The 122,238-nt window shown below is 41.4% G+C and overlaps 5 protein-coding genes across 7 annotated transcripts; 3 read left to right on the forward strand and 2 right to left on the reverse strand.

The window, feature by feature from the left end:
- Positions 1–557: 557 nt before the first annotated feature.
- capn3a (calpain 3a, (p94)) lies at positions 558–17,460 on the reverse strand. 2 transcript variants are annotated; one of them, XM_071909559.2, is made up of 21 exons: positions 17,209–17,460; positions 16,533–16,602; positions 14,750–14,868; positions 13,853–13,986; positions 12,899–13,067; positions 11,912–11,995; positions 11,520–11,614; positions 11,237–11,314; positions 10,630–10,790; positions 9,678–9,847; positions 8,867–8,878; positions 8,390–8,598; positions 6,510–6,546; positions 5,630–5,707; positions 4,782–4,839; positions 4,016–4,080; positions 3,380–3,448; positions 2,955–3,033; positions 2,539–2,655; positions 1,583–1,641; positions 558–648 (listed from the first exon to the last, which is right to left on the reverse strand). In XM_071909559.2, the coding sequence occupies exons 1-21, from the start codon at positions 17,458–17,460 to the stop codon at positions 622–624; spliced, it is 2,142 nt and encodes a 713-aa protein (XP_071765660.1). In that variant the 3' UTR covers positions 558–621. The 2 variants fall into 2 exon arrangements, with proteins under 2 accessions (XP_071765660.1, XP_078145459.1); XM_078289333.1 differs by having other exon boundaries at positions 5,600–5,707.
- A 1,523-nt stretch (positions 17,461–18,983) lies between these two features.
- On the reverse strand, positions 18,984–35,545 carry ganc (glucosidase, alpha; neutral C). Its single transcript, XM_071909557.2, has 25 exons — positions 35,500–35,545; positions 35,197–35,259; positions 34,150–34,252; positions 33,158–33,285; positions 32,471–32,647; positions 32,354–32,375; positions 32,171–32,237; positions 30,997–31,093; positions 30,192–30,375; positions 29,347–29,503; positions 28,645–28,910; positions 27,245–27,371; positions 26,816–26,895; positions 26,124–26,267; positions 25,506–25,602; positions 25,293–25,394; positions 24,650–24,824; positions 23,954–24,022; positions 23,740–23,804; positions 23,566–23,642; positions 23,380–23,454; positions 22,708–22,821; positions 21,165–21,277; positions 20,632–20,735; positions 18,984–19,506 (listed from the first exon to the last, which is right to left on the reverse strand). Exons 1-25 carry the CDS (start codon positions 35,526–35,528, stop codon positions 19,397–19,399), a joined length of 2,745 nt encoding a protein of 914 aa, XP_071765658.2. The 5' UTR covers positions 35,529–35,545; the 3' UTR covers positions 18,984–19,396.
- Positions 35,546–36,039: 494 nt separating this feature from the next.
- On the forward strand, positions 36,040–49,771 carry LOC139919736 (transmembrane protein 87A-like). Its single transcript, XM_078289478.1, has 20 exons — positions 36,040–36,164; positions 36,652–36,709; positions 38,545–38,642; positions 39,570–39,686; positions 40,210–40,257; positions 40,748–40,789; positions 41,000–41,126; positions 41,323–41,384; positions 41,910–42,093; positions 42,187–42,286; positions 42,555–42,648; positions 43,599–43,670; positions 44,541–44,649; positions 45,020–45,078; positions 45,197–45,300; positions 45,464–45,540; positions 46,412–46,476; positions 46,634–46,686; positions 47,646–47,676; positions 47,872–49,771. The coding sequence occupies exons 1-20, from the start codon at positions 36,054–36,056 to the stop codon at positions 47,911–47,913; spliced, it is 1,653 nt and encodes a 550-aa protein (XP_078145604.1). The 5' UTR covers positions 36,040–36,053; the 3' UTR covers positions 47,914–49,771.
- A 274-nt stretch (positions 49,772–50,045) lies between these two features.
- Positions 50,046–77,420, forward strand: vps39 (VPS39 subunit of HOPS complex). 2 transcript variants are annotated; one of them, XM_071909561.2, is made up of 24 exons: positions 50,046–50,628; positions 50,920–50,985; positions 51,124–51,188; positions 51,412–51,454; positions 51,900–51,994; positions 52,786–52,884; positions 53,339–53,431; positions 53,694–53,877; positions 56,078–56,198; positions 57,756–57,876; positions 58,213–58,342; positions 58,993–59,135; positions 59,423–59,563; positions 60,641–60,782; positions 65,105–65,191; positions 66,070–66,143; positions 66,396–66,612; positions 68,860–68,988; positions 69,545–69,647; positions 70,068–70,113; positions 70,811–70,960; positions 73,406–73,540; positions 74,900–74,991; positions 75,410–77,420. In XM_071909561.2, exons 1-24 carry the CDS (start codon positions 50,556–50,558, stop codon positions 75,489–75,491), a joined length of 2,631 nt encoding a protein of 876 aa, XP_071765662.1. In that variant the 5' UTR covers positions 50,046–50,555; the 3' UTR covers positions 75,492–77,420. The 2 variants fall into 2 exon arrangements, with proteins under 2 accessions (XP_071765662.1, XP_071765663.1); XM_071909562.2 differs by having other exon boundaries at positions 58,216–58,342.
- Positions 77,421–84,788: 7,368 nt separating this feature from the next.
- Positions 84,789–120,380, forward strand: galnt16 (UDP-N-acetyl-alpha-D-galactosamine:polypeptide N-acetylgalactosaminyltransferase 16). Its single transcript, XM_071909543.2, has 15 exons — positions 84,789–85,194; positions 91,721–91,902; positions 93,884–93,982; positions 94,109–94,176; positions 97,702–97,767; positions 100,982–101,103; positions 107,917–108,004; positions 108,467–108,551; positions 109,019–109,122; positions 112,523–112,649; positions 113,505–113,597; positions 114,369–114,452; positions 115,321–115,447; positions 116,626–116,742; positions 119,468–120,380. The coding sequence occupies exons 1-15, from the start codon at positions 84,994–84,996 to the stop codon at positions 119,609–119,611; spliced, it is 1,707 nt and encodes a 568-aa protein (XP_071765644.2). The 5' UTR covers positions 84,789–84,993; the 3' UTR covers positions 119,612–120,380.
- Positions 120,381–122,238: the final 1,858 nt, after the last annotated feature.

Genomic DNA, 122,238 nt, shown 5'->3' on the forward strand with positions numbered 1-122,238 from the left:
GGGCCCTTACCACTTCAGTTTGATTCATGTCAGAGATGGAAAAGATGATGAAAGGAGGAAAAGAGGAGGAGGAAGAGGTTACAGCAGATATTGAGAGAGATGAACAGTGAATACTACTGTACAGAAAAGGGTTCCTGGGAGAGAATCTGTGAGGTATTGTGACAGAAAAAGAGAGGTTGTGTGTGTTTTGATGCCTGAGAAAAGTGCGGTACGTGTGTTATGGGAAGGGTGTTGTTAAAAAAAAAAATCAATCAAAACAAGGCTGATGACTCAAAGGAGACTGATATTTCAGCGATACTGGGAGGACGAGGGAAGGAAAGGAAATGTAAAGGGGCCTGAGACCTAGAAAGAGGAGAGGAAGAAGGAAGATATGTGGGGTGAGGAGGGAGGGAAGGGAAGTGGTAGCTGCTGTTGAGCGGGGCACATTTTCGTGTGGAAAGAGCTGCTGTTGGGACTGAGGGAGGGAGGGAGGGAGGGAGAGGAGAGGGGGGGGTGGAGGTGGAGGTGGAGGTGAGGTGGATGAGAGCTAACGGTGGTCGGGCACAGTGAATCATGAGGTAAAGGCTGGCAGTTCTGGTCCTCGTATGGAGTGGAGCTCACCTGGGAGAAGATGGGCATTTTCTAGGCGTACATGGTCAACTGGAGCCACTGAAGATGGGGAGAAGATGCACACGGACAGTTAGTTCAGTACGCTTGCTCCATGGCTATCTATCCATCACAGGTTCTTTTACACAAGGTCTGGCTGCGGAATATAATATTTCAGCTGCCTTTCCATCCCGACGAGAAAATATTTCTGGGGGAAAAACGCTTCCAAAACTGTATATATTGGGGATGGGACGATATATTGAAATTCAGTACATCACAATGCAAAAATGTGACGATGCGTATCATGGGGCAGAAAAATGAATCGCGATGTTAGCTATATTTAGTTCTGCTGTAGTAATGACAAATGAGACGGCCTGACCATCACAATTTCACAAGCGAAACTATATTATTGTCACTTTGTAATGATGTTTTTAAATTGTTTACGTTCTAGCAAGCCAATGCCATCGCTAGAAAGATTTGTGGCTCAGAAATAAACATAATTCTGCAGTCAGACTTTGTTATCTCTAAACTTTTATTTATTACATCGTATCATGGTTGTATCAAATCGTGAACCTCATATCGCGTATCGTATCGTGAGATAAGCATATCGTCCCATCCCTAGTATATATGTATGGCTTTATTTTCAAAAGGACAGCTACAAATACAATGCCTGCCTATTGTGTTGTATCCTGTTATTTAGCTTGTTTAAAATAGGCTTTTCTTGCACCAGGTTGGTGCATGTGCATGGTGGTTAGGTGCCTCCGTTCAGGCACACTGCAGCGGTACTGGATTTTGTCAGCTGGAAATCAAAGCAGCACCTTTGAACTACTAGGTGGCTCCCCAGACCGGCCTGCAGATCTGCTGCCCACAGAAATGAATGTGTGTCTGTACCGTATGTGTCTGGTTTGGGAAAATACCCAACAATATCTAGACTGAGGGCGCTGCACGCCTTGACGCCGCCCTGTGATGTGGAGCGAGGACAGCTCACAGCTCTTACCTCCAGGACGCTGAGTCTGATCATACCGTCTCCATCCTGATCGAAGGCCTGGAACGCTCCTGCAAAGAAACACAACGTCACACTGCAGCTGTGCTCGACTCAACTCAACTCAACTCAACTGTGGGCCGCCTCATCTAAGATGTTGTTATTATTATTTTTATTAAATTATAACAGGTGTTTCATTGCCAAACCTATTTAAACTGCATTAGACTGAACTGGTCTGGTATTCCATCCACCAGGAAGCATTCTGCACTGATTTAAAGCTACACTAGGCAACTTTGCATATTGGCAGCTCCAAATGGCAAATGGCTTTATATCAAAGGAAACCAAAGGGATGAGAGAAGAGAAGATCTAACGTTGGTGAGTCCAGCTGTCTCTGGACGGAGCGCCGCTCACTGCTGACTAGGAGACAGATTGGATTTCACTCTGAAGTTTCGGGTAGAGAAGAGAAGATTTCCCACCAGTGTCCCTACCCAACACCAGAATTTAATTTGGGCAAATAGGTCGAATATACAGGGTCTCAGTTAGTGAGGATAGGATGCTTTTCCCTGTTGCAGTCCCACTTTGTGATTTAGACTGATAAGACTGGAGTACTTTTACATAAAAGTCTTGCCTCGTGTAGCTTTAATTGTCAAATCAGTTTAAAGTGTAATGGGCTTGACTGGTCTAGTAGTTCATCCAACATCAAGGCTAGGAACTCAGAAAAAGGCAGACGACACCAATTTAAAATGAACCAACTATTCTATCTTGTGTGTTTGTACCAGAGGTCTTTAACTCTTCAACATGTGGGACAGCCCACCTGAAATACTGATGCCAGGCTGGGAAGGTTACTTTCAAAATGTAATCTATTACAGGTTACTGATTACCTGCTCTAAATTGTAATACACTGGATTTCTCCAACTCAAATCTGACCATTTATTAGTTTGTGGTAGTGTGGTTCCTGGTCACAGACTTACTGAACATGGCTTCGAGCCGCACCAGACAGCTGATGAAGCTGTCAAAGTCGATGTTCATGTTCTCGTTTGCGTAGCGCATGGTGATGATGTCATACAGCTGGTTGTTGAGACGGAAGCCTGAGCGGGACACAAGACACATGACTGTACAGTGACAAGAACAGTTAGAGGATCAATTCAGGTCATCTGCAGCACAGACTGTGAATGATTCCTACTGTTTACTGTTGACTATTCAATGGTCAAAAATATTGGTATCGGCCATCAAAAACCCTTATCAGTCGAACCCTATTAGAGATATTAAATGATTTAATTTTGATTTGAAAAATGGATTTATAGCATTTTGGAAAGGTCTTCTTCAAGTATTGTAAACATATAATAAACACCCTAAGAATTTGGCGTTTTCATGTAGATGTTATTACCTGCATCGTTGACAGCGTTCCTCATCTCGTAACTGTTGATGCTACCGGACTGGTCTGAGTTATAGTGCTTAAAGATTCCCTGGAAGAGAGCAAGTGTGAATTCAATGCACACAGAAAAATATAACACTCAGCTGAAGCCTTCAGAGGGAGAACGCTGAAAGTAAGTCTTAAATTTACTGATGGTAGCTGGTTCAACTGCTCATCGTTTAAAGACCGTAAATTTGATTGTGATTTACACTCTAGGCTGAATGCACATCTGCGAATATATATCTCAAAATGGAATAAGATGTAGTTATCCTTTTGAGGCTTTGATTGTGATTTGAAAACAGGACATCAATGAGAGTGAGAGTGAGAAAGAGAGAGGGAAATGTGTGATGAGAGAGAGAGAGAGAGAGAGAGAGGGAGAGGGAAAGCCGCATTCACACCTGCCACTGTTTGATCTTGTTCCACAGATGTCTGAACTCCTGCAGATTGAGTCTACCTGTCCCATCCATCTGAACAGAGGCAGTTAAGACCAAAACTCATGGGAACAAGTCCAAGTCAACTCAAAGTCAAACTGCTTCGATTCTTAAGTACTTCTGTGTGTGCTTAAATGTTATATTTCACTTAAGAGTAACATTTACTGTGCAATTCTTTTGGTATAACCTTTATAGAGTTCAGCACTTATATACATCATTTGGAGCAGTCAACCACCAACATTGGCTTTGGGAATCGTACCTCTAACACATACATTTAAAATAAAAGATGCATATTTTTTCTGTGCTCTGCATTGTTTTTCAACAGCCAAGTTCGCCTGTTTGCAATTATCAATAAAGAGACTTGGGAGGAAAAAACAGCCATTTACACACTCCGGGTAACACATACGATTAGATGTCAAAACCACACCGGCGTGTAAGTGTATTGAAAAATATTACAAGCCAAAGTGAAATATGACTTGCTAAATGGGGTGAAACAAGGTCTAGGGCAAGTGAAAGTCCATCATAGACCCTGCCGTGGGTCTGGGCAGGTTGTGCTTCCTACAGACAACACAGCCGGCCCGATGCACTCGATACAAAGGATACGTCCATCAGAGCAATCATGCTCCTGCAACTCTCCAGGCTGAAGCCCTCTGTGTTCAGGTCCTTATCTGCAGGAGGAGCACAAACAGAGAGAGAGGTGTAAGAGATTTATGTTTCCGAAATAAGGTTTTTACTGCCCTATAGCCCAAAATGACCATAACATATCTGCAGGAGGGTTGTTGATCAATACCAGTGACTCGATTACTTGGCCAGGTGCCGAGATTTCAGGCTTTCAAAACTCACTTTCCAGCCCGTAAGTTTCAAGATGCTCCCAGTTCTCCTCCTAATATATTTGCATTTTCAGAGCCAGAGATTTGTGAAGGAGGAGACTAGTTCTATTAATGTTGTTGCAATTCCTAATGTTCAAAGATTCAAGTTCACTTCATAGATTACTTTATGCCCCTTTAACGAGTAACTGCACATGCACACACGGTGAAAGACATCAGTCATGTTCAAAGTCCTGATATTATGTCATGTGCACATGTAACTAATCTTCTAGATTTAGAGATATTTACTGCTTGTTGCTCCCTCTAGTGGTTTAAATCTCCCTTTAGTGTTTGATGTAGTTGAGTACTTTCTTTACAAGGTGATATCATAGACATTGAAATTACTGCTCTGCTCTAGTTTCTCCCTCCTCCCCTTGCCCAAACTGCACTGCTACATCTTTTAAAATGGCGGAGAACAGCTCAAACCGAGGCCGGTATCACATGTGAAACCGCTGAGTGTTAATGTGGTGATGAAAAACTGTTCAGCGCAGGACTGGACTCACGTTTGGAGACCACTCTGTTGAGGACATTCTTCAGTTCGTTGGCTGTGATTTCCATTTCCTGTGAGAGAGACAGAGGGGAGAAGGGAAGAGTAGAGGAAGAGAGAGGAAGACAGCAATTCAAACTAATTGAAACTGAACACATATCCTTCCAAGACACACACATACACACGGCCCTTTACTATTATTATAAGATACTATTTCCTCAGCGGGAGTAATAGCTAAAGGTCATACAGCCGTAAGTTGAAAGCTGTAAAGATACAATAAACGTCTACAGTCACAACTTTGTATTGTCCAGTATTTAATGGGGGGATGAAATCAGTTCAGACTCTCAATTCACAATAATGAAATCACCAAGGCTCCCCATCTAAATTGACTACTTTCAACTTTTAAAAATGAGTTAAAAGCAATATTTGATAAGAAATGCTCATTTCAAGTGGAATCTCATCCCATTCTTCTTTTTTTTAAGATTATCTTTTGCCATTTTTTTTTGCCTTTATTAGACAGATGAAAGTGGAGAGAGACAGGGGAGACTGGGAGAGAGAGGCGGATGACATGCGACAAAGGTCCTGGGCCGGATTTGAACCCAGGGTGTCGCAGTTACACGGTATGCTGTATGCTCTATGGTATGACAAAAGGCTTTAAGCACACTGAGCCACCGGGACGCTCCTCATCCCACTCTTCTTGAACTTTACTCCCACCCTCCACCGCGACAGCATGAAAGCACCTATGATTTACAGACACGTATTCAGAACGACATGCCCACCCAACCCCTCCCAGAACTATAACATCCCCAGCGCCCCCCCCCCCCCCCCCCCCACCCTCCGCCCCCCCGTCCTGCCTGTACTCACCTCCCCGGCTATCTCCTGAAAGATCGTCCGGAACTGCTGGTCCTCCTCGCTCTCTTCCCCCGCCGAGGCTGGAGCCGGCTGAGGCAGCACGCGACCACAGAGCAGGAGGAGAAGAAGAAAAAGAGGAAGAAGATGTGATCAGCTCCTTTTTGCACCCATACCTTCTGCATCGTTATGAATAATGTTTGCCTCATTATGTATTATTGTGAATATTGTCTATATTATTTTGCATTATTATTAATAATATTTGGGAACTATAGTTGCCGTGCACACTTTTCCACCAAAATCCATTTGGTTTTTTTTATTGAAGGAATAGCATCAATAAATGTTTGACACTGATGGTAGTGACTTGGTTGGCTACAACACCAGTTAGGATTATGATACAAAACAATGCTGCGCTCTTTTCTAAGCCCTTTAGATGATGTGTTGGTTAGAGGATATACTGTATTTGCAGAAGGTGATCTGTAATGCTTATCAGTTTGGATTAAATCAATACAGTAAAGGCCAGAGCAATTGATTAGAAAGAGCTTGGCCAGGCTGTTGTAGCCCCTTTTCTAGGAATGTTGCCTGAAGATGATAGGTAATATATTATGGCTAATTAGTATCATACATATCATAACTATTACAGCTAATAAATGCCCCTCATAAACATCTTAAGATTTTCTAAAGATATTCCCAACAATCTACAGATCAGCTGGCATAGAATAACAAGTTGCTTAGCAATGGACACAACTGTGGAGCCAACATGGCTGCCACTGAATTGCAACCTTGCAACTCCTCCAAAGACGAGTTAAAAAGAACCGAAGCAACTGAAAATTCAGCTACTCCACTGAAAACTGCACAATGTTCAAACTCTGGTGTTGAGAGAAAGAAAACTCACCACTGGATGGTCGGCCTCGATCCTGTTCTCTATCTCCCTGGGTGAAGACGAACAAACAGCAGTCACCATGGTGACACCAACAGACCTACCATCTCATCTGGACCATAAGCCTGTCCAGTTACCCCTCCACAGCAGCCAATCAAGTTCATTTTTATCAGATATTAAACAGATACTTGAATAAATCTGATATCCTGAGTTCAGTGTTGAGAAGGTAAGTCTTACTTTATCAGTCATCTATAAGCTATATGACATTTAATGTATTATTTCACAATTTCTAAAGGCTTATGGTCCCATACCCATATCAATGACTTGAATGGCAAAATGAAACCACAAACTCTTACCGTGTTAGCCTGCTGTGAATAAAATGTGTTAGTTTAGTACCACCTGTTGCTTCTTCCATTCAGAGTTTGTTTTGATCTTGGTTTTTCTTCTTTTTGTCAATCTTGCTTGCAGCAGGCCTCCTCTCCTCGTTTGTACATTTTGTTTTAGATGGGGCTTTATATCAATTCGCAGTTGGAAGTCCACTGCTACAGATCTAGGTTTCAGGATTATTGACAGGCTTAATGCCTAAATAGCTCATGGAGGAAACTCTAATCTGAGACACACCTGGGTCAAAATGCATTTGTAAATAATTCTAGTTTGTTTTAACCTACTTGGAGCACCAGATGGGTGGGGTTTACAGCATCAGGACAGTTCAGATAAGTTTTCAATCAAAGAAAACTATACTGAATTAACCTTCTATGTGGCAAACCCCACCCATCTGGTGCTCCAAGTAGGTTAAAACTGACACTATTGGTGTTGTATTATTTGCAAAAATGACCCAGGTATGATCTAAAGCCAAGTATGGTTATTTAAAACCTATGAGAGAGGGCTGTTTGCTGTGCACATCCTTTCCAAAGCTAGATTTACAGCCAGGTTTTTCAGCCAGGTCCCGGTCCAGCAGAGTGCAGTCCAGCTCTGCATGCTGTCTTGTCCTCCAGGGCAGCGGGGGGGGGGGGGGGGGGGGGGTTGGATGTTTTTGAGGCTGGAGTATGAAGTATTTAAGATACTGAAAGGAAATGTTTACCGGAGCATGCCCAAATCTTGTCCTAAAAAAGATTCCATAACAGCTTCGAACTGGGGCCGATTTCTTCCAGCTCTACAAATCAAATCGCCGTTAAAATTGTTTGTCCTTGGTGGTTTTTATCCCCCCCACCCCCCACCCCCCACCCCCCCAAATCCCCAAGTACCCCAACAAACAAACCCCACCCCAATCACAACCACACAAACCCACACTGTAAAATGTCTAATACACAAAGGGCCAGGCTAATTGATTATTGCTAATTTACATATTAACAATTAGGGCTGGGTTATCGTTACTAACTTCTCTTAACTCGTTCAATGCGGATCCTAACACTTCAAGTTTGATACTGTTTCTGAAATGTTACTTTTTCCAATACCTGAACAAATTTTGCATTGAACCAATGCACATTTCATTATACAATAAACTGAACTAATTTCTGTGTAACAGTTACAGTGCAACTTGATTTGCCAAATACAATCGGACCATGCTCAATTTATTTCCTAAAAAAATAAAAGAATATAAGCTAGTTACAAACTTTTCAAGGTTTCTGATATCTTTCAATACCTTCTGATGCCTTCAAATCAATATCAATACCCAGAACCAGTACAGTATGGATATGTGTCGCTTTTCGATACCCAGCCCTACTAAGAAACATAAGAACATCAGTAGAATGGAATAAACATCTGCTAACTAAACAGAGGCAACTGTAGCTCTATATTATTCTAAAAGGTGGGACGACTATGAACCCGTTCCCTCCTGGTCCGGTCCGGCCCGGCTCGCCCCCTGCAGGCCGCCCGGCTCGCCCTCACCCACTCACTCTGAGGTGTTCCTCTTTTCGGAGAAGACTCGCAGGATGAACTCGCCCTCCTGGTGCGGCTCGTAGGTGGAGGGGATGATGACGTACTCGCCGGGGCTCAGGCGGAAGCGCTGGGTCACCTCGCGCAGGTTGATGTAGGACTTGCAGCGGGCCTTGGAGGAGTTGAACAGGAAGAAGTCCTTCTGCATGTGCTGCTTGTTGCCGTGCATCTGCGAGGCGGATGGAGAGGAAAAGAGTGGGACACCATGGCAAGTTGTTGGAGTGAAATGTAAATTTTTTTCTGATAAAATGATGGATGAAAACGGCCACAGCAGTCACACAAGACAGAAGAATGGGTTATTCACAAGATTGTAGTATAAAAAAACTTAAACAGTAATCAAACTTGGAAATGTGGGTGTGAAAAAGAAATAGTGCGGGGTATGAAACAACTTGCAAACTGATGCTCCACTGTAAGAGTTTCCTTTACTCCTTCCTTACCTCCTTTGGCACCTATGGACAGACAGAGGCAATATTAGTTATTTATGTCAGATGGAAGCACAAACAAAAAAAAGAAGTATATTGTTCTTATGATGTTAAAACTGCACTATCCTGTTTTTTTGCTGTTAGAATGGGAATGGGAAGCATTAATTTTGCCTAAATAACTCAAATTCAAATCCACCTATAAAATTCACTCTGTGTTCACTGTGATTATGCGTATTTCTAGGCAGAACTGGGTCAAATGGCAATTCCAAACACGGTTTATGGTTTATTTTATCCTACTTTGGTGCCACACTGCAAAAAATGTCCATCTTAACAAGTCATTTAGTCTCGTATTCAGCCTTCAAATCTTATTTTTCCTGAAACAAGAGAAAAATCCTGCCAGTGAGGTGAGAAAACTCCACTTGTTTCCAGTGTGGTTTCACTTGTTTCAGGAGTTTTCTAGAAGTGAGTGTGAATATGATGAAAGCAGTCAGAATAAGGCAGATCACTGCACTACTATCAAGAAAATGAAACTTGATTCTACAAAAGTTGATGATTTGCATTGGAAACAAGTGAAATTATCTAACCTCACTGGCAGATGATTTTTTATTTTTTATTTTAGGACTCAATAATAGAATATGACTCATATGTACTGTAGTTCGAATGGAGGATTTTTTGCAGTGCAGAGAGGGGTGGGGTTTGCCACATGGGACAATGCAACAAGTGCTGGAAAGTTTTTCTCTGATTGACTGAACTGTCAATGTAATAAAAAACACCCAGGTCTGTTTTCTAGCTCTGACCGGTCAGCGGGAGTCTGACAGCACATCACCTCATAAATGGCAAATCCGATGGTGAACAGGTTGGCTCCCATCTTGCGCTCTTTCCTCCTGTTCTTCTGCATCAGCGCCACCACGAAGGTGCAGGCCACCTCGTTGTCCTCGGGGTCGTCGTCCTCCTCCAGCAGACGCAGGCGGTACTGAGGGTTGGTCCAGAAAGTGTCTGCAGGAAGGTTGAGATACAGGTGAGATTTTTAAGGTTTTTTGTTTTAGGATTACTTTTGGGTTTTTTTTTTTAAAGGCACATAACTTCAATTCATTTCTAATTCTTGAGATAAGTGTTTTCCTGTCTTTTGTGTTCCTCGTTCCTCAACACATCTGAACATTTTAGAATAGGTATATATATATAAGAGTGGTGGTCCAAAATGAGATGTCCACCACTGAAAAAAAAAGGGACACTCGTACTCTTTAAACACATTATGGCCATTTATAATTAATTCTTTCATTCATTCTAAATGAATAAATTAATGAATGAATGTATGAATGTTTATATGAAGAGTGGCGGTCCAAAATGAGATGTCCACCACTGAAAAAAAAGGGACACTCGTACTCTTTAAACACCATTATGGCCATTTATAATTAATCCTTTCATTCATTCTAAATTAATAAATGAATGAATGAATGTATGAATGTTTATATGAAGAGTGGCGGTCCAAAATGAGATGTCCACCATTTGAAAAAAAAACCCAAAACACTCCTACTCTTTCAACAGGATTTTTAACGGATAGAAGGGAACTTAAGCCCTGAGCTGACAAAAAGCTCTTTCAGACTTCATATTCTACATTTTAGAGATACTAAATTATGAACATTGGTGATCTTTAATTGGGGTGTGTTGATTTGCAAAAGGTAAAAAAAAAATGAGGCCACGATGTGAGACAAGGCTCTCCTCTGTGTGGGATAAAAAAAGTGAGTTCAGAGAGAGGAGCGGACATGCTGCTGAGGTACCTGGGTAGTTCCTGCAGCCTCCGGCGGAGCAGCCTCTCACCCAGCGCCCTTCGTTCACAGAAACCGTCCACTTGTGGATCTTGTCGTCCTCCAGGGCGTCGGGGGTGAGGTTGCAGATCTCGATCTTGGTGTAGTTCTTCTTGAAGTCCTCGAATGACATCCTGGACGGGCAAGGAAGAGACAGGGACAGGATGGGTATCTGGCTAAAACCTCCACATCCTTAAACAAATACCAGCAGAAAATTCTCTGAAGAATGAAGCACCTGTTCTCCTGACGATAAAAATGAGTGTTTGTACTGTTGGAAAAAATGTTATACTGATACCAGAGCTGATATGTGAAATTCAATGCTAGTTCTGAAATGATACTTTTTCGGTTGAATGAAAGCCTTTCTCGTTATGTGATTTTTTGTGAAATAAGTAGATATGCCATTTGCTTTTCTATTCAATTGATTTCCTCAAATCCCCATAATTTAGAGTATATATACCATCCCGTTGTTGGAATCCAACATTTTGAAGCTTTTCAATACCCTTTGATTTTGATTCAAAATTTCACTAGTGTTGTTCGGTATAGATTTTAAATACACATCCATAAATAATATGCCACTGACCAGAACTCTCCATCCTCGGCGTTCTGATGCTGCAGCTTGTCCTTTTCAGTCTTAGAGAGGGAAGTCCACTCCTTAGAGCTGAGTGAAATATGAAAAACAATGACACATTCTGAAATTATGACACAATTAACAGAAAACTGAGCTAAATGTTACGATAAATACAAAATGAAAATGATAAGATAGTACAGTTGTGCCTTTATCAAACTCGAGGTCCTTCTGTAACGGCAAAGCGGGACCAAAAATAAAGAATTAAGAGTAAAGATGGTTTAAAAAAAACTCCTACTTGTCACTCCAGGGGCCGTTCCACTCCACCTGACCCCATGGGTTCCTGAGGCGCACCAGACGCACTTTAGTGTCCTTTTGCTGGGACTGTTTACACTGTGGAAACACACAAAGTTACAAACAATGCAGGTTATCATATTCATACTTGTAGTCACTCATATTGTCTTTACATATTCCTCTTTGTTGGACACTTTTATGCAACGAGCATTATGGTACTGTGGGCTCATGCATTTTTTCAGCATTTGTCACTCTAATGTGAATCATTCCCCTAACCTCTGCCTTTTTAGCGCCCTTCTCTACCATTTGCTGCACAGTTATGCGGGGCCGTACAGTCAGAACCACTGCGGTATTACTGTTGTTATTGTTGTGTTCTCAGTCAGCGGTCTGTCTCACCTCCTCCACTGCAGTCACAGAGTAGGCGTGACCCTTCACAAGTCCCGTCACAGTGCGAGTCTCAAAGCGAGCGGGAACCAGGGACTGGAGATACAGCAAACACAGACGGCGCACATTTAGGATAAAAGGGACTGGAAACCGATTATACATTTCATTTAAAGATAAACACATATTAGCAAAGAGAGGTGGTTGTAAATGGGAATTCCTATGAAACTGGCTTTTAGGTAGAATCTCTGGAGAAGTAGACATTTCCGTCAAATTTACGAAGATCTTTCCCAGTGGTATGGGTTTTGAGTTATTAGCTCTTAAAACCAAGCAAAATGCAATTCTTCAAGATCATCCAGATGCTTTGCCTAGGATGGTTGCAAGAAAACATAATGTTTTTGTGCAATACATTTGCAGTAGGGTTCCATTGATATGGGTATATCTTATTATATCTTGTATATCTTATAAATGTTTTTATATACTGAAGCTGCCAATAGTCGATATTTTGTGCCAATATTCAACATCTAGCCATTTCATGCCAAAAAAATCCAAGAATTCAGTGTTTCCCAAAGAATGTTATTCTTGTCAGGGTGGAAAAGCCTTCTAAACAGAATTTGGACCATCATTGGACACTAAAACTCTACTGAAACCCATGTAAAGTAAAGTAAAGTTTTATGTTGGTTAGCAACTCTGAAATTCAGGTTTCATTCTAGGTTTTCCAGACAGTCACACTTGAAGCTGTTGAGTAAAATCATATCCTCATTTCTCTTATATTGGTGGTGGATGATATTAATTGTCTCATATTGAATCTTTGTCAAAACGTCTATTATATCGGCAAATATATATATCGGTCTACCCTTAATTTGCAGAATATCAACAATAAAAGTCAGTTTCTGCAAAATTCCCTTTTCAGAAACAGACAGAAAGATACAGTAGAAGGAATCACAGACTTTCAGTATCCTTTGTATCCTGCCAAGATAAAAAAAAACCCATCTGACTCACATCGATGGAGCAGCCCATGAGGGAGCCTCTCTCCAGAGCTTTCTTCATGATCTTGTACAGCTCCTTGGGCGCCTCCTTCATCTCGTAGAACTCAGTCACTCCTCCGGTGAAATCCTCCATGGCCTCGGTGGTGTTTCCACCCTTCAGGGCCTCGTAGGAGCCGTGCAGCCTGGAGAGGAGGGAGGGGACAGTTACATCTGCTGTAGGTTTTAGGAATTACAATGAGTGCAACAGTAGAATATGCTTAAACTCCTCCATCATCACCAACATTATTAGCAACCGGCTGTAAAGAGTGCAAAGCCAGTTGAATCGGTGGTTTCATCAGCTGAGAGTTTTTGACTGGACTTTTCTAATTATGTAAGATTATAAAAATGTACAACATGACTGGCCGATATCGGACATTTAATAAAATGGCAATATCAGCCCCATATATCAGCCAAACCCTAATGTGATTATTAGGAGGTTAGTATGGTTAGTATCCCATTTATTAGCTTAGAGAAAACTGTAGCCCACAAAATCAGTGTGGATCGTAAGTAAAAAAACTATTTTGAAACAGTGGGGAAAAGTTTAAAAAAACATGTATGTTATTTAGGTAAAAGGTACTGACACCTTATCTATGTAAAAGGTACTGATACAACCTGTCGGAAAGATAAATCTACTCAAAAAAACAGAAGAAGTGTGCAATATGCAATATGTGCAATACGTAAAACACCTAATAATTGTCTTCCAGTCTAATAAGTGGAGGTTTTATCACATTGTGGTTAAGAAATAGCCAGGAATTGAGCCTTGTTCTCACAAGTGGGAGTCCACACATCAAACAACACAGCCAAAGGTAAATATTCAGTAAATACCCAGAAAACACCCAATATCTGCCTGGTGGAAATACAGTATATGAGCTCTTCTTCTATTCTTCTATGAAAAAACCCCCAAATTATTTTCTTAAAATACACTGACTTGGCGTAGGCCTTCTCCAGCAGGGCGCTCCAGAACTCGTTCCTCTCGGCAGACTTGGTGAAGACCAGCTGGTTGTTGAAGGTTGGGATGCGGTCGTCAATGACAACATCCACCCAGTCGCCATAGCGCCAGAACTGCAGGACACACAGGGAGGTGAGGGGGGGAGAGACAACCCTCCTACAACTTCTACAAACCACAGACATTTTAATCAGTGGACCTTCACTGTGATTATGTCTTTGTTTAGTAATATGTAATGTTTTAAGTTATTAGTAATGTTAAAAGTCCTGTTATGTTTGATATTTTATTCTAAGTATGTGTTTTTTTGTATTTTTTTACTCATATATAACCCCACTCCGGCTCCAACATGTAAACAGAACCCAGTACAATATTCTCTAGATTCATATATATATTTCTGTTTTTTTCTTTTCAAATGGAGGGCCCTTGTGTATATTTCATAGTGTAGTGTAATATAGTGTATAGAAAAAAATTATACTTTTTACATACGACTTATATACAACTTTTTTACATACTACTTCCAAAAGAGACCTATTTTCTAAATGTCTTTTTTCTTTTTTAATTTCCTGTTGTGTTATATTTAACGTGACCCATGTAAGCAACCCACAAAGTCTAATTCCTACAGCCATTACATGTCTAATAACACTCTGATTCTCAATTCTATTTCTTATTTTTAATTATTATCATCATTAGCTGCCACTGAGGAGCCTGCTCGTCGTTCTGGAGTCCACAAAAATACATTCTTTTCTTTTCCTCATCTTTTTAAGTAAATCTGATCTTCATTTTAATCACAGTATAAGAGGATGAAATGCAAAAGGAAAGATTGAATGTTGGCATGAGGGCGATGTGGGAATATTTGGTAATCAGATGGTTGTTTCTGACCTGGAAGTGGAAGATGCCGCCATAGCCCTCTGAGAAGCTTTGCTCCTGAGGAACGACTCTGTAGAGAAGCTTCTCATTCAGAGTCAGACAGGCGATGGCAGCCAGCAGCCAGCAGTCACCTGGACAGAGAAATTTTTTTAAATTTAATTCAAGCCAGTTCCATTTACTTACACTTCTTTTATTACAGCAGGGCAATTTTCACGACAGGCATAAAAACATACATTGGGAGTCACAGTAACCTTGACAGGAATGGTCATTTCAGCTACCTTTGGACATATAAGCGATTCTAATATGTGTACAAGTATAGTTTAAAGTTCAAGGAATTGAAGGGAGTTCAATGGTATCAATCAAAGCAGTCAATTAGGGCGGGGTACTGTTTGAACTTCTGTGGCACAACACTGATTCTGATACTTCAGATTTGGTACGGCTTTTCCCCAATACCTTTCATGCTATTCTTGTGAGAATTTACGCAACAGAGCTATTTGTTTTCGGTGTAACATTTGCACATTTCATCCGCTTCTTTAAATGGAATCAGAAATCAAACTGATCCCTCAGTCCCACAAAAAAAGAGCAAAACTTGAGTTCTTTTCATTGTTAAAATTCAACATTTTGAAGTTTTCTGATACCTTTAGATGCTTGAAAATGTATCCTAAAACTGCTTATAGTTGGAAACCTTTCAAAACTGTCACCTGTCTTTCATTCAACGAGGAGAATAATGGCCGAGGCCCGCACCTACTGTACCTTGGCCATTGTGACGTCAACAAAAACAAAAACAAAGACCGACAGCAAGTTCTCCGCTGGACATTTTTTTTGTTTTGCAGGAGGAAAAGACCACCTGTGAGTGCTGAGCGTGTGTTTTCTGATTGTCCAGGTGTGTGCCAGAGTGTTGGCTGTTCGGCCGGGAACAATGTAAGTTTTTCAACAGGGAGCGGGCAACAGCGTCTGCCTGGACCTTTGTCCTTTTTGCTCCCCTTTATTTGTGGCCTGGACAGGACAACAATGAGAAGTGCTGCTGGTTGGATTCCCTTCCGAAAGAGTAAGCATAATATGGGGAGGCCGTGCGTGGGGGATCGATGGGATGTTTGCTACCCTGTTTTCCTGGTGCTGGCCGAATGCACACGCAGATTTAATGTCGAATGCATGTAGAGTGACGTTGTAATGTGCAGCTCACTGTCTATCATATGTCTTGCACAATCTGGTCACACTGTATGTTAAAAACGGGTCTTTCCGACATTCTTCCAAATTCAGATACTCTTACACTGTTAAATTAGTTTTAAATTAGTTATTTTGTGATGGAGAGTTGTAACTTCTGCCTCAGTGATTTCCTACATTTCCCAAAATGACTTACAACAACCCCCAGAATAAGTTAATACTCTAAACTACACTAAACAACAACACAGGCCCTGAAATGCCAAGTACATCACCAATACCTGTTTTTTTTTAAACAGTGTTAAAGTGTTTTAGGGTGGATTTTTTTTTTCTTTCCTCTTTATCATTCCATACGTGTCAGCACACACACATCTTTAGGGTTGGGGTTCAATTCAGTTAAATTCAAACAACATTGACTAACTAATGAAAGGTTCATTCTCAATTGCTTCATTACAGTTTAGAACTGAAAATCTAAATTAAATCCTTTGCATTCCTCCTAAATCCTTTGAAATGAGAAGAAAATCCACTTCCCGAATTGAATAAGCTGAATGTGAGTTGACACCACTCCTCCTGACGAACATATTGGGATGTTATTATTATAACAATTTAATAATAACAGGAATATTTTTTTTACCAAGATCTCCCTGGCAGATGTCTGTCCTACTGGCTCCTCCCACAATGAACTGAGGGTTCTCACAGATTTCCTGCAGACAGACAGTCATAAACACAGAATGGAGTTAACTTTAGTGCACAAGCTATGAAAAATCAACCTGACATCAGTGATATATTTTTGTCAAATACTGTTTTGGGCAAAATTACAGATGTCACTAAATAGGGAAACAATAAAACATCCATGATAGTGTATTGTTAAACTCCAACATGATAAAAGCACTGAAATCTTAAGTGTCAGTAAACCAAGCAAATACGAAACATTTATATTCTGATGACATTTTCTAATCATCTATAGGCATTCTGACACTTTCAGGTTGTGCAGCCACAACATGACTCAACTCCATCCAGGTGGGGAGTATTTTTATCCCAGATGTGCCTCTGTTGAACATCTGCATCTCCAGGTAAAATCCCACAGAGCAGGAGTGAGAGATGCTTCCCTCCTCAAATATTAGTTTTCAGCATAAAATAATCCCTCATCAGGATGGGGGAAAAAAAGGTTATTTCCATGCACAGGTTTGACGTTGCCGTAAACCGAAGAAAACGTCCCACCTCCCACACGTGAGAGCCATCCCCTCTTTATTTAACTTTGCGACCAGCGCTCCTCTCCATGTGCCAACCCGTCTAACCTCCCCTCCTACCTTGGGCCTCTTCCAGACGATGTTCTTGACTTTGTTGGACTTGTGCCCAAGCTCCTTGTAGCCCAAGGACTCCACAGTGGCGGGGAAAGTGTCATCCTCAAACAGGCCCTTCTTCTGAAGGCACTCCTGCTTCAGGGCGTTGAAGTCCTGGCCGCTGAAGCGGAGGGGCTTGTTGACGGACCCTTCCCCATCTCTCCTCTCTCGTTCCCGGATCAACCGGTCGCAGAAAAAGCCAGCCGGTGTATAGGGCATTTCGTCTCAGCTGATTTTTTTTTTTTGAAAAAACTGGCTTTTGCCACTTGTACTAAAGGTTTACAAGCCTAAAAACCCTGGCATAAATCCAAACGGCTAATCTCTGATTGGCTCTTTGTTTGTGTGACGTCCCCCTCCCCTTGGTCAAATAGCAGGTGCAAAAGCTAGGTGTGAAAGAGACATTCACTCGACATGCATTCACCTCTGCATTACCATGCACACACATACACACAGACACACACACATATACACACACATGCGTACACACATAAATGTCTATTTGTTGCGTTTCCATTGGCCGACCGAACAATGATCTTTCCCTGGCTGTAGTGCCCCGGTGCCATCATTGTTGGGCGACACAAAGCCAGTGGGCCGCACCACACGGCATGTAAAGAGGGTCGCTAGATGCCCTGCCTCAGCAGAAGGCATTCAACCCCTTTAAACCTATTCTCAATGGAGCTCAGCATTGAGCAGTCTCAGCACAACTACAGCAGGCTAATGCTATGGAGAGTACCATCCATTTTTTATAACTAGTGGGAATAATACAACATCAGTCGATTGTACAGATCTCTGCACAGATGGTTTGGCGTAAGGCATACACGTCCAATCAGGCTCAGCCATGAGAGATTAAGCCAGAGAAATTAGCCGTTTCTATGTGAGTTTAATTGTTCAATAATGTTTTTGTAAATTAATTCTTAATTCAAAAGGTAGTAACCCTACCCCTACCATTGAATAGGTGTGGTTTCAGAGGCTTTTCCACCCTGACAACACTTTGGGTGAAAACACTGAATACTTGTCATGTTTTGGCATGAAAATGGCAAAAGATGTTGAAAAAAAAAAAAGATTTTGAAGATACTGAATATCTGCATAAATATCGGCTACACATCCAATACAAAAATATTGGTATCAGCCTTCCAAAACCTTTATTGGTCGAACCCTAGTTGACTAGCAAACATGGCATTATCCTGGCTCAGCAGCAGGCAGCTATACAACAAAACAGTAGCACAGACTCTGAAGCGTCAAAGAGCACAATGCCAAAAAACCTCCAACACGGCTCTGACATCGATCACCAACATCTACAATATCTTTCACCTCTACTTGCTCTAACATGCTGATATCTCGGGGGAAAATCCTTTCCACATTTTCTCCTCAGCGCTTGTGTCTTTACCTAGCACTTCTCTATCATACAGACTCATTCTAGGAAAACAGAGATATTTGTTACATCCACTGTCAGGGTGTTGTGGCTCTGACCCTTACACACCTGACAACCGGTTGCTTGTAATGTTGTATATAGGAATTTAAGCTTATTCTACAATTTCTTATTCCACTCATTGTTTGTCAACTTGGAAAAGAGCGTCAGCTGAAAGCCTGAATGTAAAAAACGTCATCCTCTGGTCTAGGAAGAGGCCGGGTCACACGGATGAAATGTTTGTCGCTGAGTTACTAGCTGAACACAACAACAACAACAAAATACCAGACAGCACAGATAAAAGGATCAGTTACAAGGCTGCACATCACTGCAACCTTTATTCAATGGAGGAAAACTATCATTCCATAACTTCATTACAGAGAGACTTCATCCGGCTCCACACACACACACTCACATGTAGATACACAATGATCTTCTGGACGGTTGTAGTACCCGTTGATTATTTTCACAATCATTTCGCATCACAAGGGAATAACAATCCGATAAAACCTGTTGTGTCACTACATACTCAGATTCAGTCATTAACTTAGGTTTCGGTGAACCTTACAGTACTAAAACAATACAGTACTTCATAAAACAGCAGTGATTTTATGGTGTCTCTACTTCAATACAACCAAGCCAAGTGCACTCGTGAATTAAAATGATTCTGTAGACGTTAACCTGACATTTTCTTCGTATGAATGGCAAATCCAGAGGAGGAGAAGGCACTGAGTGACGTAATTACTCTTAATCTATGTGAATCTCCCAGTCCGTCGCCACTCTAAGGTTCAGGTTCCTCACGGTCAACATGTGACGAGCCTCCGCGTACTGAAACGCAGAAGAGACGTCCTTAGTACCTGGTAACAAAAGGAAATAATAATAATAAGCTTTATTTATGTAGCAGCTTTTGAAACACAGTTACAAAGTGCTTTACAGTCAAAATAAAAGAAGGTCCAAAGGCAATAATAACTACTAAAAGAGAAAAACGTAAAATAACAACAATAATAAGATGGATCAATAAAAAGAAAAACAATAAAAGCAACATAGAAGAGGCAAAAACAGCCGAAAAAACATAAAGTAAGGTAAAACAGTATAAAAGCAAAAACAAGGAGTAAGTAAGAATCCTAAACAGACTTAAAAACAGGAGAATAAAATGGTGACAAAAAGAAAAATCCGTCCCACCCTCAGAAACTCTGGCACTGTTTATCATCATCGATTTATGATTTTGTTACAGAGAAAGGCAACAAAATCCTTTCATTTCCAGGAGTTATTTTGTGATGAAGTGTTATAATTTAGTTTTTTGGTGTGTTCCCTTTCCCGCAATTTGCCTCATTCACTTCTACTTCAGTTAGTGATTTCCTACGTTTCCCAGAATGCAGCAGCGCCCCCTCACTGAAACCAAAACATGTCTTGTGGCTGCATTGCATTCTGGTCTATTGAGGCTACTGTCAGTGGAGAAATTGGTATTTCTGCCTCTTCTATGATGGATTTTTGGATTGTTGAATGGTGAAGTAAAACTGAGTCTAGAAATAAGCCCTTGCTCTTTGATTCTGAGGGACTGACACCAAAACCTGCTATTTTCTGTTATCAAACTCATTGTAGCTGCTGGAAATATCTTGAGATGACATCACGTTTGGCCAGTTATCCATGTGAATAAAACAAATCCACCACAAAACAACAAAATGGGCCCAGAAATGCAAGGTGCATCACTAATAGCTGTTTTTCGGGTGAATGTTTTAGGGTGAATTTTTCCGTTAAATCTTTTTTTTTTTTGTTCAGTTGTTGTAGCTTAACAGTGTTCTGCGTTGGCTTGTTTGATGCGTTTTGTAATGGCTGTTACAGTGATATATGTAAATGTGGGTTTTTACATGTGATGTGATGCATGTTGATGCATATGACATTATTATTTGAATGCCAGCTGTTACATGCCATATAATGTGACATATGTGAATACGAGTTACTATACTGCCAGTGCTCCTCACCAGAAACGTGCAGAATCACAGTGGACGGTTTGCTCTTCACCCCCAGGATGGTGACTGACTGTATGACAGTGTCACACTCAAACTCCCCCTCCTCACTGGCGTTACTGAGGAAGACAACAGAAAACTTCAAATCAGCCAGGAATCAAAAGGAGGAATCAAATCATATGTGAGATATACTTGTTTCAAATATGAACCATTTGAGGTTCGCTTGAGCCCTTAATTTACATGCCAGACACTTGTACAACCTAAAAAAGCATTTCTCTAGTTTCTCTTCATATTCCATATACACTCAACTGATATTTAAAAGAAGAAAGAAAAATCTCCAGTCTAGCATCATCAGTGTGTAGGTGATTTGTTCGTAAGGGAGACGCTGAAGCCATAAACTGTTTCCTTTCACTTTTTAGAGCGATGCACGGCGTAAGCCCTACCGTAACGTCTCATTTACCCTCAAATCCCTCACCAGCCTCACTTAAACTAGTTTCACACGTAGTCTAAAAGTGAGTCCTTCTCTGGGCGGTGTGAGCGTGACTCACCGGCAGAGCAGACGGCCTGACAGCATGCTGAACCTGCGCAGGCAGAAGGCCTTTCTGTCCCGGTAGCTGAAGGAGTGGCCGTCGTCCAGGTACAACTCACCAGCAGCAACGCCCTGCAGGGCAACGGGACGGAGTCAGGACTTTCATAATTAAAAGATACAAATGCCACAGGTCTCAAGACAGAAGTTCTATATTTTATTACAAAGCACTCTTACTTTATTGGGATCATTTACTTGGTATCATCTCAAAAGCACTGTATTGTATTAAATATTAAACTCACAGAGGTGAAACTGCTCTGTATGACCGATATTTATTAGTTTGTTAGGGTGCATGCTAACACTAGCATGCTGTGTTTGATTTACTGGATGGTAGCCTTCAAATTTAGCTTGGCATCATCACAAAACCACCAGATTGTTTAAATATTGAACTCACAGAGGTGAAACTGCATCACACAGAACATTTTTTAGCAGTTTCACATCTGTTTGACCAATATTCGTTAGTCTGTTACAAACTGTAACTTACAGTGCATGCTAATGCTAATTAGAAGACACAAATGCCACGTGTCTCAAGACAGAAGTTCCATGTTTTATTAAAAATCACTCTGACGTTTCGTTCTGCTCCACCTGTGTATGACCAATATTTATTAGTTTGTTACAGTGCATGCAAACGCTTTAGCACACTGTTTGTTTAGTTGATGGTAGCCCACAAACTAACTTGGCATCAACTCAAAAGCACCATATTGTTTTAAATAATGAAGTCAGAAAGGCTTAACTGCATCGCACAGAACAGTTTTTGAAATTTCACCTTTGTATGACGATATTTGCAACAGTGCATGCTAACACTTTAGCACAGTGGTTCTCAACCTTTTTCATATCAAGGACCCCTAATTTAGTCCACATTAGGGCCACAGACCCCCATTTGATGCGATTTTGTCCCTCGGACCCAAATCTGAGAATATTTTTATTGTTAGCTATGATTTTGTCCAGAACTCCATGACTATCTGTATTGTAGGGAGAGACATAACAGTGAAACTATGATCAAAATAGTCAGTCTCCTACATTCTATAATTGTTCTTGTAAATGAAATAATGAAGTTTAACGATTCATCAATTTGCTGGGGACCCCCTGGGATGCCCTCAAGGACCCCTGGTGGTCCCCGGACCCCACGTTGAGAACCACTGCTTTGGCACACTATTTAGTGGATGGTATAAACTTACATCAGCTCAAAAACACCATGTTGTACTGAACTCACCAAACATTTTTAACAGTTTCACCTTTGTGTGACTAATATTCATTAGTTTGTGACAGTAGATGCTAACGCTTCAGCACTGTATTTGTTAGTGGACAGCACAGACTATCATGCAATGATCTCATAAGCACCATGCTGTATTAAAAATTGAACTCAAACAGGTGAAACTTATTCCTTTAGGTCTGAACTTCTTGGCCATGGCCAGAACTAAAGCTGGTGTTTTTAAATGTTTTATTAATACGAGGCCTGGTATACCAAAATAAACCAGCTTCCCTTTATTCCTCCGGTGACTTACATGAGAGTCCAGAGCCACGGTGATGGAGAGGGGGAACTGCTGGAGTTCGGCTGTACAGGATCCGCTTTCTGTCGACCTGGGGACCACCGAGCCCCCCCGCTGGAACACAGGGACCTGCACACAGAAAACACCAGGGGACTGAAATTCATCCACCACAGAAAGAAAACTGACACTATGAAGAAAATTTTACAGTAAAAAAATCAAGCTAGCTTTCCTCCAAAATAAAAGCAAATCTTTGACTATTTCTTTTAGAACTGGTGTTTTATTATGTACAGAGTATCCAATTAGAAAGTGTTTTTTGCTTCGATCTGCAATAAGACCGAAACTGGGATCCAAACAGGGACAGCCATGCTATCCATAGCCACCATCTACAAAACAGAAACTTTGACAAATATAGAATAATTCAACATAACTTTGCCTCTCTGTGTGCTTCCCCCTGTGGATTTGATTTGAAAATAATGAGGTTTTCTTTTTAGCGTACCACAACAGTTTAAAAAGTATTCTGTTTTTTGAAAGGGTTTGAGTACCTCCGGTGTTAAAAATAAACTAAGAAAAAGCATGAAGTATATATTCACATGGACCTCTCAGCTGTAGTTCATTGCGGAGCTGTGGTCAAACAGAGGTTACAGCCCCAGCACCCCCTCTGCTGTGTGAATCATAGTAAACACTCACTGTGTCCAGGGTGACAGGAAGACTCAGGGTCTTGCCTCCTTTGTACGCCTTCGCAGAATGGATGTCATACCAAATCTAAAACAGACACAAGCCTTAACATAACATTCACCGACGTGTATTATGGCTTATGCGAGCACATTAGAATCCATAAATAGGTTACTAGGCGGTTCGATGCAAAGGATTTACCTCACCAGATCCAGGAAGTAAAACTTTGACTTCTTGAACACCTGGTTCCGTTACAGGACAGGCCAGCAGTGCTCCTCCTGCATAAAATGAGGGACAGTTAAACACAGAAAGACCAAGTGTAATAATTATAGTGTACAGCGTGTAATTATGGAGTAATTCTAGTGTATTTATTACCGATCATATACTGGTTGTCCACAGTAAAAGTGCTCTGTTCTCTCGGGAACTCCACCCACAGCGGTCTATACAATGAAACGATAATTGTGTTTGTATATAGCTTTTTCTTCACAAAGACTTTCTAAATAGTTGTAAAAATGAACCATCTATCTAAAGTCAGTGGCTTCAGCAGCTGCAGTACTTCCATCCGGCAGCAGAGGGCAGCAGCACTGACCTGAGAGGCGGCCGGCCGGAGGTGTGAGCCTGGTGAAACAGAGTATACCAGTAAGGCAGCAAGCAGTACCTGAGTACAGAGGAAGATAGACTGGTCACTTTTTTTTACGACTTCTTGGAATTTGAGATAACCGGCCAAGCAGACTTTTAAATATTCATGACCTGATTTGTGCTCATGGTTTGGTTATTAGATATGTAGCTAACCCAATTTCCTCACAGGGATCATTAAAGTTTAACCTCATCAAAACCAGATCCACATCAGGGACAAGTTTATATTTGTGTTTGTACCACATTCTGGATGTTCACTCTCTGACATGGAATGGAAAGCTCCGTTGGGCTTCGTTGGGGATTTGTTTATATCCAGAAAATCCAATAAAAGGGACACAAAAACCGCTGTTTTCTGTTTTGCATGGAGGATGCATTTGGTTTTTTGCAGGATGGGAAATTAAGAACAGCCACCAGCTAAATGCTAATAAATAAATTGAGATGTCGTTGGCAGGTGACCAGCCATCATTTAGAGGTTAGAGGTTACCAGTTGAAGTTTGGAAACCACCAAACACTGTGGCTGATGGACAAAAGAATCACTTTTCTTGCCCAAATAATTTGCATTAACATGAAACACGACATCTCACTTCATCCCTGCATCAAACCCCCTCACAGCTGACCCTCATCATAAACCTGAATCCTCTCCCTGTACCTCTGTCGGATCACAGAGCGGATCGCAGCGGTGACTTCCTCCCCAAACAGCCAGGGCTCCCGGCGCTTCGTCTCCTTGGCCGAGTGACCTCGGAAAAACGGCTGCAGGGCGCCGGTCTGGTACCAGCGCACCAACAACTCCGGCTCCGGATCCTGAACAAACCCACCGACATCCACTGAAACACAGAGGAGGGTGGATACAGGGCGGTGATTTGAAGAGTGGATGGACGAAATGTATCCTGCTTATTAACTGTAATGTCCAGGGAATAAATAACGGAAAGCAACACATTATACTATGTCCTGACTATTATGTTAAATTGACACAAAGCTACTATGTACATTGTTAATATGTCTGTCATCAAAAAAAACGTTACTGTTCATTTAATGAATACACCCTGATGAAGGCTTCTTGCTGAAATGTTGGTGTCCTAAATAAAATGTCATCCAATGAGAGTTGAGTGTGCAGCTACACTTTACTTTTCACCGATTTCATTTAGTGAACTTGCCAAATAAAGTTATTCTGTCTCTGAAATCATTCACCAACCATGTAAACTGTGACTGTTTGTAAATCAAGAAATAAACTCTTCACCAGGGCTGATTTCTCTGTTATTCCACCCCTAAAATCCACCAGGTATTGCGCTCACCTCCACAAAATGCGATGCCTGCCACACTTAGAGACAAAAGCATCGGGATGGAGATCTTCAGGTAATCCCAGGTGGCAACGTTGTCACCCGTCCATATTGCTCCTGCCTCCCAAACAAAGTCAATAACAACAAACAGTGCAGTTAGGTATACAGCCACAAGTCACAAGGTAATCACAAGGGAGGTTTGACAGGTACATTTTTTGAATAACTTACCAAGTCTCTGTGACCCAGCGAAGAAGGAGCGAGACAGGACGAAGGGTCTCTCTGAGCCGCCTGAGCGGGTGACCAGACCCTCCACTGTGGCCATGTGCTGGGAGGCAACAAGAGTACCTGTGACTCAGCGATTTGCTTCATTAAGTTTACTAATAACCTGCAATTTTCTCATATTCTGGATTACTGCAATGTCATCCTCATTGAATTTGAGATACGTACCAGCAACATGTTTGAATATCTGTCAGCTGAACCACAACAAACCAAATCAAAACCTAAACTACTAAATCTACTAAACTATCTACTATATATTAGTTTGCTGATATATAGCGCAATATTGGCCTTTCAATAAAAACTGGATATCAGCCAGCCAGTTTGGTCCACTTCTGATATGATAGAAGTGAGGATATGATTTTGGTTTCAGAGGCTTTTGCACTTTGACAAGTATAAAACTCTGGGGGAAACACAGAATAATTGCAATTTTCTGGCATGAACATAGTCAAAATTATATAGAGAGAATATCGGCACACATATCAGATATCAACCACTTCAATCCAATATTGTTATTAGCCCCCAAAAACCCATACTGGTCAAACCCTATGATCTACTGAGTCCACTCACCTGGTAAAAGCCATACAGGTTGTGTAATTCCCGGTGCTCCCAGCCCCCAGAATGCACTGCATCCTTTGGCATGGTCTGCTCCGGCCCGTCGAACACTGACGGTTCGTTCATATCATTCCACACAAATAACGATGGAGTCGAGCCCTGAATCAGACAGAAATCAACACTTCAACCACAACAACTTTGCCCGTTGTGAGTTTATGACTCTACAAATACCCAGTGAGGGAATATAAGTTGTTGTTGTTTTCTTTCTGCGCAGAGGTAAAGTAGTAAATTGAAGGTAGGAAATTAAGGGTTTTGTTCCAAAGTTAGATATCCAACAGACTTTTGCATACAACTCAGAAATGCTTCAAAGGATATAATCATCTTTATTTTAAAAAAAACCCCACAGATGATAAGATGACACTTAACTCAAAGAAGAACGGATATAGTGGCTCTATTGGGTTTTAGTGTGCGAAAGCATTTGATAAGAAAGTAGTTTCAAGGCACAATTCAAACAAAAATGTTAAAAGCTTATATCTCACCGCTAGTTCAAAAGAACATATAAAAACAACTTCAATGTGTTTCTGGCTTGCTGTGGCCGTCATCGGGGAGTAGCACACCCTTTCTTCTTTGAATAAGATGAAACTTTATTGATCCACATTGGGAAACTGGGTTACATGAACTGATTCCTGGTTTATTTTTATACTTACCGTGTACTTATCCAGGGCAAAGCGTCTGGAGTACCAGGCTCGAGTGGCTGGGCTGCTGTAATCAAGGTAACAGGATTCACCTGTGAGGAAAGAGAACATGAGCTCCGGTTGGAAAGAACTAAAGCTGGGTATTCAGGGGAATGTTAGAAATTATCAGTGTACATTTGGAGGAATTCATTCCAAAACCAAAAAACAAAAAGTGTTACATCCTGTAAAATTATTGTATATATATATTCGTAATTGGCAAATAAAGGACACAAGAAAGCAAATAACTTCATTGATATTCAGCAGTGAATTTTACTATCATGTCAACAGACACTTTGTCAGAGCAGGTGTCACATTTTTCAAAAGGTTGAGATCTCATTATACCATTTTGGAATGGTATAACTCTATTATATATAACTCTATTTATAGTAAAAAAAAACCCACCAGGCCAGCACACGCCCTGATAGATCTGTCCCTCTCTGTCCTTGACAAAATGTCCTCCGTCTCTGGCCTCACAGTAGAGCGACCAATCAGGATCAACCTTGATGTGGGGATCGCTTATAACCACCAACTGAAAGATACAAAAAAATGCACAATGAATAACATTCACTTGTAAAAAACCACAACAGAAACAGGTTTGCGAGAATATTGTATAGATGATTTAATGATGCATATTCATATACATAGTATTCTGTTACATCATCACACGGCCATCTTGGTAGGAAAATAACAGGTGATTGTAATAAATTAACAGGCGATTACAATCAAATGACAAAAGCCAATGAGCTGCATGTATTGTAAAGCGCCATATTGGTAGGAAATGCATGTGACATCATGGGTATACTATGAATAGCTAATTACCTCATATATAACACGGTCATTTTAAACTAATAATATCTTATAATACATGCCATGATTCATTACAATGTATGGAATGTATCTCCTAATGTAAGAATAATGTAAATATGCTTATGCTATGCTTATACTGCTTTTCTGGTGCTTCACAATGCACCTCAGGTATACTGTATAGCTAAATGGGTAAAGTGTTTACCAAATGTTTTTTTTTTCCACTTTGCTTCGCACTTATGCACTGCTGCACTTCTTTTAAAATGTTGTATTTTACTTGATTTTATGCATCCTATGTACTCTATTTTTTAACTTTATTTTTATTATTATTTTTCAGTGGGTTTTATTTTCCATCTTATGTTATGCATTCCTCATATTTTTACTATTATTATTCAGTGGGTTTTATTTTCCATCTTATGTTATGCTCATTCTTGCTCTATTTTCATGTGAAGATGCATTTTATGTATTCTATTCTCTTTATCTTATTCTCACTATCATTATCAAGTTTTATGTGAAGCACTTGGTGCATGTAATTTCTCTGTTGTAAAGCACTTTGAGCTGCATTTCTTGTATGAAAGGTGCTATACAAATAAAGTTTATTATTATTATTATTATTATGCTACGCCATGTTACGTTACGTTAGGTTGCATTACGTTATTTTATGTGATATTGCACCCGGCAACTGATTATCTTTTTTTTGGTCTAGGTGGTGCTACTTTGGATAAAACTGTTCACCAAATGGTTTGTTGAGTTACGTTACATTACGTTGCGTTGTGTTACGTTACATTATGTTATATTATGCTGCAACCTGCAACTTCCTCTTCTTTTGGTCTAGGTGGTGCTACATTTTGGATAAAAGTGTTCACCAAAGGTTTCGCCTTACATTATGATGCATTGTGTTACGTGTTGTGTTGTGTTGTGTTGTGTTGTGTCATATTATGTTGTGTTTTGCCATATCATGTCATGTCATGTCATGTCATGATGTCCCCACAACTGACCTTCCTCTTCTTCTGGCCCAGATGGCGCTGCAGGCCAGCCGGGTCGGGGAAGAGAACAGGGTCCCAGGTGAAATACCGCTTCCCCTCTGTGTGCTCGATGTCCAGCCAGATGACGTCGTACGGGACGCCGTGTCGGTCAAACCCGGCGTCCACAGCCTTCACATCGGCTTCGTCGTCATAGTTCCAGCGGCACTGGTGGTAGCCGAGGGAGAACAGAGGGGGCAGCGCCTGATATCCTAGTGGCAGGAGAAAAGAAGTATAACATCACACTGACAGATAATCCACAGGCATATTGTCAGCATCGCAAGTAACACCCAGAAGATAAACATATGAGATGAGAAGCAAAAAAAAAATTAGATTGAAATTACATTCGCCCTTTCTCATTTTAGCCTCTTCATGTATATTGTAGTTTCAGGGTTCATTTCTTTTCCTGTTTAATATCATTTTCCATTTGCTTCCTTTTTTTCCAAATTATTTTTCATTCTTTATTTGTTTTGTTCGATGTTTGTGCATGTGTGTTATGTTATGCTGGTGTTTTTCATGTATTCATTTCTGTTTGACTTTATTTGTAGTTTTAAGGCAAAGATTAGATAATCATTTCACTTCTGACCTCTCCATCACAATGCTGTTACTTTATCATTTTATAGCATTATGTTTGCTGTTTTTCTATGTACAAATAAATCCAATAAAATAGATACAGCTCAGCATACAGACCTGTTAGCTGAGCATACTGGGTGAACAGCTGCTGTGGTGTGGGTCCCAGCAGAACCGTGCAGTCGACCACACCGCTTTCTGACAGCCAGTGGACGTCAGTATGAGGCTGGACCCGCCTCCTCTTCACTGGGGGGGTTCGGTCACCCTAGCAGGGTGAGGAAAGAGACAGGAGGGTGCTGTGGTTATAAATGTGCATTTTATAATAGATAGGAGTAAGCTTTTATAATAATACTGCTTTGCCATTTGCTTTTTTGTCTTGAGAATGAGGCTTTTATAGCCTTCGTAGCTGAAATGTTTTGCAACGCCAGTCGCTTGCTCATAGCACCGTCCTCCATTGTTGAGCAATTGAAAATGCAAGTTTGGGGGTGGGGAGGATTGTCTTGAAATGCCAGTGGGTGGGGGGCGAGTTTTTGTCCCAAAACAGAGTATGGGCCAGGAAGTGAGTGTTGAAAGCCAGAAATTTCAGCACCTGGAGAAGTAATCGTTGAGCCACTGGTATTATTCAACAACCCTATCAAGCCCCTACAGATATATTATGGTCTTTTTCTGCAAAGGGGCATAAAAAATCTTACTTGTTGCCCCTTTAAGTGTCTTTCTCAAGGGCACCTTAGTGGTAGTTACTGAGGAATGAGGATAGCTTTGGTCATTCAATTTCCCCACCCAGATTTTCCAGCCAGTCTGGTGATAAAAACCAACAAACCTCTGGTCACAAGCCTCACCTTAGCTTCTCTGACCTTTAGGACGAAATAAATGGCCACTGGAAATAAACCTAAAAATCGCAACTTTGAGAGAAAGGCAGGGAGATATGAGAACAGCACTGGAACAAGGATTACCTGTTGGTCATTGGGGTTGTAGTGAACGTTCACAAAGGTCTCTGATGCATTCAGCCAGAACAGACCCAGAGTCCTGTCAGGCTTGTGGGCCACCAACAGCGGCACGGACCCATACAGGCCGAGGCGACTGTGCAAGTCGTAGGCAAACACATCCAAGTTATACAGCCGATAAGGTTCTCCATCTCTGGGAAATTAAATGAATAAAAAAATGGTAAGCAACTGCCTCTGAAAAATAAAAGCAGCAGCGGGTACAACAGTCAAACTTCACAGCTGCTGCTTCACACCCACTTTTCCTTTAACATCCATGGTACCCTGTGTATTGGTGAATGACAAACTATAACTAGGGTTCCCACCATGGCCATGGTGTAAAATTCCAAGACTTTCCTAGACTTTGCATAACTAAGTCAGACTGCTTCCATGACCCAAAAAGTATTATTTGTCCCTAGTTTCTAGGTCTGGTTTCCACTACAGTTAGGTTTGCTGTGGAGAAAACCAGCTGAAGATCACCATCTAATGCAATGAATGTGTGAAACAAGTTGTAAAATACATTCTGGTACATTCCTCTAAAGTATTCCTAGTACCTTACCTAGTACTCCAGGACCCTAAAACAAGTTGTAAAATACATTCTGGCATATTCCTGTAAAATTCCCTGATATTCCCTGACTTCTTCAGAGAATTTATCACATTCCCTGGCTTTCTCTGTCTGTAATACACCTCTCAATATTCCAAGATATTCCAGGAAATTCCATGACCAGTGGGAACCTGTATAACATGCGTGTTCTAATACATGCGTGTTTCCCCATACCTGGTATCCTTAAGCTGCAGGCTGTCGGCGTGCTCTGGGAGGCCGTAGACATGGCTGAACCCATGGAGACAGAAGTCTGCTCCTACGCTGCTGGGACCTGCAGAGGCACAAGGAATCTTTTTATGGATATTTTTTATTATTATGATAATATTGCTGTTACAAAGTTTTGTGTTATTACAGTTCTGCTGAGCGGGCCTTAATTGAGCCTGCAGTGCAAGTTGCCTTGCTATTAGTCTTCTTGCTGACTGTTTGGTTTGTTCCATTATAAATTGCACTCTGCAACTTTGATGCAAAAATGCTATGCAAATATAGATATTATTATTATATTTAGAATGAAACATTATTTTGCATGCCTCAGTATTAGTCTTTTTAATAGGTGTGTAGGCAAAGAATGGAGCAGGCCATGATAAGAACAAGGACACCTGCACACCGTCTTCTTTTAGACATTTGTCCAAAGCTTCAGGTCTAGTCTGTTATGTGTACCAAGGTGTAATGAAATGCTTTGAGTTTCAGTTACAAACATTTCTCAAACATCAATGGGCGGAGCCAAAGAACCACAGTTTTTCTGAGTGTTCGGGAATTGGCTAACTGGCAAACTTGAATGGCAAAGAAGGAATTCTGGTAAAAAACTAAATAAAAATATAAATGGCAATGACTTCTTTGTTTCATTCATGACCATGACATTCATGATGTTGGAAGGTCAGCAGCTAGTGCTAGGCTTCATAATATTAGCTTCCTCCTCTCTTACCTCTGGCCTTTTTCACTGCTTCAGTCTAACATTACTAGCCTTTTTTTTGGCTCCGCCCATTGAGGTTTAACTCAACCAATGAGATTATTTCTGCCTCCAGAGCAGCTCTACTTCTCAGAAATGTTTATATAACTGAAAAAAAAGCTGACTTATAATTCCCTAACACCATAATTACCAGGGTAGCAATAACTAATAAGAATACAACAATATAATGATAAAATATCAAAGAGATGCTATGTAATGAGTGTCCAAGTGAAGACAGTTTGAACTAAAATCCAATTCTTATAGAAACATCAAACTATACTGAACTTATGAACCCAGAACTATCAAAGCATGAAAGTGTTACCTGGCTGTCATTAGTATCACGTTTACCAGAATCATTGAGAGTAAGTTTGCTTTTTAAAATATTTAATAGCAGACACAAACCATTAGCTTTGATATCCACAAACTGTCTGAAAGTCTCTTTCCATAAACCTGTGTCGTCCTCTTGAAGCTGTAACCAGCAGTGGAACAAAGCAAAAAAGGACATAGGTATATATAGAGGGAATTAAGCTTCAAGTAAGAGTGATATATTATGTTGCAATTTGGACAGTGTTGGTCTTCTCTTACCTCACTACCATGAGATGCGGCTCTGAGAGAAAAACAGACACAAAAAACAAGCAAATTGAGTCATTTTTCCATGAGTTATCTGTTTTTCAGCTCACAGCCCTTCCCTGAGTTCCTCACCTGGGTGGATCCTGCAGCGTCTCAAACCACAATCTGCCTTTGGAGTTGAATGTGACAATCACTTCCTCTCCACACAGGATGTCCAGTCGGAAAGGGAAATGCCACAGACGGACCTGGTGATGCCCTGAGGACCAAGTGAGGGTGACAGAGTCCTTAGTCCGTCTCTCCACTCTCAACCTGCCAGATGACGATAACAAAGGTCCACCACTGCTGTTTCCCAGGCTCAATGTAATGATATAAAATTGTCGGAAAAGCGAAAAAAATACCCCAATACCTCAAGATCTTTGCTTACAAAATAATATTATTTGGAATCAGTTTCTCTTTGGAAAAGACTTGTGAATTAAATGTTTTCTTCAAAAGCAGATAAACACAGAATACTTGAATGAAAACATCTCCTGATTTCTCACTGTGTCCCATATGTTTCCAATTCCACTAAATAGACAGAGAAGCTGCCACCCAGCCTAAAATAATTAGATTTTTATTGATTTCTGTGGTTATAAATGCTGTTTCAGATGCCTTTCCACCCCGCCAAGAAAACATTTTGTGGAAGAGCACAGCTGCGCAACACGAGCACAAGGCTTTTAGTGTAACAGCGAAAGAGTAACTACTGTGTGTAATTGATTTTTAAGGACATTGCTAGTGTAACTTGATATCTTAATGGAGGGAAGATGGTGATGCAACTCTTACTGTTCACGCTGCGACTCCCCAGTCGTCACATCTGGAACTCGGTAGCGTGCTTTAATGGGCTGGAGTTCATCTATTAATATCCTTACAGTCTCACTTTTGCAGGGTGACACAGAAAGGAGCAGTCTCGTCTATGAAAAATAGGCTTGTGTTAAAGAAAGTACTTTGGATGTATTTTAGAATTTAAAGGGATAGTTCAGGTTTTGTAAGAAGCCTATATGATTTATCATAAACTTGGAGTTCTTTGAAACCACAGACAAAGCACTTTATCATTGAGATATTGGAGGCAGAATTTGTTTGCATTTGTTAGCAATGATAGTGCAAGTGAGTGGGGCTGAAGAAGCAATCCTCTGAGATATATTTACCTCCTATATACGTAATTAAATATGTTCGGTGATTATGATCTATGGTGTTATTCATTCATATATTTATTTCAGGGTATCTGCAGAGTTTTGAAAGTCAAATTTAAGACTTTTTGAAGACCTTTTTAATGCTGCCTGGAACTGAATTTATGACCAATTTAAAAACCAAAATAAAGAAACAAAGATGTTTCTTTATTTTGTTTGAACATACTGTAGTTAATAAAAGTTCTTAAACTATAAGTGGGTGGTATAAGAGAAAGTATTCATCTAAGAGTGGACTTGAAGCGCAAATAAACCTGTCACTGAATGCATGGTGAAAACATAAGGGAGCCTTAAATATAGATCATTTATTTTACGACTTTTTAAGACTTCAGAACATTTACCTCCTTCTATATAGTTAACTGTGTTGTGGAACAGCTTATTAACTTGAGTGCACTCCATACAATGTTTTTCAGATACAAGTTTTTAGCCCCATTGACTTGCACAAATACTGCTAAAAGAAATCCTAGCAACTGTTACTGTTTGTTGGAGTAAAGGATCTCTCAGTACATGACTGTCACTTCAGGCAGGCTTTATAAAAAAAGACAGCTAGATCATGTATAAACTTGATATATACTATTCTGGTGTCCAGACCTGTGTGTCAGGCTCCAGCAGTTCAAAACGTGCCGCCCTCTCTGTGAGCACCATGGTGTCCAGCAGGGCCTGGTACTGCAGGTTCGGACCCTGGATCTGTCGCCTCAAAAGCAACATCCAATTTCTTGTCAACAATACTTATCAACAAATTTTAAAAGCAAGACAATCAAATGTGTTTAAATATCTGAACTAGGCCATCGTTTTGCTTCTGTCTATAACTTGAAAATACTTATTTCTACCTGTACTGGAAACACTAAATTACACAGCACATGACATATGTACAATTCATAACATATAATAAACATTTCCAAATACAAATTTCTTATCAATATTCTTATTAAAGAGATAAGGTACTGTACCCTAAAAGTATACACAATTATACATTATAAGGTATAATGAAATATCATATAACCTAAGCATGTTAGCAGTCATATTTAAATACAACATGTATGTCAAAATATACACTACCAGTCAAAAGTTTGGACCCACCTGATTGAATGTTCTATGTTTTTCATTATCTTAAAGCCATTTTGATCTAAAGGCTTCTGCTTAAATGCTTGAAATTTGTTTCTTAGACAAATATAAATAGTGAAGTTGATGCCTATGTATGAATTTCTTTCCAAAGCCTTTGCCTTTCCATCAAGGCAAAGGGCGGCTACTTTAAAAACAATCAAAAATATAAGATAGTTTTGATTTGTTTAACACTTTTTTGGTCACTGCATAATTCCATTTGTGTTATTTCATAGTTTTGATGTCTTTACTATTATTCTAAAATGTGGAAAATAGTAAAAATAAAGAAAAATGTGGTGTGTCCAAACTTTTGAGCATGGCACTGCCAAGGTTAGAAGTTCAAATCTGGACACACTCATGCTTAAAATGTATAGGCATACATTCATGGTGTATTGCAATGTAAGATGCATTGGCTGAAATCATCTACAAAATAGCATGTTCTGTAAAATTTGCTTGTTTGGGGTGATTATAGATATTTTGTATTATGCAGAAAGCGTATTATAAATGGACAAAATAGATAATGAATGCTCAACACACCTGTAAAATGCGACCTGGTCACATTTCTTGAACTTTTCTTTCCCTTCATCATCAGGGACAACACTGTGGAACAAGCAGGTGGATGTTAGAGACAAAATATACTCCTGTAAACACAACAGGCAGAGAGCATGCAGCCTGCTGGGTGTGGACAGGCTGTATCTGACACAACTGTGCTCCAAAGGGACGCTGAGGACTTCATGAAGTTTTTCTGTTTTCTGTGCACGGACTCACTGTCAAATGCCAAATGTCAACATTCAAAGCTCGTCAAAGTAGTGTGCATGAAAAAGCAAACGTTGTTTATACCTAACGACGGTTTGCCTCTCTTCCGCCATTTCGGTAGACAGATATTCGTTGTTACTGTCGGCTGTGTCCTCTGGTATGAACTGCTACATTATTTTATCTGTGTAAGTTAAAGGACACAAAACATGACTTCCGGTCTGGACTTTCAAAATAAAAGCCTTACGTACATACGTTGCATACGTTTTCCTATACTACTACTCCTCCTACTACTACTACTACATAATGATAATAATAATAATAATAATAACCTTTATTAATAGAGCACTACTCAAAACGGCGTTACAATGCGCTTCAGAAGATACATAAAAATGTAAGCGTGTTTTAAAAGTGTTTAAAGGAGGGACTGAGTTGGTTTATGACTGATAAAGAATATATTTAAGAAGGAATCTGTAGTAAATGGAAATAAAGTTGATGTTTTGTCCTTTATTTGATATGTTTTTGAGTTGTTTAAATCGACTGCCGCCCTCTGGTGACGGTGATATGAACTACAGTGAGACGCACCCGGAACTGGACGCGGATAGACCGGGATAGACCCAACCGCGACTGTAGATGCACAAATGACGATGCCAGATGCTGCGGCGCATTGGTCATGTTTGCTGCTTTTTATTTTAGTTGTCCGTCCCGCGACAGCGGCAGAGGTCTCCTTATGGAATGTGGACATCAACTCGGTCAGTGTTTTACCTTTAACTAATGCGTTTGTCCCGTTATTATAGTCTCTGTCGTGCTAATCATCCATAGCAGCTGTTAGCTAGTGTAGCTAGCATCATAGCAACCTGTCAATCCACTGTATGTTCTTGAAGTCCACCTGTCAATCAGTGACAGCGTGGATGTGGTGTACACATTAAGATTGTGTATCATTTGCACAATATAGTCACACGGTGTACACAAGCAGTAGTAACCTGTCTGTAGCTAATTATTAGGCTATCCCTAGCTAAAGTGTGTGTTGCTGTTTTCAAAAATAAGACAGCGTTATATTCAGTTGGTGTCATCTTCTGCTCCTCTATCATCGGAGAGGCTGAAAATGCATCTTGATAATTTAATGAAGCTTGGAAGAGCAGTGATGCTGTTCACATCCCATCCTATCTCATCCCATTGAGACAAACAGAGTTGTCTGAAAAGCACAAACTCATTGATTTGTCTCTGTTGCTTTTTCAGACACAAGATGCTGTGTTCAGGAAGACTCTGTACGCCAACACCACTATCTTCATGAGGTGTAAGTAGTAGGACCTGTCAGTTTGTCAAGTGTCACCTGAGCCAGTGGTTGAACATTCAAATTTATCAAGGCTATCAAGCATTGTTTTCTCTCAAATTTCCCCCCAAAACAAGGTGGGTGCATGTCAGGATTTCTGCCATCAATGCGGGTGCCAATTTCCCTCCCAATCGCTCCCTGCATCTCTGTCCAAATTATAGCTTTCTATGCTTAATATTTACAAAGATTTCTTCACTTACCACATCAGGCCATTCAGATACTGTCAGGCAAGTTCTCAAGTGAATAAACATATCTGCTAAATTGGCTTTCAAATTTCAAACTGGCCTGTTCTGGTACTCGTCGTCTTGGCAAATCAAACCCACCAGGCAGCTAAGTAGATTAAAACAAACCACAAACAGAACAGAATTTGTAAACACTATTTGACCCAGGTCAGATCCTGACACAACATTGCATCAGTACAACTGGCAAATGAGTCGCTGACTTCAAGAAAGGCCCATTGTTTCCTCTGAAATTTTATGCAGCAGTAGTGCTTTGGGGGTAATCTTAGTTTTGGTTCCACATCTGTATCTGTTTTGGATCCAGTTATACCTCTAGTTGATTTTAGATGAAAGCTTTTCTCTTTGGATGCTTGATCAGAATAAAAAACAGCAACCCTAAACATTAGGATTCTAAACTCTTGGCGTTTTAATGAGAAATTTCATGAAACGATCCTATTTGAATGCTACGTCTTTTCTAGCAGTTGCTGTCATTCTCTTGCTGTAGAATCAACACAGAGGAGGCACCGAGACTCTTGGACTGCTGGGATTTAGCATTTGGTTAAATGTCAGCTTGAGTAATATTGCTGTGCTCAAATTCACGTCCCACAGCGTGTTTATGGCTGTGTCACTGGCCGAACTCCAAACAGTAGGGATTGGCCCGATGTCCTACAACCTGCAGGGCAGATTTTCTTGGAAAACTTGCCCAGGGAGAACCTCTTGGCACTGGGAACAAAATGTCAGTGTTTGGAATAATAACCTTGGAAAGCATCTTTATCTGCAGCAGATAAGTTACAGTAGCTTGATGAAAATGTCTCATCTTCCCTGCTCAGTGTCAGTCATAGATCCCTACTTCCTTATTGGTTTTTCCCCAGTTTCAGTTTCATGAGTGCATACATTTTAAATGAAAAATCCTCCCTAAAACATTTGAACTGTTAAAAAGCTCCTGGCAGTGTACCTTGCATTTCTGGACCCGTTTTGTTGTTTTTTACTCCTACTGATAACTGGCCAAACGTAGGTGATGTGACATGAAGATAGCACGGCTACAATAGAGTTTGATGGAAGAAAAATGTTCAGCTGTCAACAGTAAACGTCAGGTTTTGGTGTCAGTCCCTCAGAATCAAAGAGCGAGGGCTTCTTTATAGACTCACTGTTTTGCACTGACGTTCAACAATCACACAGGGAGTAATCCATCGTAGAAGAGGCAGAAAGACCAATTTCTCTACCAGCAGTAGCCTCAGTAGACCAGAATGCAATGCAGCTACCGTACAAGACATGTTGCATTTTGAGTAAGGGGAACGTGTCATTCTGGGAAATGTAGGAAATCACTAACTGAAGTAGAAGTACATGAGGCAGGTTGGGGGAAAGTGAGTTCACCAAAAAAGTAAATTGCAACACAAAATAACTCCTGGAATGCATCAACATCACAGTTTGACGTGATATAACAGTGAGTGTGACAGGATGGATTTTTCCTTTATGTATGGGTGGATCCAGTGGGAACTGAGTCTGTATGTCAGTTTGTATTAATGCCACGCTCCAGCTGCACCCTTTGAGTTACACAGGTCTTCCTTTATCTCCCTGCAGTCCAGGGTGATCAAACATCATGTGATGGAAACCTGGCCTTTAACATCAGCTGGTACCTGCGCTCCTCTGTTTGCTACAATGAGGTCTTTAACACACCAGTGAGTATTGACTTTTGTCTCTTGACCATTTGACTCTTTACTCTTTGTTTCCATAAATCCATTATCAGTAGCTGTTACACCCAGGCGCTTGGTCTTTCTTGTTTTATCTCGTTTTTACCTGTATTCATGGTCTTTGTTCTTTGCAAAGCACTTCTGTGTATATGTTAGGGTTCGACCAGTATGGGTTTTAGAAGGCCAATGCTGATATTTTTGTATTGAAGTTGCCAATGGTCAATATTTTTTGCCAATATTCTATCTCTTTAAATTTGACCATTTTCATGCCACCAAAATTAGAGGTATTCTCTTTTTCCCCCCTATTCTTGTCAGGATGGAAAAGCATCTGAAACAGCATTTAGACTAATATGTGAAACCTAACCCAAACTCTCCATTGAAACCCAGACTAATGAATTATTTTAGAGTTAACAGCCCTTTAAGGCAGGGTGACCCACCACACCTATTCAATAGCAGGGGAAACTCTGGGATATATTACTGCCTTTAAATGAAGAATGAATTTACAAAGACTGATTGAACAATTAAATGAATAAATACAGTATGCAAAGAAAACGAAATGTCATTGCAGGTTTTTCTGTGGCTGTGGTCAGGGAGGAACCTCCATCATGTTAGCGGTGGATGATGGATGATGCTGACTGGCTGATATCTGATATTTAATAAAAAGCCAATATCAGCCCAATGTATGTGCAAAACGATAAATCGGTCTAACCCTAATATATACACAAGTCTTTCTCATTGCTGTAACTGACACTTTTGATATGACGCAAACTGTAGGATCGTAAATTATATTATTCTGAAACTTTAGTCCACAGTCAGCTCTGTGGCTTCTTTACTTCTCTGTACCGTCATTTTCACTTCAGAAAAGGAATTCCCTGCGCCGTGTGTGAGTGATGTTTTTCCTCCTCTCCTCTGTAGGACAACAAAGCGATGAACATGTTTGGTTTGGACCACATGGTGAAAGACGGCTGGAGCGGCTTCTACAGCCAGGGCTACATGTACTTCGACAACTGCTCCTCCCTCTTCTTACCAAAGGTGTGTGAGTAGGAAGCGAGCATTGGAAATGAGGGTTGCACGATTAATCAAGAGTTTTCAATATATGTATAGAAATTAACGAATGAATCACAATGTTGACTGCAGCGAATTCCCAATCTTAAGGTATTTCAGGTAACCTATTAAACATGGTGTTCTTACGCTGTGCAAAAATCCCTGACCTACATACTGTATCAAGTTATATGTTGGAGAAAATCTTTCATTTTATTCAAACTGAGCAAATTCTATGCACATTAAACATCTCATTTTCTCCCCTTCCTGCTTCCATATATTTAAAAAATAATTTTAGCCCCCTGAAATAGAAATTTCATGTCCACATCTATTACAGTTCACACGATAAGGTTTGCCTTAGTGTTTTAATGTATTTTTAGTCATCAAACCTTTTGCAGGTTTAGCTGACCTACATTCCCATCCATATGATTGAGGTTCTGCTGCACATGACGATGTAGCACACCTTGTTGATGCAGCCTGTAATGTTTCCTTTACTCCATCTTCCCTCCATTAGCTGTACTATGCAGACTTCAACTCATATCAGCCCCTCTCCAGCCCAAAGGTGAGTCACTTATCTAGCTGATACAGAATGAACTGTAAGGGTCTAAGTATCTAACAATCCTCCTTTCAGATCACTTCTTAAAACCATTTTTATAGACTTGCTTATATGTGATGTCGTCTTTTCATCTTAATTTTATCTTATTTTTATTTTGTTTTATCCTTACTATTTATTTTGGTTTTTATCATACGGTTATCTTAGTATTTACTTGAATGTTGCTCTTTTCCACCTCTGTCCTCTTCTTCTCTTGAGTATTCTGCTTTTATTTTGACTTTCAAAGCACTTAGTAAAAAAAAAAAATCAGTTTTTAAAGATGCTATATAAATAAAGTTATTATTATTATTATATATATGTTACTACTATAATAGGCTTTATTTTACGTGTGTGAAACCAGCCCTGTATTTTGTGTATTTTGCCCCAGAAAATCACCAAAAACATATATATATATTTCTCAGTATTGTATGTTCACCTTAATCTGTGTTGTTCTGTTTAGAGTGACCCATCGAATCAGACCCTGTTTTGGCCCGACAAGCCGGTAAGAGACTAGAGTGTAATTTCAGTGATTGTGTCAAACTGTGACCTTTGAACCTCAGGAGTTATTCATATTGAAGCCCTGCAAGTAGATCTTTACATATCTGAAGTTACGTTTTCGAAACTGTTTTCGGTTGTCGGTGTCATATCTCAAAACTGCTGTGAAGGAAAACAGACTTTTCTAATTCTGAGCTCGCAAAAACCTCTGTTGCAGGACATCAGTGCGGTGGCCAAGGCCTGGGAGGACAGTCCATATCTGTTCATAGTGAAGGTGCAGCCGCTGTTCCGTGGCGTTGAAGAAGAAGACATGAGTGCAGGGCCGCTCAGCTTTGCTTTCACAAGTGAGAAACGTCACTTCATTTCAGAAAGCTTCATCATATTTACTCGGTAGAGAAAATTTGTCTTTGACGTGGCCTCAGGGTATTAAAAACATAAAAACTAACAAACCGTTATGGATTTGAAAATCATATCGTATCCTGCGAGTTAACATATCACTCTTCTCTCTGTAGAAAAGTGACTTCTGTTGTGTGCTTTTAGTGAAAGTGGAGATGAAGGGACCACATGACTACTCCTCTCCAGCAGACTGGCCCCTGATGATGGTGTGTGGCACGTTTTCTATAAAATGAAACTATTTCTTTTACTTGATTTGTAAAAGGTTATTGTGCACAAATTTTGTGCATGCAACTAAATCCAGGACAAAGTTGTAATATATGAAAAATGTATCTTGATACAAAAATGAATGGGTTACCTTGTTTTGTTTTGACTTTTTTCTTAGTTTTCTGTTAAATATCAAAAGAGAACTAATTTGTTGTTTAAATCAAAGCCCATGTTTACAATTGAGGCCCATTCAGTTTTCACAAGCTGCTATGGTATACAGTAGGGTTAGACCAATATATGTGTTTGCCGATACTGGTCTTTTATTAAGTATCTAATATCGACCAGTCGCTGTTGTCCACTTCCAGTATAATGGAGGTTCCTCCCTGACCACAGCTACATAAGAACAAAAAATAGATTTTTTTGTCAGCCTTCAAAAATCCATATCAGTCAAACCCTAGAACTTACAACAACAACTTACCTGTTAGTTGAGACAAAGCTGAGCGTGTGCTCTCTCCTGTCCCTCCCAGTTCTACATGGTCATGTGCATTGTGTATGTGCTGTTCGGGGTTCTCTGGCTCTTCTGGTCCGCCTGCTACTGGAGAGATTTGCTGCGGATCCAGTTCTGGATCGACGCGGTCATCATCCTCGGCATGTTGGAGAAAGCCGTGTTCTACTCCGAGTACCAAAGCATCCGCTACAGAGGAGACTACGGTTGGTCGATTTCTTTCTTCTTTCCTTCCTTCTTTTTACTTCAGTCTACTGTAAAACATTTATTTGATCTATTTTTTTTTTTTTTCTCCGCAGTTCAAGGTGCTGTGATTTTTGCTGAGCTGCTCTCTGCGCTCAAGAGGTCTCTAGCTCGAATCCTGGTCCTCATTGTCAGTCTCGGCTATGGCATAGTCAAGTAAGTTCAACCTTTCAAAACTGACACATCATTTCAAAAATCCTTACAACAACACCTGCATCACTTCATGACTCAATACTTAGGAAAATGGATGGACAGATGTAGAGACATTTTCCCCAATGTTCATTCCCTTCTATAAGGTAAAATATTCCGTGAACTTGTAATATCTGCCACAAAGCTTGCCAGCAGACATAATCCTGGCTGTGGAGTGTGATGAACATGTATTCTGAACTAAATGAATTCCTTATTGGTGCCTCCACTCCTCCAGGCCCAGGTTGGGAACCACAGTGCACCGGTTGGTAGCCGTGGGGCTTCTCTACCTGCTCTTCTCCTCTGTGGAAGGCGTGCTGAGAGTCACAGGCGTAAGTGTCGACTGTTAACAAACCCCACCCGTCTCTCACTCAGCCGCTACCAGACAGAAGTCAAACAGTGTTTGTCAATCTTAGCACCTACTTGGACTAAAAGATGTGCAGGGCCACGTAAGACAATACAATGAGTGTCAGAAAGTTTATACAATCACAAGAAAGTTTACTAATCTGACTATCTGAATTGATGTGGTAACCCCACCCATCTGTTACTGCAGGCAGCTTAAAACAAACAATAAGAACTATATGCAAATCCATACCCTGCAGATAGGGTGAAACTACAGCGTTGTAATTAGTGAGGATGGGATGCTCTTCTCTGTTGTATCCCCACTTTAGGCTGATAAGACGGGTGTATTTTTACTTAAAAACCTTGCCTAGTGCAGCTTTGAAAGCAATATATAAATAAATTTGATTTGAGTAGAGGAGACAATGGAGACAAGCTTCTGGAGGTCCTAGGCTAGGAGGGAGGACAAGTGATGATAATAGGAAATGATTTTAAATGTGATTTTCAAAACAACAAAAGACGCTGCAACAAGTTCAAAAAGTCAGAAAAACACACAGTTATCTTAAACATAAGATAAGAGGGGCAAAAGGTCAGTAAGAAAAACGGAGATAAGTTATGTACTTTGGTTAACAGATGTGTTTTGTCAGGAGGCGGCTCCAGATATGGGAGCCTTAAATCTTCACTACACCAGCTCTGAACACACACACACACACACACACACACTCACACACACACACACACACACACACACACTCATCTTATGATTGAAAATGACTGTGACTTCCCTTGTGATGAATGGATCCATCTCTCTCTCTCTCTCTCTCAGTCACATGCACACACACACTGCGTTCACTGCTGTCCTCTAAGCTCTTGGGGCCGTTGTCTAGTTTTGTCAGTTTTTGTTAAGTTTTCTCAGTCTGACTCTCTTGCTCTCTCCCTCCAGGGTTTCTATGGGACGGTTGCCCTGGTGGCTAATCTCAGCCTCTCTCTCATTGACTCCTGCGTCATGTGGTGGATATCCTTTACTCAACCAAACAGGAGGGATGCTGTCAATAATTAATGAACACTTATACATATACATAGAAAATGTCTCAGAGTAGGTATGTTTGTTCAGTGAGGAATTAGTGTTGTTGCTCATGTTATTATATATTATTTTAGATTTTTTTTATTATCTCCTCAGCTCTTGTTTCCTTACCTTGCACTTCTGTATCATACATGATCATTTTAGGGTCATAAAGCATAATTTGTTACATCAGGACACTGAGGCTCTGACTGTTGTACTCTTAACTATTGGTTAATTGTTACTTTGTAACATGCTAGAGTACTCAGATTACTTTTTTTTAACACGTTCATTTTTCAATTCTTGCAATCCGTTATTAGTTTTTAAATTAGAATGTCGCTATTTTTATTGTTCTTTCATGTTGTTACATTTTTGTAGAAAGTAGTAAAAGTAGAAAAGTGAAAATCCTGCTGCATCTCATGCAGACAACATGCTGCTAGTTGAAAAAAACCCAACTCTAAAATCTAATGCTTATTGTATATGAAATTGGCTTACTGTTAAAAAAAAAAAAAAAAGTATTGCATTGCATTTTAAAACAATGACAGCACACTTGGCAGCACAAGCCATATTGCTATTGCATGTTTTTGAAGTGGGTAATGCAAAAGTACAAAAATAACACTGATTGCTTGTAATGTTGGCAATCTAGGAGTATTCATTTATTCTGCTGTTGCATCCTTCCTAAGTTGTTTTGGAAAAGATGATGCCAAATGACAAAAATGTAAATCATTAAGGGAAGTTGGTCAGTCTCGGTCAGAAGCTTTGCAGATGTAAGACTTGGAATGTGTTCATTTGATTGCATGGCGGTTCTCCTTAATTTGAATCCACATCTTCATCAGTCTGTCTCAGACCACTCGTCTCCTGAAGCTCCGCAGGAATGTAGTGAAGCTCTCTTTGTATCAGCACTTCACCAACACTCTCATCTTCTCTGTCGTGGGTGAGTTACAGCTAATCAGTGACAAGACAGCCACTTTTGCTCAGAAGGGCTGTTCCTTGCTTCAAAAACAGCTGCTTCATTGTGCTCAAGTTAATATGATATGCACAGATCACGCATTGGGCAAAGGGGTTTCACACTCATAAAGTTCAATGGGCTAACACATCTATACTCTTTTATTCTAATATCTGCTCTTCGTGTGTTACAGTATTTTAATGCATTTGCCTGCCTCCCTTATGACTGCAATACCCTTTTGTTCAACGCTTTACTTTGGTTCCATTATTGGGAGGTTGCATGTGCTGTTTGTGTGCAGGCATTTTCATGTTGTTTCCAGACATCAAAATGAGACCGGTGTTTACTTTTGTGTCCGCAGCCTCCATCATATTCATCATCTGGACCACCAAAGTCTTCAAGCTGGTGGAATGCCAGACGGTCAGTTTGTTTTCTGTCAATGACTCATTATCATGCCGTTCCTTCAGGAAGTTTCTGTTCCCTGTTTATAGAGAGATGAAATGTGAGCTGTCCTTCCTTTTTTTTTTTCTGTCCACAGGGTTGGAGGGACCTGTGGGTGGACGAAGCCTTCTGGCGGCTCCTGTTCTCCACCATCCTGCTGGTCATCATGGTGCTGCTGCGGCCCTCAGCTAACAGCCAGAGGTCAGAGTCCCTGACCTCCTTAATGCAAACTGGAGCTTTGCTGGGCTTGGGGCCTGAAAGTAGCCCGACCCTCGAGAACCAAAACATTTCTCTCCAAACGTGAACGAACAATTAACAAAGTTCCCAGTGCTTTGATCTGAATCTCTGTTCTGTTTTCTCTCAGGTTTTCCCACTCCCCTCTAATTGATGATGATGATGAAGAGGAAGAGGCCAAGGAGCCCATGCTGAATGAAGCTTTTGGTAAGACCCATAAGTTTCCCTTTCCATTGCAGGACCAGCCAGGTGTTAGCCAGGAGTTGCTTATTATTGAGGAGACCTGTATCGAATAGTGTTTGTAAATAATTCTTTGTGTGGTTAAACCTGTCAGTCAGAGAAACATTCAGATACGTTCCAGTGAATATAATAATAATGCACATATCCTCTGGCGGCCATATTGGAGGTCCTCAGCTATTGGGCAACAGTGGCTGCGAACATACGACTTTGCCCTCTCAACAGAATTCAGCAGATAAAGTCATTTCTGTGCTGTTTTTGACTGGGAACTGATCAGTTTGCTACTGATAACATCTGATTGATTTTGAGTTCAAGTAGACAGCTTCCGATGTTATCAGACCATTCACTTTTACTTATAACGTTGTTGACTATATCTACACCCACACCATAACTATCTTTTCAGGTATCTCTCTATTTCTTGCCCGTTTGTCATATATTTAGCCTTTATTTGTGTACAGTCAGTTCTCTAATGAACCTGCATGATGTTGCCAACCATGCTTGCCTAGAGATTTGTGACGCAACTGCAAAGCTTCTATTCATTGTTTGCGTTGTGTGGCAAACCCCACCCATCTGCAAATCTGCTCCCTACTCACCTTGGTGCATCTTGTCAGCTGGGTGTTGTATAAACTAATACTACTGAAGCCATGCTCTAAATCTATTGATCCAGACCTGTGTAGACCAGATTCATCCTGCTGTGTTAATAGTGATGGCTCTTGAGAAATCATCTCATCTCATAATCATATTACAGTATAAATGGAAAACTTAATAACCTAGTTACTTCATAATGATATTATTGGGTAAGGGACCTTAATGTGATCTCATTTGGGTTCATATTTTTCAGAGGGAATGAAGATGAGAGGCTCGAAGCCGGACACTAATGGCTCCCAGAAGCTTCTGAGTAAAGAGGTGGGTCTGCCGTCTTCTCTCATCCCCAGCTGTTATTCCAGCTCTTCATTGTGTAATTTCTTAATAAATCTGCATCCATTGGTTTACTGATTTCTCCCCCCCTCACCCATTAGTAATTAGTTTCATTTTTCAATTATGTACTCTCTGCTATTGCCAGGATGAAGACCTAAAGTGGGTAGAAGAGAACATTCCTACAACTGTTGCTGATGTGTAAGTATAAAATGACATTTTAGTCTCATCCAGAGCAGCTTACAGTGAGTTGGCAGGCAGGCACAGCTTCAGTGTCTTGCTCAAGGGCACTGTGACGGGACACATGGTTGTTGATAGGCACATCGTTCTGTGTCCGGATTGAACCTGTGATCTTGTGGTCATGTGACAGACTCTGTAAGCTCAAGGCGACCCTGCTGCCTTCAAAACACAACATAGGGTTTCACTTTACGTTGTTTTCCCCAAAGCATAATGCTACCAGGAATTTGAGTATATGTTATGATACGGTTAAACGTATTAATCCTTTTTGATATGTCTTATTGTCTCAGTTTACGAAAGTGTATTAACTTGCTGTACCTGTCGGACCGGGTCAAATAGTTGCATTGCATTGTTATCGGCATCATCGTTCAAGTCACTTCTTAAAACTTGCTTTTATGTAAAGGCCTTCTCTTAGTGTTTATTTTAACTTCTTCAATTTTAATTTATTTTATTTCTTTTTTTTATTATTTATTGTATTCCATTTCATTGTATTCCCTCTTCTTAGATGGTGTTCTTTTCTATTTTTAAGTCCTTTATCTCATGATGTTTTATTGACTTTTTAAACTATATTAACTGTATTTTTCTTGTTGTATAGCACTTTGTAACTTGGTTTTGAAAAGTGATACATAAATACAGTTTATTATTATTATATTGCAAATAATTCTTAGCATTTGGTTTCAATAACTTAGAGTACCAAATGGGTTTACAACATGAGGACAATTGACTACATAAACTTATACTGTTTATATTTTGAAATACTTGTGAATGGGAAATACCCCTTCTATCTGGCACCCAAAACAGACTAAAACAAACCATATAAAGTATTTGAAAATGTTATTTGACCCATGGCTCGTACCTGTGTCCATGAATTCACTGCCTCCCTCTCTGATCTCTCTCACTGTTTTATTTTTTTCTCTTTACAGAGCTCTGCCTGTAATGCTGGATGAGGAAGAGGTAAAGAGCCTTTTACTTTTTCCCCAGTAGTCCCATGATTTCCAGTCACATTTCTATCCATTAAAAGGCTCAGAGTAATGAGCTTTACAGTGCTATCATTCCACAGACACGTCACTGCAGATGCATTAATCCTTGTTGACTCTCTCTCTCTCTCTCTCTCTCTCTCTTTCTCTCTCTCGCTCTCTCTCTCTCTAGGAAATCCTGAAAACCAAGATGGAGAGATCCAAAATGGAGTAGAAGTACGGACTGAAAATGCGAGAAGGAAACGAAAGAAAGCAGTTTCACTGAGGCAGCAATGAATGAGTTGGAAGTTAAAGGAAGTGACAACCAAAAAAAGTGTGGACACAGCCAGCTGTTCTCTCCAGACACATTTCATTTTAGATTTCTTTTCACAGGTATTCTGTAACTGGATGATAAGTCAGAGAAACAGGAGTAGTATGTTACAAGGTGGTAGTGTGTGTGCAGCCTTGAGAGTTGGATGGGTCGGCTGTTCATGTCATGTGAAGATCTGCACCTGGGGACTGGGGTGAAACTGAATGAGTCAAAGACCACAGCAGTCTGATGAATATTTTATTTTTTGTGAGGTTTTGTCCCAGAAGTCCTTCTTGAATGTCACAAACTTACCCAAAAACAAGCTGAAACATCGGGCATTTGGCCCAAAACGCCTTTGCAGAAAATAGAATATTTATTGGAATACTGTCCTTTGGTCTTTGGTTAATTCAGCATTTATTAGAGGTTTTTTTTTACTGGGATGAAGTTGAAATGACTTAGGATGGGATTCTCTGCTGCCCCCCTTTAAATGACCCCAGGGCCTAAATGGGTCAAACTTTGAAGAATGTGATACTGATTGAGATGCTCAGTATTGGTCACGTGACGCTTGATGGTCCTCAGCAGTCGAGATATAAGTTCAAGTAGATGTTTACTGTGATAAATCCCACTAGGACTAATGGAGGGGGGGGAAACACATGCTTAAGACACAAAATTAATCTACACAGACATATTTAAAACACTAAGTTATTGTGCGTAATCAAGCATTAATTTGAGGTGACACAGCATACACGTTTGGACTCTAGGTCATCTTCAGAGATCCACTGTACTGTGTCATGAACCAAGTGTAAGAATTTGCAGTTTTCAGTGTGCGTTTATTGTGTTACGTATTCGGCAGGTCACATGATGATAATATACATTTTATGTTTAAATTTGTAGGCAAACTGGGGGTAATTCAAGAAGCAAGATTAACCACTTTGTAACTCCAATATAGGTTTTTAATGTAAATGAAAGACTGCTTTGTCCTTTGTGGGTTGGGAACATTTTATGACCCTTGGGCTTATAAAATCTTTTCCAGACCCATTTTATAATTTTGAAGGTACATTGTTATCGGTATTAAATTAAGGCTGTTTTTCTTAATTCCTGAGAAGACATTTTGTAGAGTTTCGCATGACAGCAGTGATATAGGCCCATTTAATGTAGTGGTTCACCCTTTTCTAACATGCACAGTCTTAAACAGCCCAGTGAGTTTCAGGCTGTAACATTTGATGTTACCTCACACCACAAAGTGAATACTTACATTTTGTTTTATTTGCTAGTGAACCACAGAATTCACTGATGGGCCTTCTGGAGGTGTGGTGGGCCTAAATTCTTTGCCCACTTGGTATAACCCCATTTACAAACCCTCCTTCACCCGCCCCCCTTCCCACTAACATCTAGGCCAGGTTTGTGTGTAGGTGCTCACCCTAGGTCAACAGCACAAGGGTAGTTGCAGCAAATCCTGTATATGATAAATGAATAATTTGCCACCATGGGACCATAATTGCAGATTCCTCCAAGCCCAGTCCATTTACACTACAAAGTAATCTTGCCTTAGCTGGCAGAATCATATCTCCATCCTTGTGCAATCTACTGCAGTATGTGTGGATGTTCTAGGTCCGTTAATTTATATGTTTTTATATTATTTGTTGAAGTCATAGAGGGTATTTTATTTCAGAGAGACACTAGGCCCTATTTCTGGATGTGAGTCTGCATTGTAATGTGAAGCTAACGATATTGTATGGCTTTTTTGCGTTTGTCCTGGAATTAAAATTTATATTGAAACTAACTTCTAACCTTGTCATTTTTCTGTGTGAACTTACTGTGTAGATGATTTGTTTTTAATAAATATGTACCTATTACTGAACATATTTACCCGATGTATTTTTATAATAAGTGATACTTAAGTATGACTTGTGAGGCTTTGGGATGTTGCATAATCCATAAATGTTTAAGAGTATTTCACAAATTAGTCACTGCACTGCACCTTTAATGCGTTCCTCGTGAGTACACTGACTTCAGTCACGTGCCTGTCAAACCTCACATTCCCTCGCGCAGCCATCATCAACAAAACTGAGGAACTAGCATGAAGCAAGCTAACCTAGCTAACGAAAACGATGCTATTGCTCGGGAAATATAGTCATTACTGCCATCCGTACTGACTTAGTTACGTTGGGTGTTCTCGACAAAGGAACCGACGATTTCTGGTCGGGTTTAATGTGGCATGGGATGAGAAGGAGCAATAGGAGTATTCATTGCTTGCTAACTTCCAAGCTAGCTAGCTAGCTAGCTATCAGCTGTTGTTTTGGTCGGAGAGCTAGCTGGCTAACAAGCCAAGCATTACGGCTATCTTACCAGCCTGCGATAGCTTCTGTATTGCCGTGGGTTTGACAGATCGGATTTCCTCATTGCCTGCCGAAACATTAAACTACTCAGTTCAGTTGATGGCGACACATAAAGGTGTGCCACCCTGACAGACAAATCAACGGTCAGGCAATCAGCTGTTGTCTGACAGGCGTCAACACAGTTTGGGATCGATTCATCTGTAATTGAATCAGCAATAATATTTCAAAATGCATGACGCGTATGAACCAGTGCCTATTTTGGAAAAGCTTCCTCTCCAGATTGACTGCCTTGCGGCCTGGGGTAAGTTATTGACACCATCTCAGTCAGTGAGCAAGCAGTTTCTGTTTCTCGTTGACATTGGGCTGGCCCCTCGGGGTGTTGATTGAACTGCAGATATATCCGTTTGCAGTCCTTAGTGTCCCGTTTGTCAAGAAGATATGAAGTGTCCCACCACTGCTGCAATGATGCTCCTGCGAGCTAATTGATAGCTCGGACTAGGACTGACCATGTTACGCTGTTGCATGAAGGCATAATATGTCTGAAATGATTGATAACGTCCTTTGAACTGTTATTGACTGTGTCTGCCCACAGAGGACTGGCTGCTTGTTGGAACAAAGCCAGGGCATCTCCTTCTCTACCGGATAAAGAAGGATGCAGGTGAATAGAAAAACTCAGGGAAAGAGGGATAAAATGGAGTCCTTGTGTATCTGTAAACCTTAGACTCCACTTAGTCTAACCTGCTGCAAATGAAAGCTCCAGTCAGTTTTGATGAATACGTTGTCTCTTTTCCATTAGGCACCAACAGATTTGAAGTGACACTGGAAAAATCCAACAAGAACTTCTCAAAGAAGATTCAGCAGGTAGGTCTGACAGCTGTATGCTGAATGAAGCCTAGACTAGGTCCTATCAAATGGATTTTGCATTATAATGTGTATCCAACAGTTATATTGCTTTTTTATATTAATCTGAATGTTATAATTGGAATAAACAAAATGTGTCCTGTATGTCCAGATGAATGTCTGGTAGAGATTGGATTCTTTTGATTTCATCCTCCTTTTGTTGTGTTTCTTCTCTTTTCCGCAGCTTTATGTGGTCTCGCAGTACAAAATTCTTGTCAGTCTTCTGGGTAAGTTTCTTTCCCCAATAGATATTAATCAATATTTTGTTTCTTGATGAACATGCTTTGTAAGTAGTCAAGTTCATGTTCAAGTTTCAACTTTATTTGTCCCCTAAGGGCAATTAGGGGACAAATAAAGGAGGGTTCTTACATTTTTCAGCCCTGGACCTACAATCATGAAATTTAGACCAGGGACCCAGGGTCATATGGCTACTCTTGTAATAAGGAGACTGACAAGGAACAGGACTGTCACCAATTTTTTGTCTCAAAAAAAACCCAAAAAACCTACTGGTCTATAGTGTAGCAATACTATAAAGGCAATAGTTGACATTTTCCTGAGAGAACAACATGATAACTTGGATACTGCTTTTATCATTGATACACAGCGTAGCAGTTTTCTTTCTTTCATCTCCAGACAGAGATAAACCGTCATCTCTTTATTTCTCCTCTGCAGAGAACAACATCCATGTCCATGACCTCCTGACCTTCCAGCAGATCACTGTGGTGTCCAAAGCCAGAGGAGCCACGCTGTTCGCCTGCGACCTGCAGGTCAGCCGCCGGCCCCTTGTGGTTGCAGCCCAGGATTTTGGGCACTGGGCCCAAAATCATCTCCATGCCTTTTCCATTGCTTCCCATTCAAAATCTTTCTAGAGAGAACAGTTTTGAAATGTAGTAGCTGAAATTACGGCTGGGCGTTATGGTTGAAATCAGTATCATGATAATCATAAGGATTTTTTTTTCAATATATTGATATGTATCACGATATGGCTCATATATGCAAAATCGTGTTTTATCATGTTTCAAATTGTTTATCCCATTGAACTGAATGGTAATGTTAGGTGTAATGTCAAACAAAACTGAAATTTTCAAATAATGTTCCTACCATACCTCATTTTGAGTTTTTAAATAAAAATTACTTGTTATCATCAATTTAGACAGCAGAATTGTATGTCATGATATCCCAAAATCACCATATCGTCATGATATGATTCCACTGAAAGACGATAAACGATAATATTGAATTATCGCCCATCCCTAGCTGAAGTATAATATCTACACACTAGCAGGCTGGTAAAGTTTTAATCGCTGTTGCAGTGCTAAGAGAGAGAGTGAGAGTGGATGAGTCAGTGTCTTAATGGGAGGATATGTTGAATGCGCAGGGAATTTTGAGTGAGAAGTAAGTTAGTTCACTTCAAATGCTATGACACAGTTGTCATATCCCAATAGGCAGACTGTCATAACAACGATTCTTCCTTTCTTTTCTTTCATTTTTTTGTTGTACTAATAATTTCCCTGATGTGAGCAAGTCTTGAATTCTATCTTGTCTCTTTTGTCTTCAGCAATCCGGCTCAGGGGAGGAAAGGCTGAGAATGTGCGTCGCAGTGAAAAAGAAACTCCAGATGTATTACTGGAAGGATAGAGAGTTCCATGAGTTACAGGTACAGATAAAATACATTAGAGATATGACTCGCTGAAATAGGGCTGCAACTAACGATTATTTTCATTGTTGATTAATCTGTCGATTATTTTCTCGATTAATCGATTAGTTGTTTGGTCTATAAAATGTCAGAAAAATCGATTAGTGACGTCCTCAAATGTCTTGTTTTGTCCACAACCCAAAGATATTCAGTTTACTGTCATAGAGGAGTAAAGAAACCAGAAAATATTCACATTTAAGAAAGCTGGAATCAGAGAATTTTGACTTATTTTTCTTAAAAAATTACTCAAACCGATTAATCGATTATCAAAATAGTTGGCGATTAATTTAATAGTTGACAACTAATCGATTAATCGTTGCAGCTCTACACTGAAATATAGTCCCATGTTTAGAAGTTCTTTCCAAAGCATTTTCATGTCCATTCGTCTAAATGTTTTCTTTTTTTGTCTTGTCAGGGGGATTTTGGTGCGCCAGATATTCCAAAGTCCATGGCTTGGTGTGAAAACTCCATATGTGTTGGTTTCAAGCGAGACTATTACCTCATCCGGGTAAGGATAACACTGTATTTACATTCAGCTCTACTTATCTGTACTCAACTACAAGTTAATGAAGAGTTAAGTTACCTCTTAAAACACGTATTAGAGGCAAACTTTCCTCTATAACCTTGTTTTCAGTTTATGCATGGTAGTGTTATTGCTTATAAATATGTGAAATATTTTATTGTCTAAAACACTTTGTAACTGACTATACTGTTATTAAGAGGATTCTGTAATTCCTGACCCACCCGTACCATCTCTCCCCGTCACCTAGATGGATGGTCGTGGCTCCATCAAGGAGCTCTTCCCCACAGGAAAGCAGTTGGAGCCCCTGGTTGCCCCACTGGCTGATGGGAAGGTGGCTGTCGGGCAGGATGACCTAACCGTGGTGCTAAATGAAGAGGGTGTTTGCACCCAGAAGTGTGCGCTGAACTGGACAGACATTCCTATAGCCATGGGTAGGAAAGAGACTTTGAAATTATTTTAGTTATTTGTTTCTCCTCATAGAAAACGTAGGCTACGTTCACACTAGGCAGGCCTTAATGCTCAATTCCAAATCGCTGTTCATATCTGTTTTTTTTGGATGACTCTTTAATCTGTTCCAGGATGTAACCCATATCCGATACCAATATGAACTGACAGCGATGTCAAAAAGACACACGTATGCAGAGTAACAACAAAAAACGCTTTTCCCACTCCCTATGTGGGCTAGTCTTCTAGATAACATGGAAGGGTGTTGTGCCAAAATGTATTTCCCCATGCAGTGTGTATTCGCCTAGATTTCACGCCAGGTATCAATATAACAAAATCACTTCAATTTGTGTGTGTTGTTTTCCTATCAATGGTTTTTCAGCAGTAAATAGTTTTAAAAACATTTAACTGCATTGGAAAGAATGAAAGTAACCTACCTAGTTGCCTCATAATGAACAGAGATCAGGCTCTTATTATCTCAAACCACAAGCGTCTATTGATTCTACAAGCAAACTGGCAGGCTATAAATTAGTCTACTTAACTTTTATTAAGAGCGTGTCCCCCATGATAATTTCCTTGTGCAGTGGCAAAACAATAACACACACTGAGGACAAAATGAGGACACAACGCCAGGGGAAATAGGTTTTTAGGGGATTACAAATTTTGGCACAACATCAGGACAGAAGCCAAGCTGCCGTGGACACCAAAATTATGTCATTTGTCTCAGGTGAATGATGTAAGCTTTACTTATTGTCATGGCAACGCTGACAAATTCTAGGTTGCATGCCTTGGAATTTTTCAGTTTCAGTTTTGCGGTTCAGAACGGAATTTAAGATTAGATTAATCTCCTTCCTCTTTGGTGTCCGTGTTAAACATTTCATCTGTTGATCAAAATGTTCAGTTCCTGGGTGATAATGATAAGTTTAATTTACTGTGTATATATGAAGCATTTAATATTATACTATTGGTTTCATAGTCACTATACCCATGTCTCTAACACAACACTGCATTCACTTCTTGTCACACTGATGCAGGTCTGCTCACTTAGTAGTAATTGGTTACTAAAACAAATTGGTTTTAGCATATTACATAGATTTGGCCTAAATACTACCACTGCTTATTATCAGTAGTTGTCATCCAGCCGCTGTCTGTCTTTCCTGTTCTCTCCTTCAGTCTTTCCTTCCCTTGTGTTCCACATGACGCCTTTTTTTCCACTCAGTCTGAGCATGTATAGCTGTGGCGCTGTAGTCCACGTGAAGTCAGCTGGGGAAACGCAAACCCACATCAGCCTTTTTAACTCATGACTAAGACACCACAGGACATGCCTGGCTTACTAATGAAATTTGTGACAAAAGTAAATGCAGATGAGCTCTCGCATTATTTTAAAGGCCCTTCTTTCTGTTCCCATTGGAATGCAGAAAGACCCGTATGAAGAGGAAATGAAGCCTCAAAGCAGGAGTTTCAAACAGTTTGCAATTTCCTTGTTTTGATGTTGTGGCTTTGGCGTGCGTCAGGAGAGGATGAATTTAAAACCCTGCCAGTTTAAACTGACCTGACTGATCCACAATCACATCCCAGTCCTCTATGGCCACGGCTGTGGCGAAGAGCCTGGGCTCTTCCCCCCTGGGCGTCGTCTGTCCCACGTCCAGATTCCCAAACCAATCCCGTCCAGATAGCTGGCTCCAGCTGGATTTCCTGCCCCTGTAGCCTCGAGGTTTCCACTCCGCAATCACGACAGAGGCACCTCATGTTCTCACGACGGAGAGTCTGTGTTGGGTGGACACCAAAACAAGAACTAGAAACAAGAGCTAATCTCCCCCTCTGAAAAGTCAAATTACTTAAATTGAGATTATAAGAAACCCATAAGACCCTTTATCTTCTTGAGGTATTATGAGCTAGAAAATATTAATGAAGAGAGCCCTATATATCCATTGTGGATATATAGGTGAAGTTCATTGTGCAATATCTCTAAAATATAGAGGATCCATTCTGGAAAAGTGTTAGCATTTGTGACCCAAGTTGCCTAGTGTCCCTCAAAAAGTACTCCCATATGTTTGACTCTTGTCCCATCGATCATTTTGCAAGACACACAATATGTAAATCCACAGATGTTTGGTGAAATGTAGAAGAGATGCAGAAGGTGACATGCAGAATTTGACACTCTCGTCTTTTTTCTAATGTTCTCAGAGCACCAGCCTCCCTACATCATAGCTGTTCTCCCGCGGTACGTGGAGATCCGGACCTTTGAGCCGAGGCTGCTGGTGCAGAGTGTGGAGCTGCAGAGGCCGCGCTTCATCACCTCAGCAGGGTAAGGCAGTCTTGTCTTGTGTTATTGTCTCATTAAATGGTAGGATTTTCTGTAAATACTACTCTCAACACTGCACTACTTATACTACATATATCCCCTTTGAGTTGCTTTCTATCCGTATATTTCATTATTTTTTTCTCCACAGTGCTTTTGATGCGCGTAACATGAGGGAATTTCTTTAGATTTTGTGGGGGAATATAGCCAGAGAATTCTTAAATCTAAAGCACAAAACAGATTTTGGAAATACCTTTAGAGACAGTCGACTTTTTGCCAGACAGCAGAATGCAGAAGTAGAAGTCACACATTTTACTACATGCTTGCTGCATTACTGCTGCACTGTTGGTCCACCTCTAAGGCTGGCTTTACACGGTGAAACTTTCACGCAACTTTAGTTGGTTGAAACTTAGGTGAAACTAAGTTGCAATTGAGTTGCATGGTGTAAAGCCCTCTGCAACACACTTGAAACTTGTCTGAAACTCAGCCGCAACAGTTGCAAAACTCTCAACTTTGTGAAACTAGTTTCATGCAACAGCCAATCAAAACGCTGATAACGTGTCACATGACGACGTCAAACACCCGCGCCATGTCAACAAACGAACGTGAGCTAGGCAAATTTTGTTTAAATTGCAGTTAGCCGGTGGCTAACGTTACCACTAGCTTAGTTAACGTTAACATGACGGTTGTTGATCCATTGGTCTCTCTTTTGAGTAGCCAGTCCTTCACCCACAGATGTTTAGCCTTTTTAGGTCGTGTTTTTTCCTCCAGCATATCAGTAAGCATTAATGCACTGATAGCTCTCTTCCTATTCTCCGGGACAGCCATTATGAAACAAAGTAGCCAGCCAGTGCCAGAAGAAAAAGCGATACAACACGTCCGAATTGATATTATCCAGCGAGAAAACAATACAAAATAAGATACAAAGATGCAAATGTAGTTACAATGACACTTCCCACTTGATATAATCTAGCGAGAAAACAATACGACAGATGAAACATTACCTATCTAGCTAGCTAATTTTAGTGAAATAAACTATTAAATCGTGTTGCATGAGACTAGATTATTTTTGAATTGCTTCATGTAACTGTCAAGTTGCATGGAAATTATGTTTCATGCAATTTGCAACCTGCAACTAGTTGCGTGAAAGTTTCACCGTGTAAAGCCAGCCTAAGAGGAATTGTTCAGAAGAATTCAAATTTTGTTCCCTCTTCCACCATGAGAAGTTGCAAAGAATGGTAAACTGAAAGATTTACGGTAAGTTGTGTGTTACAATAAGCCCATTCAGTTCTATCTAGAAGACATGGGAAAGAACAGGCTGCAGCACTAGTGGAGGATAGTTGCAGGATAGATGTTGAATGGGGGACTTTTTTGGTGGCTACCACTGTAGTGCCATCAAATCCTATGTATATCATCCTAAAAAACAACATCTGCCTCTTTCATCAGTTCTCCTAGTTTCCATTCCACAGGACTGATAATGTCCTGAATTCATGCATACCAGCAAGAAAAAAAATGTGTGTTTCAATCTCTCTTCTCTGTCTTTTCCTCTCTCATCTATCACAGGCCAAATATTGTGTATGTTGCCAGCAACCACTTTGTGTGGCGCCTGGTGCCAGTGTCGATAGCCAGCCAGATCCGGCAGCTTCTTCAGGACAAGCAGTTTGAGCTGGCTCTTCAGCTGGCGGTGAGCAGCAAAACCACTCCCTTCAAAGCCAAATGGACCTCACTATCAAACCTTGTTATTAAATTCCTGATGATTCAATTTGTGTTTTAGCTCAGACGAAGGATCATAAAAAACACTTATCTTGATTAGGTACAGTCACTGCATTCAAACTGTAAAGAGCTCATGGCTTTGTACTCTATGATCTTGTGCAGTCTATCCTTCCAGAGGCATTTCCAAGAAAGAAGATGTCCATTCGTGTGGTTGTTACACTCCTGGAAGCCGCATTCTGATGAGCCGGGAGTAAACTAGAGACATTTTGTTGTAGTGTGATTAAATCAGGGTTTTTTTTCCCGCCAGAAGATGAAGGATGATTCCGACGGTGATAAGAAGCAGCAGATACATCACATTCAGAATCTCTATGCCTTCAATCTGTTCTGCCAGAAGAGATTTGATGACTCCATGCAGGTGTTCGCCAAACTGGGCACAGGTAGGGTTCTGCTTTTTCCCAGTGGACACTGTCTGTTATATTTGCAAAACAGAGCCAGACCTGGGTCAAGTAGTATTTGCAAATAATACCATATTTATTTGTTTTGACTTTTTGAAAGTAAATATGGTATAATTTTGGGTGATTGACAACTTATTTGAGGTCAGAGTGTGGTAAACCCCACCCATTTTTGCTCTAATCATTTATATTTGTGTAGGGCAGCCTAACTGAATTGAATCTATTCATAATTTTTGTCCTGTTCACTCTTTCCCTCTGTTTTCTTGAGTGGCAAACTCATGAGAAATCTGTTGCTTACTTGAGATATTTATTCACATCTAATTTGCATATCTCATGTCTATAAGAACTTTGTATTTCACACTGATTACTGACTTTTTATTGCACTATTGAACCCTTGACTCCAGGTCTGGTCAACTAATTGTTTTTCCGTATGGCGTACAGTATATTGTGTCTTTTATTATAAACCCTGTCTGCAAACCAAATTTCCCTTACAATCAAGGACAATTAAGTTTTGAATTGAATTGTATTGAATACTCTGCAACTGTGTACCCCATAAACATGCATCCTAAACAAACTCAGTATCATACATCTAATAAACTGCAATAAATATTCCCCTCCTGACTCCTATTCTACAGATCCCACCCATGTGATTGGCCTGTACCCGGACCTGCTGCCCTCAGACTACCGCAAGCAGCTGCACTACCCGAACCCCCTGCCCACTCTGTCTGGGGCAGAGCTGGAGAAGGCCCATCTCGCTCTTATTGATTACCTCACACAGGTGTGTGTGTGTGATGTCTTCGCAAGACATAGCAAATAAGAAAAATCCCTGGAAGTGGGACATTTTGTCAGAGCTCATTTGCGAAAGATGTAGATTTTGAATTAGGCCTTCGTTATTCCTAACAAGTGTAATAATACAAGCATACAAAGGGTTACGTTTGAGGAAATGAGTGTAAATCAATGAAAATATAGTAATACAAATGTGTCTCCATGTGTGGTTTTCTGTGTAGTTCTGTGTAATGCACTAAAGGAAAATGTCTGTTGAATCGCTGTTTGTTTTTTCCCCAGAAACGCAGCCACCTTGTGAAGCAGCTGAATGACTCTGACCCTTCTACCACATCTCCGCTCATGGAGGGCACGCCCACTATTAAAAGCCGCAAGAAACTCCTGCAGATCATTGACACCACCCTGCTGAAATGCTACCTGCATGTAAGGCCAAGGTTATCTTCCTTCTCTCTAAAGGAATGAAGAATTTCATTCCGAAATGCCATGCATCCATTTGGGAAAATAATCATAACTTGGTGTTGATCATTTAATATTTCTAAAAGCATCCAGTCTGTAAAAAATGTTATTGTTTTGTCAACCAAGCACTTAGGTGATCTGCTATCCTTTAAAATCAATCAATGAGTCAATCATTTTGTCAGAGTAGGTGTCACTTTTTTCAAATGGTTGATATCTCATTTTGGAATGAAACATGTCAGATTTCTCTTCTTGAAGTTAAATAAAACGCAACCCAACCCAACTGACATCCAGAAAAAGAAATGTATAACGTCCTTATATTACCTTTTGGATCGTAAGAGTAACTCATCTGTTCGCACTTTGAATGCACAGACACATTGAGTAAGGTGGGGATAATCAGGGAAAAACATGACTGTGGGTTCACACACTCATGTCTCATGTTATGCTTGTTAATTTACATCCAAAACACGTATTTTTAGATTATCTGTGAACCAAATCTAATTGTTTATATTTCATGATTTAGTTATGTCAGCTCTTACATATTTGGCAGCCTTCACTCTCAACAGACTGCAAAATGTTAAGATTTGGTAAGTCAGTAATTACAAGCAGGCCTAGAAACTGGCAGCAACGTTAGCCAGTTAGCTGTACCTCACACGTAGTCAGATGGGCCCTGTGTATCTACATGGAAAACCCATGGCTAGATTTATTTGAGGTAAAAATGAGTGAGGGTAAAGGGGAATGTGAGATTGACTGCCATTTAGGTGTAGTGGCTGCAGTAATTCAGCCGTTGTATCGGATTGTGGTGATAAAGATGGCTGGGAAACAACAACCTAAGGCAGTGTCATTTTGAAAATGCCGGGACAGACCAATGGCACGCAGCACTCCCTGAAGTTCCGTCAAAATCTGATCAGCGGCGTCCGAGATGGACCGCGGCTGATCCATAGTCCTCCCCACAATGACAAAAATGGACGGATGGATGGAGGTTGACTTTTGGAAATGTGTGATGTTCATGTTGTGTAATTTCTTCTCGCCCTTCCCCCCATTCAGACCAACGTGGCCATGGTGTCCCCCCTCCTGCGTCTGGAGAACAACCACTGCCACATCGAGGAGAGCGAGTACGTCCTGAAGAAGGCCCACAAGTACAGCGAGCTCATTATTCTCTATGAGAAGAAGGGCCTGCACCAAAAAGGTAAGGGGTTCGCCGGCTGGAGATGTTGGACATGAGGCAAATAGCAGTCAAGACAGTCAGAAGTCAGGCTGTGCTTGAGGGCAGAAATTCGCTGGGTAATGAAGATAGTCATGTCACACTGCTCATTCAGCTGGAGCTCTCGGATATGTCAGTCATTCTTAGTGAGATGTTCCCAGACAGTGAAATTGCCAAATGTTTTTCCTGTGCTGCAAAGACATCAGCTTACCTCATATGTTTTGGTTTGGCTCCGTATTTCAAAGAGGAGCTTATCAAATACGGAAGAGAGGCGCAGTGCTGTGTAGCGCCTTTCGATAAATGCCTAAATAAAGTGACACAGAAGGAACAGATGGATGCTGTTGTGCGGTACTGGAGTGAACGTGAAGAGATGAAGAGAAGATAAGTCTGTCACCACTTGCTCCTAAATGGCTCCTACAAACCTCAGCGGACGGGCCTCATGGTCAGTTTGAAGTTTCCTGAAGATATTCCAAGAGGATAAGAGCCAAGCGGAGAAAGAAACAGGTTTGGAAGGTGGGAAATCTGCTGAGAGCTCTTTGGCAGCTGTTCCATGACTCAGCAGCCAGATGAGACGATTTCACTGAAGTGACCAAGATGACAACATTTCCTCTGAGGTTCTGAGCACATTACATGATTGGTGTAAGACTTACCAGTTGCTATAGAAATGTGTTCTACCATGCAGGAGTACATTAAGAGCCAGGAGATATTCCCAAACAGTAAAGTGCCATTATCTGCATCCTTCCATACATTGAAAAAGCCGCTGCTGACCCCCTTTTTCATGCCAAGCTCCACTTTTTTTTTGCATTTGTTGCAAGACCGTTTAAACCATTTCTGGAGACATTTCAGACAGATGCCCCAGTGATGCCTTTTTTGGCAACGGAGCTCCAGTCCACACTGAGAGGCTTGCTCTCATGCTATACCAGAAGGGAAGAACTGGAGAAGATAAAGACACTCATGCAGCTGCTGAAACTAGACCCACTTGACAAAGCAAAGCATGCTCCACTCAAACAGCTGGACACGGGCTTTGCCAGAAAACAAGCTTTGGAGAAAGGTATCTGAAAAGAAATGAATCCTGTAAATGTACCCTTCGGTGCGGCACATGAGCTCTCTAGACCCTGTGACCATGGTAACGGAAGCGGAGAGTGCTACATCAAAGTCTGAGAAACTCTTACAGGTTCTGCCTCCCAGTGTGACCAAGCCTTTACTCCGGTATAAAGCATCCTTTGTGCATGTCAGTGTAAAACATAAAGCCGAGTTGCAAGATTTGTTTACAGCTGAGGGGTTGATGCGTTTCTTGCAAGATTTATCAGTGGCAGAGCAGAGAATGATGTACTGTGGAAGAAAAGAAAAGAGCTCAAACAAGAAAGGCAAATATCAAAGAAAAACAACAGCAAATAATACATAGCATTGAGACAAAAAGAGGCAGAGGAAATGGCAGACAGGGCAGAGAAAAAAAGACTTAATATTACTGACAAAATCAAATGCCTATGTAAAATTGTTAGAGAAAAGGGGAGAACTGGCAGCTCTAGAAAAAGGAGGACGACCCTGTTGGAGTGTGTTAAGAGACTCCGCTATTTGGTTGAATTTTGACATTGGCTTTTTTTTTTTCCTCCCAATTTGAGCACTTTGGTGGATAGATATATGCAGAATACAGCAGGCTACTTTTGAGTTTATTATGCAGAAAGTTTGTGGCCACAGACACTGGGCTATTGTTCAGGCCTGTTTAACCTAACATAATGCAGTAATGTGAGTCTTCTGATTTATTTCATTCTATTTCTTTATTTATTTTTCCAAACTGTGGCCTGCTTTTTGTTTTTCAGCATCTAATTCCTTCTGAATTGAACACTTTTTTCAGCTCAAGTTTTACAGACTTTCATATTGCAGGAAAACTTTGAGAGAGAGAGAGACAAAATTGCAGTAACTGTCTGTCATACCAGCTCTAGGTTGTTGGAAATGTCCTGGATTCTTTTTTTCTTGAAAAGAGTGGGAACTCTGGATCAATTGAACCCAGATAAAAGAGAGAAGTAGGCTAAAATACAGATCCGCACTGAGTGAAAAATCACTATAATATTCATATAGTATTACAATAGGGACTTGGTGTTTCTATGGTACTCTATAGTGAGTTAATATTGAGTGGGTATTATCATTCTTTCATTGGTTTCAGTCAGGAAACTGACATTTTGGTGCAGTAAATAAAGAGATTGTATAATATATTGATTTTCTATTTCTGTATTGTGTATAGATACACCCACAAGTGAAAATAGTGTTTTTCCACACTTCACAGACGCAAGTGGCTCTGGCAAAAATAGATAAGAGTCAGAGTGACTAGCTAAAAAAAATAGTGTTGCTTATAATATGGAAAGGACTGTTAGAAATGGAAACGGTGGTGGTTTAGCTATTTGTGCCAAGGCCTGTTTTATTTTTACTGTATTCTGTTTCATTGCAAAAACAATTTGAATTCCATGCGTTTAAGTATGAGTCGGGGCATAATAATTCATTTACAATGGTGGAGATTTATAGGCCTCTGTCAGCTGTTGTTGGCTCCCTTGGTAAACGGGCAGATCTGCTCTCTTCTTATGTAGACTCACAATTGGTAAGCATGGGAGACTTTAATCTAGATGGGTTATAACTGATGTTTCTGATCATTTTAAAGAAATCTGCAATGATCTTAATTTAACACAGACTATTATGGAGCCAACCTGACCTCACTTGAAAAACCAAACAAAATCAATCCTTACTGATCTAATCTTATCCAGTATGCCAGAAAAACATTAGCAACAGCAGTGTGTTTCATGTTAGCATTAGTGATCACTGACCTATCGCTTGCATTAGAGAAATGAGAATGAAGTGAACTCAACCATGATTTGTCATTAAGAGAAACCTCCGGAGCTTTAATGAAGAAGCCTTTATGTATGATCCTCTACCATAATGAGCTATGTCACTGTACAAATCCCTCAGGCCGAACTGGCACTGAGCGTCCTTGTAAGTACGTTTAACTCTTTGGCTGATAAATGTGAGTTCAGAATAAAAGACAGATTTAATCCTTGGTTCTCCCACAAAGTCTTAATATTGTTTCAATCAAGAAACAAAGCTTGGACAGTGGCTTGCCACACAGGGAGCCCTTCTCATTGGCTTGCCTTCAGGCTGCTTAGAAATAAATGCGCCCCCCTCTGTGAGGAAAGCCAAATCAGAATATTACATTAGCTCTTCTGCTAACCCAGTTAGGTTTTTTTTGTTATTCTCTTTGTATACAAATTGAGCACTCTTGGGCAAAGAAGGTCCCCCGTCCCTCAATGTTTTTTGCAAAATATTAAATAAAAGTTAAAAGGGAAAATTATTGTCACTAGAAAATTCTTCTAGCGAGTAAAACTGCATTGGGAGAAAAGTTTTTCTTTTCATTTGTTCAAAGAAAAGTAGGCTTTGAAGACTCAATTTTCAATGAAATTTAGATGAACATTTTATGCAGCCGGAGATGAATCATCAAAGAACGGATGACAGATAAGTCAACCAACTGGATAATGACAGATTTCACAGAGTTCGAGTTTATTTCTCAGCGTTTGGTTTGTCTGTCATAGGCATAGCCATGACAAATAAATACATAACAATAAAAATGCAATGAAACATCTGTATCCAATTTCTCTGTCAGATTGGTTGCTGAATTCTGGGGGTTTTGTATTCAAATGACAGATCACTTGAGCTCATTTGATGCCAAACCTACATCAGAGTTTGTCAGTATTCTCATTGTTATTTTCCAATTCACATACAAGAGGCATTGTGAGTCGAATTGTTTCATTATGCTCAGATTCAATGGGTATCAGTTATGGGCTTTATGTACGGGTTGTAACAAAGCTGTACTCTCAAGGCGGATCGTCTCTGTCAGGCTGCACAGTTTATCTCCGAGGAGGTTTCCCACATGCGGTCGACTCGTCATCCTCGTAGATCAGAGATTCTTAATGTTATTTGGATTGCGGCGGCATTTCGTGGCGGATTCTGGGCCGTTCTCGCTGTGAGCGCGGCTGGTTTTAATCGGCCCGCTGCAATTTGCTCTTGTGATGTCATGCTGCTGAAGCCGCGCTCTCTCTCCCTCTCTGCCAATTCAAACCAGCTGTTCCCCGGCCACCAATTAACATGATGCATCTGCCACATCCAATTTCTGTTGACGGAGGAATTATGTAACGCAGCGAGTGCACACCAAGTAGATGACATCTTGCTGCTTTCCGTCACCCTGCCTAATCTCGCGTTTGTTCTCACCCCCCTTTCCCCCGCTCCACTCCTCTCTTCTCTTCACCCGGTTTGCCCTCTCCCAGCTCTCCAGGTGCTGCTGGATCAGTCCACTAAGGCCAACTCTCCGCTGAAGGGCCACGAGCGAACAGTGCAGTACCTCCAAAGACTGGGTAAAGCTGAACGGCCAGCACCTTCAAGCCTCACACAAATCTGTTTTAACTTAGGGTATCAAAGTCGCCATCTCGGCTAGATTGGGGTGGGAAAGTCTCTTAGAAAACTAGAATTTGAAAATGTTCACCCTGATTGAGTGTGGATGTCTGATGTGTATAATTTGCTGTCTGTCACACGTCTGGCACTTTCTCTTTGGGCTGAATGTGAGGTCCTGTTGTTCCTTCTACCACACATATCACTGTTTACTGTGTAACTCAGTTAAATGTGCTATGTGTTGGACTTTTAAACACCAATAAGTGTCAAATTAATTGCAAAACCTTATAACTACTTGGCAATTACATGGTCTCATTGGTAAACAAATGAGACCATGTTGAAGACAGCTGGTAGCCTCTGTCTCACACCAGTGTTATTGTTAGTGTTTCTCCAAATTAAGACCACATTTCCCATAAACCATGCTGCTTCCTGTCACAAAGACGATGTTGCTTCTTCAGTTAAAGGTTTTCTCTTTAACCGAGAAATACATTTAGCAATACAGAAGATTTTCTATGAAGTCATACCTGGTGGCACACAATGTAAAATGCAGTGTAGAGGATGGTAGAGGCTGCTAATCTTCTCCGTAGTGGTCTCATTTGTTTATGTTAATTATACTATTGTCTCAAAATGAATGTGGTAACGATGGTATTGATGGTAAAATGCTACTTGTAGCACCTTGAAAGGGATTCTGATTCAGGTTTTCTAAAATTGTGTGTGTGTGAGTGCTGAATTGGGGCTTATTCTTGTACTGTGCCTCCGTATTTACTTTCATTCCTTTTGTTCCTGCTCAGTAGAGTTAAACTTGCCTATCTCCTGTAATCCCCTCCCCACCACACACACACAGGAATTGAGAATTTGGGGATAATCTTTGAGTTCTCCCCCTGGGTGCTGAAGATCTGTCCTGAGGATGGGCTGAAGGTGGGATATTGAAATTCATCTCTAAATAAACTTACACCAATAAATCTCTCCACCAAGGGATCAAGTTATATTAAGATAGTGCACTTTGTACAAGGGTGTTCAACACAGTTATCCAGTTTTATTGCTTTTATTCCATGTGCAGAAAAAAATACAAAAGCCTGTTCCCATCTTTATCTACTCTGACTGTATTTTTTGTCCAGTTCCCATGAAGAAAGCTTGCATGTAGATTTAAAACCCTCCCCTCCTCTCCAGATGTTTACGGAGGACCTGACAGAGGTGGAGACCTTGCCCAGAGACAAGGTGCTGAACTTCCTGAAGGAGGGCTTCAAGGAGCTGGCCATCCCCTACCTGGAGCACATCATCTACATCTGGGAGGAGACGGGTCCAGAGTTTCACAACGTGCTGATCCAGCTCTACCTGGAGAGGGTCCAGGGCCTCATGAAGCAGTACCTCAACTCACTGCCAGAAGGTACGAGCAGGAGGCGACTTGAAAGTTAATGTATTTAGTTAAGAGTGTCTGCGGGCCCTTAAATAGTCTCTAAATTTAAGGCTTAAATTTAGATAATGTGAGAAAATGTCTTAAATACTGTTTTTAGAGGTTTTAAAATGGCCACCATGTAATGAAGGGGTTATTTTTTAATTTTCATTTTCATGCAAATATGAAATTAGATTGAGGTATTGACAGATTGTAAAAATTTGGAAGCAGAGTTGGAAAGTAAGGCAAATGCTTTGAATTATGTAGTTTCATCACAAGATGTGAACGGGATTGGCCGTAGTGTTGGTTTTATTTTCTTCTGTTCTTTTACATTACTTGCACTTACAGTTGGTCAGTAAGTTTGATCCACATGCATGTACATAACAGGGTTGATACAATATGCAGCAATTGTTTTGTTTTCATCACGTCTGCCTTGATAAACACAATTGGACATCATATATTTTAAGCAGTTCATTTATTTTTCTTATACTGCCCATTTATATTTTCATTAGATATGTTCAGTTGCAAATAGGGTGTTTTTGACAGGCTATTTTCTTTATTTTATTTGTTAAATTGATCTTAATTCCAGGTACCATCAAAAAGTATTGTCTTGTCAAAAAGTATTAAATTTGGCTTCCTGAAACCTGCAGATACACATATAAAGTGAAAGAAGAAAAAAGACACAAGGGGATGAGGATAGTTACCACCTTGTTAACACAATTGATGACTTTCCCCACCACCCTTTATTTTAAAATGGAGAGAAAAACTCGCTTTACCTTTCCACTTTCCCCCTTGTTAAACTTGATCAGCTGGGACCTGTGTGGTTGGTAAAATAGTCAAAGTGGCTGATGAATTTTGGGATTGACTTGACACTGTAGCCTCCAGGCAGAAAAGTAAGTTGCTGCTCCTTTTCTAAGATATGTACTACATACAGATCCTGGTAGTAGATATGCCCAGGCTACAGTCAAAGCCTTTAATACCCTTAGATGCTGGTCTGGGGTCAGTTTTACCACTGGTGGTCAATTTTAGGAAAAGGAAAAGAAGAGTTGATCCCTTGTTAGAGGACGCTCCTGCTTTGGTCTCCAACCACAGGAAAATCAGGGCGACCCAGTGTTTAGAGAGCTTCCTGTAACCGAAAGGCCACCAGGTTTGATCCCCACAGCAGCCAGTGAGTCCTGTCAAAGCGTCCTTGAGCAAGACAAAGCTCTTAAAATCTGCTCAGTCACTGTAAGTTGCTCTAGATAAGAGAATCCACGAAATGCCCTAAAATGTAAGAGTAAATGTCAGAGCTGAAGGGCAACGTGTCCCTGGAGCTTAAATACCTTATTCAGGGATGTGGAGCTCCCTGAATAGCACAGGCTTCTTAACAAAATCCCCCCGCCACACTTAGTGCCAAAAGAATTATTTATTTTTCTTGTGTTTCATCATGATTGCATCGCTGCATATGGATTCGGTTTGCCTCTGCTTGGTCATCCAAAGAGTTGTCTCTCACCGCTCTGCTAGTAAAGTTTGTGTCGGGGCTCGTTATGAAGTCCATTGGTCTCCGCCTGTTTGTTCCATTTAATGCCTGTCCAGGGACCGAGCATTGAAATGGACCCGCTGGCTAATGCTGGCACATTTGCAGTGATGCTGATTAATGTGCACTCTGCCGGTGAAATAAACTAATAAAACCAAGTAATTAAATAAATAAATCTGTCCTTGAGGCAGGTTACTGCTAGGGGCTTTGCATCACGGTGTGTGTTGCAGCACACAGCCCATGATATTAGGATAGTGTTACCATGAGATTATTGTGATTCTCAACAGAGAAATGAGACTTTGTGTCGTTAAAAGAGAGTCTTGTTTATTTTTAAGTCGGCGCTCAGTCCAAATTCTTCAAAGAAAACGCAGCCTAATTAAACTAAGAAGCAGTTCAACTTTCTGTTTTCATCTTGGAAAAGGGAGGAGTATGAAGAATAATAACATTGCACTATCATGACACTGAAAACGTTGCCGGTACAATACAGCCAGTTTCAAAAGCAGGTATATGTTTTTTATATGCATTATTTATACTCACTGTATTATTAAATATTCTTCCTGTTTCTAGATGCACTTTAGGTCATGGCCGGGAATTTCACGATTGAGTAACTAAATAAGTAAAATTGTATACCTATGCCTTTTGAAACACCTGGTATTTTGTGACACAAAGTATCATATTGATACTATAATAAAAAATAACAATCACACTCCTCTGTCCTGTTGCAGGAGTGACAGCCGTCGCTGCAGGGAAGGAGGAAGGCGACCTGGGAGAGTTCAGGACCAAACTGTTGACTTTCCTGCAGATTTCTATCAGCTACGAACCAGCAAGACTCATCAGTGACTTCCCCTTCGATGGTAGGCACTGGGTTCACACTTTTATTATAACGACACGTGAAGACAGGACGAGTAGCGCATGCCTTCTATTTGCAACACAAATATAACTAATGATGTGGTAGTTCTTTGATGTTTCGCTGTATGATCCTTTCAAAGAATCTGATCGAAAAACACTTCAAAATGATGTCTGTAGTGTTTATGCCTTGGGTTAATGATAGAAATCATTTTTAGCTTTTGATGCATCACAGAAAACTGGAGAAATTCTACGTAAACCACTGATTTTGACCTCAGGACAGAACTTTCAAACAACAACTTTGGCTTAACTTTGATCATAAGCACAAAATGTGTCCCTAAGAAACTTTAATAAATCAGACTTGTGAGTTTATTATTAGAGACTTTTTTTCCCAGAGTTTTGTATTGCATAGTGTATGTTGTTTTCATTTTACAGGGGAAAGGCTTATGAAGTGTTGTCCAACTCAGTGTATATGTCGTGTTTGTACTGAAGGGTGTAACTGTTACTGTAGTTGCCCCAGTGTGCTGTGAGTTTGCACTTCTGACCTGGTTTTCCATCTCCCAGGCCTCCTGGAGGAGCGGGCGCTGCTCCTGGGCCGGATGGGTAAACACGAGCAGGCGCTCTTCATCTATGTGCACATCCTGAAAGACACCCGCATGGCAGAAGAGTGAGTAGTCCTACAAAAATGACAGACTCAGACATACTGGGTGGGAGATGAACACAAACCACTGGTCAAATGTTGGTCTGTGGCTGGCAAGTTTGTCAGTTTTTCAGAGGTTCTTTTCTAAAACACTTTGACTGGTAAAATAGTGGAAGTAGCCGGGGAATTTTGGAGTACATCGGCCACTGTGGCCAGTGAATAAAAAAGTTTGTTTCCTGCCCTGCATACATAATTATCTACCAGCTTTTTCCTGCCTACAGGCCGCAACTGAAATTAACTGAAATTACGTCATGTGATTTTATTGTGCCATCCTGATAGTTGCAGTGCTGTGTGCTTGTTGGTAAAATAAATTGAATCAATTAGTCACCATCATGGAAACAAGGAGAACTTTCTGTTGAAGCTTTTCTCTGTGTGCTCTGTCTGCAGGTACTGCCACCGGCACTATGACAAACTGACTGAAGGAAATAAAGATGTAGGTACCTTTTTAATGTTATTTCAATTTGATGTTTAGTTTAGTTCACTTTAATGTGTTCATATGTTTAGTTTTACTCTATGCCCTGTCCTCTTGGTTTTTACTGTTCTGTTGTGTTGTTGATTTTGACCGCTTTTTTTTCATTTGTTATGCTTCGTTGCCTTCTGTTAGTGCCTTTGTGTTCCCTGTAAGTGCTATACAAATATAATGGATTATTAATGGCACAGGCACCTGATGATGGACATGTTGCCGGTTGTCCTGCAAAAACCTCACATCGCCAGTTTTTCCTCTTCATTTGACCATAATTGACAGCTGATATTATCCCTCACGTGTATCAAATGTTGCCTGACCCTGTGACCAAGCCACACCGATTAATAAAGCACTGAAAATTACTAAATTGCCATCGGAATCAAAGGGAAAATCATCAATTCATTCCCAGTTCTTGAAAGGTTTGCTAACAAATACAAGATCTCTATGGGACATAGAATATTGAATGTCTGTATGTAGAGTGATTATGTAGTCTACTGTCCATCATTGCTTTACATTACATCTTGCACTCTCATGCATGCACTGTGAAACTCTGCCTTGTCCATCTTCTGCACCACAAATATAATATATAAGTGTCACAATACTGTAAATAAACTCTGATTCAGATCATATGTGAACAACTATTAACCCCCCTGTTTCTTCTCTGCAGGTGTACCTGTCTCTGCTGCGAATGTACCTGTCGCCTCCGGACGTCCACTGCCTGGGGCCCATCAAGATGGAGCTGTCTGAGCCTCAGGCCAACCTGCAGGCAGCGCTGCAGGTCCTGGAGCTGCACCACAGCAAGCTCAACACCACCAAGGTAAACAACATACACTCCCAACGGCAGGACAGCGCTCCACACCAGACCCGTCAAATAGTATTTACAAATAATTCACAGTGTTACTATATGTATTTTTTATCTCCTTGGCTGGGGTTTACTGCATCAGGACAATTTAGACAGTGTCAAGAAAGTTGTCAGTCACAGAAAAGTACTCTAAATTTACTTTTAAATACTTTCCTGTGATTGTCAAAGTCTTCTGGCACATAGATTAAATTCTTGCACTTAAATTCAATTTTCCTATGTGGCAACCTCCATCTGGTACTTCAAACTGGTGGTTCAATGCCAAGAATTATTAGCAAATTCAACCCATTGACCCTTTGCTCTTGTTCGATTCTGGTAATTATTGCTAATTCAGACAAAATGTCACAGCAAAATTGAGATTGATAGCGATCGTATTGTACTGGCTGGAATAAAACGAGGTAAAATAACAAGATTACAAATGGAACACACTCCCACAAAATTAGTCAGTTGGCATTTGGTGCGGAATTTAAACAAAGAGTGAATTGAGCACAACCTCTTTAAGCATTTATTAGTTTGTTTTTAGAGCAAAATGAGAGGGGTTCGCACTGTTGGGGGTAATCAAATTGGTCCCATTGTGTTAGACAAGATCCAGCAAACCATAAAAAGATTTCCACGAGGGTACTGATCTCTCCTGAGAGGTGTCTCTTTGATATCTTTGCTGAAATTCCTCTCAGACATGCATTTTGACTACCTGCCCCCAGAACCAAAATAGCAAAGTGTTAATTGAATAAAAGCTGTTCTGTTCAGAATCGGCTCATGACCTATTTTGCATGTCGTATCTTCTCTCCTTTTCATGACGCGCTCCACTGAATGCTATCTAATAAAGACGTTATCCCTTGAAGTAAGCCTTAAAAAGCTGTTTGAGCTTGTTTTTCAATGCTGCCAACTGCAGAGGATCACTCGATGCCACACAGTCCCGCTGTTGGCCGAAAACAATCACTCAGCAGATTGTCCGTCCCTTCTCTCTATGTCTCATCACAAAGGAAGAGAGCCACAGTCTATGAAGGCCCTCCACTGAGTCACTGTAAATATTTTAGCAGCAAAAGTGATCAGGTTTAGCTGTTATCTGTTATGTTCTCGCTCAAGCGGAATACACCCTAACAGACCTCGCTGTATCGGCGATTCAGAGCGGATGTGATTGCGTATGAAAGGCACCGGTGATCTGTGTCCGACCACAGACGTGTCAAATTAAGAGTTTCTCAGGGGGAACACTGCGGGTTTATGACTGGAGCTCTCCATCTTGTCCTGCTCTGCTACTCTGCCTGGCTGCGCTCTCTCATTGACTTTAACGGCACTCTGCTTTCATTTCCCCTGGCTGAGCTCCCGGAGCCTGGCTTGCCAAGAGCGCATACAGAGAGGAGAGAGCGAACACAACTTCAGGATGCTGTGAGGCTTGTGTCTGACATGAAGGAGTTTGTGTATTTTTTAACTTTTGAAGTTGAGTGAGCACGCTTGCTCTTTTTTCAGCGATGCCCTCTCCTCACAGTCGCGTGGTTTCACATTCACAACTGGGAGCTGCCCAGTGCAACCCCAGTCTTCTGCTGTTGGCCGCTGGGAAGCTCTACTTGACCAATTAGGGTTAAGTGACTTGCTCCAAGCCACATAACGACAGTTTGTTGAGGGATGAGAGAATATTTTCACTCAGGTTCCCCACTCTCTTCTCTCCTCAACCTCCACCAATGTGACTAAACGCTTTTAGACTTTGAAAAGCTTCCCAAGAGGACATGGCAAAGTTTATTTTCTCTGAGTGGAAGTATTCCTAGTACTAATTTGATTTTATTGAGCCAAAAGATGACAGGAACATTGGACATCAACTCTATTTGGTTTCCCTGATCATTCACACAGAACCACACAGGCGAGGCAATTGAGTTATTGTAATTTCTGAAGGTAAGAGAAGATGAAGTCACTGGTAATGCAACATGCAACAAATTACTGCTCCCTGGAAAGAATATGTAAGGTAATGTTAATACTTTTGAAATGACTAATGAGTAATATTACTTATTTTTTAGTTTTGACCCAATTATTGCCTGTGAAAATGACAGTCCCCATAAGAAGGGGTCATACTTTCTTGTTCCCTGTGTTTTAATTGTCTCCTGTGAATTAATTCAGCAATGGTGCAGCAAGAAAATTACCACCACTTCTAGAGAAAATGGTGAATTAAATAACATTTGGTAGATTAAAATAACATCACAGTTTAGCCTAATTTGCTCCTAAAAGCAAAAGCAACACTACTACATACCATTCCAGTTGAAGAGTTAAAACCTTGTAAATCTTGTCTTACATGAATAAAGTTCTCTCTCTTCTAATGAAAGGGTTGTTAAGTCTTCTAAAGTGCCTTTGTTTTTTACCACCAACGCAATCTCTGGTCAACAATATTTAACAAGTCCGCGTTTCTGTTCCCAGGCTATCAACCTGCTCCCGGCAAACACCCAGATCCGAGAGATCCGGGTCTTCCTGGAGAGCGTCCTGGAGGAGAAGGCCCAGAGGAAGCGCTTCGACCAGGTGCTGAAGAGCCTGCTGCAGGCCGAGTTCCTCAGGGTGAGTCGTGGAGGCGATGAGTTTGATTTGAGTTTTGTTTCTTGTAAATGAGATGAAATTCTCAGTGAACTTACCCTGTTAAAATAAAGGTAACATCGAATGTGGTTAGCTGCTGACGTGCTGATGTTGGTTGGGTAAACTTGAGTAAACCCTTACTAAACAAAAGGCTTTTTCATGTGGAGTTGCTGCGAATTGACCATCATGTTCTTCCTAGGAATCAGGGGCTGGATTCACCAATGTGTTCTTAAGATAGTTCTTAAGAAATGACATGAGAGGAAATTTTAGGAAGTTCTTAAGAAGGCTCTTAAGTGCAATTCCTCAATATTTTCTTAGTAACAGTCTAATTTCTTACGAATTTCTTTAATTTTCCAACTTAAGAACTTCTCAAAATAGGGCCTGAATTAATTCTGGTTAATAAACTTTAGGCTTACTACCATTGAGGCTATAGGAGACGAGGCTAGGAGGCAATCCAAAGTGCTTCCATCTACAAAACAATTGGGGAAAAACCTATTTAGGGCAACTAGGGCAAAGATTTAAACATTGGTTGCTGTTGGTAGCTGTAAAATTTGCTAGCTTATTTTCAATAAACATGAGACCGAGGCCTACCTGGCCCAACACCAAATAAAGCTTTACAATAAATGTTAATCTTAATGTTAGGAGTAGGGGAACCTATGAAGACTTTGAACTATAACCTACTTGTCTAAAATTTGGTTAAATATATGATATTAGAGGCTTACCTTTTCACTGTGGGAATTTTAAGACAGGTGAAGGGCTGTCTTAAAGTTAAGAAAAAAATCAAGAACAAATTTGAGAACTTTAATTTCAAGAATACCATTTATTCGTAAGTATTTTTCTTAGGAAGAAACATAAGAAGAAAGTTAAGAAAATATATATAAGAACTGTTTTTGAGAATAGCATTTTTTCCTATTTTTTTCCTTAAGACTAAAGTTAAGAAAAAAATGGCACTTGAGAAGATTTTTTTTCTTAAGAGGGTTTTGTGAATCCGGCCCCAGGTCCTCTGCCCCCTCGCTTAATAATGTAATGTGATCCTTTATTGATCTCCGCAGGGAGATACTCTTTTTATTTGCTTCGCTCCAGGGGGTCAGAGGACAGGGTCAGCTACAGAACAGCACCCTGCAGCTGTAGGGGTTCAGTCATTTCTTCCAGGACACCTCAGCAGGGGGGATTTCTTGCCAACATGGGAAGCTTGAACCCGGCTCTTCAGGCTGAAGGACAGACTCTCAGACCATTAGGCTCTGTAGTCGGCACTCAAAGGCAGCTCTTTGGCTGAAACGGATCTTGATGGTGTTAACTGTGCTCTCTGTCTCTGCTCACCAAGCATATCCCCCCTGTTTTCAGGTGCAGGAGGAGCGCATCTTCCACCAGCAGGTTAAGTGTGTCATTACTGAAGAAAAGACCTGCAGGGTCTGCAAGAAGAAAATAGGAAACAGGTAATACTGCCTCGCTGGATTTTTTGTCCATGTGTACTGTTTTTAGGGATCTTTTTGCACAGTTATTTGGGCAATGTCATCCAAAGCATCACATTAATGTGGGAATTATGCCATTGTCAGTATACAGTAAGCTGTACCTCTTCCATTTACTTTTTTTAGGGTAGTTTTTTGTATCTGCAATCCCATTTCCAGGAGCATTTAATGAACTTGAAGCAATTCAAGTTGTGCCCTTGTTAATTTTGTACCCTGCTATCTCTACCGTCATTTTAGTTTGCTCATGTACATTTAAATTAAATACCTGTTTTATTACTCACTGGATCATAGCAGATAATCTTATTGACCGCTGGGCATTTTGCTCTCTCTCTCTCTCTCTCTCTCTCTCTCTCTCTCTCTCTCTCTCTCTCTCTCTCTCCTTCAGTGCTTTCGCCAGGTATCCCAACGGAGTGGTGGTGCATTACTTCTGCTGCAAAGACCGCACTGTGTGTCCCACTGAGCAGTAACACCCCACCCCCCCCCCCCGGCTCCCCACCCCCACCCCCACCCCCCACCCCCGCTCTCTGCCTGACACAAGCCACACTGGGGAACAAACCCATGATGACTGATAAAATAGTGTGGACTTCCACGTTCAGCCATCCTTGAAGGAGAAATGTGTCGGGAGGTTGAAAGGGCATCAGCTGTAGCCAAGCTGGTGGAATCGGACTCCATCCGCATAACATGCAGTTTGGTGGACGCTTCTCTCCAAAGCGCCTTACAGAACCATGAGTGCATACATCTTTTATTTTATTTTTTTTTAACATGGGCTAACCCTGGCACTGACTGTGTCATGCTCTACCCGTTGAGCTAAGCAGGACCTCCTACTATAAGGCTCTCTCTCTCTCTCTTTCTCTCTCTCTCCCTCTCTCTCTCGCTCTGTGCATGAGGTAACAGGTGGAATGTCCCGGGTCGGTCTGCAGGAGGGAAAACACTATGGAGAGAGAGAGAGAGAGAGAGAGAAAGAGAGAGAGAGACTGACATTTGAAAGCATGTGCCACTGTAACGCTAGAAGGGATTCACTCCGCTACGCCTCGCCTCGGAAGAAAACGGACACTATTGACAAAGACGCTCAGAGGAAAAGGAGCTAAACAACAAAATTTAGCCCCTCGCTCTCAGCAGCGAGGGGGGGGCGCGGTTTGAAGCCTCGGAGGTCGTGTTTTTCTTCTCTTCCTGCCTCGCGCCGTCTCCTTCCCCTCCTGACACTCTGTAGACCTCAAACACCGGGTCTTGATATGCCATAGACTCTACAGAAGTATTCTTAAATGCCTTGTGTGACTCTTAAGATTGTACTTACAGTGAAATCAGCTGTCTGTCATGTTTATGTACCTTTTTTTTTTTTTTTTTTTGTTCGCATGTGTCGGTACGGACGTATTGGACTAAGCCTAAGCAAAGCCACATTCATCTCATGTTTGCTTTTTCTTTTGTTAGTGTATATTAATTTAAATATTTGAGCAGGCCACTCTTCCATAGACTATATGCACAGCCATGTTTTTTTTTCCTCACTCACTGTTATAACGGATCTGCTCTTGAATTATTGTTACCAGAGAATACAACCGTTCTCATCTTTCTTGTATTGATTTTCTGTTGTTTATTTTCCAACATGTCGAAACATTTTAACTCATTCTTTTTTTTTTTTCAAGGGCAGATCACAAAAAGTACGGCACTTTAAAAGTGGATGGATGTTCCTGTTTTATTTATTGTTAAATCACGCGTTCGCCTGATGGTAACTGGAAGTAATGTGATAGCCTTGGAAGGTGTGATGGATCCGTGCGTTTTGACGGCAATATTGTAATCGGATGTGTCCGTCTACCGTCCGCCTGGGAGGCAATTCAAGAAGCAGGAGTACTCGGTTTATTGATAAAGAATTATATGTAATTAAAGTCCATTTTAGATCCTGTATTTAGATGAAGCTCTTATCCAGGCTGAATTAGAGTGATAAGGGTTCAGTGTTTTGACACTTCAAACTGATCACATGACTGCTGATGGACACATTGGCGCAAACGTCTCTCTAACCACTAAGCTGCCTTCCTGGTAATTGGAATAATTTGTCTAATTAAGCTTCAATATTGGTTCTTAAGCATGAGTCATTTACCAACCAATATCTCAATATGAAGGATTCTTCAGAAGTTGTAATGTTTTTTTTACCTGAGTCTCCTGCTCCTTAAATTCCCCCCCTTCCCACCCTCCCTGCTTTTGAAGGTTTGCACGCTTTCTCTGGTAAGACTGTTTCACCATGTTTTTGTAGTGGGAACATTTGTACCACTGTGTATACTGTATAAAGGGTGAGAGTGCTGACGATCGATTTCTCATTGAAGCAATTGGATTCTGAGGGGCGACCCGACAGGTACCGTATGTCTGTTCTGCTTTAATCAGTAATAAACCTGCGTTTCCACTCATGTTGGTGTCCGTGTAATACCACCAAGTTTTAACAGCGGCCCTGCTGGTGTTCATTGTGTATAGATATATATAGATATATTTATAGATGTGAGAATGAAATTAAATGGATTCAGCTGATTCCTCTTTAACGTGGAAGTGGATCTCTTCTCCAAAAAATGTGTCGGTCTGAAAATATACTTTGAAATTTCTGAGTTTTGTTCCAAAATGAGACGTCCACCACTTCATATATTTTGCACATACTCTAACAAATGATTGGCAAAAATGAACGCAAACCATGGTAGGATAGCAGTTAACTTAAAAGTCCTTGGTTGATAAAAAAAAAAGACCACAATTTGCAGACTGCATCATGAACATTTTAGAGATATTCAATGCTCAAGTTTTTTTTTCCAAAACCTGTGTGGCACTTTGGACAGGAACGCTTCATATTCTCCTGGTCGAGGCCAATCCCGTCCCCTTTTTGAATAGACGGGAGCAGCTCTACTCTTTATCTATTCATGGACAGCATCTCCTCCATCTCATCTGGAAGTCCCTTTCCCAGATCGGCCCATTATCCCGGGGCTGAGGCACCAGAGAATACCTACACTGTTACTTGCCCTACTAATGGGCTTTTCTGCGCTGAGCCGAGCCAGCCGGAGTAACAGAATCACAACAAGCCCGACTGCTCAGCAACAGACTTAGTCACATTCGCTCTCGGTGAAGTCTGCCAACTGCTTTCTGCATCGGGGCTTCGCATGGATCCTGATGACTCTTCTTGCCTGGGCAGCGAGACAGGATCGAAGCGGAGAACGGGGCCCAAATGAGGAGAATGTGTTTGGCCCGATAGCGCCGTTGCCTCTGAGACGCGTCGCCGGAGCATATGGGCGGCTCATGGTTTCCCCTCTTTATACAGTCACACTGGCACATGATCATATAAGCACTGTCCGTGAGGCTGGGGGAGAAAGAGAGAGAGTGAGCACACTGAATAATTTACTACGCTCCAAATTATTGCAGCTCTCTGTTTTTTTTGCTGTGTTGCTCTCTGGGATGCTGTCATGTCTTGGACTGGCGTGGAGTGTGCAAATGGAAAAGATGTTGGGAGTTGAAAGCCGTCAGGAGTTTGCCCCGCTTAACTCGGCCCACCTCGGCTTTATGTTCTGCAAAGCCGTTGGAAAGCGGGGATGAGAATATACTCCTAGGAGTTCTTGTTTGTGTAAATAGAGAGTGGTGATGATGATGATGATGATGTGGTGCGGAGTGATTTTCAAACGTTAAACTTTTTTTCCTTGAATCCCAAAGCTGTCAGGCTTTGGGATTCAAGGAAAAAAAAGTGCAGCCTCAATACCCACTTTCACAGTTTGGGGAGGATTGTAGAAAAGCTTTTTGTCAAACTTCTTATTACTTACACACACACACACACACACACACACACACACACACACACACACACTGACAGCTGGTAAGCCTTTAGCAGGGGCAGCAGCATTTCTTGGAAGTAAACGGTCTGAAACACAACTACTTCAGAAATGCATTGAAATGTATTTTATGTTATCAGATTATGGAAAATGGTTTCATAAGCCCCTTCTGTGTGATACATCTCTCTTCTCTTCTTCTGCTTTATTATTTTTGAGATGTGTGTATAGGAGGCAGGAGTGTGTGTGTATGTAAGGGGGGAGGAGGGGGTGTGTGTGTGTGTGGGGGTTTACAGTACTGCAGACTTGCACTCCTAAGCTCAAAAGGCTGAGAGTAAGAAAGCATAACACTGCCGCTGCCTCTTTTCTCTCCTCCTAATCCCCCATGTGCCTTGTGACAACACGGCCCCGGTGCGGCTCCCATTGGCGCTGCCGGCCCGCCGCGGGGCCTCTGGCGAACCGGGGGGGGGGGGGGGGCGGTTTCACGGTTCACCCTATGGCGACGTTTCCCCTCAGTAATCTGTCAGGAGTTCAGATGGGGAGAAAGCTCAGAGATCAGGGTGTTAAACAAGACACACAGAGCGGCCTTTTCCTCTGCCTGGGTCCAATGCTTCTTTATGGCGTGTATCAAGTCAATTCAGATGGCAGGTGTTCATACGGGACAAGACAATGAGTGAAAGGAGTGTTTGAAAGTATTAGAAAGTCAGTTTATTGTACTTTTCTGTGTGACTAACAACTTTCTGTCCTGACACTGTCTGTAACCCCACCCGTCTGGTGTTCCTTGCATAATAAACCACAAAAGACGCTTCCTCCCAAAATGAGACATCCACTATTTGGAAAAAGTGGCATCTACTCTAACAAAATGATTCATAGAACAAAAAAATTACAGTACAACTTAAAGGGATAAAGCGCTTTACAGTACCACTTCTTTCTAGACTCACCATTTTGCACCGATGTTCAACAATCATACAGGGAGAAATCCATCATAGAAGAGGCAGAGAGACCAATTTCTCCACTGACAGCAGCCTCAATAGACCAGAATGCAATGCAGCCATAGTTTTGCATCTTTGCAGAGCGTTGGTAGTGTGTGAAATAATACAACTTTGACTAACAACTTGTATCACTGAACAGGGCATTGTTCTGTCTCCACTCTCCATCACTACCACTCCATCTACATGTATACAGCACAGAGAACCCCGCTTCTCTGGGGGCTGTTGAAGGGCATTCTGGGAAATGTAGGAAGTCACTAACTGAAGTGTTTTCCTTTAAGTCCATGGTTGACTCAATGATAAAACTGGATCCTATTTTAGAGATATTGAATGATGAGCCTCAGGGAAAATCTTTTATTTTTCAAAATCAATGTTTGGTGTCTCGGGACATGAAGTCTCCAAACGCTCTTTGACCAGGTCTGCAGTGAGGCATCATGGGAAACCTGGGTGAGTCAACCACCAGTCCGTTTCCTCCAACCAGGACAGAAGCTCAGAGAAATTCCTGCTTGCTGTGTGTGTGTGTGTGTGTGTGTGTGTTCTCTGACACTCTGTATTTGCATAACACACACACATGCAACACACACAAGACTGAGCTTGCACATCGCACAGCACCATGATCAGCGGTAACAGCCAAGGGCCGATTGGCTAAGTTTCCACTATTATCACAGTGAAATTCCATAGAGGCTTTCGGGGTTGAGTGTGTGTGTGTGCATCTTTTTGTCTGTGTGTATATGTGTGTGTGTGCATGCATGCATGCACACCGAGATCTCTTGTGTCTTTGTTCCTGTCTTTCTGGAAGACCACTAGAGTGTGTGTGTGTGCGTGTGTGTGTGTGTGTGTGTATACGTGCACATTGATAAGTATGTGTGTCCATGTGTGCCTGTCTGTCTCTGTGTGCATGTGTGTGTGTGTGTGTGTGTGTGTGCGCAAACATGCTACCTCTGTGTGTCTTCTTTGTTCTTGTCTTTTTGGAAGATTGGAAGTGTGCGTGTGTGTGTGTGTGCGTGTGTGTGTGTGTGCCCTGCGCGCACTGGGACCTCTGTGTGTCTTTGTTCTCTTTCTGGATTCATCATTTTGGCATAGTTGTCTGAAATGCCAGCAGTGTTTCTCAGTGGAACTAAAAGGCTGGTGACGGTCTGTGGGAGTGGCTGCAGGAAGCACCAACACACAAGTGGGAATGTGGGGCCTCCTTTACCCCCTTTACTGTCATATGCATTTGTCCTTCAGATATACTTACTTCCAGACATAGTTTATAATATATATTTCGCATGTACTTGCCATTTTTACAGCGATAACGTGAATTATTAGAAATTCTCGTTTCCTTTGACCCAGCTGAGAGGAAAAGATGAGGTCAGGGTTACAGAGCAGCAGCCCTGCAGCTGGTGGGGATTCAGTGTCTTGCTCAAGAGCGCTTCAGCAGGGCGGATGCTTGTCGACACGGTGGTTTGAACCCGGGTCGTCCAGATAAACAATCTTTCGGAGGGTCTAAATAATCACTAGGCTGAGTGAGCATATAAGCAAATTTTGCTTTGAAAAGTGTGCCATCTTTCTATAGTTTGTTCCTCAGACAGGGAGACCTGAAGCAGGACCAACAGCGACACCTGATCTACTCTTCCCACCTTTGTTTTCATATTTCCTATACTTTCTTAACCATTCATAAGCAAATTTTTTGCTCTGGAGGGTGTGTCAACTTTCTAAAGGTTTGGACCTCAGACGGGGAATGCGAGGGATTTAGCGGAAGGCACACCCTCCTATTAAACCCTCGTTTTCAAACTCATTTAAATATTTGTGGTCTAATTTCATTGCATAGATATGAAGAGAAAATGCAGTATATCCATTTTGGAAACAAATTGCAACCTGAATATCACTGAATCTCTCTAAAATGTCTGTAAAAGTGTTCGCATTTTGTAAACCAGTGACCTAAGTTACATACAATCCTTTTTTTTCAATCTCTTCATGTCATATTAGGTTTAAGAATTAAGACAGATACAAGAAAGTACTCATTTTTGAAGAAAATAAAACAGATTGATGCTATTCTGAGACGTTTGGCGGTTGCGATCACTGATTGGAGCACTAATCTTATTTTCCACATCACTGCTCGTAGCAGGCCAACTCTTCAGTGCCAGTTCCCAGAGAGTCCACCCATTCACAAGCATATTTTACTTTGGAAAGTCTCCAATCATTCTTTTTTTTTCTTTTTTCTTTCGGTTTACACCCAGACGTGGGAATGCGGGCCCCTTGTCTTTCCATGAGTCTCAGGAGGGGAATTGTTGACACGAGCGGTAGAGACTCCAGATGTCACGCTGGTTTCCTCTCTGTACCCGATCTGGACATAACGTAAGAGACTTCAGGGTTGGGTTGCCATGTCTAGAGACTTATTCCTTCCTTTGAACTGCCAATACCAACACCTCACCGAGACTGCGGCGTGCGTTCACTCGTTCCTCTATTGCCTGTCCGGAGACTTTCCCCTCCCTGCTTTGGGGCGTCACTGTCTTTACCAGAGATAACAGTGACAGCGCCGCCGCGGGACGCACCGCCCTGTCCGTATGAATGAAGACAAACATCTCCCACCCTAGAGCCAGATGTGGCTGTGACCTCTCTGACCCCCCCCCCTTCCACCCCTCCCCCCTCCCTCCCTGTACGCGTTTGAGCTGAATGCGGGACGGATTTCGCATGCTCCGGGGTCTCTGCGTGAGGGGACGGGACAGAGGGAATAGACGGCTTACATGTATAATGAGATTAACTGCAGCGAGACGTACGAGGCTTCAGAGAGACACCAGTCGTACAGTAGTTCTGCCCGGGAGCTCGGTAGGCTTTGTGCTGATTTTTCTGAAGTGTAATTATTTGTGGTGGTTGGGAAAAAAGAAATAGCCTGGTGCCAAAGAAGAAAAGAGGCTCTCATTAGAAAGATGCGTTTTAAAGGAAAAATAAACCCTGAAACACTTTACTACTAAAACACAGCTATTGGTGATGTACGTTGCATGTCAGGGTCCATTTTGTCATTTGGTGGTGTATTTTTCTTATTCCTGCAGATAACTGGTGAAACGTAGATGACATAACGTCACGTTGAGATATTTCCAGTGCAGCTACAATGGAGTTTCATAGCAGAAAATGTTTCCGCGATCTAAAATATCAACGGTAAACGTCAGGTTTTGGTGTCAAAGAGTGAGTGCTTCTAGAGCCATTTTAAACCAAGAGACGTTCAACAATCATACAGGGAGAAATCCATCGTAGAAGAGGAGAGAGACCAATTTCTCCACCCACAGTAGCTTCAATAGACCAGAATGCAATGCAGCCACAAGACATGATATGCGATGAGTAAGGACTCTCACTTTTTCTCGCCTGGTGATATTCTCGCTCTGCTATCGCTATCGCTCTCTTCATCTACACTTATAATCCACAGCTGAAGGAAACCAGTCCAGGCGCGTTCTCTGGAGGTTGTCAAAAGGCATTCTGGGAAATGTAGGAAATCACTAACTGAAGTAGAAGTAGATGAGGCAGATTGAGGGAAAGTGGGTTCACCAAAAACATTTAAATTACAACACTTCATCACAAAATAACTCCTGGAATGCATTGAACAGCACAGACTGATGATACATAACAGCATCCGAGCGTCTGAGGCTGAATATTTTATTGACTTTTCTGGAGGTTTTGTTGCAGTTCTTACTTTCGCCTCCCCCAACTCCCTCTGGATCAGGTTACTTTACACTGTTATGTTTCAGACGTGGAGAATTTGGCATTCTCAATTTATTATGGCGTGGTGGGGCCAGCTGTGTAAAACCAAACAGCCCTTATACTGTATATTGCTGTTAGGTGGGGTTAGATGAGCTCATACTGTGGGCCTTTTTTATGCTTCTTCTTTCAGAGGGGGAATAAGTTGAAAAATCTCAGCCTCCTTGGCTCTGTTATGCCTCTGGGGCGTTATTGCTCCGCTGTGATTTCCTTGCTGGCCTGCGCGGCCGTTTATAGGCCTTTACGAATTTTAAGGGGTCTTCTTAGTCTAATGTATTCTGACTTATGTCTCTGATTTATTCCTACTTTGGCTACGCTGAATAAGTCATAGTCACAGAGGTCAGTGGTACAAATGCAGAACGAACTCAGGAGCAGTTGAATATTCATGCTGCTGCTGGTCTTCAAAGACTGCAAAATGCTTTTTTCCTCATAATCAATTCATATGCATTGCTTAATTTGCTCAGTGTAAGACTGGAGGCTCTTATTTTAAATGCATAACTCAAAATGTATAAGCAGCATAATGAGGATTCTTCTTAAACAGAACAGCAGTAGATGGCAAGAAGGGTGTGTGTGTGTGTGTGTGTGTCTGATACTAGGCAGTAGGAGCATAAATGCAAATGTTTTCCCTCAGTTCACCAGCAAGATTGAAACAAAAGACACAAATTTGCATGAGAAAAGTCTGCAGGTATGAGAGAAAATGAGGAGAATTTTTGGTCGGTGTGAAATACAGTAAAACTCTGACAAACTGAACCCCGGATCTGAAGGGCAAATATGAATCAAAATATGAAACATGGCACACAGGCTGCTCCTGTGTTCCAAATGTCCTACACGGTCTCATTTGTTGTCCAAATTCCTTTAAAATGCATTACCAGGAGATTCAAACAACCAGGGGAAGGGCTTCGCTTTTAAAGGGGAAGGGTCGTTTGCTCTTGTGACCAAAGACAACCACACAGTGTGCTTCAGTAAATCTCAGCTGTGCTTCTAAAAACGCAGAGCGAGGGGCAGAAGATATAATTGAAAGTGGAACAATTCATCCTTCTCCTGATATTGAGGTGGAAGGGGGCGTCCTGTCCCTCTGTCTCCCCCCCAGATCTGCACCTTTGTGCGGCTCAGCTGCTGGATGCAGATTGGACATCCTCTCTTCATTGTAGCCAGTGGATGGATGGTGTGTGTGTGCGTGTGTGTGTGTGTGTGTGTGCGGTGGAGGGAGATATGACTCGGCGCTAGGACCGCGGCTCTGTCAGTGCGCAAATCCCAGCAGAGGCAGCGCTCCGGCAGAAGAGCCTGTTAACGGAGAGAGAGAGGCTGTCTGTCTGCGCTGCGCTGCGGTTCGAGCCGAGCCATCACCAGGGAGGCTGCAGCTTCTGCCGCTCATCTCTCCGCGGCGCTTTTGTCTCTTCCCGGCCGGCAGACGGACCTGAACCCGCCGGGCTCGTCTCCGGAGCCCTCCTTATGGGCTCACCATGCGCAGGATACGGGCCAACGCCATCGCAATTCTGACCGTTGCGTGGATCTTGGGTACGTTTTATTACCTGTGGCAGGACAATAAGCCCCAGACGTCCCCGTCGTCGGCGTCGCAGCCCCGCGGCGGCAGGGGCCATGGGCAGAAGCTGGCCGCCGGTCGGCTGGAGATCCACCGGGACGACAGGACCATCCCGCTGATAGTGAGTGACGGTGCTGGAGGGAAATTACACATCAGATAGACAGGAGAGAGGCGCTGCGCACGGTGCTGTCGCTGGAGGCGCCGAGCTGCAGGAGCGTGTGTGTTGCATGTTGATGTGTATGTGTGTGTGTTTGTGGTAAAGCTGTGATGATGAGGATGGTAGTGGTGGTGGGGATGATGCACAGCTGGGTAATGTCACAGCAGGATATCTAGTCGCTTATGTTTCCCTGAACCCGTTTTGACGGTATAGGAACATGCAGCGTCGGCTTGAACGCGGATCATAAGCGTCTCCCGTGCAGCCATACCATTATTTTACAGGCTGTATAATCTGCAGCCTGCCCCTTTAGCCCGGTTATCGGTGTTTTCATGTCCTTCCGCGCCGATCCCGACCGTCAGAGGACTTCAAGCACCCATAAGAGGCTTTCCATAAGTCCTGTGCGTCATGCGCAAACGCCTTTCCCTAGTAAACCACAACATGACGAGACCCGCTGGATCCCTTTTGGATTGCACATGGGAAGAGAAAGAAAAAACATTGTAACATTCAGACCGGGCAGGAAGAGGCATCCTTCCTCTGTCACTGGCTGACTTGCCTCTGTAATAGCCTGTTATTAAAGGCCTATAATAATAAGCTCTGGTCTGTATTCGCCCGTCGCTGCTTGCGCCATGCAGGGTGGAGTATAGTGAAAATAACCTCTGGTAAACAGGTGTGATGGTATCCAGGCTTGCTTTGCAGTAACCACTCCGATTGCAAAATAGCCTACACATGGTGTGAGCAGCGTTATGCTCGCAGCTGGGCTCGTGCCAGCTGAGCTTATGAGATCTGCTCTTCCAGACACCTGGCTGCAGGCATGAAGGCATAGAAACCTTATAGCTTGTGTGTCTAGTCCGATAACCAGGGATGAAGTGGAGAGTAATCCATCTAAACTCATTTAAACCACAGTTTTATTTGCAGAATAGAGTTGTATATATCATAGTCAGTGCTATCAAACTGGTTTAAGTTGTATGAAAATACGTTTTTTTAAGGGGAAAAGGGCAAAAATCAGTGAGTTGATGGAAATGTAATTGATTTTTGTGTATAAAAGTAGTTGTTTGCCCTATGATAATCACAGTTTACTCTTTCTACCACTGCTTATCACTGAGCTGACAAGTCTCTCAATGATGTGTGTGCTAGTGTTTTTAGGAGACAGAGCGTGCTGCTGGGACTGTCAGGGTCTTTTGAGGAAACACACTGGAACCTCTTACACAGTTTATAAGACCAATGAAATTTTCTCAGCTGCGGTCGAGGATGTGTGCCAACATGTCAAAAATGTTTCACTTGAGCGGAGACATAAAACGCTGTTCACACAATTTAATAATTGAAGGGCAAATGCCAAACGGTGAAGCTGCTGTGGCATTTATGCAGCCCTACTGAAACAGTCTTAAAAAAACAGAAACCCTGCTCTCCGTCTGTATGTGCAGGCAGGCCAAGAATATGAAGCTGTTAGATGTAAGCAAACAAATGTGGAAATTGGTTTGAATGGTCTCAGTGTTTGTGTAGCTATAGTGAAAAGACAGCTATAGCATTTTGGGCAGCTTACAAGCAGATGTGGCAAATTTGCTGGCAGCCCACAAAGAAAAAAATCACACGCCATTACTCTGCTATCAGATTGTTCTTTGAAATATATCCTTCTGATTTGAGTGTTTCCACATCAACTTTTCCTTTGCGATCTTTGATTTGCACAACAGGGTCGTTCACCTTTGTCACCAAACTTAGATTTCCTCTGTGTGGTTCGTCTGGTAATCTGACCTGTAGCAGAAAGGCTTGCCAGCGCTGCACTAAGTCCAATAGGGCACAGTTAAACAAGGTTGGTACATACAAAGTCTAAAAGTAGGGCTTTACTGAAGGGAGTCCTTTCTTTCTTTCTCTCGTTCTTTCATTCGTTCTGCCGTTCTCCCTTTCTGTCTTTCTTTCATTTCTCATTCTGTCTTCCTGTCTGTCTTTTTCCTTCTCTAAGCACATTCATTAACAGCATTCAATTCACTAATGACATCATCTGTAAAAGCTGTTTGCACTGGCTTCACTCCCCCCCCATTTCCTCTGTTGAGTGGACTAATTTCACAAAACTACTTTTAAGCCTCGTCCCGCAGTAAGAGCATGTGTGAACTTTGTTGTCAGGTTAATTCCATTTTATCATTCGGTCGACGGTCCGGTCCGGACCTGCACATCTGCTGCTGCGGCCTCAGCGTCAGGCAGCGCGGGACATGTTGTGAACATCTGCCCGGGGTTCATATCCAGCTAATCAGTTGTCATTATCCTTAGCTTTCACATGATGTCACCGCTCTCATCTCGTGTGCATTGTAGAGTCATATGTGTGGTTTACTTTTCCAAGGACAGATACAACCGCAAGGCCATATTACAAGCAATTTCCCATACTTCTATCTATTATTTTAGCTAATACTAGTTTCCAGTGCATGTCCTTGGAGCAGGCTGGGATCTCTGGCCCAGCAGGTTTGATGCTGCCAGTATTCAACATGTGAACATATGGACATTGTATAAGGGAATTAGGCTATATATGAAGTTTTTCCTTTTGTACAATCAGAATTAGCAACATTTTCCATTAATAAACAGAAAACTAGAAGGCACTCTGAGAGCACAAACCTCTGCCAACGCTGAACAATTCTCCCAACGTGCTGTTACACCCAAACACATCATTCCAATCACTTACATTTTACATTAATTTGCTTTCTTGACCCTGCAAACATTCCCATAAGATTTGGAATCAAGTCTCCATCTCCGTTAGTTTCATAGTTATGGCTAAAAACGATAATCATCTAATGATGGAAATCCCACATCTGGATCACCCCCAAAATGTAATCAGCTGTTCCTTGGTCCAAGGCCTATCTGTCCACCAAATCTCATGGAAATATTTTCATAAGTTTTTGAGATATCCTGCTGACAGTCAGATAAACAAACTAACATATGGGTGAGAACAAATACGCCTCCTTGGGGATTTACTGTAAAAATAAACAACAGAAGCTTAATATTTTTAACAATCTTTTCTAACAAAAGGGATGTTTTACATGCTTTGATGTTATTTAGTTTTAACAGGGATTCATAAAAAAATATATATTAGGTGGAGAAATTATGAGGATATTAGGAGTGTATTTCAATACTCTAGATTTATGAATGTGATATTTACTCAAAAGGCAAAATAAAGCAACACAATCTCACGCAATGAGAGACGGGAAAGGGAGCCTACTGTTCTTTTTATGGCATTTCTGCTGCATTACATACTGTATAGTAGAAAGATAAAGATAGGAGAATTCACTGGTTGGAGTTAGGTAGATTCTGCCTATAGGCCCCCTCCTTATAACTGACTGATGTTAATTCTCTACCTATACTACACCTGCTTTCTATGATTTGTATATATTTTGGGTTTATAATATATATGATTTCTATAAGTTTAACAGTATGAAAGTGGCCGCTTTTGTAGTATGAAACTTGGAAGCCCTATATGGGACTATGGTTTTATGTTTTATCTTAACTTTGCGTTTATCACCTTTTGTTTTGATTTGTTTGTGTGAAGCACTTTGTAACATTTGTTTCGAAAAGTGTTGATAAATAACGTATTATTAGTATTATTATTATTATATAACTGATTTAACAGATTTTTGTAAAGCCTCACTTATATGGGTGGCTTATAAATTACTTACTATGAAAGTGGCCGCTTACATATAGTGAGAAACATTGACATATGAAAAGCAGAACAAATCTTACTAGATTCTTGTGAATCCTTTCCATACCAAGGACCTTCCAAATTTTGTAAGTGGCCCTTCTACAAGCCATTTTTCCAGATAACTAGCCATCATTTTGGCGGCCCTATTCTACCGTAAAAATACAGCTGGCTGGTAAAATACTAAAAACGTTTTCTGGGATTAACCAACCACTGTGACCTGAAGACGATAAATAAAAAGGTACAGTAGTTTCCTGCCTGGATGAGTCCTGACAAAGATAACTTGGACTCGAACCCACAGCATCACCAGAACACAGTGGGGTCCTCAGGCAGGTCTTGTGTCCTCAGCAGGACCCCGTCCGCCGTCACTACCACACTCATAGCCACTGAAGTGCTTTGATGTGCAGCCAATCAGGCGGATTAGACTTGTATTTGATTTGTAGAGTCTTTTAACTCGGCATAAAAGACCCAGCAGACATGTGTTCGTCTTCCAGAGCAGCTTCATATTTAATTCAGTGGACGGAGGATTGAAGTGCCTTCTTCGTGTACTTCTGTTTTTTTTTTTCTTATTATCCCTGGAGTGTCATTTTTTGTTGCTTTCCATTTGTAATGTTTAGACATGATGATTTTTGTGGATTACCAAGGTATATCTCCCCATAATCCCCCCCTCCTTATGTTTTTAATTCCTTCTGCAAATAAGTTGGCACCGCTGAGATATCTGAAAGTGCAACTGTTGCAAAACTGGAGAGAAATATGTTGAATTATCTACATTCTCTACTGATGACTCATGTTGTTTGTGAATTTATGCCCCCTCAAAAACTTGGGGTGCACGACGCCCCTCCTCTGGACAGACGGAAAGTGAAGTCATACCCCCTGAACCTGGGCAGGACCTTTCTGTAAAGCCTCTACTAGACAGGCCGTTAATAACGCAGCAGCAGAACAAAGCTGCTCCCTCTCTCTTCTCTTTCCATCCACCCATCCGTCCGTCCGTCTTGCCGCTGTTTCACTTTGATGCGGGCTATCCTCATCTCTCCATATGTATTCAGCAGCTGTGTTAACCTCCTACTAGACCGCCGCCAAGTGTTACAGCTCCTTGTGGGAAAATCCATTAATTACTGAGGATTTATAGAGTGTGCATTCTGACTTGATGAGGGCTCGTCCCATTTTGCCCTGTTAGTACTGACATGGTGACCTGAATAAGAAATTTGCATTCGCATTTTAATAATTTGGCTGATACTTCTACCCAGGCCGACTTACAATGAGAACAAGCTTAAATTCCTAGATTACCAATGTTGCAAGCAACCAGAAGTATGGAGGATTGAAAGGGGAAACCACAGCACCCAGACCACTGATGTAACAAATATTACAGTATCTCAAGATTGTAAATGTGTAAGGTTCATGAATAAGAAATACAGTAGGCCCTAGTTATTGCATACATGTAGCACAGACCAAAAATCCCTTTTATGAGGATGTTGTATCTGTATTCCAGGCATTTCACATTGTAATATAACCTGAATAATAAAAGAAATAGGCCGTAGTTATAGCTCATATTGGGAAAACCTCAGACTTCATGTTTCAAGGCTTTTTTTTTCTGTTTCACTTGAGTCAAAGGTTTAGTTGGTCCTTTATAAGTTGAGCAAGGTTTATGACTCTAATCCATGCAGGAATTTCAAAAATGTGTGTCTGTCCTTCTGAAAGCAGCGGCTGTTTTTCTGCACAACAAATGAAGACAGAGGGTGAGCGGCAACATACCGGACATGCTTTTTATGAGGATGTTGCGCGTGTCATCCAGTCATTTCACATAGATATAATAAATAGATAATAATAGTAATAATAGATGTGGCAGAGGAGCGGTTTGTTGACAGAAGTGATAACAGTGAAGGAGCGCTTTGTTGACAAGCTGCAAACAACTCATATTCTCCCTGTTGAGCCCCTTAAACGCTGCGTGTGTGTGTGTGTGTGTGTGTGTGTGATAGAGTGAGAGACAGAGAGAGTGTGTGTGTCTTTGCCATTTGGCAAATCCCACCAAAATCTTCATCTTTATTATTTATATTACTTGGACATTGCGTGCGAGCTGAGTGGCTAGTTCCCAAAAAAAAAAAAGTAATTCCAAATTATTGATGTCACTTTTCTGTGGAAGAGTATTACGGCCATTGTAGGTGAATTGTTTTTTTTGTACTGCAGCTCGGGGGAGGGGGGTAATATTCTGAGAGAAAACTCAAAGTCAGAAATTTGCAAGAAAAAAAACTAAGAAATTTGCAAGAAAAAACTCAGAAATTCTGGGATTAAAGTCAAAAATTTGTAAGAAAAAAAACTCAGAAATTTGCAAGAAAAAACTCAGAAATTCTGAGATTAAAGTCTGAAATTTGTAAGAAAAAAAACTCAGAAATTTGCAGGAAAAAACTCAGAAATTTTTAGATTAAAGTCAGAAATTTGTGAGTAAAAACCTAAGAAATTTGCAAGAAAAAACTCAGAAATTCTGAGATTAAAGTCTGAAATTTGTAAGAAAAAAAACGTAGAAATTTGCAAGAAAAAACTCAGAAATTTTTAGATTAAAGTCAGAAATTTGTAAGAAAAAAAACGGAGAAATTTGCAAGAAAAAACTCAGAAATTTTTAGATTAAAGTCAGAAATTTGTAAGAAAAAAAACTCAGAAATTTGCAAGAAAAAACTCAGAAATTCTGAGATTAAAGTCTGAAATTTGTAAGAAAAAACTCAGAAATTCTGAGATTAAAGTCAGAGATTTGTGAGAAAAAAACTAACGTGTTATACCGTACCACAAATCACCAAGTGTGATGTGCGACTCTCTCTGCAGGTGACCCAGCCGCCCCGGGCCGAGCAGCAGGGCCAGCTGCTGGGCGGCTTCGACGAGAAGGCCTACCTGTCCAGGAAGCAGCTGAAGCCGGGCGACGACCCGTACAGAGAGCACGCCTTCAACCTGCAGGAGAGCGACCGGCTGGGCAGCGAGAGAGCCATCAGGGACACCCGCCACTACAGGTGAGGACAGTAAACACCTCCGCCCAAGAGCTGCCCGTTTTTCATCTGCATTAAGGAGATCAAGGCCTAATCTCGCTTAGGCTGCACATGGATTGGGAGTTAGATTGAAATCTAGGATTGTTATACTTGTTAAACACTAAAGGCTAGGTCACACTAGGGCTGGGCGATATATCGTATAATATAGATATCGTGATATGAGACTAGATATCGTCTGGGATTTTGGTTATCCTAATATTGTGAAATAACTTAATTCTTCCTGGTCTTAAAGGCGATGCAAATGATGCAATTTTCTGAACTTATTAGCCTGTTCTGGCTGAGTAAAATGAACAACGATTGGCTTTATCTGCTCAACATATCTATATTACTGATTACTAATGATCATTACCAATTTTCAAAATTATCTTGTGTGTAAATGGCTTATGAAAGCACTCATTCCCCCAAAATATCATCACATTATCGATATCGAGGTATTTGGTCTAAAATATTGTGATATTTGATTTTGTCTCAGCCCTTGATCACACTAGATGATTTTAATGTAGATTCTAAGCCGGACTGGACCATCCTAACCGTTCAGGTGAGTCTGGAGGAGGAGGAGGAGGGGGGGCACTCGACCCCATTGGTTGGCCCACAGTTTCCATAGTGTGATTGTGCTCCAAACTGGAGACTTTGGTCCTCCTGGTGACTCCAGACCGGTTGGAGCCTGACAAGAGTTTTTCTAAATGGGTTGTGAGATTTTGTCGGGCCCAGACTGGCCGGGTTTGTGTGGTGTGAAGCGGTCTTAAGACTCACCAAGACTGAAATCTGAGAGCTGAGACCCTGGCAACAGCCAATGGGAGTTAAAGAAAAGAGAACGCACCGAAAGAGAAGTCGCTTTTCACAACAACAACAACTCCCATTAGATAGTTAACATCAGCAGGATTTCTGACGCCACTCGCTCCACGCTTGATAAGATGCTGTACAATTTCATTTGGAGGGATAAATCTCTTATAAAATGGTATAAAATGGCAACATGCTGGCATCAATCTACATAAGTGTGCAATAAGTGAAAGGAGCCTCATACAAAAGTCACCAGTGTTAACCAGTGTTAATAATGTCACTTCAAAACACATTTGTAATGTAAATGTAAACTGTAGCTTCTCTACCATGGAGCAAGAAACGATAGAACGGCTATTTTGTAATTCTATTTGCAGTGAACTGTTCTGGACAAATGGGAAAATGTTTTTGAATGACAGAATCGGTTAGTGAGTGACCCTCGTCTTCATGTGTGTGACGCCCATCTCTTCCCCGCGGCATCCTGTGTGACAGGATGTTAACAGGCCAGTCATTTAGTCTGAACTGCCCTCCTTCAAAATTTTAACGGTCTAGGGTTAAAGCTCCCAGCAACAGGTATCAAATTAAGACACAGGGTCAAAAATCTGTTCAGATGTTGCTTGGCAACCGGATATTTCTATGTCACTCTAGCAACAATATTGAGGAGTACTTGCCCAGAAAGTTGCCCTGTGTATCACTGCCTTCAATGATTATGGATACTGCTATCGCCACTTGCCAGACATGTGAAGAGTGATAGATGTGTGTAGGGCTTTCATTAGAGACTTTTTCGATTGATCTATTAATCATTTAGTGTAGAAAAGGTCAAAAATAATGACAAATGCCCATCACAAGTTACCAGAAGCAGAAGTGATTCTTCAAATTGCTTAGTTAGTCTGACCAGCAGCCAAAAAACCCCAAAGTATTCATTTTATAACAATATGAAACGGAGAAAAGCAGCAAATCTTAGCATCGGTGAAGCTTTAACCAAAAGTGAATGTTTGGGATTTTTACCTGAGAATTGACTGAAACGAAAAGTAATCGATTAGCAAAATGATAATCGATTAATTTTCTGTTGATCGACTAATCATTTCAGCACTATAGATGTGTGTGTTTTCCTCAGATAGAGAGAAGATCAACCTCCTCACATTCAGTTCTGTGTTCTTCTCTCCAGGTGTGCAGCTGTGAATTACGACACAGAGCTTCCCTCCACGAGCATCATCATCACTTTCCACAACGAGGCTCGCTCTACTCTCCTGCGCACCATCAAAAGGTACGGAGGTCGCTCGCCGGCGGCCCGACGAGCCGAGCACTATGACGCGGACTGTCTTTCTCTGTGATCTCTCCTCTCATCTCTCTCCTCTGTCTCCCTCCCTCCCTCCTCCCCTCCCTCGCTCAGCGTCCTGATGCGGAGCCCCCCGCCTCTGATTCAGGAAATAATCCTGATAGACGACTTCAGCTCCGACCGTGAGTTTTCTGCCCTTTTCTATTGCTGCAAGATGTTCAGCTCTTTTCACGCTGGCACCCGCTCTGAATTTGGCGGACGCTAATGTCAGAGGAATATTCCGGCAGATGAGAAGGCCAAATAATAGGAAAATGTAGGGGGGGAGAGGGGGGGGACGATAATGTCAAGAGACAGGAGGGGCTTTGAAGACGCTGAAGGTCGAAACTTGACATTAGAGAAAATCAGAAATTGAATCGGAGGTGGTAGCATCCTGAGGAATGGCTTACTTTTTTCTGTAGCTGATCAGTGAGGCTGCTGGGGGATGAAACTGCCTTGACGACGCAGAAAAGGAGTTTAGCGGCGTATGAAATCGCTTACTTTTTATGCAACTGATCACTGAGGGCATCGGAGGTCTAGATTACCTCAGCACTACAGAAAATGAGGAGTTGAGTCAAAGTTGATAGCGTCATGAGGAACAGGCTATTTTGGAAGTAACTGATGAGGGGGGACTGTATGAATGGAGAACCGCATTACAGTAATTATTCCCCTTTGTCAGCATTAGGCAGAAGAAATACATGAGCTCATGCTTTACACTATCCACAACACTTTCTCTAATAACCACCACATGCATCTGGTCTCTCTGGGAACAGCACAATGGCCTACATTCACTGTGTATGTAGGCACTAACACACACACACACACACAGAGAGAGAGAGGTGTCAGTGCTGGCGAGACATCTAAACAGCAGAGTCTCTGCGGCGGCAGCAGCAGGAGCTCTATTAGGTTACTAATGCTTCGTTTATTCCCCTCTGCGTCTGCCAGTCTACCTGCACCCACACTGAGCCGAGCCGCAAGTTAGCAGGAACGGTTAGAGAAACCGTCCCGTAAGCGGAAAATCACAAATTTGATTCCTGCCAATGTGTCTTTTCCTGTCAAAATGTGCTGGAGCGAGATACTGAGCCACCCATCTGGTGCAATGTGTATAATTGTCAATCCGAAATCTGTTTTTGTACATAAGTTTCTCCCACTCTCTGCTAACAAACATGGAAGGGACTCCAGTATTCAATATTGATTTAACTCTAAATTGTTTCAAACACACTTTGGTTACAGTATGTGTCTTCAAGTTTTGACTGAATTGAGGCGTCTCCCCAAATAGCAATTTTTGTCTTTCTTTCCATTGTTGCGTCTCGTTGTCCTCCCTGCCAACGCTGGCTCAGCCAAGCTGCTGTGGAGCCAAAATTATGACAGTTGTCTCAGGTGAATGACATGACATATATTTATTGTCATGGCAACGCTGACAAATTCCAATTTGAGCGTTTAAATACAAGTCACATGTAGTCAGAATTAAAAAAATGCAACTCCATGCAGATTTTTGCTGTTCACACTGATTGGAAAGCATCAGATTTGGGTCACATGTGAGGGAAAAAAAATCTGAATTGGGACACTTTCAGCTGCAGTGTGAACGTGGTCTAATATGGTGATTTAAGTGCTTTAATATTCCTAGAAAAAAAAGATGGTAAAGAGCTTACACCCAGTATGTCAGGGTGTAACCGGGTCCTTAAAAAGTCTGGCAAAGTCTGTAAATAAATGATCTAAATGTAAGGACCTGAAAAGTATTAAATGTCTTAAATCCAGTTATTGGGTGTCTTATTTCTTTCACCATGTAATGACAGGCTTCTTTGCGCTGCGTGTCCACACAGGGTTAGTGTTGCAATATGCAAGACATGTTCCTTTTCTGCTTCACCAAACACAATAGGGCTTCAAACGAACCGTCTTCTTATACGTCTCATTTATAGTTTCATAAATAGACTGGTTTTGGTTTTTTGGTTTTTAGATTGGTCTTAAATTCATTTCCAGGTCATACTATGGTAACGTGCAGCTGAGGTTCAGACAGCCAGTCACGTGAGGCAGTGAGAGTGTCAGCTCCGACACAAGCAGACAGAGACAGGCTGAGACGTGACCTGGCCGGCCGGCAGACGGGTGTGTGTGTGTGTGTGTGTGTGTGTGTGTGTGTGGGGGGGGGGGTCAGTAGCAGAGGGCGGGATTGTCCTGCCTCTCCATAATCCTGTTAAGTCTCTCGCCTTAATCGTAAGAGCACCGTCCCTAATCAAGGACAGTGATCTTTGCTGCGAGTCCAAGTGACAGCATGTGACTCCAATAGTGTCTGGACACACACATGGACTCACTTCACACACACACACACACACACACATATACCAAAGCCTCTGAACCAGCATTAGACCATCATGTAACACTAAAACTCTCCATTGAAACCCATACTAGCGAAATTCATTTAGATGGGTTAGCAGCTCCATAAGTCAGGGTGACCGTCCCTCTGATACACACACACACACACACACACGCAATCTGTCTAAAAGTATACAACATCTGCTCAGTGGGTGTGATCCATGATTTCTGCTGTCCGTCCCTGAGTGGTTTGCCATTGAAACCCTCCCACCCCCTCTCGATACACACACACGCACACACACCCACACACACACACCCCTCTCTCACACACACCAGCTGTCCCGCTGCTAATGCACTAATACACTCCTGCTCTCATGCACAGGTCCCCCGACACACGGCGCACATCAGCTTACACGCACAGTAAACACAAACAAACAGGTTTGTACACACAGCAAATTTCATCAGGCGGGATTAGAACTTGTCATGCTTGTTTTTTCTCTGCTGGAGTCCGGTAAGACTGTGCAGGGATCTGCCTGATCTAACCAGAAAGCCTCGGGAGGACCGCGCTCTAATCCTCTCAAGGGTGTGTGTGTGTGTGTGTGTGTGTGTGTGAGAGAGAGTACCTGTGTTTGTGTGTTGCTTATAATGATGTCTGTCCTTACAAATCAACAAAAGGTCCATCCACGCCAGATATTGCTCATGTTCTGTAACAGAGAGATGAGACGATGGGAATGAGGCCGCTCTGTGTGATTTGTTTATGGAACAAGGATTTTGAATTTGATTATCTGGTGAAATGCAGCCTTTTGTTTGAGAGTTCAGCGGATGAAAATTGTGCATTTTTTTTGGTGTGTTTATGTGTTTCTAATTATGTGCAGAGCTGCGATGGAGCAGCGATAGATGTTTTATTCAAATGTGATAAGTGTACTTTAGCAGTATATGGCACTGAGTGTATGCATGCATGTGTGTGTCTGTGTGTGTATCTGTGCATATGTGCGTGTGTGACTGTGTTTGTGAGCTTCTGTGCATGTAAGTGTGAGCGTACATATCTGTGTATGTGTGAAATTGTGTGTGTCTGCTTGTGAGTGTGTGTGTGCATGTGTGTGTGTGTGTAACCATGCCTGTGTTTGACTTTGTTACTGTGTGTGTACATGCGTCAGTGTAACTATGTCCGTGTGTTTATACGGCTGCATAAATCCATGTATGTGTGACAGTGGGTGACTGTGCGGTATGACTGCACTTGTATCCGTGCTTGTGTGTGTGTGTGTGTGTGAGTGGGAGACGGAGAATGAGAAGGCATATTTTTCTCGCTGTGTGTTCCGTTTCCACCATAACATCCCATCTCCTCTGCTCTCCTCCTCCAGCTGAGGACTGCCAGCTGCTCTCCCAGATCCCCAAAGTGCACTGCCTGCGGAACGGCAGGAGAGAGGGTGAGTGTGGAGGGCCGGGGGGGAAACTGACACAGGCTTAATGGAAAAGAGGACGCCGGATTTAAAGGTTGCTACGTTTAGCATTTTTTAAACATCGATATGTGTTGGTGCAATCGCTGTAAACAAATGAGATGATTGGAAGCCTCTATCTCAGTGTGTGGAGTGTTTCTCAAAAATTAAAGCTGCACTGGGCGACTTCACATGTTGGAGGCTCCAAATGGCAGCGAGAGGTAACTGTTTGAAAAATGTGAACTTCAATACCCAGAAATCCTACAAGGTGAGGTCAGTAAACGTCACACAGCTCGCTCATGTTTACCAGCCGGCCGGTCTGTGATGATTTATACCAAAAGGAAACCAAAGAGACGAGAGGAGGAAAAGATCTAGTGAGTCCAGCTTCCTCTGCTGCTGCTGAGGAGACAGTTTGGATTTCACTCTGAAGTTTCGATTCGTCACTTCTTGTGGGTGGAGAAGTGACCAAACCCGACACCAGAATTTCATTTGGGCAAACGGGGCGAATCTACAGAGTCTCAATTAGTGGGGATGGGGCCGATCTTCTCTATTGCCGCCCCACTTTGTGATTTCAGCTAATAAAAAAAGGATAGAAGGATAAAAGACTTTTCACTCCTTACACCATCTGCATCGCGAAAAAGTCTGAAAGCTTTAGCTCCGTTTGCACTGGAAAAACAGCGCCCTCTTCCTGTTTGGTGCTGTAAAGCCATGCAGCAGATTCCCTGTGAAATGCGGTGTAGAGGCTGGTAGAGGCTGCCAATCATCTCTGTGGTAGTCTTTTTTGTTTTACAGTAATTATACTAATGCCTCAAAATGAATGCGGTAATGATTTATCGATGTTAAAATGATAAACGTTGCACCTTTAACAGGAAAATAAAAACATGAAAATAAATAACCTGAAGCTTTCGTGGTTAGTTGGAGGTGGAGGATTATGCATTTAATTATGGATAATTACAGCCTTTACTGTTCTTACATGGGTATGGTGAAGTGGCACTAATCATACCTTAGCCTGAGTGACTTGCTGTTTTTATCATTAAAATGGAGAAGAAAGATAAAGAATAAAGACTAAAGATCTAGCAAAAATTACCAGAATTGTATTTGCAAGCCATATCTTAAAAAATTCATATCAGCGTAGCATTCAGGACTAATTTTCCCTCTAAGCTGATAGTTTGTTGACCTTCGTCTAACGGTTTATCACACTAAGCAATTAATAATAACATCTAGTCAGAAATTCAGCGTACGTAAGCGAGTCTGGAAGTTTTGTCGGCAAACGATATTCGATGCAGGAACTTAGGGTTAGTGAAGTGACGCCGCTGTGTTCCTAGGAGACGTTCCATTATTAATCCTGGTTGTGATTACATTTTCATTGCTTGCTCATCTCTTCTGTATTAATATGAACTGAATTATTAACCGTTCAAGTGAATTATTCAAACATTTTTTAATTAAACTTCAGACGTACGCAACAGGAAAGAGCAGCCAACCTGAAAAGGCAGAGCCAAAACAACCAAACCCGCTGATTTGTTTATTCGTCTGCTGATACTCCCTGTGACTCAGGCTGCTGTCTATGTGCTGCCGCTCTCCCTTGTAGCCTGAAGACATTGTTTTGGCTGACAAAACTCAAACGGCTGACGAAACATACAGTAAGCAGGTTAGAACCGGGCCGGCCGTTGTCGTCATGCTACACGGGTGTGTTGAGGGCGTGGAGTGAGCTCAGGCGTGACTTAAAGACTGTGTAAAGAAAATCCATGAAAAAAGTGAAAAAAATCATTAACTTAATCCATTTAATCTGAATGATTTTATTCACTCGGTACAGCAAATGACAGAGATTCACATTACATGCTGAACAAAAGGTGACGGGACAGTGCATGACTGACTTTGCATTGTTTTGTTTGCCTACTTTTTATGATCAAACTAGATTGAAAACTAGGTTTTATGTGACTTTTCCACTAGGTTAGTGTGCGTTGTTCCATACTGTGAATAATTTGTCCTGCCTTCTAGTTTTTCTGTTTAAAAAATGTGTTGCTGTATACCAAAATGGGTTGAGCAACACTGAACGGAGTTATCTCTCACCGACTCGAGTTAAATCCTGTTTACTCCGTGCTGCAGTCTGTGCGATATTAGAGAGCGTCTGCCTTGTTAAAACCAATTACAAAATGCATCTCCTCGACAAACTGAGGAATTTAGGCACAAAAGCTTAAGAGAAAAAGCACTGCCTCCCCCGCCGCTCGTCTTCCTCGTTATAAACAAATGTTATTTTTCCGCTCTGCTCATTCTGTGAGCTGAGGAAGAGAAAACTCCCTAATTAACCAGAGAGTTTAGGTGAAAAACTACCCAGGAAACAACGCAGCCTCCCAACTTCTTGTTCAATAGACAAATTTAATTGCTGCTCAATTCTAAAATATCCACTTGGGTAAAAATCAGTACCTGCAGTTTATTCAGTATCACCAGAATATAGAGGATTCAGAGGACAATGCTTTTTAAAAAGCCTTAATTTTATGCTGTCAACCATTTTGTCCTACATAATTTTGTTCACCACTGATTGCGTTTAGTTAGATCTAGCTTGACACATTCTCTGTAAAGTCCTCTGAGACATGCTTGTGATAAAGGGCTATATAAATAAACTTGACTTGACTTGACTTTTGCAAGAGTTCGTGTCACTTTCTGTAATGGTGGGTGTCTGATTTTGGAACAAAACTCTTCAAAAGATTAAATGCATCTCGCTAATTAACTGCAGAGCTTAGATAAAACTGAAATGTGTTACACAGACTAATCTAATTCTGGAGAGACCTTTCATGAGGGCAGCTCTGCCAAAACCTGTAGGGTTGCCACAGCAATAAAGGCTCTTAAACTTTGTTTCCTTTAAAATAGACTCTACCCTTGACTCCAAATTAGCAACTTTACAAGCAATTTTAAAGTAATTCCTGGAGCAAAAAGCAAGGAGGCACTCCGGTGTCAACTTTAGACTAATCCTATTAAACGGTTTCATTCCGAAATGCTATGAAACCATTCTGTAGGAACTTTGCTTGCTGAAATTCATCCGTAAATATTTGAGAAAAACGATGTAAGAATATCTGTGGTGGATTTTTCCTTTAATAGTGACGCATAATGTGCTTTATTTTCATGCCAGCAACCCCTCTGTAACATTAGGTGTCAAGAGTGAATATAAATTGTGATCAGATGGCTTGTATCTGCCTGTTTCCCGCAGGTCTGATCCGCTCTCGGGTGCGAGGAGCGAACACCGCCTCGGCCTCCATCCTGACCTTCTTAGACAGCCACTGTGAGGTCAACACCGACTGGCTGCAGCCCATGATCCAGAGAGTCAAGGAGGTACAGGCCGCCGCATCATTCACACTCTCCAATTAGACACTTAATATGTGCAGCTCTCATAAGCAAGCACACACACACACACACACACACATTGAAGCTTGAACTTGGCTCACACCGGGGCAAGAAATTAAACTTTCCAGAGGGCATTTTTCCCCCGCCTTCATCTAATATTTAGGGGCATTTAAGGACTTTTAGGGGGCAATTTTATAATAAATAATAGAAATAATGCATTTGTGTAGCGCACTGGCAAATAAACATTCAATTTGTACCACTAAGATTTGCTTTATTTTAAATCATTATCTACCACACATCACACATTTCTTCCCCACTGCTGGAAACCGGCCTTACAGAAGAGGATGGAGCCATTTTCCCCACCCAGTCCATCTTCCACCGCTCCACTGTTGAGTTTTTTTTTATGATATTGGTTGTTTTATTTTCTGTTGATGCAGTGGTTTGTGTGTGGTCGGCATTTTTCCTCTACTGCCGGCTGTGTCGCACCAACAGTTTCTGCCGCTTCGTTTGTTTTCTGATCAAAAAACATTTTTCTCACCCGGAGAATCCCCCCCGGTCATAAAGACTCGCATGAATCATCTACGGTGGCCCGCGGGGGTCAGCGTTCGCGTTCACGCTTGAATATGTCACAAACGGTCACAACTGAACAAAAACAATGTGAACAGGGTGAAATGTAAAAAAAAAAAAATGGTGCTCTTAATTATGCAGGGTGTTTTTTTTTGCCAACTCTTTTTTAATTTCACATGATCTTTCAAGGACGTTTTTTGCACCGAGCTCGCATTCATTTCTCACCCTGGCTCACATTCTCACAGATTGTTTTTCTGTATCAGTTTCACACTGTCATGCAAGCGAGCACAGCATGCAGAGCAGGACTGAAAGATACTGACAAAAAAATATAATTGCGATAATTTGACAGAAAACTAGGATTCATATCATCAAAAGTTTTTCTTGTCATAACTTTAGAAAGATCACCTGCAGCTCTAAAATACCTTGTTTAGAAATCCATTTTGGACACAACTCTCTCTTAAGAAAGTAATTGCAGCCTCTGCGATTTGGAAATTGCAGTTCATATTGCAATTTCGATTTTTTTGCGATTAAGGCCACATCCACACTAATACGTTCTCGTTTTAAAATGGCGTTTTAAAACGAAAATGATCTCTGTCCACATGAGCGTTTCAGAAATAACCTCCGTCCATACTAACACGCCTGAAAACACATATCACATGACCATTCACGTACACTGGGCACGCGCGTGCCGGTGTAAACAGGAAGCAGGTTGTCTACTCTGCGGTTGGTTGCTTAGTTGCAGAAAATACTACGGAGGAAGAACAGCAACGGCGAAAAGTACGACCGGAGATTTCTTTGCTTGGACCGACGACGAGGTGAAACTGTTACTGACAGTAACACGCGAGTATAAGGCGGTCGAGGCGGACGTCGTGACTGATAAGACTAGGGCTGAACAATTAATCGAAATTTTATCGAAATCGCAATATGGCCTACTGCAATTTTCATATCGCAGGAGGCGCAATATTTGTTAAAGGCGAAATGTGTGTCAAAATACCATTTTAAATTAAATATTGTCGTGCTGCAGAGATGTCCTGGCCTACACATCATATTCTACAGACTTAAGAAAACATCTTTGTTTGGTACAGATCCCCGCAAAAATCACAGCATAATCATTTTAATACGTTTTTCAATGGAAATGAGAATAATGATGTAAAAATTATCATTCCCTCTAATATCGTAAATCATATCGCAATTGCAACATCAGTCAAAATAATCGCAATTAGATATTTTTTCATAATCGTTCAGCCCTAGATAAGACCCAATCAGGAAGCGAACGAGGGCGTCATCGTTTTCAAAAGTCTCCGTTTCCGCCCGTCCAGACTAAAGGCTCAATTATGCTCAACGTTAAATACGTACACGGATACGGACGGAGCGTTCTGTCCGTACTCTGTGTTCATTTCGTCCGTATTTGTGCACGTTTTCTGAAAGCTTACGGATACGGACGGAGCAGTACCACACACACACACACACACACACACACACACTTTTGACTCTCTACTGCCCTCTAGTGGATGTATTGCTTAGCATGATGCCAACGTAAAGGACGCATGGAAGTATGTGGGCAGTGACGGTTACATCGTTCGAAATAGACGTATTTATTTTCGTACTTAAAGGGAGCATAAATGAGCCTTAAAACGCAATCCCGGAGTTTTCGAACTAAAACGGGGTCAGCAGCGTTTTCGAAAGTCTCCGTTTTAGGGGTCCGAAAACGCCGGAGTAGTGTGGACGCTAGGCGTGAACGTAGCAAAAGTTATGCGTTTTAAAACGAAAATGTATTCGTGTGGATGTGGCCTAACTGTTCATCTCTAATACAGAGACACGTAAGTATTCGCAGGCATGAACGTGCACACTCACACACACACACACACACACAGAGACTTGAGTGCCTGGTGTTTTGATAAAATGAGATCTTGTTGTGGAAAGAGACCCTCATCACTCACTAATGACTAATAGTCTGTGCGCTGGCTGTCTCCCATGAGAATGCTACGCTGCAACTGGGCCACAACCAACACAGCTGCTCCCCAAATCCCCCGCCATCCCCCATCACAGGAAAACACTCCCACCGACTCTGCAGCGTGAGCCGATTCCACGAAAGGGTTTTTATCCTCTTCTCATATAAACACTCAGTTGTGCTTCCAATGTGCTCTACTTCTTCATCCACACCCTTTTCTCTCTCTTTTTTTAAAGAAGCTTTACATCCGCCTCTGCCGTCCCATCGTCTCACAAAACTGTTTCTTCGCAAGTCTCTACTACAAAGAAACAGTTTATTCACAATAAAAGAGCTTTCTCCTCTTCTTCCTCCTCCTTTTTTGGTTGCTGTAACCGCTTCTTTCGACCCACGGACTTACAAAAACTACTGTACACACACAGCACCATTTACAGCCATTTAATTGAAAGACTTAATAGAACCCAAAATCGTTCATTTAAGCATAAAAAAGCCAGACAATTACTTACGACAGACTTCGACTGTTTATTCACGAGGCTCTACACTGCACAACAACCTCAGCTATATATTCACAAGACACATATTCAAAAAAACTCAGCACACGCATCCTTGGCTCTGGGCAGCTGTGACTCATCCAGCTTGCATTACAATCTTTTAGTCTGGCATTCATGAGAGCGCCGGGCTCAGTGATAATTCACCAGCTCCACCGTCAGGCCGCTGCCGGGCCTGTATTCATTAATCTGTCTAAGACCACAGGCCCCGTGTTCATCCGGCCTCTGAGAGCAGGAATACTGATGTAGAACCGCTGTCCAGTGTGTTCTTTAATGCAACACAATAAGGCAAAACGATCTCAGATTTCAGAGACACTTTATTCATGCAGGTCTGGGCTGATATCGCCGAGATATCGCCTCAGAGCAGGAATATACTGTAGGAATTAATTTGATATGATTAGTAATTTAAAAACTATATACGCCATAATGAGCTCTCCACTGTTCACTTGATGACTTTGGTGCTACATTTTTCAGACCTCCCTGCCGACTTTATTAGCTTTTTTCAAACCATGGAGAACAATGTTAATGTGTTATGTGTTGACTCCCAAAGCATTTAGCTGATGGCAATTTGCGCTACTTGCTTATCTAATCCAAAGTGGTCTGATGATCACAGCGCTTCCCATACGGACTGTAGCCCCTCCCTCTACTGAGATGAGGCGGTAGCAAACATATTGTTATGCAAATTAGTGTATGACATCATCTGCCGACATCTAGCAACTGTATCGTATCGTCGTATGTTGCCCCCACCCCGTCTCTCTCCACTGTGCACTGTCTAATAAAGCAGAAACGCCTTAACCAAATGGGAGTTTTAGTTATACAAACATTCTTCGGAGGCAGAACTTCTCTGGAGGCAGAAGGAATCTGATTGGCTGAGTTAAACATCAGTGGGCGGAGCCAAAGAACCACCGTTTTCTTGCTAAGTGCCATTAGACTGATACGGAGCCCGGGAGTGGCCATTGGGAGAGAAAAAAAGTTATATCGAGTCCACGATTTACTGTAACGTGCGCACGTTTTAGTCCATTCGTGCGCACGAGATACAATTTGTTCCCTCGATTTTGTTAAACTGTGCAGTTTAGGAAAAAATGCAACTTAAAAGGTACCTTTTAGGTATTGCAGATATGCCTAGTAAGGATTTGGTATGTTAATATCCATTGTCTGTTTACACTGAATAGGCATATCCCCCAAATATTGCAACATATTTAGCCACTTAACCTTCAGGCCATGTAAACACAATCAGGTGCTGCAACACACCCAGGACAGCGTCACATTTAAACATAATCACCAATATGTGCACTGACTATAAGCTTGTGAAGAGCGCATGTATTATATATCGAGAGCACGATATCACTATTTTGAAGCCACGTTTTGGCAATTTGTGGGCACGTAAAGAGGAAATCGAGGAAACGAATTGTATCTCGTGCACATGAATAAACCAAAACGAGGGCTCATTTTAACCAGATTGAGGGAACGAATTGTATCACGCTACAGTAAATCGTGGCCACGACATAAATTATTTTTCTCCCAATGGCCACTCCCGGGCTCCGTAGACTGAAGCCCAGTGAAAGAGATAAGAAACTAGCCATACTAGCCTATAGCTCTCTAGGTAAGCTAGTTAGCTAGCTGCTGACCTTCCAACATCATGAATAGCATGGTCATGAATGAATGAAAAAACAAGTAATTGCCATTTCTCCTTTTTAGTTCCTTTTTGTCATTCAAGCTAAATTGCGCTTTAAGGTTTAACTCAACCAATGAGATCATTTCTGCCTCCAGAGCAGCTCTGCCTCTGAGAAATGTTTGTAGAACTAAAAGTCCAACCTGTATACCGCAAACAACAAAACATGTCCACACAGTGTGAGCAGTAAGCGTGTGAGTAGCGTGTGCATGATTCTGGACAGCAAACAGAGACGGCTCCTGACCTTTAGCCCCAGTCAGACACTGTGTCCTCTGTTGCCTCTTACTCAGAGACCAAAGTGACATTACTGGGCGACGCAACGCTCCACACACCAAGTGGCATTTGGAAACTGTGAGATTAAGATTACATAAATCACATTTCCAACTGTGGGGTGCACAGCTTTCTATTCTATTCAGTTTTCACGTTTTACTTTTCATGTTAGGCATTTTGCTGATGCTCTTATCCAAAGCAACTTACAAATAGTGCAGCAGAAGAATGAGCTTAAATTCCTTTATCAGCAACATTAAAAGCAGTCATATGTAAGGAATTCAATGGACAAAACCGCAGCGATAATATGTGTAATAAATATATTCAGAGACAGAAAGAAAGAACAAAAAAGATTAAGGGGGGAGGGAGATGGAGAGATCATTGACATCCATTTTGGAAGTGCAGCCTCTTCATGCATTAACAAATGACAGTGGCTCATTAAAAGCCCAATAAAACGACTATTGCTTAAAGCTGTAGAGAGCATCACTTTCCAAATTGCTCTCTGGCAGAGTGGCATTCACACTCCCTCTCCCCCCGCACTCTTTGGTGCAATGAGCACAAAGTTCACCATGGGTTCAGACTCTGAGCAAAGAGAGGGACGGCTCTAATTGGAAACAGTCATTTGGATTGTCCCAGTGTTAAGCTGTTCGACTACACAAGTGCGCGTACATGCACAAGCAGGCAAACGCACACACACACACACACACACATGCCCTTTGAGCAAACAACAGTGTTGGCGCACACTCACACACAAACACACACCATCAACTATCAACAGTTCTCTCTTACATCATGTTTACTTTTAGGTTCATGTTACTTTGTAGCAGGAGGCAGTTTAACGGTTCAAAGACATTTCTCCTGATTTTCTCCAGATCTTCTTCTTCTGCACCAGAAATAATGTCCACTCTGATTTCTATGGGAAAAGAGGGGGTTTTGGCACACTGAGCCGCAGTTATGTCCTGCACGATATGAGCAGCAAGCAGTTTTTTATTCTCTTGACACACACACACACACACACACACACACACAGAGAGCAGCAGGGGTGGAGAGAGTACCAAAATATCTTACTCAAGTAGAAGTGCTTTTACTTGCCAAATGTTTTACTTGATTAGAAGTTAAATTACTGGTGTAAAATCTACTTAAGTAAAAGTATTTTCAATATAAAAGCCACAGCTACTTAAAAAAACAGACATTGTTACAAGATCTTTCCCATCCAATGCAAAAACAGCACAAGGACAGAGTTCAATATGTGATATTGTACGTCTAGACTATGTTGACTGATTTTTGAAATTCATTCCATTATTCGATCTATGATTAAAAAAAAAGTATGTTTCTTTTGCAAACCAATAATACTGTAGCTGGATGGATGTCAACTAAGCTGCTATATTGGATAAATTTGGGCATTTAATGTTACAGTTAACATTTCCTCCACATGCTTGTGCAGGTCTGTTGCAGATGTTTTTCACGATTAGCCAGTTTCTAATGCAATGCTGCAATGCAAACTACTAAATTTGTGCTCTGTAATAGATGCAATTTAAAATGTAGTAAAGTACAATACTTAAGTCAAAACATACTTTCAGATAATTAAAATGACTGATTTCAAAAAGGTAGAGGTAAAGGTAGTACACAAAAAAGCTACTCAATTACAGTAACATGAGTAATTGTAATTCATATCTTCCACCCTTAGAGCAGTAAAAGCACAGCGTGGGAATACTGTATGTGTGAATATAAAGCGCTCGCTCCAGTCTAAGACCTGGCTCAGTGACAGAGTGTCAATCTGTCGTCTCCCTCCCCTGCAGGACCATACGCGAGTGGTCAGCCCCATTATAGACGTCATCAGCCTGGACAACTTCGCCTACTTGGCTGCCTCGGCCGACTTGAGAGGAGGTCAGTGCACCAGCAACACACCACACACAACAATAACACATAACAGATTGCTGCTGCTGTCAAGGAAAACCCCTCTTTATGTTCACGCAGTCCTTTTTTAGGAGACTGCGTTTCATCATGATCCGAGGGCCTATCAAACCAATTCAAAACCTCATGATAAGAATTCAAAAATGGATGGAAGTCATTCTGAATATAAAGTTGTCTTTTCTACATGCCTGAAAAGGTGACTTTCAGTGAGTTATAATAAGATATTCAGTATGATTAATAGGCTCCATTATAAGGTGAACCCATGGATGTAAGTTACAGTAGTTTTGTTGATGTGCAGTTCAGCCAAGATCAGCAAGATGCTCACTGCCGTCCTCTGGGCTTCCTTGGACTGATATCCAGACCGTATAAAAGTACATTTAAGTGCTCAATCTGAATTTCTCTCTCCTTCTCTCTCTCTCTCTCTCTCCCTCGTAGGGTTTGACTGGAGTCTGCACTTCAAATGGGAGCAGATTCCTATCGAGCAGAAAATGGCAAGGAGCGACCCCACGCAGCCAATCAGGTACGTCTAATTCATCTTCCTCTTTGATGTTAGGACCCACACTAGCTCTGTGATGATTCCAATGATGATGCGTATATTATTTATATCTTTGAAATGTTATGTATTATAGATATGCATTAATTTATCACTGTACACATTATAACAAGGAAGCAAAAACATAGTGTAGTACATACAAAACATAATACATGCATGTCTAAATACAAAATACACCTAATTACACCACACATTTGTACCAACACTTCAGAGATTACTAGACTACAAATAGCGGGATTCAAAAAGGTTCAGTTATGCTCACTCCAAATTGGGTCATTGCTTATGTTGCATTCCTTACTATTGCTCATAATGTTGCAACGTAGGAGTTTAAGCTTATTCTTATACACTGTTGCAGTCATTGCAATTCGCCCCTGGATAAGAGTGTGAGTTACATGCAGAAACTGTGAACGACTCCTCTGCTGTCTGGTCTGCAGGACTCCGGTCATCGCTGGCGGGATCTTCGTCATGGACAAGAGCTGGTTCAACCACCTGGGCCAGTATGACACCCACATGGACATCTGGGGAGGGGAGAACTTCGGTGAGCTTTCTTTAGATAGAAACAAACATTTTTATTGGCGTTCCTCTTCGGTCGTAAGTTCAATTCCCGCGGCAGCCGATGTGTTCATCCCTCTCAAAATGTCCTGAAGCAAGATACAGAATCAATACACCATGCAGGCTGCACTCTGACCCCTCTGGCAAAGTTCTTACATGGACTTTAAGACTTTATTATAATCTAGTTTTTTAATCTATTATAGACTATAAGACTTTATTCATCGCTGTGGGGAAATTTGAGTGCAATGTGATACATTTATGCAAAGAAATACATTCCTAATTCCACTGTGTGTAATATGCCGATTGAAACGCTCTTAAAAGACCAGATAAAAAGCATTTCATTTCATATTCTTAGACTTCGGTGCTTGCTAATAAACTTGAAATTTGAATTTTGAATCTTAAAGTTCCCCAGAGGAGGTAAGAAGACGAGAACAAGTAGAAGAAGGGAGTAAATAAATAAAGAGAGTTCTGTGTTCACCGTGACGAATATCAGTTTTTGAACACAAATAATTTATCTGTAAAAAGTACGTTTATTCAGGAATGAAGAAAAGAATGCTTATTTTCTCACTGACTGCCATGTGTAACCCTTCCATCAACGGCTCGTATTATGTATACTGTTGTTCTTACAGTACTACACCAATATGCATTTGGTGAAAACGATGAAAGAGACATTCCAGTGAAATAAACATGTCTAGGAGAAATTATGATCCTCTCAAAAGTGCATAGAAGGCCTAGATTTACCTTTATAATATATATTAAATCAACCTGGACAATCTAGATGGATAAATGTTTAGAAACATGTAAAGACACACAATTAGAGAATGAGTCAAATAACTCTCCACCAGTATATCACTTTTCATTTGGATGTGTATTGAAGGAATATGCAAGGAATAAATCAGGCAGGTTGCACATACACATCCAGTGTTTCCCCTTCTTTCAATACAAAACATTTCAAAATAGATTTTACGGAATTAGGCCTGTTCACTTAAACCTGGGTGCACCCTTAATAGTCTTATTGCAAGCTTGCAGAAGTTTGTTGGCGCGCAAAATCGTTGGAGCTCAAAAAAACAAGATGGACGGAGAGGCGAAACTGTCCTTGTCTACTGAAACAGCTTACTCACAGTACATGAAGCACTTCCCTGTTGCTGATAAAATCCAAGACTGTTGCAGAAAACACACCGGAATCCCACACCGCAAGGAAATGTCCACCGGACAATCCACAGTTCACTCCCGAATCCGCTGCACGTTGTCCTCATGACAACTCTTCATCAGAAGAACTTGTTATCAACACGACATGCTGACTTCTCTTGAACTCTGTAGTCAATCTCACAACCAAGCAACGAGTAACTACTGTTTTCATCGACTAAATAATGTAATAACTTCATTAACTAAACATTGTAAAATAAAAAACGACAGCTCTCCGACATTTCCTCTCTCTGCATTTCTCCCTTCTCCAACTTTCTCAAAATAATGAGTTAGTATCTCAAAATAATGAGAAACTTTCTCAAAATAATGAGTTAGTATCTCAAAATAATGAGTTAGTATCTCAAAATAATGAGACACTTTCTCAAAATAATGAGAAACTTTCTCAAAATAATGAGTTAGTATCTCAAAATAATGAGTTAGTATCTCAAAATAATGAGACACTTTCTCAAAATAATGAGAAACTTTCTCAAAATAATGAGAAACTTTCTCAAAATAATGAGTTAGTATCTTTGAGATACTAACTCATTATTTTGAGATACTAAGTCATTATTTTGAGATACTAAGTCATTATTTTGAGAAAGTTTCTCATTATAATGACTTACAGGATCTTTTTTTTTTCATCACACTGGCAATTGGAAATGGGCTTCCATAGAGAAGACCTAAATTCCAAGTAATAGAAATTACCAGAGTAATGTAGGAACTCAACACTTTGTTTAGAATGTTCACAAACCTTAAAATGTACTGTGCAGAGAAAATAAGAAAATACCTAATGCATTACATTACATTATATAAAATGGTTAACATGTACTGATGACAGTAATAAATGTATGATACATTTCACTGCATTAAACCCAAATACTCACAGCAAAAGGCTGTAATGTAAAAAAACAAAAAACAATAGATGGTTATAAAACCAGGGTATTACACATGTATTGTGGAAAAGACAGAATGCAAGGGTATAAATCTCATCTCAACACATAAATAACGATATCAAATTTCATTTCAAATAAGAAAAAGAAGAACGTCTTCTTTTTCTATGACAGTGACGATATCCTTTAGCCCTGTTTTGGCTCGCCTGCCTCTGGACGACTGCAGATGCTGTCAGATGCTGCGTTGGTCCAGCAGCTCGCTCTCTGATGATTTGCCACATGTGTCCTTGGAATCCGCAAGCCAGCCGAGCGTTAAATTATTCGCTACAACTGCTTTCATACTGCGGATTAACAGCGTATAGACATCTGGTGCATAAAACAGTGTAGCAGGTGAACATGGCCAGTGCAATATTGAGATGATACAGATCAGACTGAGAGAGAGAGGGGGGTGGGGTGGGGAGAATAGATAGATAGATAGATAGATAGATAGATAGATAGATAGATAGATAGATAGATAGAGAGAGACCAGAGCATATCAACCAAAATAGGCAATAAACCCTGTCCATGTCTTTCCAAATTTAAAATGAATGCTAAGGAGTTTCTTAACCCCTTGCACCCTCAGTGTAGCTTAAAAGTTAGAAAAAAACATTGTTTTCCATACAGTATGACAATGTCACATACATATTCTGTATCTGCTCATTCCAATGCATCATTGAAGCTAAAGCACACCTATACTGAGTGAAATATTCAAACACAAGACGCAGTTTTTTTATTGCTGCACAATTACATCAAATCAAAAAAATCGACATATGTTGTGCATCATTTTATACACATTTCCCCGTAATTCAGAATGACATATTTGGTATCTTTGTAAACTTTGGGATCTTGACTAGAATTGAAAATAAAGTTCTGTGGGTTTAAACAAAGTTTGAGCAAAGTTTGTAACGACTGACCCACCGGCGGGACCGGCAGGGTGGAAGGATCAGCACAGATGTAGATCTATCTGCAGTATGAGCTGTATGCTCTACCCTTCAACATCCATTTGACTAATCAAAGCTCAGACGTTTGAGGATTTTTACATGTTATACACGAGTAATACCTTAAAGGAAATAAATGCAGGTGGACCAGGCGGAGAGAAACGTATCTTTTGAAAATTTTTAGATAGGTGGGAAAAAGTCGAGTCAACATCCAGTAGTGGCCGAAGACGGAGACGAGTCTGAATCAAAATAGACATGAGACGTCAGAAACATGTTCTGGAGACTAGAGTCCTGCGTACCCTGTCTGATGAGCTCTTATAATGTCGCCCTGCAGAGCTTTCTTTCCGGGTGTGGATGTGCGGAGGAAGCCTGGAGATTCTGCCCTGCAGCCGCGTGGGTCACGTCTTCAGGAAGCGGCACCCCTACGACTTCCCAGAGGGCAACGCTCTCACCTACATCAAGTGAGTGGGCTGAGACCAGGCATCTGTCTGCTGCACTGTATCCATTACACAAGTGTTTTAATCTTGTACCGAGCCCTAAATCTTATCGTATTCATTTTCTCACCCCGTTGATTCAATATAATTCAGCTGGTTTCAAGACGTTTCTACAGACAAAGTGACCATTGAGTGAAGTTATATGCTTTTTTTTTCATTTCACTGCCACACTGTGGTGAGATAACTGCTTGATTTAAAATTTGAGGGACTTCATTGCCCAGAAATCATTAAATGTGACGTCAGTAAACTACGCACTCCTACATGTCTTCTTCGTAGTGTCTGGTAGGGCTGGAGATGGTGAGAAAGATCTTTTCTGGACAGAGCGCTCGCTTGCAGCTGTTTTTTTGTGTTTCAGTTTTACAATTCGATTTGTCACTTCCTCTGCAAGGAGAAGATTTCCCGCTAGTGTACACACCCGACACCAGAGCTTTATCTACAGCAGCATCTCAATTAGTGGGGAAGGGATGCTCTTCTCTGTTGCAGCCCCAATTTGTGATTTTTAAGCCTGTTAATACAACTGTAAGCCTCGTGCAGCTTTAAGACTTCTATCTAGTTAACTCTTGAAACGAGCTGAATTGTATTGAAACAAGTGACATTATCTCACCCTATCGGCCCAAAATTGTATTCGATGCAAAGAAAACTAGGATTTTAAGACTCAGTGCAAGATGAAATGTCTGAGATGGTTTTTTTTTTGCAGTGTGGAGCTGATGTCTCCGGGCTCCGGTCTGCAGCACTGTGTCATTACAGCTGATGCTGACTGTAGGAATGCTTGCAGCACTGTCATTACCGTGTCTGACAGGTGTTGTGTCTGTGTCTGTGCAGGAACACGCGGCGGGCTGCGGAGGTCTGGATGGACGAGTATAAACAGTACTACTACTCTGCAAGGCCCTCAGCCCAGGGCAAGGCCTTCGGCAGGTTAGTCCACAATACGGTCCCCTCTCTCTCAGACAGTAGACTAGATACAGGGTTAGGTTAGGTTACATTATAGATTATAGATTTATTGACTTTTCTCTTTTCCATGTCTCGCTTCACTTTCTTACCCTATGTTTAAAACAATAGCACATAACGCATTATATACATGTTATGTATCGTTTCAGTCAAGCAATCTGATGAAAGACACGTTCCAACCCTGCTGGTAATTCCCATAACACATGGCTAGCAATGTTTTATTGGTTGCCATACCAACTGCTGTTTTCTCTTCTTATGTACGCTACACTGAAGAACATTTTCATTCTGTGCACATGCATTGGTAACCAAGATGTCTGTGATTGTGGATTATGACAAAATGCCTTCTCTGCTATTAACAGAATGAGATTAGAGAGTTATTGCTGGTTCAACATTATTAATATGCTCCCCATTAGTTGAGCCTGTAGTTGCAGCTAAGTTCTCTTTGCCCACATCAGCAAGATGCTGACTGCTGTCCTCTGGGCTTCCTTCAGGCTGACTTCTAGTTTACTGTGTGGAAGTAAATCTCTCTATTTAGTGTCTGGCTCTCTCTCTCTCCCCCTCTCTCATACGCTCTCTTGCTCTCTCTCTCTCTCTATCTATCCCTCCTTTTCCCTCCATTTCTCGCTACTTAATCTCCCTATCTCTGTCTCGTTCTTTCTCTTTCTCTTTCTCGTTTTCTCTCCCTCTCTCTCCCTCTCTCTCTCTCTCTCTCCACCCGCATATGTTTTCCTTATGTAGCATTGCAGACCGTTTGACGCTGCGACGGAAGCTGAACTGCAAGCCTTTCCGTTGGTACATGGAGAACGTTTACCCTGAGCTGAGGTACGATGTTCAAACTAAACAGCAATCACTGTCATGCTGCATCTCCAACCAGACTGATTCATACTGTCTTAAGGAAGCTTGTTGCAGAAGCTTGAAGTATAGATACATGCAGGACATCCAGGGACTTGTGGGGTATAGCTAACCGGCCGATTGGCATTATGAAGTTTTTAATGCTTACTATTTTGCCGTCTGTGGACAGCGAAGACAGCAAAAGTTGACTTCACTAACATCATGACAGGCTAACAAAGATAGAAAATAGATAATTTTGTTCACCAATGATCTAAACCAGTGACTTGTGAACCTTTATAACGAAGCACTACTCCTGACCCCCATCACAGTCTGCAGAGTGGTGAACAGTTCAGCCAAAGAATGATTTTCAGTTTTCAGGTCCTTTCATTTGATTAATTATCAGAGGAGGCCTGGAGGCTGAAAACTATTCAGCATTTCACAAGAAAAAAGCAAAAATTCAACAAAAATCATAAAAAAAATAGACATGATAATAAATCTGTGTAGTAGAAATATGTTTTTTTTCCTATCCCATAAATCATTTCGCAACCCCCCAAAATGATCTCGCAACCCCCAGGGGGGTCCTGACCCCCGGGTTGAGAACCACTAATCTAAACATGTGATTTGGATGCTTGTTTCACAAACTAAGCCCCGCCTCTCTGGGTGAAACTGTAATATGGCCTCCAATTAACTGAAGGCACAGTTTTCTAAATATGCGTCGTGGCTGTTGTAAGGTGTGTGTTACCTTACCGCGTTACCTAGCAGCGCAACTCAATTACTCGATAGAGCAACCAGTCGATTCAGTCCATCTGTTCTTTATTGTTGTAACAACCTGTTTCCTCTCTGTCAATGGCTCCCCCAGGATCCCGGAGCAGGAGGCGGTGTCCAGTGTGCTGAAACAAGGCGGGTTGTGTCTGGAGACCCATGGGACGGACAGCCTGGGCCTGGTGGAGTGCAGGGGCGCCGGAGCCAACAGGCCGCAGTCGCAGGTCAGGACCATACCACTAGGGGGGAGACTGTAGGAACGCACTCAGAGTCAGAATTACTTCCAGCAAATGCAGTAAATGTATAGGAATTTGTCCTGATGACACTGGTATACATGATGCAGGGACAATGGCTCACACAAAGGTGGTGATGTGAATGTCAAACCTGTGAACGCTTACATGGTTCTTTGTTTGCTGAGAAAATGTAATGACCCTCCTTCTCTCCCATGAATTCATTTGGGTGTTGGTTGCAGAGTTTAAAATACTTCTGGGAGATATGATATTTTCAATCCGGCGGCGGTGACATGTTAATCCCAGGATTCTTCAGTCTTTGACCCAAATGAGAATTTTATTTCTCACGCTGGGTTGCAGAGCTAATAAACACATGTTACTACTCATCACATAAGGACCCATGGCCCATATTGAATGCCAAACCACAGTTTAAGAAACATTGCATTAGTCAGTGGTGCCATTTTACCACCATATTAAATAGGGTGGTAACTAGGCTGGATAATACAATGCTTAGTCAGTGGTATGTTTGTAGCCTGTAACTGTGGTTGAGATGAAGGAAGGCAAGCGATAGAAAGATATTAAAGTCTCCAACATGGATAATGAGCTCCGGATCTACGTGGTTCAAACTAATGAACTGCTTGGCCCAGCTGCTCTCTTTCTAGGAAGTAAACCTAGCCGCGCTTTTGATTTAAAACGACATCTCTGCAAATAGTTTGGACAGAATCATAGTGGTTTGGAATGTAGATATTGTAGAAATGTGTAATCCAATAAAAGTATAATGTCCCGCACACAGCTGTAACTTTTTGAGGTACTGGCATGAAGCCGGGAACCAGTCTGTCTATAAAAAAAACTGCTGGATCGCTGCACATTTAATCCTTCATAGTAAAAAGGATAAGCAAACCTGAAAAGCCGCTGTGTTAAATGCCATCTTTGCTCCCGCATTTTTATGTACAATATGAAAAATAAATGACAAAAGATGAAAAATTTAAACAAGTGGATAAGTGATTAAGTGTAGCAAACCTACAATTTCACAAAACTTCTTTTGACAATCAGATGACCTGATCTGGTTTCCTCCGTGTTTTTGAACAAACTTAATTAGGTTTTCCACACCCTAGATGACAGCAGTGATAAAGGCACTTATAATTATCGATGCGTTCTCCTGTTTTTTGCAGAGATGGGAACTAGTGGAGCCGTTGATCCGGCAGCAGGACCTCTGCCTGGCCATCACAGCCTTCACAGCAGGGTCAAAGGTCAAGATGGAGCCCTGCAGTGCGAAAGAGCCCAGACAGGTAAGAGTGTCCTGAAAAAAAAAGCCTTGTATTTTCACAAAATTCCTCTGCTCCCAAGTTTACAAAACAGACTAATTTCAATATTGACGCTCACTGACCTTTGATATTGACATTTTGAAAGACTTTTCAAGGCTTAGATTAAGAGTTCTATTCCAAAATGCTTTATTTCCATGTTGAAAAAAACATTCAGTTCAATGCTCTCATATATAGAGGAGTCGGTCTGTAAAATTGTTATAATTTTGTCAACCAAAGGTTAGCCTGCTAGCCTTTAAAAAGTAGATAAAGACAGCAAAAAGATGTCTGCGCGCTAAAAGTAGTCTTTGAATAGATTTACTCCAGGTGCGTTGGTTCCAAAAACAGATAAGGGTGAAGTCACAGAAACTCGCACACTAATCAAAAGTGGAAAAAACAAGACGCCGACTGTCTTTTTCGCATGGGATTTTTCGCAAGGATAAAACGAAAAAGAGGCCAACTGATGCGAAAAAGACAGTTGGCCTCTTCTTCTTTCATTTTATCCTTTAAAAAGTACCATATTTTCTTCTAATCTTGCGCTATCACTCATTTTAAGGGTAAGTGTCAGTTTGTCCAAATGGCTCTCGTTCTCATTCTGGAATGAAAGCGGCCATTTGTCCTTCACGTGCCACTCACGGTATCAGAGTGAGACATGAGCAGTGAGGAGGTGAGAGATGCTTCCAGGACAGACGATGAGCAGCCCGCCTGCTGATGACACCGGGGGGGGGGGGCGGAGAGACTCGCCGAGCCTCGTTGTGCTGACGCAGCTCTCGCCAAAGGAAGAAGGGTTGATTTTATAGACCCAGTAAAACAAGCGCTCCCATAACTTCGGACCCCACCCTGTTCCTTCCTCATGCTCTCCTTTGTGAATGTTGAACACTCTCGTCCCCGCTGGACCCGCGCTGGCTCCGCGGTTGATTTATGGCATTGAAGAGGGGAGTTTTAACTCAAACCATGTGCGTGAGTGCGTGGGACTCCTGCCAGCCCACCCTCTCATCTCTCCGCAGGCCCATCTCAGTCCTTTGAGAGTTGTTTGGGAGTCTGCCCATCAACAAGCAATCTATTTTGCTGTGGGAGACATTTGGCCTTGAGCGTTGAATCCACCAGGGAGAAAAATTAGCTTGTTTTTTTGACCTTCCTCTCTAAATGAAGAGTAGTAATATCACATTTAACCCTTTGAGCAGCGACTGATTGGTGGTACCTGTTGTAAAAGTTTGGATTTCATTAGTCTGGGTTTCAATGGAGAGTTTTAGTGTCCCATGATGGTCTAAATGCTGTTTCAGAGGCTTAAAAATAGTCAAATTTATTGGTATTGAAAATCGGCACAAAATATCAGCTCTCAGCAGCTTCAATAAAAAAATATTGGTAACTATATGGGCCTTCAAAAACCATATCGTTCAAACATTATGTAAGCTATTAGGCATTAGAGTGTGGTTTATGTTGCACAAAACACAAACAAAAATCACTGTCACTAAATTCTGTACGTTGTGAACTTTTGCACTCTGATACAACACTTCCTCCTTCTCTCACTCTCTCTGTCACAAGCATACACACACTTTAAGGCACACACACACCCACATATGCACACACACAACCTTTCCCCCCTCCAGGAGATTAAGATTAACCCCTCATTCACCTCTACACTTTGATAAGCCTCCGTCTGGCTCCAGGAGGCTCTGCTTGCCGCTCTGACGCTCTGTTGTTGCTTTAAGTTCTGCTCTAACTATTTAATCATCGAGCTAATAAACCGAAGCGTTTATACCTAGTGATTTATAGACGGCCTGTTTATAGGGAACACAGTTTCTGCTTGCTCTCTTTACTTCGGTCTCAAGTTTCTTGTAGAACTTGCTCTTGCACTCATATCCGTGCCTGGGCCCTTGGGAGTATCCATTAAAAAGATTATTAGATTTATGTGGCATCAAAGGAGTCGAGTTTCCTCGTTACTTATTGGAAACTAAGGTACACAAAGTAGTTATTTTATGTCTTGGTAAGCAAGAAGTAATTACAGTTTCTCTGGCTCAGAATTGCCTGTGTAGTGTGTGACCAGGCGGTGATTTGAGGAGAGGATAAAGGAGTGTGGCGTTGACAAATGATTCAATGTTTTTTACCACCCTACCATGTGATTTTTAACCTTTATTTATCCAGGAAGGGTTTTCGGAGCACAGTTGCTCATTTTCAGCGACGCCCTGCATCATTTTCATACAGTTATACTGTATTGCTCATTCACTTTCTCCACCCAGATTTTCCCAGCTGGTCTGAGGATTTGAACTTGTGACCTTCTGCTGACAAGCCTGCTTCTCTAACCTGTAGGCTACAGTCTAATGTATCTGTACAATGTTACTGAACCCAATACGATATAACAACTAGGATACAGACAAAGCAAAAATTCAGTTTTATCAGCAAAAACAAATTGTTTCTTTTTTCTTTTGTGAGGCAGCAGGCTGCCATTCACTGCAGCTGGCTGTACTACGATTTTTCCACTCTAAATACAGCAAGTCAATCATTCATGTGATTACTGTAATCCAGGTCTGACTCAGTCCATTACTCACCACTAACTTGAGCCTCCTGCGCCGATGCACATCGTTTATGAGGGAGAAATAATACAAACCAGACGATGTGCGAGCGCTTTTCTGCCGTCTGTAAAACTAGAAAGAGATGAACTCGTGTTCTGACCTCCTTCCTCTTGCTCTCTGTCCACCAATTCCACTTGCAGAAATGGAAGCCAAAAGGCACGGCGCTGCAGCACATGGTCAGCGGCCTCTGCCTGGACAGCCAGCCCCCCGCAGGCCCTCCGGCCATCACTCAGTGTCGCCCCCAGATGGCCAGCCAGTCCTGGGAGCCGCAGCTAATCACCTGAACCAGAGCAGATGGGGCGAGGGAGAGGGAGAGGGAGAGGGAGAGGGAGAGGGAGAGGGAGGAGAGCAGATCCTGGCCCCGGCCTGCAGAAGACATCTGCACACTGTCTGTCGCCTCGCGGAGGGATGAAAGGCGTGAGGCTGAGAACTGTATTTTTGTGATGTCTACTGCAAGCTCCTGTCGGATGTCTGGGTGACCAGAGCGTCAATCGAAACATTTGAAGGCCTTGTTGAGCGAAACATCGGAGGTCTTACCTTTTCTGTACAGCGCTTCGTCCTTTAAGGATGCTGCGATTCTTCTAGGTAATCTAAGCTTTTCACTGAAAACTGTTGCACATTTCACTTTTTATTTTCTGTATCTATCCTGGTCAACAAATTGCTTAAAATTGGACTGGTGAGGATTGCCTCGAAACAAATGAGTGCATATTGTACTGTAGCAAATGTGTTGAGGTGCACCTAACCTACTCTGCCTCAAAGTCACTGCTTGTCTTTTTGCCTAGTCTTAGGTTGGGGCATGTCTGATGACTGTGGACCAGGGCAGCTTTATGTATAGCCAACCGAGATCTGAGCTTTTTTAAAAATGCTGAATAGCAGTCTTGAAAGTACCATGCAAAGCATTGTCAGGAACATTATTTATTGTTTTGCATGGTCAGACCCAAAGATTGTTTTTTTTTTTTTCTGTCTCTTCAAGATTTTATGTAAATATTTGAAGCAGATAACAGCTTGGATTTTGTGTAAAGTACCCTATATGTTGTTTGAAAAATAAAATGTGCTAACAAAGAAATTGTGTCTGTAATTATTGGTTTGTATACTAAGTTGTAAAATGATGCCGTTTGCTCTTGAAGCTGATTTTGATGCACAATAATATTGCAAAGAGGAGTACATATCCCATGTACAATATCATGTGTCTTGCTGTTTTTGATGCCTTTGGTGTTTGTGTCTATATACAGTACATGTGTATTGTTTATGCTCTTGAAACTATGTGAGTCTTTGTAATTGTGTATGTGGAGCAGGGCGCTGCTGGAAAACAGCATCCATGCTCAGCCAAGCTGCCCTGGGTAAATAAAGGTTCAATAAAATAAAAGAAATAAAACATGTGAGGCTGCAATAACAGTAGTTTCACACTGTAAACTACAAAAATGCTTTAGGTATAATAGTGTCACCTTTGCTTGCTGAAACTTGTTTACCATTGAAACTGCCTAGAAATGAAGCTTACTCTACTGCTGTGCTCATTCTAAGTCACTATAGATATGAGTGCCAAGTAAATGTCAAACATATAGGTGTAAACAGATTTCCTTGTCATATATATATCCAGTAACCGGTTAGGATCCACCTCCAGTGACCTATTCAACAATTTGAGACATTATAAAGAGGCCATGCAAGTAAAACATTGGTTTTACAGGGAAAAGTGTGAGTAAGCTAATTCCAATTCATTGAAACAAAAGCCCCACCCACCCATACACCCACTCACCCCACCTTGTTTCACCTGAAGCTGATCTTGATTTGGATTGTGACTGGCTAAGAGATCATCATACATCACTTTTAGAGATGAACCACATTTGGGTGAAGCAATTGACTCAGTGTAGGTGGGATTTCATTTAAGAAACTGACAACAAATGTCTCCACTGGAAATGACCACTAGATGGAGCAACCATGTAATATTTTAAAAAAATGCACCGCAGATTTTTATCTACTACACTGTACCTTATGAAGAAAAGCCATGCATGCCAAATGAGCTACTGCAAGGAGCTATAAGAGCTTATTGAACACCTTGAAAGTATATTACATTACTGCAACTTACACATAGTGACCACAAGGGGGCAGAATAACCTCAGAGATCCAGCAGTGTTTTATGACTATTGCTTGACCTTGACGGGTCGATGGATGAAAGCTTGTTGTAAAAAAAAATATATATATAAGTAATAAAGTAAATTGGGTTTAAGATAAGGAATGTGAGGGAAATAAAAAATGAAAGAGAGAAGGAGAGAGAAAGAGAAAGAGAGAGAGACCCTATGTGTGTATATGTGAGAGAGAGATTGTCTTGCCGCTCATACAGAGTGCATAGGCAGATAAAGACATGACATTCATAACAGGCTTGACAACTCTGTCAAACAAGCTTTTTTTTTTTTCCTCACTTCCTTGATTTTGCAATCTTCAAAGCCACAAAACACACTAGTCTGCAGCTCAGTAGGGTTTCGGCCCTAACCATAGCTATGTGAGGAATGCTGGCTAATACTGATAAACTACTGGCCTTGTGGAGGGGCCCAGGTTTCATCATCAGGAGAGGATGGAGTGGAGGCGGGCATGGCAAAAGCTGAATGATGATCTCTTTGCTTCAAAATGCCCAGACAATATGAGTTCAGCAGCGTGAAAACCCAGATGTTCTCAGCCACAGGAACTAGATAAACTACTGAGTCACGCTCTGGGAGAAAACCTCATTAAAACATATTCCAAATTTTGTCCCAGAAGAAACATGCCAACATTTCAAGTCCTGACAAATAGCGTAAGAAACAGAGAGGGTACATGGGAGGTATTACTGTAAGAATGCTGTGTTTTCCAGATGGACTTTGAATCTATGTGGTTTCAAAAGTCCCTTCACTGACAAGGCTGTATGTTAACCAGATGGAGG

The sequence above is a fragment of the Centroberyx gerrardi genome, chromosome 17 (assembly GCF_048128805.1).
Source record: "Centroberyx gerrardi isolate f3 chromosome 17, fCenGer3.hap1.cur.20231027, whole genome shotgun sequence".
NCBI classification, from domain to species: Eukaryota; Metazoa; Chordata; class Actinopteri; order Beryciformes; family Berycidae; genus Centroberyx; species Centroberyx gerrardi.

Coding starts and splice junctions, on each gene's coding strand:
- capn3a (XM_078289333.1), bottom strand. CDS start 17,460: ATGCCCTATACACCGGCTGGCTTTTTCTGCGACCGGTTGATCCGGGAA. Junction 6,547..8,389: donor GAAAAGAGGAACACCTCAGA/GTGAGTGGGTGA, acceptor GTCTTCACCCAG/GGAGATAGAGAACAGGATCG. Junction 2,656..2,954: donor GAACGCTGTCAACGATGCAG/GTAATAACATCT, acceptor TGTCCCGCTCAG/GCTTCCGTCTCAACAACCAG.
- ganc (XM_071909557.2), bottom strand. CDS start 35,528: ATGGCGGAAGAGAGGCAAACCGTCGTTAG. Junction 30,376..30,996: donor CTGCAGCTTAAGGATACCAG/GTATGGGGAAAC, acceptor TTAATTTCCCAG/AGATGGAGAACCTTATCGGC. Junction 19,507..20,631: donor TGTGATTCTGCACGTTTCTG/GTGAGGAGCACT, acceptor TTTTGTTACCAG/GTACTAAGGACGTCTCTTCT.
- LOC139919736 (XM_078289478.1), top strand. CDS start 36,054: ATGACGATGCCAGATGCTGCGGCGCATTGGTCATGTTTGCTGCTTTTT. Junction 43,671..44,540: donor ACTCCTGCGTCATGTGGTGG/ATATCCTTTACT, acceptor ATTTGAATCCAC/ATCTTCATCAGTCTGTCTCA. Junction 45,079..45,196: donor AGCTGGTGGAATGCCAGACG/GTCAGTTTGTTT, acceptor TTCTGTCCACAG/GGTTGGAGGGACCTGTGGGT.
- vps39 (XM_071909561.2), top strand. CDS start 50,556: ATGCATGACGCGTATGAACCAGTGCCTATTTTGGAAAAGCTTCCTCTC. Junction 53,878..56,077: donor AGACATTCCTATAGCCATGG/GTAGGAAAGAGA, acceptor TAATGTTCTCAG/AGCACCAGCCTCCCTACATC. Junction 59,136..59,422: donor TTATTGATTACCTCACACAG/GTGTGTGTGTGT, acceptor TTTTTTCCCCAG/AAACGCAGCCACCTTGTGAA.
- galnt16 (XM_071909543.2), top strand. CDS start 84,994: ATGCGCAGGATACGGGCCAACGCCATCGCAATTCTGACCGTTGCGTGG. Junction 91,903..93,883: donor AGGGACACCCGCCACTACAG/GTGAGGACAGTA, acceptor TCTTCTCTCCAG/GTGTGCAGCTGTGAATTACG. Junction 97,768..100,981: donor GCGGAACGGCAGGAGAGAGG/GTGAGTGTGGAG, acceptor TGTTTCCCGCAG/GTCTGATCCGCTCTCGGGTG.